At 44.0% G+C, this 144179-nt stretch overlaps 6 protein-coding genes across 10 annotated transcripts; 4 read left to right on the forward strand and 2 right to left on the reverse strand.

The window, feature by feature from the left end:
* Positions 1 to 1715: 1715 nt before the first annotated feature.
* LOC121573620 (serine incorporator 5-like) lies at positions 1716 to 41600 on the forward strand. Its single transcript, XM_041885737.2, has 12 exons — positions 1716 to 2092; positions 16318 to 16485; positions 28154 to 28332; positions 28434 to 28516; positions 29105 to 29198; positions 35945 to 36156; positions 36256 to 36348; positions 36823 to 36949; positions 37690 to 37759; positions 37910 to 37946; positions 38800 to 38944; positions 39223 to 41600. Exons 1-12 carry the CDS (start codon positions 2060 to 2062, stop codon positions 39365 to 39367), a joined length of 1386 nt encoding a protein of 461 aa, XP_041741671.1. The 5' UTR covers positions 1716 to 2059; the 3' UTR covers positions 39368 to 41600.
* Positions 41601 to 41769: 169 nt separating this feature from the next.
* Positions 41770 to 54918, reverse strand: LOC121573612 (thrombospondin-4-B-like). Its single transcript, XM_045227030.1, has 22 exons — positions 54045 to 54918; positions 50330 to 50527; positions 49883 to 50130; positions 49652 to 49763; positions 49389 to 49474; positions 49230 to 49281; positions 48685 to 48866; positions 48449 to 48586; positions 48221 to 48301; positions 47799 to 47951; positions 47607 to 47711; positions 46189 to 46296; positions 45930 to 46089; positions 44828 to 44946; positions 44532 to 44584; positions 44255 to 44436; positions 43903 to 44081; positions 43612 to 43660; positions 43239 to 43435; positions 42930 to 43102; positions 42570 to 42709; positions 41770 to 42421 (listed from the first exon to the last, which is right to left on the reverse strand). The coding sequence occupies exons 1-22, from the start codon at positions 54121 to 54123 to the stop codon at positions 42372 to 42374; spliced, it is 2844 nt and encodes a 947-aa protein (XP_045082965.1). The 5' UTR covers positions 54124 to 54918; the 3' UTR covers positions 41770 to 42371.
* A 704-nt stretch (positions 54919 to 55622) lies between these two features.
* LOC121573605 (metaxin-3-like) lies at positions 55623 to 73875 on the forward strand. Its single transcript, XM_041885712.1, has 9 exons — positions 55623 to 55785; positions 60204 to 60273; positions 60623 to 60699; positions 60793 to 60885; positions 61104 to 61286; positions 61427 to 61503; positions 61592 to 61746; positions 71278 to 71366; positions 71532 to 73875. Exons 1-9 carry the CDS (start codon positions 55705 to 55707, stop codon positions 71631 to 71633), a joined length of 927 nt encoding a protein of 308 aa, XP_041741646.1. The 5' UTR covers positions 55623 to 55704; the 3' UTR covers positions 71634 to 73875.
* A 12263-nt stretch (positions 73876 to 86138) lies between these two features.
* LOC121573565 (ras-related protein Rab-3C-like) lies at positions 86139 to 98676 on the reverse strand. 3 transcript variants are annotated; one of them, XM_041885655.2, is made up of 5 exons: positions 98486 to 98676; positions 95973 to 96197; positions 89882 to 90000; positions 87170 to 87294; positions 86139 to 86866 (listed from the first exon to the last, which is right to left on the reverse strand). In XM_041885655.2, the coding sequence occupies exons 1-5, from the start codon at positions 98501 to 98503 to the stop codon at positions 86676 to 86678; spliced, it is 678 nt and encodes a 225-aa protein (XP_041741589.1). In that variant the 5' UTR covers positions 98504 to 98676; the 3' UTR covers positions 86139 to 86675. The 3 variants fall into 3 exon arrangements, with proteins under 3 accessions (XP_041741589.1, XP_041741605.1, XP_041741597.1); XM_041885671.2 differs by lacking the exon at positions 98486 to 98676 and adding an exon at positions 97918 to 97984; XM_041885663.2 differs by lacking the exon at positions 98486 to 98676 and adding an exon at positions 97841 to 97981.
* Positions 98677 to 102109: 3433 nt separating this feature from the next.
* Positions 102110 to 105458, forward strand: LOC121573588 (adenine nucleotide translocase lysine N-methyltransferase). 3 transcript variants are annotated; one of them, XM_041885700.2, is made up of 6 exons: positions 102110 to 102325; positions 102999 to 103189; positions 104017 to 104121; positions 104414 to 104554; positions 104637 to 104687; positions 104895 to 105458. In XM_041885700.2, the coding sequence occupies exons 2-6, from the start codon at positions 103019 to 103021 to the stop codon at positions 105063 to 105065; spliced, it is 639 nt and encodes a 212-aa protein (XP_041741634.1). In that variant the 5' UTR covers positions 102110 to 102325; positions 102999 to 103018; the 3' UTR covers positions 105066 to 105458. The 3 variants fall into 3 exon arrangements, with proteins under 3 accessions (XP_041741634.1, XP_041741618.1, XP_041741626.1); XM_041885684.2 differs by having other exon boundaries at positions 102111 to 102325; positions 102962 to 103189; XM_041885692.2 differs by having other exon boundaries at positions 102111 to 102325; positions 102965 to 103189.
* A 1307-nt stretch (positions 105459 to 106765) lies between these two features.
* LOC121573559 (serine/threonine-protein kinase PLK2) lies at positions 106766 to 111839 on the forward strand. The gene is made up of 13 exons (XM_041885645.2): positions 106766 to 106989; positions 107161 to 107268; positions 107394 to 107510; positions 107739 to 107868; positions 108062 to 108245; positions 108377 to 108575; positions 108759 to 108906; positions 109156 to 109253; positions 109438 to 109651; positions 109857 to 110016; positions 110325 to 110454; positions 110779 to 110889; positions 111227 to 111839. The coding sequence occupies exons 1-13, from the start codon at positions 106798 to 106800 to the stop codon at positions 111416 to 111418; spliced, it is 1983 nt and encodes a 660-aa protein (XP_041741579.1). The 5' UTR covers positions 106766 to 106797; the 3' UTR covers positions 111419 to 111839.
* The last annotated feature ends 32340 nt before the right edge of the window (positions 111840 to 144179 follow it).

The following is a 144179-nucleotide window of genomic DNA, read 5'->3' on the forward strand; positions in this document are numbered from 1 at the left end:
CGGGCGGTGTGTTTGGGATCATTGTCATGCTGAAAGACCCAGCCACGTTTCATCTTCAATGCCCTTGCTGATGGAAGGAGGTTTTCACTCAAACTCTCACGATACATGGCCCCATTCATTCTTTCCTTTACACGGATCAGTCGTCCTGGTCCCTTTGCAGAAAAACAGCCCCAAAGCATGATGTTTCCACCCCCATGCTTCACAGTAGGTATGGTGTTCTTTGGATGCAACTCAGCATTCTTTGTCCTCCAAACACGACGAGTTGAGTTTTTACCAAAAAGTTCTATTTTGGTTTCATCTGACCATATGACATTCTCCCAATCCTCTTCTGGATCATCCAAATGCACTCTAGCCAACTTCAGACGGGCCTGGACATATACTGGCTTAAGCAGGGGGACACGTCTGGCACTGCAGGATTTGAGTCCCTGGCGGCGTAGTGTGTTACTGATGGTAGGCTTTGTTACTTTGGTCCCAGCTCTCTGCAGGTCATTCACTAGGTCCCCCTGTGTGGTTCTGGGATTTTTGCTCACCGTTCTTGTGATCATTTTGACCCCACGGGGTGAGATCTTGCGTGGAGCCCCAGATCGAGGGAGATTATCAGTGGTCTTGTATGTCTTCCATTTCCTAATAATTGCTCCCACAGTTGATTTCTTCAAACCAAGCTGCTTACCTATTGCAGATTCAGTCTTCCCAGCCTGGTGAAGGTCTACAATTTTATTTCTGGTGTCCTTTGACAGCTCTTTGGTCTTGGCCATAGTGGAGTTTGGAGTGTGACTGTTTGAGGTTGTGGACAGGTGTCTTTTATACTGATAACAAGTTCAAACAGGTGCCATTAATACAGGTAACGAGTGGAGGACAGAGGAGCCTCTTAAAGAAGAAGTTACAGGTCTGTGAGAGACAGAAATCTTGCTTGTTTGTAGGTGACCAAATACTTATTTTCCACCATAATTTGCAAATAAATTCATTAAAAATCCTACAATGTGATTTTCTGGATTTTTTTCTCTCAATTTGTCTGTCATAGTTGACGTGTACCTATGATGAAAATTACAGGCCTCTCTCATCTTTTTAAGTGGGAGAACTTGCACAATTGGTGGCTGACTAAATACTTTTTTTCCCCACTGTATGTGTTCCGGGACCTCCCGATGTACAAATTAAGTACAGCTTAAATCTACTTGAAAATATATGGCAAAACCTGAAAATGGTTGTCTAGCAATGATCAACAACCAATTTTACAGAGCTTGAAGAATTTTGAAAACAAGAATGGGCAAATGTTGTACAATACAGGTGTGGAAAGCTCTTAGAGACTTAACCAGAAAGACTCCCAGCTGTATTCACTGGCAAAGGTGCCTCTACAAAGTATTGGCTCAGGGGTGTGAATACTTATGGAAATTAGATATTTCTGTATTTCATTTTCAATGCATTTGGAAACATTTCTAAAAACATGTTTTCACTTTGTCATTATGGGGTATTGTGTGTAGATTAACGATAAAAAAATATGTTTATTCCATTTTGAATTCAGGCTGTAACAACAAAATGTGGATTAAATCAAGAAGGCGCTGTATATCCCCTTCATAGAATAGTGTACAACTATCATGAATATAATCTATATGAACCCAACAATGTGACGAAAACGGAAGTGAGATAGAAACGAAAGAAGAAAAGTCAATCTTCTAAATGAAATGTGCCATAGTCATTCAGTATATTTTTTGTCGTGCATATTAACTGTTTATAACGCTTCATATATTGATGTATTACACAGTAGCTCTACTATGGCATCTTACTCGCTTTGAGTCACGCTCCAGTGGCATTTTGTCTGTGCGATGAGCACCTGCCTGTAGAAAGTAACGCCATCACGGTAAAAACAGTTGGAGGAGAGAGGGGGATAGAAAGAGAGAGAGCAAGGGAGAGAGAGAGAGACGGGGAAGAACAGATCGGTTGGATATGGACACTACACGTACTGCAGTCGCTCTGAGTAGAATTCTATGCTAGAACGTCCGTCTGTCCCGAACTGGAAAAGTGTGCTGAATTCTGAAAGGGCATTTTTGACAACTATAACAACATGTTTAGACCTACTCCGTGCTGTATAGGGCAGGTGAGTAATAACTACGTATGGTTTTCACTGATATTATAGTCGGCACGTTTATGGAAAAACCACCACCAGCGAACGTTATAGGTTTTTCTAACAATTTAAACTCCACCATAATGTAGCGTAGGCTATATTTGATGTACAATGTCGACATTTAGTTAGCTAATTTTGTTTTATTCTTGATTTCGTATTTAAGGTTTAAATTCATTTCTGTATTTTACGAAATGTGTGTGGCTTCCAACTGTTGGCTAAAAGCTAGCTAGCTAGTTACTGTAGCTAGCTATTCTTTGCGGATGACCATCGAAGATAATCTAGCCAGCCACAGTTTCCCCCAAGAATGTATAGTAGCGCGCGATGCAGCTACAAAGATGTTATGATTTGTATCGGATGCGAGTCTGTAACATTTGTGTAAACTGGCAACATTGTTGCTTGTGTTGTCGATGTCAGTTCTACTGTAAACAATGTATCATCGCACTGTTTAACACAACGTGACGGCTTTCGTAACACTAATTTGCTTTCAGTTCCTACATTTGTCGCTTGGCTACATCTGCAAACAGCCTGGCCGTTGTGCCCGGCTTGATCCAATTCTTTTTTTGAAACTATCTCACACTTTTCCAGTGACGTAATGCTGTGTTGTTCTAAAGGTTTTGGGCAGGTCTCTGTGTGTCTTCTTTCCCAGTGGAATTATATTATCTGTGTTCGCATGACCAGCACAGAGCGTAATCCAATAAACCTCACTTTTTCGCTTAGGCTATTTGGGAATGATATGGCCAAGCCATTAGGTGATGAGCAGAGCTTCTATGGCTGAAAAGACTATGGGGCTAATTTATGTATAAATTACCAGCCAAAGTCCACTAACACATCTAGTTTAATATAACTTCATATTGGTATGTGAGAAAAGTGGTTCTGATTTAACACAGTGATGCAGAGATCTTCAATGTCCCATTGAATAGGCCTTGTCTTTGGCATTGTCCAATAACTGCCTGCTAGTCTAACTAACCACACTGAATAGCTTCTCCTCCAGAGGAAACACTTTAGTCAACATTGTCCTGCTACACAGGCCATGCGCTAATCCTGCCTGTCACAGACCCCCATTAGCGTTGTCCCCATCAACATGTGTATGAGTGTGTGTGTGTATTTGTGTTTGTTTTGACTGTGTGTATGCGTGTGTGTGTCCATCTTATTTGTGTGTGTGGTCAGCGGGTGGTCTGTTCATTTCCTCCTTGGCTGAATGTGGGGAGCTGGCTGTTTGGATTAGATTAGTGACGGAGATAAACTGCCAGAGTTGGGCAGAAGAGGGCCAGAAACAGTGGTGTAGATGGACAGGGAGAGAAGTAGTCCGGGTCTGGAACTGTAGAATGAGAGAGAGAATCAGGACCGGAGAGGTGTCTCCGATAGACTTAATTGTAACTCTGAGCTACGTTGGAAACAGAACAGGATGGTGGCAAACACAGCAATGAGACATAGGGACACGCTGTTGTCACACACTTACTCAGCATACACCTGCAGTAGTCTGGCAGACACACGCGTGCACACACCTGCAGCTGACTAAAATAAACATCCAGTCATCTGTCACTTCAGGCCAGACACTGGTCCCAGGTCAGCAGGGTAGTTCAGCCTGTAATAGTTGAGGTCAGCGCTAGGGCAGGGATATCTGACACTGGAACAATTTCAGAAGGTTTCCCTCTGAACCAACGTGGCTACGTAAACAAAGCCATAGCGTGGGTTTTTCAGTCTCTCCTGGCTCATAGACTATAGCTTCACGTTTAGGAAACAACAGATGTAGTGATTATGGTGGTCTTCCTTCAAAACCCCCCTGGCTGTGAAAACAGACAGGTACAGGCTTCCACAGGAGGAGGGAGACTTGAGCTAAACCCCTGATCAAAACCAGGATATTATGGCCTTTGATTGGCTTGGCTTCTTAAAGGAGTAGATTACTATTTTACAACTTGATGTTAGATCAGCGTTTCCCAAACTCGGTCCTCGGGACCCCAAGGGGTGCTCGTTTTGGGGTCCCGAGGACTGAGTTTGGGAAACCCTGTGTTAGATGGTTCCTCACCCTGAAAGTAGTCTATGGGCCAAGAGAAACTGTAATCCATGGTAAATTTTTCTTTAAACAGCCACTACAAACGTCAGCTAACCTTAGCCACCATAAGCTAACAATCAATGGAACTGATGGGGGCATGTGAGCATGTTTTACAAAATAATGTCCAAATCACTAGAAATCTATTCAAATCTGCTCCATATTTGGTTAGATGTTACTTAAAGGTGATTTGGCCATTCAAAAAAACATGCCCACATTCTCCCATCACTTCCATTGATTGTTAGCTTGTGGTGGCTAAAGTTAGCGGAAGTTTATAGTGGCTGTTTAAAGAAAACTGAACCATGGATTACAGTTTCTCCTGACCCATAGACTACTTTCAGGGTGAGGAACCATTTAACATCAAGGTTACTTATTGTTGAAGCCAAAGCACAGAGAGAGAATCTGGCTGCACATTTGAATTCAAGGGCAATGAAGATAAAACAGCAGGTACAAAACCTAGGTGTTATTTTAGAATTTCGAATCACACATTAGGAATGTGACCAAAATAGCTATTTACCACCTGAGGAACATTGCCAAGGTGCGGACGTTTCTCTCTCAGGCTGATACAGAGAGACTCATCCATGCGTTTATTACAAGCAGGCTTGACTACTGTAATGCTCTCCTGTCTGGTCTACCCAAGAAAGCCATTGGTCAACTGCAAAACATACAGAATTCTGTAGCACGGGTACTGACCAAGACCAGACGGAGAGCACACATTACACCGGTTTTAAGGTCTTTGCACTGGCTGCCTGTTAGTTTTAGAATTCATTTTAAGATGATTCTGTTGTTTTTTAAATCAATCCACGATTGTGCACCCCAATACATCACATGTCAGACATGCTTTTAAGTTATGTACCCAGTAGGTCCCTCAGGTCCTCTGGCACTGGCCTTTTAACTATCCCAAAGCCTTGAACCAAGAGGCATGGAGAGGCAGCCTTTAGTTACTATGCCCCCAGCCTCTGGAATAACCTGCCAGAGAACCTGAGGGGGGGCGTAACTGTGCACATTTTTAAAAGAGATCTTAAAACACACCTTTTTAGCTTTGTTTTTCCTTAGGGTGCTTTTTAGTCGTTCCGTTTTTATAGTTATTATTTTGTTTTTTATCCTCTTATATTTGTTGTGTAGTAAATATTGTTGTTATTTTCATTGTTTTTATTAGTTTTTTCCAGGTAAGCACATTTTGTTGCGTTCCACGTCAGAAATGTGCTGTATAAATAAAGCTTGATTTGATTTGATCAAGTTGTAAAGTAGTGAACTACTCCTTTAACTGTCCTTGTAACAGGTGCAGCCATTAGAGGATTTGAATTAAGTTGGAAACTGAAATGTTTTACAGGCTACGATGAGGGTCACATTCAGAGCCTAGGGTTGTGGTTGGGAGTTTGGCTAGGGCTGTAGCTAGGCTAGTAGGCCTAGTCTAGTGTGTATGTTTATGTGTACACTCTTAGAAAAAAGGTGCTATCTAGAACCTGAAAGGGTTATTCGGCTGTCCCAATAGGAGAACCCTTTGAAGAACCCTTTTTGGTTCCAGGTAGAACGCTTTTGGTTCCAAGTAGTACCCTTTAGGGTGCCATGAAGAACCCTTTCCACAGAGGAAACCCTTTTTTCTAAGAGTGTCACCTACTTGTTTAGCATCTATCTCTCTGTGCTGGCTGAGGGTCGATGTGTAGAGACAGTAGTATGATGAAACCCTGTGAAATGCCTGTCTGCTTGATGGGAATGGGTTCAGCCTAGTGATATCAAAGGAGAGGGAGAGAGTGTAACCCACTGCTTCAGTCAGCAAATGAAAGGGAAGGGGAAAGGGGGATACCTAGTCAGTTGCACAACTGAATGCATTCAACTGAAATGTGTTTTCCACATTTAACCCAACCCCTCTAGGAGACTGCATGTTGCATCATGCATAGGCCTATATGTGTTTGATAATTGATATCCAATCTTGGATGAAAAAATATATGCTACACATATAAGTTTGCCATATAACTAAAGCTATTACATTGTCTATAACACAATTATAAGATAAATTCTTTATGCATGTGTTTTTATTGGAGGCAAAGGTAAACACGGCTGTGTATAACAGAAGTGGCTATGTTCCAGAACTGAGAGTAAGAGGCAATGATAATATATTGTGTTGATCAGATAGCACTGTGTTATGACTGGACTACATTCTTCCTCTGTGTACTACTGTCTGTCTGTATCACTGTGCTTCTCTGGGTCGCTTTTTTTTCTTCTGTTTGTTCCATTTCCTCTGTTTCTCTTGGGTTGCTCAACGTCCCCATTTCCTCTGTTTCTCTTGGATTGCTCAACGTCCCCAGTTCCTCTGTTTCTCTTGAGTTGCTCAACTTCCCCATTTCCTCTGTTTCTCTTGGGTTGCTCAACATCCCCATTTCCTCTGTTTCTCTTGGGTTGCTCAACGTCCCCATTTCCTCAGTTTCTCTTGGGTTGCTCAACGTCCCCATATTCTCTGTTTCTCTTGGGTTGCTCAACGTCCCCATATTCTCTGTTTCTCTTGGGTTGCTCAACGTCCCCATTTCCTCTGTTTCTCTTGGGTTGCTCAACGTCCCCATTTCCTCTGTTTCCCTTGGGTTGCTCAACGTCCCCATTTCCTCTGTTTCCCTTGGGTTGCTCAACGTCCCCATTTCCTCTGTTTCTCTTGGGTTGCTCAACGTCCCCATTTCCTCTGTTTCTCTTGGGTTGCTCAACGTCCCCATTTCCTCTGTTTCTCTTGGGTTGCTCAACGTCCCCATTTCCTCTGTTTCTCTTGGGTTGCTCAACATCCCCATTTCCTCTGTTTCTCTTGGGTTGCTCAACGTCCCCATTTCAGGGCCCTTTTGGTTCCAGACTTGGTGCATTGGTACGGCTTGCCGAGCGGTAGCAGAGAGAACAGTCCGTGACAATTTTTAGGGCCTTCCGTTCTTCCTCTTGTGTGTCTGTCTGTTTGTGTAGGAAACAGTGCAGTGATACATTTTTGCAGTGTGCATGCAACTGCCTAGCTATACAGATAAGACAGAATAGTTGCTGTCAATCAGGGAAGAAAGGGCACTAGGTTAGCTCTACTCTTTACCAACCCTAGCTTTGGCTCCTAACTCTGTAATCCAATGTGTGTGTGTGTGTGTGTGTCTAGGCATGTGTGTGTTAGTGTGTGTGTGCCTCAGCCTTCTGTCTTTGTCTTCCTGGGTTTCTATATGTGGCCATACCCTCTCTGTTTCTCTCTTTCCTCCTCATTCTCTCTGTGGACACAGAGCGTGTGTAACTTGAGAGGGTGTGTCTTGGGAATGGGCTGATTTAATCTCTCTGCCTTGTTGGCTGCAGATGCAGCTGTAGTGTTCAGGTAGATACAGTAACATCCCTGAGTCAGCAGCAGCATGACTCACGTGTGTGTGTGTGCCTGTAGTTTTTTATGATAGCCACATTAGCAGCTAATTAGCATTTCATTTTGGGGGGTTAAATACAGGCAAACATATAGATAAAAGTCACCTTGTCCTAGAGAGATACAGTGCCTTCGGAAAGTATTCAGACCCCTTGACCTTTTCCACATTTTGTTAGGTTACAGACTTATTTCAAAATTGATTAAATTGTTTTTTTCCCTCATCAATCTACACACAATACCCCATAATGACAAAGCAAAAACAGGTTTTTAGAAATTTTTGCTAATTTATTACAAATAAAAAACAGAAATATCACATTTACATAAGTATTCAGACCCTTTACTCAGTACTTTGTTGAAGCACCTTTGGCAGCAATTACAGCCTCGAGTCTTCTTGGGTATAACGCTACATGCTTGGCACACCTGTATTTGGGGAGTTTCTCCTATTCTTCTCTGCAGATCCTCTCAAGCTCTGTCAGGTTGGATGGGGAGCATTGCTGCACAGCTATTTTCAGGTCTCTCCAGAGATGTTCGATCGGGTTCAAGTCTGGGCTCTGGCTGGGCCACTCAAGGAAAGTCAGAGACTTGTCCCGAAGCCACTCCTGCGTTGTCTTGCCTGTGTTCTTAGGGTCGTTGTCCTGTTGGAAGATGAACCTTCACCCCAGTCTGAGGTCCTGAGCGCTCTGCTCTCTGTACTTTGCTCGGTTAATCTTTCCCTCGATCCTGACTAATCTCCCAGTACCTGCCGCTGAAAAACACCCCCACAGCATGATGCTGCCACCAGCATGCTTCACCGTATGGATTGTGCCAGGTTTCCTCCAGACATGACGCTTGGCATTCAGGCCAAATAGTTCAATCTTGGTTTCATCAGACCAGAGAATCTTGTTTCTCATGGTCTGAGAGTCTTTAAGTGCCTTTTGGCAAACTCCCAAGAGGGCTGTCGTGCCATTTACTGAGGAGTGGCTTCTGTCTGGCCACTCTACCATAAAGGCCTGATTGGTGGAGTGCTGCAGAGATGGTTGTCCTTCTGGAAGGTTCTTCCATCTCCACAGATGAACTCTAGAGCTCTGTCAGAGTGACCATCAGGTTAAATTAAATAAATTAAATATGCCATTTAGCAGACGCTTTTATCCAAAGCGACTTACAGTCATGCGTGCATAAATTTTTTGTGTATGGGTGGTCCCAGGGATCGAACCCAATACCTTGGCGTTACAAGCGCCGTGCTCTACCAGCTGAGCTACAGAGGACCACCGGTTCTTGGTCACCTCCCTGACCAAGGCCCTTCTCCCCCGATTGCTCAGTTTGGCCAGGCGGCCAGCTCTAGGAAGAGTCTTGGTGGTTCCAAACTTCTTCTGTTTAAGAATGATGGAGGCCACGGTGTTCTTGGGGACCTTCAATGCTGCAGAAATGTGGGACCTTATATAGACAGGTGTGTAGCTTTCCAAATCATATCCAATCAATTGAATATACCACAGGTGGACTCCAATAAAGTTGTAGAAACATCTCAAGGATGATCAATGGAAACAGGATGCACCTGAGCTCAATTTCGAGTCTCATAGCAAATGGTCTGAATACTTATGTAAATAAGGTATTTCTGTTTTTTATTTTTAATACATTTGCAAAAAATTCTAAAATCCTGTTTTTGCTTTGTCATTATGGGGTATTGTGTGTAGATTGCTGAGGATTTTGTTTTATTTAATCAATTTTAGAATAAGGCTGTAACGTAACAAAATGTGGAAAAAGTCAAGGGGTCTGAATACAGTATACACGGTTATCAAAACGTCACGCCAGGGTAAGCCTACACGAAACACAGCCCTTATTTTAAGTGTTTGTAAAATCCCTTATGGGAAAAATGAATGGTGGAAAAATGATTGGAACCATTTCCTTGTTTGACCGCTAGGTTTTATGGGTATTATGACTCATACTGTGGTACTCTATAGTGGTAGCCTATCTCATAGTGTTAGAGATATCCCCTGACCTGGGACCAGCTTTGGGTTTCACACACTCATGTGACAACCTGCTGATCCATTCCTTTTCAATCAGTTTTTGAAGTGAGTCTAAATGCAGTGTGTTTTCTGGACTAGCTAGCCCATTGTTTTCAAAAAGTGGTTTGACTCTCTCAGTCTCGATGGGGATTTGTGTTCATTTCCTGAAGTGAATCGGAAGCCAAGCATCCTGTTATACTGAAGCTCTGAGACTGAGTGGCCCACTAGTTGTACACAGAGGATTGTGAAAGATGGTGTGTGTGTGTCTGTTTGTTCACAACAGGGCAGGGTCTCTAGTTTACCAACCCCTTTAGACTGAGAGGGGGCTATCCCCTTTCACCCCTAACCCCTGGGACAGCTGAAGGATATGAGAGAGAGAACGAGATGGGGAGGAGAGAGAGAGAGAATCGAGAAAGAAATGGGGAGGTCAAATAAAGGGAAGAGGATGAGAGGGTGGTAGAGAGGGGGGAGGAAGTGAGAGAGGGATAGCATAACAGAAATAACTAGAGGGAGAGAGTTCTCATTGCCCCTAGGGTCCAGCTAGGGTTGAGTCACAGTGGGGGTTGGTGTGCTGTGGGTGGGAGGGGAGGGTCAAAGTTGGTTGTCATGGCATCGCCATTTTCTCTGTGTGCAGTGGAATGCCTCAGCACAGTAGCTAGCTATTCAGTTAGCCCCGGTTAGCTCCTCTAGCCCCCTTAGTGTGTGTCCACTGTGTTAGTATTAGAGCGTTTACACACACTGGCTCTATTAGATTAGCTGAACAGCTAAATACACTCTCACTAAAGACAGCCAACACCCACACAACCATTTTTCTAATCCTCTACTTGAGTCTGTGTTGCCTAATTCATTCTTATCAAAGAGAGGAACTAATCCCATTTAGACCTGTGTAGTTTAGTAGAGGATATAGGCCTACTGCCCAGTCCCAAATCAACTCCCTACCTCTACCCAATACCCTGCACAGTACACACTCCCCCCAGCCCCTCCTCCACGACACCTTCCTTACTAGCCCTACACTCCTGCATCTGAAAGGATCGGTGGGTGTGAGAAATGTAGAATACAATTTACGCTTACTAAAATAATGGCCTGTGTGTCTGTCAAACTGTCAGCCTGTTCATTCATCGTTTTTATGCAGATTCTCCTATGCATTTTAGACCCACGCTGTTGACACTGATGCCTCTGAAGCCATCACTCTCCACACAAATGGACTGTTCTTCCGGATAATCTGTCTTACTGCTCTCATAAGCAGAGGCATTGTCTTCTATTTCTGAACTGGATAATTATACACCATACTCAGAACCTCTACTCTTCCACTCTAGTGGAACCCCACCCTTGCCATACCCTTCCATAGTCATAAGATTCCCAGTGGCCCTAAATCCTACAGAACACACACAGCTGTGGTGAGGTTAGGGGGGTCTGAGTTGGCTTCAGTATAGGAAACAAAAACAGGCCGCTGTTTCCTGCTCTCCTTCCGTCTCTGTGCACATACATCCTTTTCCCCCTCCCATGCCTGTCCCCTGCTGTCCTGTCTCTCTGATATGATACAGTCTTAAAGTGGAACTGACAGTGTTTTAACTACTTTATAGATATGAAACAAACAGACAATCATAATATCAGTAAAAAATATCAAATTCCTAGTTTATGCAACAAAACCAATTTTATGACCAAAAAAATCTATGACGTTGTTGGCAGAATAGATGGATGCAGTTCAATGCGTGATTCATATAATTCACCAATACATTTCTTGGTAGTCCAACAAATATTGGTTGTAAATCACAGCTGGCCAGGGCCGGTTTCCCGATAGCGATGGAACTTAAGCTTACGAGTGTTTTAACAATGCATCGTAAAAGTAACGTCCAAAGATGCCATACCCATTTCCTAAAACACCACACACTGCACTCCTTATAAAGTGAGACTTAACTGTGTCATAACAGGAGCTGTCCCGTGCTGAAAATAATTCCAGAATATAGGCTAAAGAGCTCGCTGTAGCTCTTAAATGATTTATGGCTATTCAAAGTCATCTTAATTTTTCTTTTCCCATCAAGAGAAGAAATGTTCTCTAGCCTGTTATGTATTTAAGTGTTTGTATTATGTTTGCCATGTGTTATGTACTCTAAGTGTTTTCTCATGTTATTTTGAATGCAATGTTTGATTATGTACATTCTGCATTTCTTCAGTTTGTGTAAACTGTGAGCAAGAATGAATAAAGCCAAAGTCAAAATCGCTCATTCCCTCATTCGCTATAGAAAATATCAACGTGACCTAAAAGTAGGATATGATGACAATAGTTTCCGTAATTGCTCAACAAATCATTGTAGCCTAATAATCGAGCTATTATATAATTTGGTTATCTCGGTTTTCATTTTTTTTAAATGTATCCTTGCTTCAGACAGGTTTTCTACATGGAAGATACATTGGATATAATATAAGGCAAGTATTGGAAACAATAGAACACTATGGAAAATATGGGAAACCAGGCCTGCTATTCATAGCAGACTTCGAAAAGGCATTTGATAAAGTTCGACTGGGGTTTATATATAAATGCCTGGAGCATTTCAATTTTGGAGAATCTCTTATAAAATGGGTCAAAATCATGTATAGTAACCCTAGGTGTAAAATAGTAAATAATGGCTATTTCTCAGAAAGTTTTAAACTGTCAAGAGGAGTGAAACAAGGTTGTCCACTATCGGCATATCTATTTATTGTGGCCATCGAGATGTTAGCTATTAAAATCAGATCCAATAATAATATCAGAGGATTAGAAATACAGGGCTTAAAAACAAAGGTGTCATTGTACGCTGATGATTCATGTTTTCTTTTAAATCCACAACTAGAATCCCTCCACAGCCTCATAGAGGATCTAGATACATTTTCTAACCTCTCTGGATTACAACCAAATTATGACAAATGTACTATATTACGTATTGGATCACTAAAAATACAATTTTTACATTACCATGTAGTTTACCAATAAAATGGTCTGATGGTGATGTGGATATACTCGGAATACATATCCCAAAGGAAATAAATGATCTCACTTCAATACATTTTAATAGAAAGTTAGCAAAAATAGATAAGATCTTACTACCATGGAAAGGAAAATACCTGTCAATTTGTGGAAAAATCACCCTGATTAACTCTTTAGTATTATCCCAGTTTACCTATTTGCTTATGGTCTTGCCTACGCCTAGCGAACAGTTTTTTAAATTATATGAGAAAAAAATATTCCATTTTATTTGGAACGGCAAGCCAGACAAAATTAAAAGGGCATATTTATATAATGAATATGAATTCGGAGGACAGAAATTATTAAATATTAAAGCATTAGACCTATCACTAAAAGCTTCAGTCATACATTTACATTACATTACATTTTAGTCATTTAGCAGACGCTCTTATCCAGAGCGACTTACAGGAGCAATTAGGGTTAAGTGCCTTGCTCAAGGGCACATCGACAGATTTTTCACCTAGTCGGCTCGGGGATTAGAACCAGCGACCTTTCGATTACTGGCACTACGCTCTTAACCACTAAGCTACCTGCCACCCCATACAAAAGTTATACTTAAATCCGAACTGGTTCTCAAGCAAATTAGAAAGATTGTCTCACCCAATGTTCAAGAAAGGCCGTTTTCCCTTTATTCAGATTACAACCTCTCACTTTCAGTTATTTGAAAAGGAAATAATCTCCCAAATATCACTATTTCTAAAACAAGCCATAGAAAGTTGGTTGCAATTTCAATTTAATCCTCCAGAAACGACAGAACAAATAATGCAACAAATATTGTGGTTAAATTCAAATATACTAATTGACAAAAAACCTTTATTTTTTGACAGAATGATTAAAAAAGGTATAATCTTCGTAAATGATATCATCGGTAGGACTGGTGGAGTTATGTCGCACATGCAGCTAACAAAAACATATGGAAATGTCTGCTCTACCCAAAATTACAACCAAATAATTGCAGCCTTACCGCAAAAGTGGAAGAGGAAAGTGGAAGGGGGAGAAAGTAAGGAACTTGTCTGTCGGCCTTGCATTAAAGAACATAATTGGTTAAGGAAAACTGTGATAAATAAAAAAGTATATCAGTTTCACTAAAGGACCAAAGGATTGACAGCCGTCCCATATAGATTGCAAAATAGTTGGGAAGAGATCTTTGACGTACCGATCCCATGGCATAGTGTTTATGAACTGACACGCAAAACGACACCGGATTCAAAAAATTTGAATCTTTCAATTTAAATTATTATATAAAATTCTTGCTACCAATAGAATGTTATTTATATGGGGGATACAATCTTCCCAGCTCTGCAGATTTTGCTGTGAAGAGACAGAATCATTAGATCATTTGTTTTGGTTCTGTCCATTTGTAGCTTGTTTTTGGACACAGTTCCAGGAATGGCTAAAGGATTGCAATATTTACCTGGAGCTAACCTTGCAGATAGCATTACTGGGTGATCTGAAAAGTCATAGTCAATCAATCAATAATATAATAATACTTTTAGCAAAAATGTTTATTTTTAATTCACAATCTGTAGAAGCAATGAGAAGAGAAAGGTTCAGAACTTTTGTAAAACATCACAGTACGGTTGAAATATATATGGCAAATAGAAATCCTATATGGATGGTGTTAAGAGATAGATGGGAGGTATTGAATAGAGTTGAAGGATGGGACTAATAACAAATAACAACAAATAATAACAAAGATAACTAATAATGTAAGCATACTGTGTCCATAATAAGTATATAGGTTGTATGTTGGGAGCTTTTGGGAAAGAGCACAGTTAGAAAGATATGGCATATAGAAGCAAACCGGATGGACATCATGAAAATGATCGGAGAGGTTGAGAGTAGAAGAAGTTCAGGAGCAAAAAATATATATATATAATAGAATTATTGTAAAATTAACTCTGTCCATAAGGTGTAGATAGTAAGTATAGACCGGAAGTAGAGGCCTGGGCATTGTTGTTCACTAATTTACTCCAAGTAGGGAAAGGATGGCGGGGTTGAAAAGTAATAAAGGGGAGTTTATATATATATAAAAAAACATGGGGGATTGGAAGTGATGCAGACAATTACATTGATAGAAGATACAATCTATCTGCAATATTAAGCTGATCCATTCCCCCCCCTAAAAAATAAGAAAAAAAATAAAAATAATCGGTTATCTCGGTTTTCATTTTTTTTAAATGTATCCTTGCTTCGCTTGTTTATAACATTGCAAACTTTTTTGGCTATTTATATACAACTATGACGTTTTCAGCGGTCACAGAGAGACAGATACACATCTTCATTCTATGTTTAGTGAAGATTTCTTGTGTGTAAAGTGACACGGGAGGGCAAATGGTGATCTAATGACGCACTTAGCTGTTCGATGAGTGGTCTGAGGCAGGTGTTAGATTACGAGTGCAACGTTAATAAAGACGGTTTTGGGAAACGGCTCGGAAATGTAAAGATGCTCTTACAAAGGTTCTAACGATGAACTTAGCTTTAAGATGCTTTTGGGAAACCGGGCCCTGGTACATTGTTTGCTGCCTCCAGCCATTTGGGATGCACGGTTTCAATTTCAATGACTATTTTGGACAAAAACTGACAAATGTAGCAAACTAAAGCTGGGAATTTCAATACAATCAAACTAGCAAGGGCAATGATCACAAGTAAGTCAACGTGGCTGGTTGTGACACAGCCTGGGATCGAACCCAGGTCTGTAGTGATACCTCAAGCACTGCGATGGAGTGCCTTAGACTGCTGCGCCACTCGGGAGGCCTCAATTAAATTTATTTTGGCATCGATCAAATGGGCTGGCAGGCAGGCATGTTCCCATTCAGTTGTCAAAACGTGGGTTGGGACAAGCAAGCATTGGCAGGCAAGCTGAAGAAGAGTGAGCAGGCTACTATTCCCCATCGTTTATCAGTGCAATTTTGACGGCCTACTACAAGCTAAAACAGTTTCAGAGGGTTTATCTACTGTTCCCTCATTAGATTTGAGCTAATCTCACTCTGGCTAACATTAGTTGTTGATATTGTTGTTGTTTATGTAAATAGTCAACTGAGGAAGAGATAGCCTACCTGTTCATGGTTGTTTGATCAATAGGACTGTAAAGTTCCCAAATATAAAAGGACTCCCGTGGGATTTACATATTTGAAGGAATCCATTCAGGTATTTTGTGGCTTTTGGCGAATGCTTTCTAATGATCTAAAGTCGCGCTGTTGCTACTGCCTGTAAACACACAGTCCAGTTCAAAGTGAATGATGGCAGGCCCGTGTGGCAAATGGCTTATTTGCATATAGGCCTACTGTATCGCTGATTGGCTATGGCGCACTGGTCTGTTATTGCGGGTGTAGCGAAATGCTTGTGTTCGTAGTTCCAACAGTGCGGTAGTATCTAACAATTCACAACATTACACACTACCAGCCAGGGATCTACTCAAACTCCTCTAACCCCTGTCAACCAGCCACAACTCCTGAGATTCCTGCTCAACAACTTTTTGGCTGCATCAACGGCTTTCTTTCTCTCTCTCTGTGCATTTTCCTGAGTTGTTAGCAGCAGTGACTGGCTTTAGTTTAAATCTTAAGGGGGCGGTTTGGTTTACCAGACACAGATTAAGCCTAGTCCTGGAGTGAAAAGCATGCTCAATTAATAATCTTAAATCTCATTGGAGAATCCTAAATCTCAATGGAGAATCTCCTTCTCGGAGAGGCTTACTCTGTGTCCAGGAAACCGGGCCATAATGTTGTTATTGAGCATGCATAATGACAGTATACTGTAAGTATTAATGTCTATGTCTTCTCTTCTTTCCTGGTGTAGCTGGCGTGCTGCTGTGGCTCGGCAGCCTGCTCCTGTTGCTGTGGCTGCTGTCCTAAGATCAAGCAGTCCACATCAACACGCTTCATGTATGTCCTCTACTTCCTCCTGGTCACCATTGTCTGTGTCGTCATGATGTCACCTACTGTGGAGCAGGAGATGAGGGACCATGTGAGTACACACACGTGCACATTTAGACACACATGTACGTGCACACACACACACACACACATACTCACACACTTTCCTCTACATGCATACATGCACACACACACAAGGAACATGCACGCACACATACACACATGCTCACACGCACATAGGGGCCTACATGTCTGGTCTTGTCTCGTATCCTGCCTTGATGTTGGTTAATACATGGAGATCCAGTAGAGCTCTAGAATAGTTTTGGAAGCTCTAAACTCTGCATAAACCCTGTAATAAAGCCTTCCCTGGCACAGCAGAGTGGAGCAGAGCTATGGAAAACACTGCTGGTGTGATTTCCTGTGTGTGTAATTGTATGGTAGTTAGGATGACCTAGTTTAGTGCAGGTTGCCACGGGGGCTAACACAGACATTAACTCCAGGTGGTGAGGGTAGACAACGACACATCCGCCACGCTGACCCTCAACACGGGGGCCACTCAGGGGTGTGTGCTTAGTCCCCTCCTGTACTCCCTTTTCACCCACGACTGCGTGGCCGCGCACAACTCCAACACCATCATTAAGTTTGCCGACGACACAACGGTGGTAGGCCTGATCACCAACAACAACCTCTCCCTCAACGTCAGTAAGACAAAGGAGCTGATCGTGGACTACAGGAAACGAAGGGCCAAGCACACCCCCATCCACATCGACAGGGCTGTAGTGGAGCGGACGAGAGCTTCGAGTTCCGCGGTGTCCACATCACTAAGGATCTATCATGGTCCAAACACACCAACACAGTCGTGAAGAGGGCACGACAACGCCTCTTCCCCCTCAGGAGGCTGAAAAGATTTTGCATGGGCCCTCAGATCCTCAAAAAGTTCTACAGCTGCAGCATCAAGAACATCTTGACTGGCTGCATCACCACTTGGTATGACAACTGCTTGGCATCCGACTGCAAGGCGCTACAGAGGGTAGTGCGTAGGGCTGTTGCGTGACCGTATTACCACCACGCCGGCAGTCATTCTCCTCTTATGCTCTCTGGACGTGTTAGTACTACCCAACTCACTAATGATCATCAGGTTGCTAATGGCCTGGTACTCAGGGCTCTACTGTTCCTTTAACCCCTCTGACATCAATGCAAATGCAATCGAAAATCACATCAAACACTTATCTTCAAAACAGTATGTGCTTTTAAAACTCACCTCACTGTGATTGATCAGTTTGAAGAAAGAAGTTCAACAACAGGTTGAAACTGAGTGGAAAACATGGTCCTTGTGGATGTTGTGGACAGTGCTTTCTAAGGTGATGGTTAATTCAGAACACACATATGTATATTAGAGCTTATGCATACGCATAGGTCTACAGTTGAAGTCGGAAGTTTACATACACTTAGGTTGGAGTAATTAAAACTCATTTTTCAACCACTCCACAAATGTCTTGTTAGCAAACTATAGTTTGGCATGACACAAGTAAGTTTTCCAACAATTGTTTACAGACAGATTATTTCACTTATAATTCACTGTATCACAATTCCAGTGGGTCAGAAGTTTACATACACTAAGTTGACTGTGCCTTTAAACAGCTTGGACATTTCCTGAAAATGATGGCATGGCTTTAGAAGCTTCTGATAGGCTAATTGACATTATTTGAGTCAATTGGAGGTGTACCTGTGGATGTATTTCAAGGCCTACCTTCAAACTCAGTGCCTCTTTGCTTGACATCATGGGAAAATCAAAAGAAATCAGCCAAGACCTCAGAAAAAAAATTGGTTCATCCTTGGGAGCAATTTCCAAACGCCTGAAGGTACCACGTTCATCTGCACAAACAATAGTACGCAAGTATAAACACCATGGGACCACGCAGCCGTCATACCGCTCAGGAAGGAGACGTGTTCTGTCTCCTAGAGATGAACGTACTTTGGTGCGAAAAATGCTAATCAATCCCAGAACAACAGCAAAGACCTTGTGAAGATGCTGGAGGAAACAGGTACAAAAGTATCTATATCCACAGTAAAAACGAGTCCTATATCAACATAACCAAAAAGGCCGCTCAGCAAGGAAGAAGCCACTGCTCAAAACCGCCATACAATAGCCAGACTACGGTTTGCAACTGCACATGGGGACAAAGATCGTACTTTTTGAAGAAATGTCCTCTGGTCTGATTAAACAAAAATAGAACTGCTTGGCCATAATGACTATCGTTATGTTTGGAGGAAAAAGGGGGTTGCTTGCAAGCCGAAGAACACCATCCCAACAGTGAAGCCCGGGGGTGGCAGCATCATGCTGTGGGGGTGCTTTGCTGCAAGAGGGACTGGTGCACTTCACAAAATAGATGGCATCATGAGGAAGGAAAATTATGTGAATATATTGAAGCAACATCTCAAGACATCAGTCAGGAAGTTAAAGCTTGGTCGCAAATGGGTCTTCCAAATTGAGAATGACCCCAAGCATACTTCTAAAGTTGTGGCAAAATGGCTTAAGGACAACAAAGTCAAGGTATTGGAGTGGCCATCACAAAGCCCTGACCTCAATCCTGTAGAACATTTGTGGGCAGAACTGAAAAAGTGTGTGCAAGCAAGGAGGCCTACAAACCTGACTCAGTTACACCAGCTCTGTCAGGAGGAATGGGCCAAAATTCACCCAACTTATTGTGGGAAGCTTGTGGAAGGCTACCCGAAATGTTTGACCCAAGTTAAAGAATTTAAAGGCAATGCTACCAAATACTAATTGAGTGTATGTAAACTTCTGACCCACTGGGAATGTGATGAAATAAATAAATAAATAAATCATTCTCTCTAGTATTATTCTGACATTTCACATTCTTAAAATAAAGTGGTGATCCTAACTGACCTAAGACAGGAATTGTGAAAAACTGAGTTTCAAATGTATTTGGCTAAGGTGTATGTAAACCTCCGACTTCAACTGTATATATGAACTCAAGCCCGAAAGAAACCCTGAATTAAAATAGTGATTGTGCTGTTATACAATACATAACCTACCGCATATTACACATTGCAGAAAAACATACAAAAAATACAGATTTAATATACATCATTGGTCTAGCTGAAATTTAACAAATCCAGAGTTAGCCTACAATTATAGTGACTTTGAAAGTGGCCTCCATTCGCAATTCGAGTGCATATGGATGACATGTCTTTTTCCTCTTGCCCCTGTTCCTGCCCATTTGTGTCACGATTCAGACAGACGACCAGAGGACCACAATTGCGTCACACCAGAAAGTTTATTAAACTTAAGGGAAAAGGGAAGTAGGGGAGTGAATGAAGGCTCCAGGGGTAACAGGGATCCCGTCCAATGCGCTGGGTCTGTGCCCCCCAGTGGCAGCGATGCGTCCTATGAAGCCGGTGGTGGGTGGTCCAGAAGTCCTGGGGGAGACACAGACACAACAGGGCGGAATGAAACCAGGCAGCAGTACAGTTCAAGGGAAATCCAAAATACGTAGTAGCAAGGCAGAAGGCTGGTCAGAGTTACCGGGATTGAAGAGTAGTCAGGAGTCGTAATGGCAGAAGCAGGTCTGGATCTCCTGAGGCAGAAGAGTATCCAAAAACAGGCAGGTCCGGGGTCACAAAACCAGGGTGAGCCAGAAGCGCGAGCAAACAGGTTCGGGTGTGAGCTTTGCAGACGATCTGACACCGGAGAGCTGAAAGACAGGGCCTTAAATACTGGGAGAGGTTAGTGGGTAATGCAGCGCAGCTGGCGAGAGTAATTAGAGCCGAGCAGAGCAGGGACAGGTGGAGCTAGTTAGGCTGAGTAGAGAGAGGGAGGTGAGCAGAGTGGAAGATAGTGGAAACAAATTAAGGTGGTAACCCGGTGGAGTGAGAGGGCTCATGACAGAACCCCCCAAGGGACGGCCCCAGAAGTCCCAAGAGCAACACCACGCCGGGCGGGAGGAGGGGAGCCGGAGGAGGGCTAGAACTCCTCCGAACGGTCCGAGTGAACGTCCTCATCCTCGGAGGAAGCCGGAGGGCCGTGGTCGGGAGATGGGACAGGTCCCGAGACAGGATCAGGCACAGGACAGGAAGCCGAGCGGGCCGGACGGTTAGGGACCCCTCTGGGGCGGCCCCTACGGATTGCAGGTTGATCAGGATGCCGTGCAGGAAAGCGGTGATGAGAGTCCTATCCACAATCCGACTAGCTGGCACCCAGGTCCTTTCCTCAGGTCCATAGCCCTCCCAGTCAATGAGGTACTGGAGACCCCTACCCCTCCGTCTGGACCGAAGCAGGCGGCGGACGGTGTAAACCAGACCACCATCGACGAGCCGTGGAGGAGGAGGACCAGGCGCAGCAGGAACCAGCGGACTCTCATGGATGGGCTTAATCTTAGACACATGGAAAGTGGGGTGCACCCTCAGGGAATTAGGCAGTTGGAGCCGGACAGCAGTTGGGCTAATCACTCTTATGATAGGGAATGGGCCAATGAACCGAGGTGCCAGCTTCTGCGACTCCACCCTGAGTGGCAGGTTCTTCGATGACAACCACACCCTTTGACCAACATGGTAGGTGGGAGCAGGAATTCTCCGACGGTTGGCCCCGGTAGTGTAGCTGGCAACGGACCTGAGGAGTGTGGCTCGGGCTTGTGACCAGGTGCGGCGACATCGACGGGCAAAAGCAAGTGCAGATGGGCAAGTAACCTCCTCCTCCTGGCTGGCAAATAGAGGAGGCTGGTATCCATAAACACATTGGAAAGGGGACATACCGATGGCAGAGCAGGTCAGAGAATTGTGTGCGTACTCCACCCATGTCAATTGCTGCGACCAGGAGTGGGGGTTGCGTGAAGTCATGCACGCAGTGCCTTCTCGAGCTCCTGATTAGCCCGCTCTGACTGCCCATTGGATTGGGGATGGAATCCGGAAGTCAGACTGACTGTGGCTCCCAGCAGGTGACAGAACTCCTTCCAAAAAGCGGAGGAGAATTGTGGACCACGGTCAGAAACAACATCCCTTGGCAGTCCGTGGATCCGGAAGACGTGTTCCAGGACCACCTGGGCGGTCTCCTTGGCGGTTGGGAGCTTGGGGAGGGGAATGAAGTGTGCCATCTTGCTGAAACGGTCAACGATGGTGAGAATGACGGTCATGCCACTTGAAGGGGGCAGCCCGTGACAAAGTCAAGGGGCGATGTGAGACCAGGGACGTCTGGGCACAGGCAGGGGCTGCAGCAATCCGGCTGGGGGCTGGCAGGACGACTTGTGTTGGTTGCAGATGGGGCAGGCTTTGGACGAATTCCCGTACATCCCTCCTCAGAGAGGGCCACCAGAACCTCTGGGCGAGCAGGTTGTAAGTGCGGGTGGAGCCAGGGTGACAAGCTAGGCGGGAGTCATGTCCCCACTGAATGACCTGGGACCTCAGGTCTTCGGGGACAAAAAGGCGGTCAGCTGGGCAAGTGCTGGGACCTGGCTGGTTACGGAGAGCCTCCAGCACCTGTTCCTCAACAGCCCAGGTCAGAGCTGCAACGATGCAGGGACTTGGCAGAATCGACACAGGGTCCTTGGAGGGGGTGTCATCCTTCTGGAATTGACGGGAGAGGGCGTCTGGCTTGGTGTTGCGTGATCCAGGCCGGTATGACAGAGTGAAATTAAACCTGGTGAAGAACAGGGCCCAGCGGGACTGCCTGGAGTTCAACCGCTTGGCCGTGCGGATGTACTCCAAGTTCTTATGATCGGTCCAAACGAGAAATGGAATGGTGGACCCCTCCAGCCAGTGACGCCACTCCTCCAAGGCAAGCTTCACAGCCAGCAGCTCACGGTTCCCTATGTCGTAATTGCACTCAGAGGGGGACAACCGACGTGAGAAAAAGGCACAGGGATGGAGCTTCCTATCCTCCGCAGCCCACTGAGAAATCACAGCACCAACTCCCACATCCGAGGCGTCCACCTCCACAATGAATTGCCGGTCCACATCAGGCATCTGAGGATGGGAGCGGAGGTGAACCTCACCCTTGAGGGTACTGAAGGCTTTGTCGGCTGCTGGGGTCCAGGTGAAGGGTTGCTTGGTGCTGGTTAGAGCAGTGAGAGGGGCAGCAACGGTACTGTAGTTCCGGATAAACTTCCTATAGAAGTTAGCAAACCCCAGAAACTGTTGCAGCTTCTTTCTGTTCTCCGGAACTGGCCATGAAGTGACTGCTGATACTTTGGCAGGATCCATTTGGATACTTCCTTCTGCCACTATGTACCCCAGGAAGGCCACTGTCTTGACGTGAAACTCACATTTCTCTGCCTTGGCGTAGAGGGAATTCTCCAGAAGACGATGAAGGACTTGCTGGACATGGCGGGTGTGTTCAGACAGGTTTCTGAGTAAATTAAGATGTCATCCAGGTAAACGAAGACAAACTTGTTTAACATGTCCCGCAGTACATCATTCACTAGAGCCTGGAACACAGCAGGAGCATTGGTGAGGCCAAAAGGCATAACCAGATACTCGTAGTGGCCTGTTGGTGTATTGAATGCGGTTTTCCATTCATCTCCCTCCCGGATCCGCACTAGGTGGTAAGCGTTTCTGAGATCCAACTTGGTAAAAACAGTGGCTCCCTGGAGCAACTCAAAAGCAGAGGTGAGCAGAGGCAGAGGGTAACGGTTTTTCACTGTGATGTCGTTGAGTCCCCTGTAGTCGATGCAGGGGCGAAGAGATCCGTCCTTCTTCCCCACAAAGAAGAAGCCAGCACCAGCAGGAGATGAAGATGAACGGATTAATCCTGCGGACAGAGAGCCATTGATGTAGTCCTCCATGGACTTTCTTTCAGGAGCAGACAACGAATAAAGACGACCCCTTGGAGGAGCTGTTCCAGGGAGGAGGTCGATGGCACAGTCGTACGGTCGGGTGAGGGGGCAGAGATGTGGCTCTTGCTTTGTTAAACACCTCTCTGAGACCATGGTAGCATTCTGGGACATTGGAGAGGTCAGGAGCGGAGTTAGTAGGTACTGGCCGAGGGGGGTAGTGCGGCAGCAAGCAGGCAGGTTCGGTGGCAGTCCTCTCCCCACTCCCTGATCACCCCGGTCACCCAGTCGAGCTGAGGGTTGTGCCGGCGGAGCCATGGGTAACCCAGGATGAGGGGTTGGCCTGGAGAGGGGAGCAGGTGAAACTGGATAGTTTCTTGATGGTTTCCGGACAGACCCATCGAGACCGGGGCCGTGACATGAGTGACCGATCCGAGTAAGTGTCCGTCCAGTGCCCGGGCAGGAATAGGAGGTGTCAAACGGAGGTTCTCCAGTCCCAGTTGGCGTGCCAGCTTGATGTCCATTATGTTGGCTTCGGGCGCCAGAATCCACCAGAGCAGCCAGGGTGTGAGTTGAGTCAGAGAGGCGGAGGTGAACTTGCAGCAGGGGGTTTGCGGTCGGAGGACTGGATGGTCATTGAACTCAACCGGACTCCCCCTACGCCCGGTGAGCTTCGGCCCTTTAAAGGGCAGGTTACCACACGATGTCCATCACCTCCACAATAGAGGCAGAGGTTTGAGGTGGAAGCGGCGCTGGCGCTCTGCAGGAGTGAGGGAGGCTCGCCCAATCTCCATAGGCTCAGACTGATCAAGCTGACCTGGGTGAGTGGCAGTAGATGACAGGAGCCCAGTCGGATCTCTCCGAATGCCGGTAGTAGGTGGACCTTGGCGCCCCCTCTCACGACGACGGGTCTGTATCCTTCTGTCGATCCTGACAGTCAGTGCGATGGCTTCATCAAGAGTGGAAGGCAGTTCATGGGGAGACCAACTGCGTCCTTGATATAGTCAGCCAAACTATGGAAGAACGCGTCCACCAACGATGGTGTGTTCCAAGAACTTCGTCTAGCCAGGGTTCGGAAGTCGATGGAATGGTCTGCGACTGCACGTCTGCCTTGTCGAATACTGAACAGTTCACGAGACGCCTCTGCGGTGGGTGAATCCAGGTCAAACACCTTCAGCATCTCCTCAGCAAACAGGTCGAAGGTTGCACATGCGGGGTTTGACGTTCGAACTCTGCTGTTCCCCAGAGTCGAGCTCGGCCCGTCAGGGTGAGTGATGGCATACCCAACTTTAGCCCCCTCCGTGGCGAAGGTCCTTGGCTGCAAGGAGAACTGAAGTCGGCAGCTAGTCAGGAATGGCCGGACCTGGGTTGAATCGCCGTTGAACCGCTCGGGGTTTCCAATCTTGGGTTCGGAGCAGCGGCTGCAATGACCGGGGCAGGTAACTCGGGGCTGGGCTGGTGGGCAGACTGGCTGGGGTAAGGTTGGTGAGGAGTTGAATGATCATGGCGAGTTGTTGTTGCTGCTGCTGGAACTGCTGCTCATGCTCATCGGTTTCCATGTCGGGGAAAGTGTGCGCTGAGTCCATAATGGTCAGATCGTACTGTCACGATTCAGACAGACGACCAGAGGACCACAATTGCGTCACACCAGAAAGTTTATTAAACTTAAGGGAAAAGGGAAGTAGGGGAGTGAATGAAGGCTCCAGGGGTAACAGGGATCCCGTCCAATCGCGCTGGGTCTGTGCCCCCCAGTGGCAGCGATGCGTCCTATGAAGCCGGTGGTGGGTGGTCCAGAAGTCCTGGGGGGAGACACAGACACAACAGGGCGGAATGAAACCAGGCAGCAGTACAGTTCAAGGGAAATCCAAAATACGTAGTAGCAAGGCAGAAGGCTGGTCAGAGTTACCGGGATTGAAGAGTAGTCAGGAGTCGTAATGGCAGAAGCAGGTCTGGATCTCCTGAGGCAGAAGAGTATCCAAAAACAGGCAGGTCCGGGGTCACAAAACCAGGGTGAGCCAGAAGCGCGAGCAAACAGGTTCCGGGTGTGAGCTTTGCAGACGATCTGACACCGGAGAGCTGAAAGACAGGGCCTTAAATACTGGGAGAGGTTAGTGGGTAATGCAGCGCAGCTGGCAGAGTAATTAGAGCCGAGCAGAGCAGGGACAGGTGGAGCTAGTTAGGCTGAGTAGAGAGAGGGAGGTGAGCAGAGTGGAAGATAGTGGAAACAAATTAAGGTGGTAACCCGGTGGAGTGAGAGGGCTCATGACAATTTGATAATGTGCCATTGTAAATTGAAACTAATTTTACATATTAGTAAAGACAATATTACATTGAGAATAGTTTGATGGGTGAAAATATGATCACTTGATAAGAGAACAGCGTGTGCAGCCTGAGGCAGGGAACAGAGTGCAAGCTTCTTTTTGCAACATTCTTAAATCATCAATACCCTATAGTCGCATCATGCAGCCCATATATCTTTTGATTTCTAAGGCATTCTATGGTTTGTATCATTCACATCTAAAGTTGCCAAATAACTCTAAATCTAGCATATACCCCCAAGACATGCTAACCTCTCACCATTACAATAACAGGGGAGTTTAGCATATTTGTGGGGTATGGTATTTGTGCATCTGTAACTTTCTCACTCATCATAATTCACGATTCATTCAGGATTATCTGTAATCATGGTAGCATCCACATTAATGTAGACGTGTTTAGAAACATATTCTATTCTTATTTACAATAAAAGTGACAAAATTACACAATACACAATTACCATTCATTTCTATTGGGCACAAAATAATCTGTAACACAACCAAAACAAACAGCAAGTGTGTCCAACAAGTTGTGGAGTCACAAGCTTGATGTAATCATTGTGTGCTAGGAATACGGGACCAAATACTAAACTTTTGACTAATTTAATACACATATAAGTGAATTTGTCCCAATACCTTTGTACAAAAAGTGCTGTAATTTCTAAATGGTTGACCCGATGTGGATGTAAATACCCTCTAATTAAAGCTGACAGTCTGCTCTTTAGCCTCATAGTCATTGTATCATTTCAAATCCAAAATGTTGGCATACAGAGCCAAAACAACAAAACATCTGTCACTGTCCCAATGCTTTTGTAGCTCACTGTATTTATCAGACTGTTACTATCCTACTGGGCACACACTGGTTGAATCAACGTTGTTTCCATGTCATTTCAATGAAATTACTTTGAACCAACGTGGAATAGACGTTGAATTGGCATCTGTGCCCAGTGGGATGGCACTGACTGTGACTACTCTACCACTGAAAGAGCTGTCAAAGACTCTCCCGCTCTCTCTGTATAGAGCAGACTGACTGCTGTTTAGCTCCATATGAAACAGACATTCTGTAAAAGGCCCATCCAGGCGCAAAATGGTTACCGTTAGACACACATGATGAACACTAACACCAGTGCAGTGGACACACACACAGCGCAGTGGGCAGTCTAAAAGCTGAGGGCGTGGTCATTGTGTATGTGTGTGAGAGAGCGTTGGTCTTTTGTCAGTAGATTTACAGCAGTGAGCGTCAGTGCTGTCCTTCTCCTAATCAAACCTCTATGGACATGCTAATCAGCTCCTTCACGCCACACTACAAGACTACAAAAACAGCCTGCCAAGCCAACTGCTCTGTATCCTACTACACTACTTCTACAGTGGCTGTGGTACTGAACTATGACAGCTCTATCCAGTGACTGGCCGACTATACTACAGCCATGCTGGGGGTGTCAGACTCAACCAATAATCTAGAAAGTGGAACAGTCAGGTGCTCTGATTGACGTAGACCAAAGGACGTTTTAGGTTTTTGTTTGTTTTCGATAGAGCAGTACTTATGTACCAGTATGCTACTACAGGTGAAAGCTGATGCAAGGCTCCAGGGCAGCTTTATAAAGGACATTCCAATACACAGCCAGTCTCTCACTGGTTTAGAACACTTTTATATAGAGGCTCCCTCCGCCCAGCGTTGAAGCAGCTGTTTTTATTTCCTATAGAAATTACTCAAGTGACTCTTGCTCGGTCTTTCTAACTCTCATCCACTTTCTATAGGCATTCTCTCTCCCTCCCTCTCGGTCCCTTTATATAGGCCTACATCTCTTCCCTCATTTTCTCTCCCTCTCTCTCTCTCTCTCTCTCTCTCTCTCTCTCTCTCTCTCTCTCTCTCTCTCGCTCTCTTTCTTTCTATACCCCTCTCTTTCTCTCTCTCTCTCTCTCTCTCTCTCTCTCTCTCTCTCTCTCTCTCTCTCTCTCTCTCTCTCTCTCTCTCTCTCTCTCTCTCTCTCTTTCTGTCATTTGTTCTCTCTGCTGAAAGCAGGCTGGTAATTTATTCATCCCTGTCTTTGTTTGTTGTGGCTGACAGCCTCAGTAACAGGCTGGAGAGAAAGAGAAAGATGGTTTGATGGAGAGAATGAAAGAGGGCTTGGTGGAGAGAAAGAGGGTTTCGTGTCGCTGCCTGTTCCTTTTGCAGCTCGTTTAGAAGTGTGACGCTCAGCATGGACCCTATTAACTCTACTCTGACTGAAGACTGTGGGCTCCTCTGTCCTCTGGGGGAACACACACACACACAGACGTGCTGTGATTTGTACAGATCCATTCCTTTTTTAATTTTAATAATGTTTTTTACATACGAACAACAACTTACAGACGCACACAAACAATGACTACATCTCATCTGCTCACACCCCCATTCCTAGTGCCTGCATTATTGTTTGCCACTTGTACCAATTTATTTTTCTGTACAGATCCATTCCGCCATATCAGTGATATTACAGTACCTACAGTGTTAACATTGCTCCTTGTCTCTCTCTGTCTCTCTGTCTCTGTCTCTGTCTCTGTCTCTGTCTCTGTCTCTCTCTCTCTCTCTCTCTCTCTCTCTCTCTCTCTCTCTCTCTCTCTCTCTCTCTCTCTCTCTCTCTTTCTCTCGCTGTATCTCTCTGTCTCTGTGTTTTAGATCCCATTCTACAGTGACCTGTGTGAGAAGCTGAAGGCTGGTGAGAACTGCTCTACCTTGGTAGGTTACTCTGCTGTGTACAAGGTCTGCTTCGGCATGGCCTGCTTCTTCTTCTTCTTCTGTATCTTCACCCTACGAGTCAACTCTGCCACCGGCTGCCGCGCCGCCATACACAACGGGTACGTACACTGTCTACAGTATCGGTGTGTGTGTGTGTGTGAATCTGTTCATTAATCTGTGTGTGTGTATTGATGTTTGTCTCTCTCTCTCTCTCTGACAGGTTTTGGTTCCTGAAGTTCATTGCGTTGTTGGCCTGCTGTGTTGGAGGATTCTTCCTGCCACAGCAGGACACCTTTCTGGAAGGTATGGACCCTTATGTCCCTGTCCTGTCCCTAGTCTTTATTCTCTCCATACAGAGAGACTGCTCTATCACACTGTGGTGTCTCATATAAGCCCCTCTCCCTCAAATCTCTCTCACCTGTAGAGGTCAGCTTGACTGTCTTTTTAATGCCTTTCCTAAATCAGCTTTGAGAGAAGAGAGGGGAAATAAAGAGAGAGAAAGAGAGGGGAGGGAGTCTGTTATCTGCTCCCTTCAGAGGAGAGGACTGGTGCAGCTGCAGGCTTTAGTTATCATGTGTGTGTGTACAGTGATAATCTAGTCCCTGTGGTTGTCTATGGGATGACGACAAACAAGGGGTTATGCAGAAGCCAAGTGTACACACCCCGCAGAACATATAAGAGATTAGACCTTTGATGGTTAGCTTTGCAATATTTGAAATGTATGATCTCTCCCTTTCTTCCTCCCTCCCTCTGTCTCTCTCTCCCCTCTCTTCCCCTCCCTCTGTCTCTTTCTCGTCTTTTCCGCTCTCCCCTCCTCTCTCTCCCCTTCTCGCCATCTCGCTCTCTCTCTCCCCTCCTCTCCATCTCTCTCTCTCTCTCTCCTCCCCTCAGTGTGGAGGTATGTTGGAGCTGTAGGAGGGTTCATCTTCCTGCTGATCCAGCTCATGCTGCTGGTGGAATTTGCTCACAGATGGAACACTAACTGGTGAGAAACACAACAACAACACCAATACTTCTAATAAAGCCTCTTTGTCCTGCTTACTTTCTTTATGTCTTCAGCCAAAACAGTCACACATAAATACATAATTACATAATTACATAGGATAGACACACATCCTCCAAGCCTAAAGTACTTCAGTATTTATGTTATATGGAAGGGAATAATGTGAAGGGTTGTTGAGAAGGGAGAGAGGAAAGTGGTAGGCACCTAAGGAGGGAGAAACGGAGGACAGCGGGAGGAAAAGAGGATGGATCCCTGTGTGGTGTTGAAGTAGGGAGGACTAGAGAGAGGGAGGAATGAACCTTATGTAGGATTGCTTATTTTGGAGTAGGGAGAGAGGAAGAGTATGAAGGAGAGAGAGAGAGAGAGAGAGAGAGAGAGAGAGGAGGAGAGGATGCCAGGATGGACCCCTGTGTAATGTTATTTATACAGGTGAGAGAGAGAGAGAGAGAGAGAGAGAGAGAGAAACAGAGGGCAAGAGAGAGAGAGAGAAAAACAGAGGAAGAGAGAGAAACAGAGGGAGAGAGAGAGAGAAACAGGGAGATAGAGAGAGAAACCGAGGGAGATAAAGAGAGAGAAACAGGGAGATAGAGAAAGAGAAACAGAGGGAGATAGAGAGAAACAGAGAGAGATAGAGAGAAACAGAGGGAGATAGAGAGAAACAGAGGGAGATAGAGAGAAACAGAGGGAGATAGAGAGAAACAGAGGGAGAGAGCTATTGTGTCTTGTTGTATAAAGTACAAGGTAAGGGTTTGTCAGTGTCTATGTTGCAGACAGGATGCACATGACAACGGAGTGTATACCCACAGTTTCCTCTCCCTCTCTGACACACACGCTCACAATAGAAATTAGAGCAGCAGGGGATCATTTTAGAGTCTGTTTGTCCATTTTCACTGACTGGGTATATAAGGCAAGAGGTCACTGCAATTACCCTGGAGCTGTGTGTCTGGGTGTGTATGTGTATTTGTATATGTGTGTTTGTGTCTGTGTATCTTAGTGATAGTTAGTGCTTTTTTAGGTCAGTTTGGTTTCGGTTAAATTATAAAAAAATTGTTACGGTTTTTGATTTCGGTTTCAATTATTTCGGTTGAATGCTGTAACAACACAGAATAAAACAATGAATAAAAGTCCCATGATGTTAGTGACTGCTCGTCATTGCTTATCACTTATTAACCACCATTTATTCACATTTGTTTTATTTGATGATTTTATTATTTCATTCCAAGCGATCATCTCATCTCTATATGCTGTCTGACAAAATCACTATTTTGTAGATCTTCAAATTAAATAAGGCATACCTTTATGACTGCTGAATACCAACTATCAATCACTTAGATCATGTATTTTCGGATAGAGATACTCTACATGACCAAACGTATGTGGACACCTGCTCGTCGAACATCTCATTCCAAAATCATGGGCATTAATATGGAGTTGGTCCCCCCTTTGCTGCTATAACAGCCTCCACTCTTCTCGGAAGGCTTTCCACTAGATGTTGGAACATTGCTGCGGGGACTTGCTTCCATTCAGTCACAAGAGCATTAGTGACGTCGGGCACTGATGTTGGGCGATTAGGCTTGGCTTGCAGTCGGCGTTCCAATTAATCCCAAAGGTCTTCGATGGGGTTGAGGTCAGGGCTCTGTGCAGGCCAGTCAAGTTCTTACACACCGATCTCGACAATCCATTTCTGTATGGACCTCGCTTTGTGCACAGGGGCATTGTCATGTTGAAACAGGAAAGGACCTTCCCCAAACTGTTGCCACAAAGTTGGAAGCACAGAATCGTCTAGAATGTCATTGTATGCTTTAGCATTAAGATTTCCCTTCACTGGAACTAAGGGTCCTAGCCCAAACCATGAAAAACAGTCACATACCATTATTCCTCCTTCAGCAAACTTTACAGTTGGCACTTTGCATTCGGGCAGGTAGCGTTCTCCTTGTATCCGCCAAACCCAGATTAGTCCGTCGGACTGCCAGATGGTGAAGCGTGATTCATCACTCCAGAGACCACGTTTTCACTGCTCCAGAGTCCAATGGCGGTGAGCTTTACACCATTCCAGCCGACGCTTGGCATTGCACATGGTGATCTTAGGCTTGTGTGCGGCTGCTCGGCCATGGAAATCCATTTCATGAAGCTCCCAACGAACAGTTCTGGTGCTGACATTGCTTCCAGATGCAGTTTGGAACTCGGTAGTGAGTGTTGCAACCAAGGACAGACGATTTTTACGCGCTTCAGCACTCGGCGGTGTGTCCTACCACTTCACGGCTGAGCCGTTGTTCTCCTAGACGTTTCCACTTCACAATAACAGCACTTACAGTTGACCGATGCAGCTCTAGCAGGGCAGAAATTTGACAAACTGACTTGTTGGAAAGGTGGCATCCAATGACGGTGCCACGTTGAAAGTCACTGAGCTCTTCAGTAAGGCCATTCTACTGCCAATGTTTGTCTATGGAGATTGCATGGCTGTGTGCTCGATTTTGTACGCCTGTCAGCAACGGGTGTGGCTGAAATAGCCGAATCCACATACTTTTGTATATATAGTGTAACTCGCGAAGCAATGGCTGCTCTCTATATCCCCTCATGATCGCGCATTCTTCTGCCTCTTCCGTAGCAGGCATAAAAGAAACACAGACTGGGAAAGTAGATGCGCAATGGATTATGGTCATTGTAGTTAATTACCACGTTTTATGCGCTGAACTATGTAGAATATTGGCCTGTTGGAAACTACAAGTCCCTACTACATCGCACAGTTCAGGCTGGCTCTGATTTATCTCTAGAGAAACTGTGAAATGTGCGCATTGAGCTCACAGAAAAGAACCTGAAGAAAATGGAATTCAAATAATTGAACGGACGTCGGTCAAATAACCTAAATTTAGGTTAATCGCTCAGCACTAGTGCATCTGTGTATTTGTATGTTTGTGTTTGTGTCTGTGTGTCGATGGGGTTGGGGAGCTCTGGTTGACTTGCCTGAGTAAAAGTACTCTGGATGTGGAAGATCTGCCAACAACCCTAAACCTGTCTCCTTGTGATGAGTGTGATAAAAGGAGTCAGGCGCAGGAGGGTAATCACCGAAATCAGAGTTTATTCCGTCGTACACAAATAGCACTGGATAGTGACACACAGGGGAAACTATCTACCCTGGCAATACACGGTACGGGATACTCCAATAATATACAGGCACAGGGGATCAGACGATCACGGAAAAGAGCAGGCACGTACCGCAGCCCAGCTGGACACTGAGGTGGAGATGGATCTGTGCGTAATGCCTGCTCTATATCCGTGTCCATCGCCCATACTACCACAATGCAGGAGGCCGGGAGTATGGGGGTGTTGTCTCTGGGCCTCTCCTCTGTGTTATACAGCCGGGACAGTGCTTCTGCCTTCACGTTCTTCGTACCCGGAATGTATGACAGTGTAAAATCAAACCGGGTGAAGAATAGGGCCCACCTGGCCTGGCGAGGATTCAGCCTCCTCGCTGCCCGGATGTACTCCAGGTTACGGTGGTCCGTCCAGACGAGGAAAGGGTGTTTCGCCCCTTCGAGCCAATGCCTCCACACAGTCAAAGCTCGGACAACAGCCAACAGCTCCCGATCACCAACATCGTAGTTCTGCTCCGCCGGGCTGAGCTTCTTAGAGAAGAAGGCACAGGGGCGGAGCTTGGGTGGCGTGCCCGAGCGTTGGGATAGGACAGCGCCTATCCCTACCTCGGACGCATACACCTCCACTACGAACGGTAGTGATAGATCGGGGTGGGCCAGTACCGGGGCTGAGGTGAACAGACCCCGCAGTCTCCTGAAGGCCAGGTCAGCCTCAGCAGACCAGCGGAGCCGGGAACGCCCACCCTTCAACAGGGAGGTAATGGGAGCTGCGACCTTGCCAAAGCCCCGGATAAACCTCAGATAGTAGTTGGCAAAGCCAAGGAAGCGCTGCACCTCCTTAACCGAGGTTGGAGTCGGCCAATTACGCACGGCTGAAATGAAATCTCCCTCCATCTCCACACCTGCCAGGGTAGATAGTTTCCCCTGTGTGTATCCGAGGAAGGAGACGGACTGCTGGAAAAATATACACTTCTCTGCCATGGCATAAAGGTCATTTTCCAACAGTCGGGCCAGCACTTTGCGAACCAGGGACACATGCTCGGCGCACGTAGCGGAATACACCAGGATGTCATCGACGTAGACCACAACACCGCGACCAAGCATGGCCCGAATCACCTCGTTCACAAAGGACTGAAAGACGGATGGAGCATTCATCAAACCGTAGGGCATCAACAGGTATTCATAATGCCCCGTGGTTGTGCTGAATGCTGTCTTCCACTCATCCCCCTCCCGAACACGCACCAGGTTGTATGCACTCCTGAGATCTGATTTGGTGAAGAAGCGCGCCCCATGCATTGACTCAATCACTGAAGGAATGAGGGGGAGAGGATAACTAAATCTTATAGTCTCCTTGTTCAGTGATCGATAATCAATGCACGGGCGCAGACCGCCGTCTTTCTTCTTCACAAAGAAGAAACTCGAGGAGGCGGGTGAAGTGGAGGGACATATATACCCCTGGCCCAAGGACTCGGTGACGTATGTTTCCATAGCCTCCGTTTCAGCCTGCGACATGGGGTACACATGACTCCTGGGAGGTACAGCATCTACCCGAAGGTTTATCGCGCAATCCCCTGCCCGATGAGTTGGTAATTTTGTTGCCATGTGTCTTAGAAAAAGCGTGTGCCAGATCATGGTATTCAGGGGTAATGCGCACGTTGGAGGTACTGTCTGGACTTTCCACCATGGTTGCACCAACGGAAACACCTAGACACCTACCCTGACACTCTCGCGACCACCCCGTGAGAACACTCTGCGGCCATGAGAAGGTGGGGTTGTGGAGTGCTAGCCAAGGGATAACTAATACCACAGGGAAATCAGGAGACTCAATAATCGAAAAAGTAACCTGCTCACAATGAGTCTCCTGGGTGATCATGGTGACTGGTACAGTGACTTCCTTTTCAAACCCGGACCTTAATGGTCGACTATCAAGTGCTCTGATGGGGAGTGGAATGGATAGGGGAACCAATGAAATGCCTTGACGGCGTCAGAATTCTCTGTCCATAAAGTTCCCAGCTGCGCCTGAATCGACTAGTGCCTTACACTGGGGAACTACCATGTGATCGGGAAAATGGATATGTAGGGTACAGTGCGCAGCAGAGCGCTTTGAACATGTGGGTGTTCGATACCTGGGGTGATGCGAGAGTGCACTGCCTGCCGCCTCCAGGCCCAAAAGAGCGTTGACTACGACGTGTGGTGTACTGTCCCTTCGTGCCACCAGAGTGGCACTGTCACTGTCGTCCTCCGCTTTCTCGGACGGCGGCTCCACCCAGCTCTATCAGCTCGGGATCCGAGTCGTCCGGGGTGGAAACGGGCAGACCCCTACAACCGCCTATCCCTACCTCTGGCTGCCAGCAGGTTGTCCAACCGGATGGCCATGTCCACCAGTTTCATGAAAGACAACATGGCAGGCTAGCTCCCGTCGGATGTCCTCCCGCAGATGGCACCGGAAATGGTCGATCAGGGCCCGCTCGTTCCACCCGGACCCCGCTGCCAGAGTCCGAAACTCCAACGCGAAGTCCTGCGCGGTCCTCGTCCCCTGCCTCAGGTGGACCAGCCGCTCACCCGCCTCTCGACCCTTCGATCACCCGCCCGAAAGAGGCGAGCGAACTCCCCGTAGTCCTCCAACGTGGCTCCTCCTTTGTTCCAAACCGCGTTGGCCCACTCCAGGGCTTTCCCCGAGAGGCAGGAAACGAGGACGGACACCTTCTCCCGCTCCGATGGCGCCGGCCTGATGCTGGAGAAGTAAAGCTCCAGTTGGAGGAGGAATCCTTGGCAGAGCGCCGCCGTCCCGTCAAACGCCCGTGGTTGGGATATCTGGATCCCTCCGGGTGCTGGGGTGTAGGTGGCTGGATCCGGTTGGCCAGCTGGTCTCGCTTCCCCCAAGCTGGCCAGCATCGTGGAATGCTCCTGGACCCGTGCCATGACTCCAGGCATGCGCTCTTCTCCCGCTGACTCCATAGCGGGTGGGTGATTCTGTGATGAGTGTGATAGAAGGAGTCAGGCGCAGGAGGGTAATCACCGAAATCAGAGTTTATTACGTCGTACACAAATAGCGCTGGATAGCGACACACGAAAACAGGCACAGGGGAAACTATCTACCTTGGCAATACACAGTACAAGATACTCCAATAATATACAGGCACAGGGGACCTATCTACCCTGGCAATACAAAGTGCGAGTAGCTCCACCGAGCTACACTACTCTCACAAATAACAATCACCCACAAGGACAAGGGGGGCAGAGGGAACACTTATACACGGACTAATGAGGGGATAAGAACCAGGTGTGTGTAATTAACAAGACAAGACAAATGGAATGATGATATATGGAGCGGTAGTGGCTAGTAAGCCGGTGACGACGAACACCGAAACCTGCCCGAGCAAGGAGGGGAGGCAGCCTCGGCGGAAGTCGTGACACTCCTTGTATCCTCAGGAATAAAATATAACTATATCCCCCTCTTTCTTCCTCCCATTCTTCCCTCCATCTCTCTCTTCCTCCTATCTTTCCCTCCATCTCTCTCTTCCTCCTATCTTTCCCTCCATCTCTCTCTTCCTCCTATCTTTCCCTCCATCTCTCTCTTCCTCCCATCTTTCCCCCATCTCTCTCTTCCTCCTATCCTTCCCCCCTCAATAGGAGTTCAGGTGTGAACAACAACCGTCTGTGGTATGGAGCGCTGGCCATGGTCACCTTGGTGCTGTTCAGTGTGGCAGTAGGAGCTGTGGTGTTCATGGCTCTGTTCTACACACACTCTCAGGCTTGTCTGCTCAACAAGGTGTTCCTGGGGGTCAACGGCAGCCTCTGTCTCATAGTCACCCTGCTGGCTATATCGCCCTTCATACAGAGAAGTTAGTATAGGCTATACACACACTGGAACACACACTGGAACACACACACACACACAAACATACACACACACTTTAACACTCCATCTGTTCTTCTTCCAGTCCAGCCTAAGTCAGGCCTGCTCCAGCCAGGAGTGATCAGTGTGTACGTCATGTACCTCACCTTCTCAGCCTTCTCCAGCAAGCCCAAAGAGAGTAAGTAGACTGGAGGCTCAGCCCATAGAGATCCAGTGTTTCATTGCCTATCTGGTTGACCTATTAACAGGTTTTATGTGTTTGCATTTTGTTAAATTGCACTTAAAATTCTAAAGGCACTCGCACATCTGAGCTATCTTTCTTGCAGGTGCATGGTAACAATTGAATAACATGAAAGAAAAGAGAAACCCGCACACTGCTCTTGCTAGTATCACTGTTCTTTATTAAGCTTACGTATCGGCCTCAAGGCCTTCGTCAGAGCTTTTTGTTAAATTGCACTTAAAATGCCTCCATGAAAACTGTATTCTGGCCGATGTGCCATTGCAGCTCTCCAGTACAAACAGACGTAAATATTATCCTCCTCTTATTCCTGTTCTCTCTCTCTCTCTCCTCGCTCTCTCTCTCTCTCTCTCTCTCTCTCTCTCTCTCTCTCTCTCTCTCTCTCTCTCTCTCTCTCTCTCTGTTTCTGTGTAGTGTTGGAGGTTAATGGGGTGAATACGACAGTGTGTGTGTTCCCCTTCAACTCTGGATCAGAGAGCGACAAGAGGATTGTATCAATAGTGGGAACTGTCATCATGTTCGGCTGTGTGCTCTACTCCTGGTAAGACACAGACATTTATGTTATGGCCTGGGCCTGGCACTGAGAGACACACACAGTTATGTTATGGCCTGGGCCTGGCACTGAGAGAACGAACAGATAAGGATGCTCAACCTCTGTGACGCCTGATCCCAGGTTGAGGGATATAATGAGGCTTAGACCTTGAGTCTTTGGAGAACGTTTCTGTCTACCCCTGTGTGCACACTGTCTGTAATAAACCTTCAAAATACCGTCACGGTTCGCCTTATCCTTTGAATTCAGCATTTTCAAATTAAACTACCTCAAATTCCCAACAACACACACACACACACACACACACGTGTTGCTTTCACCTATCCTCGGTTTATAGATCAGTGCAGAGAGGAGCGGGGGCTGTGTTCTTTAGACTCTTAAGATGCTCCCAGTGTAGAGATATGTAGCTGCAGTGAAGTAATGTGTTATTGGCTTGAGCAGATGTGAGAGTGTTTTTGATTGGCTGGAGCTGTTGAGAGGGTGTGTGTGATTGGCTGGAGCTGTAGTGCGTGTGTCCACATGTGTTTCACATTAAGCTCAGACATATCTCCTGTGGTCGTCTCTGTAAAAGACTTGAGCTATTCTCAACCACAAATTACTGGAAAAATGTATTCTGACATCCCTGTGTGTGTGTTTCAAGTTTAAAGTTTTATTAGTCATATATACGGGATACACATGGTATACACCGTCCAACGAAATGCTTACTTGCGTGTGTGTGTTTGTGTGTGTAGTTTGACGTCCACCACCAGACGAAGCTCTGCAGCACTGCGCGTTTGTAGGAACAGCATGCCTGAGACTGAGGTAAGAAGACCTACACACACACTCGCACACACACACACACAAACACACACATCAGCTTAGTGTGTGTGCACGTGTATGTTTAGTGAAAGGGTGATGTATAGTTGATTGGTTGGTATATTCCTGTTGTAGTAACTCACCTCTCTCCTGCAGAGAGCTCGCTGCTGTTTCTGCTTTGGAGATGACACAGGTAAATACCCAAATATTCTCTCCCTCTCTCCTTCCCTCTTTCCCTCCCTCCCTCTCTCCCTATCTCCCTCCCTCTTTCCCTCTCTCTCTCCCTCCCTCTCTCCCTCTCTCCCTCCCTCTTTCCCTCTCTCTCTCCCTCCCTCTCTCCCTCCCTCTTTCCCTCTCTCTCTCCCTCCCTCTCTCCCTCTCTCCCTCCCTCTTTCCCTATCTCCCACTGTTCTCTTTCTATCATCTCCCAGAGTATACTGCTGTACTACTGCAACACCAGCAGAAAGAGGCAGTGTTCTTGTACGTTCTCGCATACACATAGTAACAGTAAATATGTTGGAACACCATTGGTCAGGAAACAGAGATGATGTCACTGTTACCAGGAGGTGACTATGACTATGGTTGTGTGGAGATAGACCAGTCAGATGGTAGCAGTAGAACTGAGAGAAGGCTGGAGCTGCCCTCTGGTGGGAGAAAGCAGCACTGCAGCCAGGGAAAGAACAGCACATCATTTCATTTATGAATTTATTACACAGAGAAAACATATTTTAAAATAGCAGGTGTACAGTTTAGAACAATACAATGGATTAAAAAAACGTGAGCCCTTCTCAGGAAACCTACACATTTTTAGGGAGTTTCCTGTCCGGCAAAGGGGAGGGAGAGACATATAGAGAGAGTAGAGACCAGGAAAATGAAAAGAAAACAGGAATATAATATGGTGAGAGTGTTATTGGGTAGAACATGTTCTGTCCATCATACATGTTGTGTTATGTATATAATGTTGCTGCGATGATGTTGTGGTTGTGTTGTGACTATGATATAAGGTTGTAATAACGTTGCTGTGATGTTGTGGTTGTGTTGTCCAGATGACTATGATGAGGAGAAGACTGCAGGAGGCCAAAACGTTCTGTATGATGAGAGAGAGAAAACCATCTACAGCTACGCCTACTTCCACTTTGTCTTCTTCCTGGGTTCACTGTATGTCATGATGACCGTCACCAACTGGTTCCAGTAAGTAGCAGAGTTCCTGGGGAAACTTTAATTAGGTTTCAGATAGTAGCAGAGTTAGTTACTGGGGAAACTTTAACTAGGTTCCAGTTAGTAGGAGAGTTCCTGGGGAAATTTTAACTAGGTTCAGTTAGTAGGAGAGATACTGGGGAAAATTTAACTAGGTTCCAGTAAGTAGCAGAGTTACTAGGGAAACTTTAACTAGCTTGTGTCTCTGTAGTTATTTAATTCATTTCAATTCAGCATAACACTAAGAGTGTGATATGTTTGTTTTCTTGTAGCTATGAAAACCATAAGATAGATAAGCTGCTGGATGGCAACTGGTCAGTGTTCTGGATCAAGATGGCGTCCTGCTGGGTCTGTCTCATCCTCTACATGTGGACCCTGGTCGCGCCCATGGTCTGCCCCAAACGCTTCGAGGCCTAACACACTGAAACACAGCGAAAGACCTTCAGCTTTCTACATGGGTTTTTTGTGTTGCTTTTAGTGTTTTTTATTTCCTTATTTTTTCTTTTTTTTAACCAGTTATACATAGTTGATATGGTTAAGCTATTGTTGCCTTGTTACATGGAGTTTTTTGTTACATGCAGGGTTGGAATCACAAACTGACTCTTCGGGGTGCCTAAAACAATGGGCTGGACCAATGCTTATACAGTCATTTATGTGGCTTCACATGGTCATAGTGGTGCCCTGATTCTGTTATGGGAGTGCCTGCCCAGCATCCCTCAGCACCAATGTCATTTGAACCCTGTTTACATGTTTGCTTACATTTGTGATTTTTACGCGTGCGACGCATCTCTGTTTTCCCATGATGGACCCAGACCTCCATATTGTTCTGTTATTCCCATGAAGAGAAGTTCCATTTCTCAGGCTCACATATCAGCTGGAAGTGTCTTGCTTGCTTGTTATTGTGCCCTTTTGTAGAAGAGGTTTTCTATGCAATTAATCCAAATGTTTTGATTTGATTTGCCTGTCTTTAGGTCACATGGTCATGTGAAACATTTTAATTAGGAGTAGATAGGATGGATTATGTCAGCACTCCTTTAGAGACACAACATTTGTACACACTTTTCTTGTGGTGTTGTGTTTTCCAAATAAGCCTGTCTGACTAGCAGAGAGGACTGTGGGACCAGAGGCACTACTAATGACGGGAAGGAGGCGGAGAGGCAATCATGGAGGGAAGATCAACAGTTTGATTTCAAACATTTGCCAAAGGTAGATCTCAGAAACAAAGAATGGACATGCTAAAGTTCTTCACAAGAGTAACCTCTAGAACTACCACAAACCTCTGATCCTAAACCAACCCCTTGCCCCTAGCAACTTGCTTGGTGTGCTCTCTGATGAAGGGTCACTTTCAGAGACCCTTTCAGGACTGTGAAAACAAGGGGATAGGGTTCAAAATGGACCGGGAACTTAGTGTGTAGTATAGGTTACTTAACACTCGTTGTTGATGTTACTGACTGAACAAACCCAGATCAAGACATGACTGACAGAGAGCAAAAAAACATTATCCAGAAATCCACATTATTCTGTTGTCATACTTACAACCCTACAGTATATAACCCTTTTGATACTAATATTATATGTGTACACTTCGGTTTAATATAATGATATTTGATATTTGTTGAAGAAAAACAACTGGAAAATTGTAATATTTAAGATTGAGTCTTTCTCCTTCAATTGCTGAATAGAATAATCACATAACCCTATGAGCCAGCAGTTTGATGAGTTTGTTCATGCATATTTATACCATAATAAAGTACCCACTGTGACTTTAATTTCTTCACCTCAGCCATTGTTGTGAAGGGGTTAAACCCATCTGGAAGGGTAGGATGTGAACAATAGGGTTGGGATCAATCCATTATCCATTCAGTAATGTCATGGAGTGAATCGGAAATTCAATTAAACAATTAAAAGCTGTCATATATTTCAAAAATAGATTTGTGAAATAGAATTTCACTTGAATTGACTGTATGATGCTGAATTGACTGGAACGCCTGGTGTAAAACATGTGTTGACTAATCAGTTACTGTAAATGTTTGCTATTAGCAGATAGTGTCCACATGTCATTTCAGACAAGTTGTTGTTTGTCCTGGTTCCTGTGAATGAGCCAGGTAGACGTGACATGGTGTTCTACAGCTCAGCTCTACACAATCAGGTCAAGCTCATGTTAAACCGTTAGGGATCAAAACCATCTGATTAGGCTGTATGCTGCCATACCTGATCTGTTGATGTCCCTTTCTGTTCTCCACTGTTAAGATGACCACTAGGTGTGTACACAGGAGTGTGAGTGTTTGTTTCATATATTTGCACAGGAGCACTTGCGTTAGTGAGTTTTGGTCTGTGCAGAACATTTTGTGTGTGTATGTGTGCGTGCATGTGTCTCCAAACACACTCTGCTCACACTAAGGGCTCTATTCAATCCATATCGCGGAAGTTCAGTGTTACAGCGTGATTTAAATTAAAAAGCAGTGTTCCCACGTTAACGGAGACTGCATTCACAGTAAACGCTGCATATTTCAGCTCAATGGGAAATTACCTTTACATTTCTATCGCGCAGTCTGTAACACTTCAGTGATACAGATTGAATACAGCCCTAATTCTCTGTACACAGTTAGATTTAGTCCTAAACAAAAAATAAAACATGAACAGCCTGTGATTTCATTGTGTCTGTGTGTTTGTGTAAAGCTGAGCACTTATAGCCTCAGCTTGAAATACAGTGCCTTGGGGAAGAAATCACACTGCATTCTACTCAACAACTAGCAATCTGTTCCATTTAGTTACACACCAAACAAAAGACCCAGAGAGGGTGTTTTACCAAATGCTCAGTATGTTTATTCATAGATTAACTAAACAAAAAAAAGTATATATATAACACATGTATGGAATGTAGCGTTTGATGGACATTGGTTGTCCAGGTGTGTTTTAATGTAAGGCCAGTCAAAACAACAATCTATTCCCCTTGTCTCTGTCTGTTTCCTCCAATGGTAGAGAATGAGACCCTAACTACAGTTTTAACCCCTAGATACACCAACCCTCTCCCCAGATAACAGACACATACAGGTTTACAACAACACTACAATCATCATCAATCTTCTAGTTGAACCTATTCTAATAGTAACAGTATGTTCAGACTGCAGAGCACGTCAACACAGCAATAACAAGTAATGTATGGAAGTCTGCTGCCCTGATGAGTAGACCTCAGTCCTCACCCCAGGCGCACGTCTAGCAGTAATGACAATGCTTTTATATTTGGTTGTGAAAATCCTCCCCTTCACTCCTCTAATAATGCCCAGTGAAATGCACCATGCTGTTTGTTCTCTCATCTCCTCTCTCCATATCTTTCTCTCCTCTCTTCTCTGTCCCATTCTCCTATTTTTTTCCTCTCAACCACCCTCTCCCCAATCTTCTCCTCCCCTCCCGGGTGGGTTTATTCAGTGTTCTGTGCACTGTACTCCTGGTAGTCTTCAGGGATGGTGTCTGTAGAAGGACAAACAGAACAGAGAGGTGTTGACTTAAACATACTGTAGCAGTGACAATCTTAGACAGCTTCTGTCCTATCAGCGTGCTGTGACCAGGGCTATTCTCTGTATCTGTCTGCTGGTTGGCTGAGTAGGCTGTCACGCACCGTTGCAGCGGTACTTGAGGTTGGACCAGATGATGTTTTCCTGGGAGAAACAGAAGACGCCCAGTCTCCCTCCTCGCATACTGGTGTCTATCTTCACCCCAGAGTCTGCTACCAGGTTAGGACCCTCATAGAAACGTGCCCTGAACACAACACACACACAGGGTTCAGAATGGTAGCTCAGTTGGTAGAGCATGGCGTTTGCAACGCCAGGGTTGTGGGTTCGTTTCCCACAGGGGACCAGTATAAAGAAAAAAAAATGTGTATACACTCACTAACTGTAAGTCGCTCTGGATAAGAGCATCTGCTAAATGACTAAAATGTAAATGTAAATGGGTGTGTGGGTGGTTGTGTGTGTCTCACCTGATGTATCCAACCTGTGGTCTGTGCTGTAGGTACCAGCGGTAGGACACCTTGTCCTTCCAGCCCACGTTCCTCTTGTCCTTCCACAGCAGGCGTACCTGGTCGTTGGTGTCTCCTGTGTGCCACAGGGAGTTCCTAAGATACTCCCCGGGACCCGTCTTAGACTTCACTGCCTGGAGGAGGGAGAGGGAGTGAAAAAGGAGAAGGTAAGAAAGGAAGGCCAGAAAAAGGATAGAGCAGGGTGGGGTTTGTGTTAAGCATTCTGTGATAGATGACTTTGTAAAAACATGGAAGAGCACACATACACACCTTGAGCTGAATGCCAGGCTCCGCCACAGCTCTGAAGGGTACAGCCTGCCAGTAGGTCTGTTCAGTCTGTTTCCACATGACCACGTAGAAAGAAGAAGAGTCCTGGTAGCCGAAGATGAAGCCTGCGTAGTCATCATCAGTCACCGTGTTGACATGGAACGTCCCCTCAAAGTCCACCCCACTGAACGCTGTGTAGCCTACACACACACACAACACAACACAGGCTTATTACATATACACGCTGAATGATGTGGGGCCTCCACACACACACACACACACACACACACACACACACACACACACACACACACACACACACCGTAAGTGGCACGGAGAGGGTGGCCTGTCAAATGGAGAATGAGAGTTGTCTTACCTACAGCGAGGCCAGGATCAGAGTTCATAGTCTGAACTATCTCCATACCCTGGGGACAGAGGGAGAGAGAAAGAGAGAGAGAGAGTTATGATACTACAGATGACATCGTACAGAATACTCCACTACCTACACATCATTGATCAAACTTAATTAAAGAACTCAATCAAGGATCAAACTTGTGTTGAATCGTTTACTTTTTTTTGTGCATAGTCTTTGACTCAAGCACTGTCAATGTTACTCAGTATCTGCTAGATGACTGAAATGTCAGAATGTAAAAGATGATGAGGTCACCTGGTTGAGGACCACCCAGTTGGGGTCAATCTGGGCGTCGCCCTCAGGGTCCAGTACTACCGTCTGATAGGCTCTGAAATCGGTCAGGGTGACCTCAGCATTCTCTGGACAGTTGTCTATCCTGTCAATCACCTTGTCCTGGTCGAAGTCCCCTGCACACGCATCACCCACACCATCATCTGGAACACACACACAGGCGCACACACACACGCCACACACACAGAGTCACACACACAGAGTCACACTGAGATTAGCCAGTGGGTTCTTGGTATGGCACGCCCACAGAGTGAGGAACTACTTGAGAGAGCATTGCTATGATACAGTAGGAAATGAAACTAGTGGAGTGACTGACTGTCCTCATCTGTCTGGTCAGGGTTGACCACCAGTCTGCAGTTGTCTGCTTCGTCCAGGATAGCGTCGTTGTCATCATCATTGTCACACTCGTCTCCCTGTCCATCCTTATCTGTGTCCAGCTGGGAGGAGTTGATTACTGTAGGACAGTTGTCCTTAGTGTTCTGGTGACCGTCCCCATCACTGACAGAGAGGAGAGAGGGGGGAGCAAAGTCAACTCAGTACACTCAGTATCAGAACTCTTCTATAGGTGTGGATGTGTTTATAGAAGGCTGTACCTGTCTATGTTGGTGTCACACGTGTCTCCTACAAGATCATCATCAACATCTGACTGTGGGAGAAGAAATGGAGAGATATTATTATTATTATTATTATTATTATTATTATTATTTATTATTACCCAGCTGCTGGCAACTGGCTACATTAGATTTTCAGTCTGGGTTTGGGGTTAGGGTGGTGCTATGGTTGTGTTATGGTTGAAGTGGAGTTATGGTTCTGTAGTGATTTTGTTGTGGTTGTGATGTGCTATAGTTGTGTTGTGCTATGGTTGTGTTGTGGTTGTTTTTACGGTTACCTGGTTGGGGTTGACCATGTCTGGACAGCTGTCACAGGCGTCTCCCACCCTGTCGTTGTCTCGGTCCCTCTGGTCTGGGTTGGGCACACGCTGGCAGTTATCCAGAATGTTCTTCACGCCTGTCCACAAAAACACACACATAGGTAAAATTGTTAGTTTCTTCGGGCCCCAGATGGCAGGGTTTGTTTAAGGCAGAGATCATTAGTTTCCACTGGCTCGCAGCTGCTGGCAGGGTTTATAATGGAATAGAAAATGTTTTCAGAGCAGACAGACATGACCAAGCACTCAGCGATCCAGTGTTAGAGGGGGAGACATGACTAAACGATCAAGAGGTTGGAGGCCTGCCCCTGTGCACAGACACGAAACATCAAACTCAGACTGAATACGCGCACACACACTCAACTGGGACACACTTTCACTGTATCTGCCAATGGAACAAATTATAGTTTTTTTAAAGGGTAATGTAGTAGCTAAAGAGCACATCATTCAGAATCAGAGCTTTTTATAAAACAACAGTTAGGATTCCAAATGAGTTATTTATAGTGAGAAATGGGAACTCATTTTAAACCAATGTTTTTACTAGTGATTTGAACTTTATGAGGCTGAACCCTACCCCAGCTCCTGTTTTCTGTGTAAACAGATGAACTAACAGGTAGAAGACTTGGATGGAAGACAGACTAAAACAGACTGAGAGGATGTGAATGTATTCAATAGATATGGCTCCACTCTGTTGAAGACAATGACAAATATGAGTCTAGAACGGCTAGAGACAGGAGACATGCTGTTTTAAACCAGACAGCTAGACTGACCTCAGACTAACTATGGTTTGGGAAAATAGATCTTAAGGTCATGGATAAAGACGTCTTAGTGTGACAAAGTACTTCTACAGTCACTACCTTAAAATAAATCACTAGCTGTGGTACAATTTCCCTAACTCTCTACCCACTGGGCACACACTGGTTGAATCAACGTTGTTTCCATGTCATTTCAATGAAATTACGTTGAAAAAAAAGTGAAATAGACGTTAAATTGATGTCTGTGCCCAGTGGGTGATGACCAAAGCCTGGGGAAGGCCAGTCAAAGCACAGACACACACACACACCGTCTCCATCCATGTCATCGTCACAGTCGTCTCCTAGCCCGTCCTTGTCCGTGTCCCGTTGGTTAGGGTTCTCCGTCGTCAAGCAGTTGTCACATGCATCGCCATGGAGATCCTTATCGCTGTTCTTTTGGTCCACGTTAGGATGCAGCCAACAGTTATCCTGAGTTACACACAGAGACAGGGTTACTGCATCTGTTCAACATGTATCCTACCTGCTTGTGAACATACTGTACACGAGAGGAATTTGACAGTTGTGTACCTGTATGTTAATGATGCCGTCACTATCAGCGTCATCATCACAGGCATCCCCGAGTCCGTCCCTGTCTGCGTCCTCTTGACCAGAGTTCGGAACAAACACACAGTTGTCCTGGAAACAAATATAGAGTCTGCTTTACTAAATATTTCCAGAGGAAGAGGAAGGGAGAGAGGGAGAGGAAGAGGAAGGGAGAGAGGGAGAGGGAGAGGGAGAGGAAGGGAGATAGGAAGAGGAAGAGAAAGGGAGAGAGGGAGAGGGAGAGGAAGGGAGAGAGGGAGAGGAAGAGGAAGGGAGAGAGGGAGAGGAAGAGGAAGGGAGAGAAAGAGAGGAAGGGAGAGGGAGAGGGAGAGGAAGGGAGAGAGGGAGAGGAAGAGGAAGGGAGAGAGGGAGAGGAAGAGGAAGGGAGAGAGGGAGGGAGAGGGAGAGGAAGGGAGAGAGGGAGAGGGAGAGGAAGGGAGAGGAAGGGAGAGAGGGAGAGGAAGAGGAAGGGAGAGAGGGAGAGGGAGAGGGAGAGGGAGAGGGAGAGGGAGAGGGAGAGGGAGAGGGAGAGGGAGAGGGAGGGAGATAGGGAGAGGAAGAGGAAGGGAGAGAGGGAGAGAGGGAGAGGAAGAGGAAGGGGGAGAGGGAGAGGGAGAGGAAGGGAGAGAGGAAGAGGAAGGGAGAGAGGGAGAGGAAGAGGAAGGGAGAGAGGAAGAGGAAGGGAGAGAGGGCGAGGAAGAGGAAGGGAGAGAGGGAGAGGGAGGGAGAGGGAGAGGAAGGGAGAGAGGGAGAGGGAGAGGAAGGGAGAGAGGGAGAGGAAGGGAGAGAGGGAGGGAGAGGGAGAGGGAGAGGAAGGGAGAGAGGGAGAGGGAGAGGAAGGGAGAGAGGGAGAGGAAGAGGAAGGGAGAGAGAGAGGGAGAGGGAGGGAGAGAGGGAGAGGGAGGGAGAGAGGGAGAGGAAGGGAGAGAGGGAGAGGAAGGGAGAGAGGGAGAGGGAGAGGGAGAGGAAGGGAGAGAGGAAGAGAGGAAGAGGAAGGGAGAGAGGGAGAGGGAGAGGAAGGGAGAGAGGAAGAGGAAGAGGAAGGGAGAGAGGGAGAGGAAGAGGAAGAGGAAGAGGAAGGGAGAGAGGGAGAGGGAGAAGGAGGGAGAGAGGGAGAGGAAGGGAGAGAGGGAGAGGAAGAGGAAGGGAGAGAGGGAGAGGGAGAGGGAGGGAGAGAGAGGGAGAGGAAGGGAGAGAGGGAGAGGAAGGGAGAGGGAGAGGGAGAGGAAGGGAGAGAGGGAGAGGAAGAGGAAGGGAGAGAGGGAGAGGAAGAGGAAGGGAGAGAGGGAGAGTGAGAGGAAGGGAGAGAGGGAGAGGAAGAGGAAGAGGAAGGGAGAGAGGGAGAGGAAGAGGAAGAGGAAGGGAGAGAGGGAGATGGAGAAGGATGGGAAGCTGTGTTTTACCTTCTTACAGTTGTTGTCTCTGCACCTGAGCTTGTCGTCAGGGTAAGCATCGATGTCTGTGTCCTTCCCACACTCATAGCCGTTACCTGCCCACCCTATGTCACACTGATGGACAGAAGAGGAAGAGAAAAGGTTGATTTTCGATTGATTGCGCAGTAATGTCACATGAATAGTTTGTGTGTGTGTTCTCACCTGGCAGCTGATGCTCCCGTCTCTCTCCACTACACACTGTGCGTTGTTGTCACAGGGGTTTTGCTGGCCGTTCCCACAGAGCCTCTCCCTCCTGCAGCCCCTCACCTGGTCCCCGGGGAACCCACTTTCACACTCTCCACAGTGGAACGACCCCTGGGAGAGACAACAAATACAGGCCCAGGCTTCAACTCAGGCCTACTGTCAATGGGCTTCTCTTCACTCAGCCATAGGAAAGGCCTGTACTGTCACCAGCACTTTGAATTCTGAGAATTCTTCTCTGTCTACAGTTAGAAGACTGCACCAGAATGTTTGGTGTTCTAATGGTGTGTAGACATTACCAGATAGAAGAGCTTAGAGGAAGATACGTCATGATGATACCGTTGAATGGGAATATTCAAGCTGTGCGTGTGAGTGACTCTTACCACAGTGTTGTGACAGTGAGAGTTGGCAGTGCAGCCTCCGTTGTCAGGAGGACCCTGGCATTCATCTATGTCATAACACACCTACAGACCCACATGGAAAGAAATACACACACACACACACTTACAAGACACAATAACAGCAGCTAAAGTACAACACAGTGTATACAGTGTGCCTATTACTGTTTATAAACAATTTGCATGTGTGCTACCTGTGTGACTGTAAATTACCTGTTTGTGTGACTGTGCGTAGGTGACGCCCACTCCATTGATCTCAGGACCAGTGTATCCCAGAGGACATCTCTCACAGCGGAACCCAGGAGCCGTGTTTACACACCTCACACCAGGGAAGCAGGGGTTAAACTGACACTGCAACACACACACACACACACACACATTAGTGTTCACTGTTCACACGCTGGGCAAGTAGGGTTTACACTACTTTTAAAAAATCAAATAAAAACTACCTCGTCCACGTTGTCACAGTGAACTCCGTCTCCAGTGTATCCGTCAGGGCAGGGGGTGCAGGTGAAGCCTCCTCCCTCGGCCAGGATACACATGTCCTGATTGAAACACACACCTGGACTACACTGGGATGTGCCGGACCCTGCACCTGTACCTGGGCCTGATGCCATGTTGCCACCCAGACCTATAGACCACAGGAGGTTAGTGGCACCTTAATTGGGGAGCTTGGGCTCCTGGTAATGGCTGGAGTGGAATGAGTGGAATGGTATCAATTAACTCAGTTTTATCCATTATTATGAGCTGTGCTCCCCTTAGCAGCCTCCTGTGCTACAGACAGAGATACACAAATGTGTAATAGAACATCACACAGAACTTGAGTATCCTCAATCAGTATTAGTATCATCAGTATCCTATTGACCAGGTTTGAGTTCACATCTAAAATAAGAGTATGCATGGTGATATAAGTCAGTCATTAATTATTATCAGAAATAATTTGTCCTTTATACTAAGCAGTAACAGTAGTAATAGATCTTAGAGAACAGCTTACCACAGGCTAGACACTCTGAGATGGTGTTTCTAAGAAACGTGGTCTCCATAATCTGTTAGGGGAAAAGAAAAGACCAGTTTACTGTCGATACAGACAATACAAATGGTGGTGCCTTGAAAGGTGATGTTGTATTTATGGTCTCTAAGGCAGGTGATGTACCTGCTGGAGGAGCAGGTCCTTCATCTCTGACATCATCTTGTTGAGCTCCAACATCTGAGACGGATCCTGACCGCCTGACTGGAGGCCTGTGGGAAGTGCAGTCTTTAGCTACGGTACAACATATTTCTATGTTCCATCATACAGACTACATGACTTGTTGGTTTTTCAAGTGAGTAAAATGTACAGTATGGCTGAGACGTCAGAAACGGTCTAGTCATGTTTCTGGCAGCCTGATAGTCTTTATAACAGGCCTGTGTTCTTACCCAGTAGCTGAATAGTACCCAGAGACTCGCTCTGCTGCATGCTGCAGTCCTGGAGCGTAGCGACGTTATCTAAGGTGTCCTCTATTACCAGCTTCAGGTCTGTCAACTCATCCTGACAGAGACACATTAATGAGTGGTTAGTGATGAGTGACAACACAAAAAAGTATCACACCTGTGTTGTGGGTTAGTCTGGTCTAACTCAGCTGTATCTATGCTGCTCTTTTGTCTCACCTGCCCAGTGGGCTGCAGGGTCCTAAGAGCCACCCTGTTGGGTCCAGGTGTCAGCGACCCAAAGGCAGCTGGCAGCTCATCTATGATGTGAGCCAGTCTACAGTCTACGTAGACTGCCATACGACCTGGTCCTCTCTGCAGACCACTGGCATGGATAATCACATGGTGCTCTTTGCCGTCCGCCAGAGAAGGGTGGTTAAAACTGGTGGTGCCAGCCCTACCATCAGTCTTCTGGTAACGGACCGTCACTGAGGGAGGTGGAACGAGTACAGTTAGTTGGAAATGAATAGTATTCAAAGAGGAAGGGAGAGAAAGAGGAAAAAGCAGAGAGAGAGAGAGAGAGAGAGAGAGAGAGAGAGAGAGAGAGAGAGAGAGAGAGAGAGAGAAATGGGTGTTGCTTTAGGTGTATAATCATATTTCTAATGTGAGACAGACATCAGTGTTTACCCTTGTTGAGTTTGGCCTGCAGGGTGAAGTCCAGGTACTTGCTGTTGTCTCTGGGATTGATGATGCTGTAGAGATGAGAGGGGGATTTGCTGTGGAGCCTGAAGGAGGAGAGGAGGAAGGCCTCATCCAGACCTTTGTTCTTCAGCCCTCCCTGCGTCAGGTCAGGCAGGCAGTCTGGAGACACCAGCAGGTCGTACACTAACACAGGAAACACACACACAACAAACACGCAGGCAACATTTATTCAACACTCATGCGTTTGTAACTGTTATTAGTGAGTTTAGTTAGTATGTGAATTCATGCCTATGGCAAGCTCTGATGAGCTGTAGAGCAAGGTTATTATAGTTTTGTGTTTTGTATTTGTTTTTATTTCTATTAGTTTTAAGATTTTTATTAGAAATTCTGTTTAGTTTCGGTTAGTTTTCAGATCCACTTCTATTGAATAATTGATTGGATTTATATAGCGCTTTTCTACCAACTGAGGTACTCAAAGCACTTTACATAGTAGGGGGAAACTCACCTCATCCACCACCAATGTGCAGCTCCCACCTGGGTGATGCACGGCAACCATTTTTGCGGCAGAACACTCAACACACATCAGCTATCAAGTGGAGAGGTGATGAATTATAAGCCAATTAGGAATGAGGGGGATAATTAGGTGTCCATGATGGAATGGGGCCAGGTTGGGAATTTAGCCATGACACCAGGGGTTAACACCCCTACTCTTACGATAAGTGCCATGGGATTTTTAATGACCCAGAGAGTCAGGACACCCGTTTAACGTCCCATGTGAAAGACACACCCTACACAGGGCAATGTCACCCTACACAGGGCAATGTCACCCTACACAGGGCAAAACTTAGTTTTATAAAAACATTTATATTTCGATTTTATATTATTTAGTTTCAGTTAAAATTTTAGTGCTAGAGACAGAAAGTAGCCTATTCGTGGGAGGCTCCCTCTGCCATATGGCCGCATTGTATGATACATCGAGAGCAACTGGCGGAAAAAGAGCTGAGCACAAAACTCTGAGATACACTGCAGCAGGTAACTTCAATTGTAAACTACAGCAAACCACATCCACTGTGCACACGCCTGTTCGGAAAACTACGTGGAGATATGGGATCAGAGCAGTGGCGATTTTAGCATGTAAATCTTGGTGGGGCAAACTACCCCCCAAAAATGTAGATGCATGCCAGCAAAGCCACTACACAACACATTCAGCCCAATTTACTGCCTTTTTAAAAAACATAGCTGATATGGCTGACTTGCTTAAACAAACGTGGTTTCTACTGACAATTGAGATGTACAAACTATGGCATAAGGGAACGATGACCGGATAAGAGGCAATCCATAATTTCGATTAAGATATTAATGAGAGAGCTAAGACGGACGTAGTCAATATAACTATTTGTTCAGCACTTTTGAAATGTACAGCAACAGAATTCAGAACATGGGCCATTCTTACAGTATTCTCCCTGTACACCAAGTCAGAACCATAGGATAAATAAAGGGGGCATATAAGCAGACAATGAAAGCTCTTACAATATTCAGTGATGACATTTCTCTAAAATAGGCTATAGGCTACATGTGCACCACCAAGTCAGAACAGTAGGCTAAGTTATGAGGGGGAAAGGGACCAAATTATTAGGGTGAGGCTACTAACAGCTTACTACACAACATACACTTATTATTACTTTCTTAGCTACAGTATACATATCTCCCTGCCATATTACATCATTTATGCAGCAGCATACAATACATTTTTGGACTCTTGTTGAATCTTGTTGCGCTGTGCTCACTTGAACAGGACGGTGGCGCGGCGGTCATCAAACTTTGTCATCAAAGTCTGGCATTCTCTGGATTTATGGTGCTTTCAAGACAACTGGGAACTCGAAGAAAAAAAAGAACAAGGTTGAATCATGACGTCAGTGATCTTCAGGTCTGAGCTCTAGAAAGAGGCCCGTTTCCCGACTTGGAATTCCGAGTTGGATGACCGTTCAAAATGTTTTTTTCAGAGTTCCCAGTTGTCTTGAACTCACTGAAGTCTGAGATTTCCCAGTTCCTAGTTTCCAGACCCACTTGAACGTGACCAAAGACATGACCTAAACAGGAACCAATTTGCTGCGATTTATGTACAGTATACAGTGGATATATACAAATAAATGTGATATTTGAGGCTCTCTTTCACTACTTGATTGTACAATGTTCACACAATATTATATTATGATTTCAGTTTGTGAGTGTGTGGTATGGGGTAAGATGTTTATTTCGACATTATAAAGAAAACATTTTTTAAACAATGGCAACACTGCCATGTTGATCGGAGCCTTGCCATTGGAAAACCACATTAGTATCCGACTTTCGGCTGTCGCAGATGCACCTCCCCCAACTTCACTCCTATCGTCTACAGTCAGTTTCTTTAGCCTTACCACTCAAACACGCCCAATATCTGCAGTGCTGCTCGTGGCAATGTCATCTCGCTGAGTCTACATTTAAATTATGAAGTCAATCTCAATGTGACCTGCCAGATTAAGAAACTTGAAAACCCCATTAGAAAAAAAAGCTTGAAAAGCCTATTGAAACCCCATTGGATTTTTGGCCCCCCAGAAAAAACTAAAACTGCACATAATTTATAATGGTTTTTATTTTATTTTAGTTAGTTTTGGAGTCAAAAATAATAGCTTCAGTATAGTTTTAGTTTTTCCAAATGTGTTTATAAATGATTTTATTTCAGTTTACTAAATGGTTTTTTCATGATTCGTTTTCGTTTCGGTTTTAGTTTACTATAATAACCTTGCTGTAGAGTAGCTCCTGCTGAGTGTCAGGGCTTTATGAAGTGGTAGATTGTGTTTGTGTACGTGGGTTTGTGTGTGTGTGTGCGTACGTGCATGTGTGCATGTGTGTGTGTGTTTGTGTGTTACCACTGTTTTATAGAGTTGCAGATTGACCAAATTGCCAGCAGTAAACTCTTTACACTGGAACAAACCCACTGCTGCTACAACTCTGACACACACACATGCACAACCATGTACACGCTGCTGCTAGAGCCATAACCCAAATTCAGGAATTATACAAAGAGACATTTGTATGGGAAAAGCTGATGTGTATGGATTCCAGAGAAATTAAGTTATTGCACAAACACTTTCCTAAAGCCAATCAGTGTTATTCTACTCTCCCATAGTGGGCTTATTTGGGTCACCCAGTCGATAGATGTGTAACTGTGAAGCCTTTCCACAAACGATTCCAAAGGCACAAACAGCTCCAGCTAAATATATAATTATACTTCATCTGCAATTAGAAAACCATGCATGATTTAAAGACTAAGGGAAAAAAAACAGATTCAGCAGAGAAGCAAAGTTACACATTCAAATTTGGTGTAGATTGAGTAGATTTAGAAGTTCCAGTTTGAGTAGATTAATAAATTACATACTCAGTAGATTAAGAAGGTGCATTTTTTTTTGTCATTTAGCAGACGCTCTTATCCAGAGCGACTTACAGTTAGTGAGTGCATAAATTTTTCATACTGGCCCCCCATGGGAAACAAACCCACAACCCTGGCGTTGCAAGCGCCATGCTCTACCAACTGAGCTACAGGGGACCTTGAGTAGATTGATAGGGTTTAAAACTACTAAAGTTATCAGTTTAGTACTGTAGGAGCATTTTGAGAGGTCAGAGAGTAGAGTATTGATAGATGATAGGTTGAGGTACTGACCTATGCCTTGTGCTGTGACAGTCCTAGCCAACTGTAGCATCAGCAGCGAGAGGAGCACTTCTCTGATCCACACCCCCATCCTCAGAAGTATCCTTTAGTCTTCAGCCTTCAGCCTTCAGCACAAACCAGCCCTGATAACCCAGGCTGGGTCTGGGGTCACAGCTGCTGCACAAAAGACCTGGTCCTACAGACAGGGATCACTGAAGCAGCTATCTATTTAGAATACCCCTGGTGCTGACTGATAGATGGACCGACAGACTGACAGATGCTGTAAGTCTTTGTGGGGTATATTGAAAGAAGAGTCCCAGTAGCAGAGGTGAGATGCTCTTGTTGTTTCAGACTGGCTTTTTAAAGGGGCCAAACTTTAAAGTGGAGGGGTGTGTCCCTACACTCCCGTGGCTGAAGGGATTTTTAAAGGGGAGGGTAATGTCTCAGTGTTCCTGTAGTGACTAGGTTTTTAAAGAAGTGTGTGTGTGTGTGTGTGTGTGTGTCAAGACCTTGGACCTTGAGACAGTTTTTAACTCTGGAGGAGTTTCAAGTTGAGAGTCTGGTCTTCATCTCTGCCTCTGTGCTTCCTTTGGTAACCGCAAGTTATTTCGACATCTCAGAGGCTTCAGCATAACAGACATCTCCAAATGCATACCACTTTCTGTGTGTTGCTCTGTTTGGTTTTCTATTTTCGAATTTTATTTTACCTTTCTTTGACCAGGAAGTCTCTTGAGAGAGAGATTTGAAATTACACCTATCATATAATGACACCATTTCCTATAGTTGAAGTGTCCAAGTGTCTGAAGTTCAGTTCACCCTAATACCAGTTCCAGCTGCGGGCACTGGCCCACCCTATTCCAATCAGGTGCTGGACGGATGCCATATTGGAGCCTTTTATCTCTATGACACAAAGGGGAAAATCCCAGGGGTAAAATCTCATACAGCTTAAACCAGCTGGAAGGAATAAGAGTTACTGAAAATTACACAATGCATGACCATGTCATAAAATGGGCAATAAATACGTCACATTCTTTCTCCTGAACATAGCATTTTCTACATAAAATAATGTATGATGTTTTACTATTTTTTAAAGATATAGGGCCAAGGCCTATATAGTTCTTAGAAAGCCACATTTAAAATAATGATAATTTTAAGACATGGAGAGTCCATTGCCATATGCATGGACATGAGTTAGACCAGTGTCAAGTCTGACTGCCATACATGTTCTGCTATGTAACTTCCTGGATAAACCCCCTCATAAAGTATTCATAAATATCAACAATATAGGACATCATCATAGGTAGGTCTAATGGTCATAGAGCTGCAGTTGAATGAATACAGGCCCTGCAGGGTGTATCAGAAGGCCATTAAGTTAAGCCTTTGAGTAGACTATTAATTTTCAACCTGCAAAGTTATGTTTGCAACCCACTTAAATGTCCACATCTCCTGGGGGCTAATTACCGACTAAATTACAAATTCCCGATGACATCACACACTTCATGGGGTGTATTCATTACTCCAAACAGTTGCAAAGCGCTCATATCGGGCAGGTTCAGCACACAGGGAAGGACCTACCTGAGTCTGTCCAATAGAAACGCTAGTTTTTGTTGCAAAACATAACTTTTGCAACTGTTTGGAGCAATGATTACACCCCAGGTCACAGCAAACAAACATGGCGGCTTCCATGGAGCTGAGATGCTGGGGAGGTGATTGGGGTTTGCCTTCAGTACACACAGATTCCCTCATAGTGCTGGTAAATGCGTTCAGGAAAAACTAAATGATGCTATAATCTTTGTCTCGCCAGTGTTCTGATGCATGGCTGGCTAGCTACATTTCCATTGTTTTATCTGACAATCTTCACCTCTTACGAGGGATGCATGCAAAACCATCATCAACAAGACTGAGCTAGCTACAGTATTTAGCTAGCATATTACTGGAAAGCTAGCTAAATATCGATATTTGGTATTTCGGTTTATCTATGAATCTAGCCTTTTAGAGGCTTTTAAATTACATTTTAACTACCTAAAAGCTTCCGGCTTTCAATCTTCAATAGCTCTTACACAAAGCGTGCCATGACTATGAAAATGATATATTCTGAATCGGGGGAGGATGGACGAAAATCCATGGCTTTAATTTTTTTTAAATATCTTACTTTTTTCCCTTTTCTTGCTTCGTTCTTCAATAGTTTTTAGACAAAGGTGCCATGACTATGAAAATGATATAGCCTATTCTGAATCAGGGTAGGATAGACAAAAATCCAGTAAATTGATTGTTATTTTTACTTCTGGTTTTCAATCTTCAATAACTCTTATACAAAGCGTGCTATGACTATAGAGTACCACATTATGAGTCATAATACCCATAAAACCTAGCGGTCAAACAGGGAAATGGTTTGAGTCGTTTTTCCACCATTCATTTTTCCTATAGGGGATTTTAGAAACACTTAAAATAAGGGCTGTGTTTCGTGTAGGCTTACACTGGCGTGATGTTTTGATAACTGTAAATCTCTCTAGGACAAGGTGACTTATCAATATATTCAACTGTATTTACCCCCCAAAAATGAAACGCTAATTAGCTGCTAATGTGTCTCATAAAGAACTACAAATGCCATGATAATCTGGACAAGACTGCCGAATCGAGGCAAAGGTAATAATCTCTGGATTAACTATCTAAGGTTAGCTAAATGTAGTAATGAATACGTTGGCAAAATGTATTTAAATTGACATTTGTGAACTATCTTGTGCAAGTTTTAAATTGACACAATACCTGTTAGCAGAGATGACGTGCAGGAGCTGGCAGGGATTTGTAGTTTTGCATGATGTCTACTTTGATGTTAATTTGCATTTTCGAATCTGAAAGTAAATAGAGCCGAATATAGTGATACAAATCACCTTGTCCAAGTGAGATTTACACAGTTATCAAAATGTAACTCCAGGGTAAGCCTACACGAAACACAGCCCTGAATTTAAGTGTTTCTAAAATCCCCTAAATGAATGGTGGAAAAACGATTGGAACCATGTCCTTGTTTGACCGCTAGGTTTTATGGGTATTATGACACCTCCACTGTGGGGGTCTATAGCTAGGTTTCCATCCAATTGGGGACAGATTTTCATGAGAATATTCTAAAATCAGCATAAAGAAAATATGCGCATTTTCCACCATCAGTGCATGATGACGTAGTGCACACAAAATTTTCTTTTTCGATTAAGTTTTCACATACCGAATAAATATCTAAAGTTCAATGTGTTTCCATTGCATTTTCAACTCTACCGATAGTTTTGTCACAAACTGTTGCGTTAAATAGCAAATATTCCTACTCTGGTCTTGGCACGTGCGCTCTAGCCAACAGCTCACAGATACAGTGCGGGTAGGCTAGTCTACATGATGAGATTATTATGGATAATAGCGAGAATATTTGTATTTGTCAAATGGCAGTCAAGCATCGATTATCATGTCACCAGAATCAGACCCTCAATATTTATTGGAAAGGAGAATCAAGATCACCGTGCACTTTCACCACCCTGTGAAGTTCTTCGAGTTCATCAAGTTATTTTTAATCTGTAGCCTAATAAACTGCATGTGTTCCCGAGTCATAGTGGGAGGACCACACACACCATATCATCGCGTGACTCTAAGTTTACTTAGATATGATGGTTATTATATCAATATTTGTGCATAAAGGGATTTCCACCGCCATTTCTCACATAATACATTTTCAGACACAAAAAGATCACGCCATGTCGAACTAACAAATGATCTGTCTGCATTTATAAGATTGTACCGAAACTTCCTGTTTCCATCTGTCGTGATTATTTTTGTTATATGTACCGGATGACTTTACTTGAATAAAAACTGTGGACAGAAATGTGATTTATGAAAATGATATATTCTGAATCAAGGAAGGATGGTCAAAAATCCCATTTTTTATTTAACCCCCTTTTTCGATCTTGTCTCATTGCTGCAACCCCCCAACGGGCTCGGGAGGCGAAGGTCGAGTCATGTGGCCTTAACACCCGCCCGCTTAACCCAGCACCAATGTGTCGGAGGAAACACTGTTCAACTGACGACCGAGGTCAGCCTGCAGGCACCAAGCCCGCCACAAAGAGGCGCTAGAGCGCGATGAGCCAAGTAAAGCACCCCCGGCCAAACCCTCCCGACGCTGGGTCAATTGTGCGCCGCCCTATGGGACTCATGATCACGGCCGGTTGTGATACAGCCTGGGATCGAACTCACGTCTGTAGTGACGCCTCTAACGATGCAATGCAGTGCCTTAGACCGTTGCGCCACTTGGGAGGCCCATTTTTTTTTTTGTCCGTCCTCCCCGGATTCAGAATATATCATTGTCATAGTCATGGCACGCTTTGTGTTATCCATTACATTACGCATAAGAGTCATTGGACGAAGGCGTCTCTTGTATGGGGAGAGTTTTGTTAAGATCCCAGACGCTCGGTCTGAACATTAACATGCATTGCTTGCGGTACGGTTTTGGAAGCATAAGGAACTTATCTTTCGTATCAGCAAGAAATAATTTTAAATAAACAAAAGGTTAAATTGATACACACCTTGATAGGGTTAGTGTTCCCACACGGCCATATCTCCATGTTACAGCGCTTGTTTAAGGAAAACAGACGGAAGACAAGAGGCGACCACCTGTGCTAATTAGCTTTCTAGCATGCTCCAAACACTCAGGAAGTGTGGCTGATAACTGTAGGGAAAAGGCAGAATTGTTCAAATGCATTAGTCCACTATCTAGTAGTCCCCTGTAGCTCAGTTGGTATAGCATAGTGCTTGCAATGCCAGGGTTGTGGGTTCGTTTCCCACGGGGGGCCAGTATGAAAAATGTATGCACTCACTAACTGTAAGTCTCTCTGGATAAGAGCGTTTGCTAAATGACTAAAATGTAAATGTAGAATGCTGCCTAGAGTTTTCGAGAGCTAGCTTTGTGTAAAAACTATTGAAGATTGAAAGCAAAAACCAAAAAAAAAATGTATCTCCAAAAATCAAACGTAGTGGATTTTTGTCCATCTTCCCCTGATTCAGAATGTCATTATCATAGTCATGGCATGCTTTGTGTATGAACTATTGAAGATTGAAATCCGAAATGTTATTATATACAAAAATGAAAAAATGTGGCTTTTCTTCTATCCCACCCTTGATTCCGAATATACCATCTTTATAGTCATGGCATGCTTGGTTCAATAGCTATTGACGAGAGAACCTAATATCCACCGTATATCCAATACAAATATTTAATCAATTTTAGAATAAGGCTGTAACGTAACAAAATGTGGAAAAAGTCAAGGGGTCTGAATACTTTAAGAATGCACTGTATGTCTGTCTTTTATGTCTAGCTGAAGCTAGCTAATGTTAATAGCTGTCACTGTCAGATGCCATTCTCATTGCTAACATTTCTTCAAGTTCAAGGTCGGCTCTCTCTCGATTTACTTCTACTGACCTCGGTACGACCACTCTCCTGTCTTCTTGTTCTTAGCTTTGTAGCTAGCTAGCCCAGTAGCAAATTTTAACATATCCATATTTAGCTAATTAGGTAAGTATACAGTTGCATGATCCAATTCCCTATAGGCTAGCTGCTTCAACTATATGAATCATGCAATTGCAAGGTGACACCGTTCCTGTTGAAAATGGCTTGCAACTGCCAGATCATATGCTGGCTGACAGTGTCAACAAAATAGTTTGGCATAATTTTGGCATGTCTGCCCTATCTCTATTTGTATTGTTGTTCTTGGTGCTTACTAATAATCTACCCGCCAATCTACTAAATACTGATAGTCTGCTATTAGAGCTAGTGCCAAAGCCTAGACTAGAGCCAATGCCAAATAATACTAAGTGATATCTTGCCGAGCTTAACAACCAAGAAAGTGTACTGCTTTGACAACATTGATATGATAGCCTAAGCCTGCATAGTCTCTTATCACAGCCACTGAGACATAGCGGCTGTGAGAAGGGACTAAAGCCTGCATAATACTCTGACAACACCGCTATGATCCTGCCTGGCTAGAGCAAGGGAAACTTGATGACAAATGAATGTCATGTGTTCCGCTCATGGTTATTATTATGTAGGCTTTATGATACAGTGTTATTCAGTAAAGGTTTCAATAGTCTCATGTCTTATGTTTCCTCTGAAAAGCTAACTTCTCTGCTCTCTCTCAGGCTTATGCCAATTTCTCTGGAGCCAAACTCACTGTTACACCCATAGACTGGACGTGGAGGACATTGACAGGTACTGTTTCCAAAGAATCAGAATTATGTTGTACTAACACTAGTAATTACATGATCATTATTATGTAATTTAACCTTGTAGAAAATGTAAATATTAGCTAGTAAAGGATAGTCATCCAGACCTAAAATACTCTATCTGATGGAAGAGTATGAGATTTACTGCCTACTGTACATAGACATATTTACAACATGATCTAAATGTAGAGAGCCTACGTGTGTCAGTGAAAGGTGAAGTCTCTCTTCCTGGTCTACTGTAGTTGTATAGGCCATACCGTTATAACATATGAACGGTGTAGTAACACAGGATGACACACTGTCAAACTCAGTTTCCCCTCTGTCCAACACTACAGGCGCAGTGCCAGAGTTGGTCTGCCAGGGATCCACAGTAACCGAACCTGCTCAGATTCTCAACTTCCTGAGAAAACAAGTAAAGTCTCCTTTCCTGCCTTCACAGTAAATTAAGTTTTGAAGAACTATATTTATGCAGAGCTAACAACAAAGCCTGTGTGTTGTCTACCAGAGGTTTAATGCAGACTATGAGTTGTCGGCGAGGCAGGGAGCAGACACCATGGCTTACATTGCTCTGCTGGAGGAGAAACTACGACCAGCTCTGGTAGGAACAACCAGTGTGTGTGTAGTTGTGGTGTGTACAGATTGTTGTGGGTGTGTATGTTGTTTTGCACTTAGACACATTTTGAAAGTGCAGCAGAGGGTTTTTGTTTGCATAATAAGAGTGTTATGTGCCCTGTATTGTGTACTGTTTTCTAAGTGTGTATTCTGTGTGTGTGTGTGTGTGTGTGTGTGTGTGTGTGTGTGTATGTTGTCCTGTAGTTACACACGTTCTGGGTGGATGCTGAGAACTATGCTAACCTGACTCGGCCGTGGTTCGCCTCCCACTCTCCCTTCCCCCTCAACTTCCTGGTCCCTGGTCGCCATGCCAACACGGCCCTGTCCCGGATCCTGCTGACCAAGGGAGAGTCCCCTCTACACACCATCACTGAGGTGGAGGGAAAGGTAGGAGAGACTCCTCTACACACCATCACTGAGGTGAAGGTAGGACAGGAACACATACTGTGGGGACTACTTGATACCAAATGATATCTCACCCCTGCATTCTAAGTAAATTCTCCTCTCTCCATCCCCCCTCTCGTCAGATTTACAGTGAAGCGAAGGAGTGTCTGAATCTTCTCTCCCACAGATTGGGGACGGCCTACTACTTCTTTGGGAACACGTGAGTTCTGGACTACCGTAGTGGGTTGGGCTGGGTATGATTATATTATGTGTGGTGTATTAATGTATGTGTCTTTCATCTGTCCCAGGCCGTCCAGCCTGGATGCGTTTGTGTTTGGCTCTGTAGCTCCCCTCCACAAGGCCAGTCTACCCAGCAGCCCTCTGCAGAGCCACCTCAGACAGCTGGACAACCTCCAACGCTTCTGTGACCACATACTCAACGCTCACTTCAGCAGTCATCCCGGTGAGACCAGCGTTCTATACCTTGTGTGTGATTGTCAGCCTAGGCTGTTTATATATTGATGATTGCTTCAGGTCCAGGGGTTTGGGTTACAAAGAGCCTGTTGTGTTTTTAATAGAACATGGCGGTGAAAATCTGGTGAACTTCAGGTCCTGCAAAGCCTTTTATAAACACAGGATGTGGTACTTTTGGCAGGTTGTCATTGCAGCAGGAGCAATACCTAAGAGTCTGTACATGTATGTGTGAGCGTCGGTGAACTAAGACACTAACACAGTTTATCGCTTCCTTTGTCTGGGCTGTGATGGAGAGCTTCTGCTACATTCTGGCATTGATGCTAGATCTCCCCTCTTTTCTCTCACTCTCTCTTGCTCTTTTCTCTGCTGTCTATATCTCTCGCTGGGTAAATCCATTTGAATTCCATCACTTTAAAAAAAAATTATGAAACCTTCCATTACTGACCCCATTTAGTTGACTGGTCGATTGTTTGGTCGATAGGCTGTTGGACAAAAGTTTATTTTTGTCGGGCAGTCGCATATTGTTTATTTTTTATGGCACACAAGACGCATGTCTGATTGGCGTCTGTCTCAGCGGACTAATCTAGCAGACTAGGCCACAGGGATGACACAGTCCATCACTCTAAGACGTGATACTGAAATTGTATATGGTTATATTATGTAAGAACAATGGTGTAACACACAAAAAAATACATTATTTTATAAATATTTTCTGAATTGTATGGTTTATTACAATATTGTTCGATTTTTATTATTTTACTTTGATTTAGTCAGGGGAAACCCATTGAGACAAGGGTCTCATTTTCAAAGGTGCCCTAAGCACAGCAATACAACGATACAAAATAATCACTCTAACAAAGATAAAAAAAAGACAAAACTACAAGTTACAACTTTCAACATTACAACCACAACAATCTCTTAATTCAATCAAAAACAACCAACTCTCATTCAACACGTCTAATACTAGTCTTAAACTGCCCTGGTGGCACCAGGGAATCAAGATGCAAGGAGTTCTGCAGGCTATTCCAAGAATTTGGGGGTATTAAAACTGAAAGCGGATCTACCTGCATTTTACCTGCATTTTGATAAATGGTGACACCATAGTCCAAAACTGGCAGGAAAGTTGATTGTACAATCTGCTTCCTGCTGTTTAGAGAGGCCAGATCTAAAAAAGAGGCCCACTTTAAATCTTACGCCCAGATATTTATAGGCGTGAACCCGCTCGACGAGAGACTCATCCAATGAGTAAATATGAAAAGTCTGAAAAATGTTATTAATATTTAGAATGTATAAATGTTAAGAAAAACATATATTTTCAAAATACTGAAATCTGGCCCGTATGATGCCATGAGGTCGAAGGAATTGTCCGTAGAGCTCCTGTCACGCTCTGGCTCCGGGACTTTGTGTGTTGAGCCAGGGTGTGTTCGTTTCGTGGTGTTTTGTTTGGTTGGGTGGTTCTATGTGTTGTATTTCTTTGTTTGGGTCAATGACTCCCAATCGGAGGTAACGAGTGTCAGCTGTCGGCTCGTTATCTCTGATTGGGAGCCATATTGATCTGTATGTTTTCCTGTGGGTGTTGTGGGTTTTTGTTCCATGTTCTGTCAGTTTAGCAGAGGACTTCACGAATCGTTCTTGTTTTGTTGTTTTGTTCCAGACTTTGAGTTAATAAAGTCATGTTCACTCAACGCGCTGTGCTTTGGTCTGTTCATTCGTCAGACGATCGTGACAGAAAAACCCACCATAAAAGGACCAAGCAGCGTGTCCAGGAGCAAAGAGACTGGACATGGGAGGAGGCGCCTGGTAAGGAGATCGAGAGGCTGGCGATGGCCCAGGTGGGCAAATCGTGGTCCTGGGAGGACATGCTCGGGGGCAAGGGACCTTGGGGGAAGATCAAGGCCCTGGCGAGAGAGGAGCAACGGCGTCAGCAGGGTCATCGTTGGAAGGACGAGAGGCAACCCCCAAAAAGTTTTTTGGGGGGGGCACATGGCTTGGCGGCTGGGCAGCAGGAGGCTGCCACAGGGAGACGTGGAGAGAAGGCTATCGGATTACGGGAGCCATTGGCGAGTAGAGGAAGGGAAGTTGTTGCGGCACGGCGTGAGAGACTGATGTGTGTTACCAGTCCGGTCCGGCCCGTTCCTGATCCCCAGTTAAAGCCAGTGGTGTGTGTTCCCAGTACGGACCGGCCTGTTCCTACTCCACGCATCAAGCCCACGGTGTGCGTCGCCAGTCCAGCCCGGCCTGTTCCTGCTCCACGCACAGAACCTACGGTGTGCGTCGCCAGCCCAGCCCGGCCTGTTCCTGCTCCACGCACAGAACCTACGGTGTGCGTCGCCAGCCCAGCCCGGCCTGTTCCTGCTCCACGCACAGAACCTATGGTGTGCGTCGCCAGCCCAGCCCGGCCTGTTCCTGCTCCACGCACAGAACCTAAGGTGTGCGTCGCCAGCCCAGCCCGGCCTGTTCCTGCTCCACGCACAGAACCTACGGTGTGCGTCGCCAGCCCAGCCCGGCCTGTTCCTGCTCCACGCACAGAACCTACGGTGTGCGTCGCCAGCCCAGCCCGGCCTGTTCCTGCTCCACGCACAGAACCTACGGTGTGCGTCGCCAGCCCAGCCCGGCCTGTTCCTGCTCCACGCACAGAACCTACGGTGTGCGTCGCCAGCCCAGCCCGGCCTGTTCCTGCCACTCGCACCAAACCTACGGTGCGCGTCGCCAGCCTGACCCGGCCTGTTCCTGCCACTCGCACCAAACCTACGGTGCGCGTCGCCAGCCCGGTCCGGCCTGTTCCTGCCACCCGCACCAAGTCTACGGTGCGCGTCGCCAGCCCGACCCGGCCTGTTCCTGCCACTCGCACCAAACCTACGGTGCGCGTTGCCAGCCCAGCCCGGCCTGTTCCTGCTCCACGCACAGAACCTACGGTGTGCGTCGCCAGCCCAGCCCGGCCTGTTCCTGCTCCACGCACAGAACCTACGGTGTGCGTCGCCAGCCCGACCCGGCCTGTTCCTGCCACTCGCACCAAACCTACGGTGCGCGTCGCCAGTCCGGTCCGGCCTGTTCCTGCCACCGCACCAAGTCTACGGTGCGCGTCGCCAGCCCGACCCGGCCTGTTCCTGCCACTGCGCACCAAACCGACGGTGCGCGTCGCCAGCCCGGTCCGGCCTGTTCCTGCCACCCGCACCAAGTCTACGGTGCGGCGTCGCCAGCCCGACCCGGCCTGTTCCTGCCACTCGCACCAAACCTACGGTGCGCGTCGCCAGCCCGGTCCGGCCTGTTCCTTCTCCCCGCACTAGCCCTGAGATGCGTGTCCTCAGCCCGGTACCTCCAGTTCCGGCACCACGCACCAGGCCTACGGTGCGCCTCAGACGGCCAGAGTCTGCCGTCTGCCCAACGGGGCCTGAACTGCCCGTCTGCCCAAAGGCGCTTGAACTGGCCGTCTGGACTGAGCCTGCAAAGCCGCCCCGTCTGCCATGAGCCTTCAGAGCCGTCCGCCAGACCGGGAGCCGCTAGAGCCTTCCGCCAGACAGGATCAGCCAGAGCCTTCCGCCAGACAGGATCAGCCAGAGCCTTCCGCCAGACAGGATCAGCCAGAGCCTTCCGCCAGCCATGAGCAGCCAGATCCGTCAGCCGGCCGCGAGCAGCCAGATCCGTCAGCCAGCCGCGAGCAGCCAGATCCGTCGGCCAGCCATGAGCAGCCAGATCCGTCGGCCAGCCATGAGCAGCCAGATCCGTCAGCCAGCCACGAGCAGCCAGATCCGTCAGCCAGCCACGAGCAGCCAGATCCTTCAGCCAGCCATGAGCCGTCCAGCCAGGATCCGCCAGAGCCAGCCAGCCAGGATCCGCCATTGAGTCCGGTGCTGTCCCTTAGCCCGGTGCTGCCCCTTATCCTGGTGCTGCCCCTTAGTCCGGTACTGCCCCTTAGTCCGGTGCTGCCCCTTAGTCCGGTGCTGCCCTTTAGTCCGGTGCCGCCCCTTAATCCAGTGGGGTTTAGTTGGGGGTGGTCATGTGGAGGAGGCTACGTAAGCGGGTAGTGACTATGGTGGGGTGGGGATCAAGGCCGGAGCCAGAGCCACCGCCGAGGAGGTATGCCCACCCAGCCCTCCCTTGTTTAGCCTTATTGAGGCGCGGTCGCAGTCCGCGCCTTTAGGGGGGGGTACTGTCACGCTCTGGCTCCGGGACTTTGTGTGTTGAGCCAAGGTGTGTTCGTTTCGTGGTGTTTTGTTTGGTTGGGTGGTTCTATGTGTTGTATTTCTTTGTTTGGGTCAATGACTCCCAATCGGAGGTAACGAGTGTCAGCTGTCGGCTCGTTATCTCTGATTGGGAGCCATATTTATCTGTATGTTTTCCTGTGGGTGTTGTGGGTTTTTGTTCCATGTTCTGTCAGTTTAGCAGAGGACTTCACGAATCGTTCTTGTTTTGTTGTTTTGTTCCAGACTTTGAGTTAATAAAGTCATGTTCACTCAACGCGCTGCGCTTTGGTCTGTTCATTCGTCAGACGATCGTGACAGCTCCGAGACAGAATTGTGTCGAGGCACAGATCTGGGGAATGGTAACAAAACATTTCTGCAGCATTGAAGGTCCTCCACAGTGGCCTCCATCATTCTTAAATGGAAGAAGTTTGGAACCACCAAGACTTGGAACAACCATCCCTACTGTGAAGCATGGTGGTGGCAGCATCATGCTGTGGGGATGTTTTTCAGCATCAGGGACTGGGAGACAAGTCTGGATCGAGGGAAAGATGAATGGAGCAAAGTACAGAGAGATCCTTGATGAAAACCTGCTCCAGAGCGCTCTGGACCTCAGACTGGGGCGAAGGTTCACCTTCCAACAGGACAACAACCCTAAGCACACAGCCAAGATAACGCAGGAGTGGCTTCTGGACAAGTCTCAATGTCCTTGAGTGGCCCAGCCAGAGCCCGGACTTGAACTTGATTGAACATCTCTGGAGAGACCTGAAAATAGCTGTGCAGCGACGCTCCCCATCCAACCTGACAGAGCTTGAGTGGATCTGCAGAGAAGAATGGAAGAAACTCCCCAAATACAAGTGTGCCAAGCTTGTAGCGTCATACCCAAGACTCAAGGCTGTAATCGCTGCCAAAGGTGCTTCAACAAAGTACTGAGTAAAGGGTCTGAATACTTACATAAATGTCATTTTTCAGTGTTTTATTTTTAATACATTTGCCCAAATTTCTAAAAACCTGTTTTTGTTTTGTCATTATGGGGTATTGTGTGTAGATTGATGAGGGGGGGAAATTATTTAATCCATTTTAGAATAAGGCTGTAACGTAACAAAATGTGGAAAAAGTCAAGGGGTCTGAATACTTTCCGAATGCACTGTATATACATTTTAACCAGTCAGAAACGCATCCGAATTCGGCCTAGACTTCTTTAACTAAGATTCAGTAATAATCAGAATGTCCGCGTTGGTTTGAGAAGCCAGAGTTACACTAAAATCAATTTTCGAAATCAAACATCTGGCATTTACATGAATCAGTTCAACGCTGCAGCTGTGGGATTTCAGAACAGATGGAATCTCTAAAACAACCATGCTATGTTCAGTAGGTACAGTATGTGTAACCCCTGTTTAACGATACCGTAGGGCTGGCTTGAATTGTATAAATATAACATTTCCCAGGACCATTAGGCCTATGCCTCGAACATATACAGTATTAACATAATGCCAAACATCCCCTTTCATCACTACAACCGCTGGGCCTTGAGGGACCCCCCTCTTCAAGCTAACAGTGTAATTCATTCATTTCATTTATGCTATCGTAAAAAGAATCATTTGGTTGTGTTTATGAAAGTCAAAGGTAACATTAGAATACAATATTATTTTTAATTCTCAAATAACACAATAGCATTTTCGTTAGTTTGTTACTGTAGGCTAAATGTAAAAACCAAAAACCAGGAACAACACATTCAAGTGTACAATCAATTTTATTTGTGGAGTGCCTTTGGTACAACTATGAAACAGAAAGCATATGTGTTGGAATGTGGTAACAGCTTGTTTTTGTAACCAAGTGTGCTTGATAAATAGTGAAAATCGGCACAAAAGCAATAATGTCATTATAATGAATATACAGTGGGGAGAACAAGTATTTGAAACACTGCCGATTTTGCAGGTTTTCCTACTTACAAAGCATGTAGAGGTCTGTAATTTTTATCATAGGTACACTTCAACTGTGAGAGACGGAATCCAGAAAATCACATTGTATGATTTTTAAGTAATTAATTTGCATTTTATTGCATGACATAAGTATTTGATACATCAGAAAAGCAGAACTTAATATTTGGTACAGAAACCTTTGTTTGCAATTACAGAGATCTTATGTTTCCTGTAGGTCTTGACCAGGTTTGCACACACTGCAGCAGGGATTTTGGCCCACTCCTCCATACAGACCTTCTCCAGATCTTTCAGGTTTCGGGGCTGTCGCTGGGCAATACGGACTTTCAGCTCCCTCCAAAGATTTTCTATTGGGTTCAGGTCTGGAGACTGGCTAGGCCACTCCAGGACCTTGAGATGCTTCTTACGGAGCCACTCCTTAGTTGCCCTGGCTGTATGTTTTGGGTCGTTGTCATGCTGGAAGACCCAGCCACGACCCATCTTCAATGCTCTTACTGAGGGAAGGAGGTTGTTGGCCAAGATCTTGCGATATATGGACCCATCCATCCTCCCCTCAATACGGTGCAGTCGTCCTGTCCCCTTTGCAGAAAAGCATCCCCAAAGAATGATGTTTCCACCTCCATGCTTCACGGTTGGGATGGTGTTCTTGGGGTTGTACTCATCCTTCTTCTTCCTCCAAACACAGCGAGTGGAGTTTAGACCAAAAAGCTCTATTTTTGTCTCATCAGACCACATTACCTTCTCCCATTCCTCCTCTGGATCATCCAGATGGTCATTGGCAAACTTCAGACGGGCCTGGACATGCGCTGGCTTGAGCAGGGGGACCTTGCGTGCGCTGCAGGATTTTAATCCATGACGGCGTAGTGTGTTACTAATGGTTTTCTTTGAGACTGTGGTCCCAGCTCTCTTCAGGTCATTGACCAGGTCCTGCCGTGTAGTTCTGGGCTGATCCCTCACCTTCCTCATGATCATTGATGCCCCACGAGGTGAGATCTTGCATGGAGCCCCAGACCAAGTGTGATTGACCGTCATCTTGAACTTCTTCCATTTTCTAATAATTGCGCCAACAGTTGTTGCCTTCTCACCAAGCTGCTTGCCTATTGTCCTGTAGCCCATCCCAGCCTTGTGCAGGTCTACAATTGTATCCCTGATGTCCTTACACTGCTCTCTGGTCTTGGCCATTGTGGAGAGGTTGGAGTCTGTTTGATTGAGTGTGTGGACAGGTGTCTTTTATACAGGTAATGAGTTCAAACAGGTCTAGTTAATACAGGTAATGAGTGGAGAACAGGAGGGCTTCTTAAAGAAAAACTAACAGGTCTGTGAGAGCCAGAATTCTTACTGGTTGGTAGGTGATCAAATAATTATGTCATGCAATAAAATGCAAATTAATTACTTAAAAATCATACAATGTGATTTTCTGGATTTTTTTTTAGATTCCGTCTCTCACAGTTGAAGTGTACCTATGATAAAAATTACAGACCTCTACATGCTTTGTAAGTAGGAAAACCTGCAAAATCGGCAGTGTATCAAATACTTGTTCTCCCCACTGTAAGTGTTGATATGACAGCAGTCAAAAATAGTCAATTATTGTCAGCTCGTGCTTACATGGTATGCGTTGGGGATGCGCGGGTTTACTCATAACCCGCAGTTCCCGTGGTTAGATCCGCAGGGCGGGCGGGTTTAGAGTCATGAAATACTGGATGAAGGGCAGGTGGGTGGCGGGCAGGTTGAATAAAGAGAAAACAATATCTTCAAAAATCCATAAATGTATAATTCTTGCGCAATTTATATCTACAGGCTACATTGAGGTTTTTCTTTCATTATTTGTAGGCTATCTGGCATTAATGCGTAAGCCTAAGCTTTAGGGCCTAACTTTATGCACGCCAAATAGCCTACACGCCAACCGCTTTTGGGAATGTGCAAAAGTTGACCAGAAAAGTAATGTATGAAAGATTTGGTGAAGTGGTAAAAGAGGATGATAGCATTGCCTATGTTATGTGTGATGATTGTGACCCACTTGGCACACACTGGTTGAATCAACGTTGTTTCCACGTAATTTTAATGAAATTATGTGGAACCAACGTGGAATAGATGTTGAATTGACGTCTTTGTCCAGTGGGGAGGCGCTATACAAATTCGACAGTCGCTAGACGGCAACTTCAAATAGGCCTATGACACATCAGGGGAACTGTAACCTACTGTTCAGATTGGTTAAATGGAAACGGAAATATGGACACTGACTGTAGGTCTATAACCTCTCACATAGCCTTAATATTATTTCCTGCAAATTTAGCATTTCTTGCAGTAAAATGATAGGCTACATCAAATGTAAATTTTTACTCAGGAACAGGAGTAGAAAAATATGATTTTTCTTTCTGCATCATGAGAGAATATTTGAACCACATAAAATATGCATTCAAGCCGAACTGAAATCTTATCAGAAATATGTTGGGTCGTTTTCACAGCTTTCTATTTCCTTACAACCGGTCAAACTGAATTCCACACCGAAAATCGTTCCCTTTTTTTTTTTTTTTTTTTTGCATTTTCTCCCCGGTCCCTAAATGTCTTTGCTCCAGGAAGAAGCCAAGATGACAGAACTTTACGGATGTCAACTAGATTGAAGCATTCATTCATCATTTGTGACAGTAAAATGAAAAATGTATGCACTCACTAACTGTAAGTTGCTCTGGATAAGAGCGTCTGCTAAATGTCTGGTGAGCAAGGGTTTATTTAGATTTCTAGGGCAACATATAATGACAAGAGAAGCTGCATGTATCTAATTAAGTCGACTAACAAATAAGCCTACCAAAATTTCAGAATTTATAAGCAGAAACCGATCTAAATTAGGCTATATATGGAAAAATACACGTTTTAAAATGTTGATCAATCGAAAGAACAGACTACTCTCGGTCAACCAATATTTGTTGTTGTTGGGGACAGCCCTATATTTGCCCATTTGTAGAAGTGCTAAAACATTGACCTTTTTGGACCTGAATGCCAAAACATTCAAGACATAAAGGTGCTCAAAGTTTACCTTTTTTTTTTTTTAAGAACTTATCAAATAGTTTTACAACCCTGTTTGTAAGCTTTTAAATTATATCAAACTCAACCGTGTATCTTTTCAAGTGGTGAAGACATGGATGTCTCATGGTATGGTGTGGTATGCAAAATGGGTCCACATTGAGCACCTTTATTTCCTGAATGTTTTGGCACTCAGGTCCAAAAAGTCCCTTTCTGACCACTTCTTCCATGGGCAAACATGTATGGAAAGTTTTGTTTATATCAAAAGAGATGCTGTCAAGAAGTGATTGAATTCAAATGGATTTACCCTGCTTTCTTTTTATAACGGCCTCTCTTTCTCTCTCCCCCCCCGGTTTCTCCCCACCCTGTTCTCTCCAGGGTCTCCCCAGTCTGTTCATGAGACAGTGGATGCCAACCTTCAGAAACTCACTCAGCTTGTTAATAAAGAGTCCAACCTCATAGAGAAGGTCCTGCTGCGTTTCTCTACTTGCACGTGTTTGTGTGTGTTGTGTTAGTAATTGGAGTATATTGTGGGCATTAGATACACTTCTGTATGTATATGTGTTTAGAGTTTGTTTTTAGTAACTTCTATGTTATATGTATGTTTACTGACTGTGTGTGTTCTCCTGCAGATGGATCACAACCTGAGAAGCAGCCCTCAGCACAAACCCCTCAGAGCAGACCCCAGATCCAGACCCAGCTTGGGCAACGACAAGAGCTCTACCCCTGCCTAACCCTTAGCCCCTGACCTCTAGACCCTGACCAGCCTGGTGGATGAGAAGAGCTCTACCCCCCCTGACCAGCCTGGTGGATGAGAAGAGCTCTACCCCCCCTGACCAGCCTGGTGGATGAGAAGAGCTCTACCCCCCCTGACCAGCCTGGTGGATGAGAAGAGCTCTACCCCTGTGTTGGAGGTGTGCTGTATTATACTGAACCTGGTTCAGATACTGTAAATACCCTAGCCTGAGTGCCAGTCTGTTTGTACTAGCATGCCAACTCTTTGTCACTCATTGACAAGGACAGCAGTGGAGTTGGCAAGAGCACAAACAGATCTGGGATCAGGCTACAAATACCCTGGGTTATCCCTTATATGATAAATAGAGCATTTGATAGTTTTAGACAGTTTATGCCTTGCAAGTGTAATTGAAACTGCCCTAAATGGAAACTGTCAATGAATAATAACAATGACAGAATTGTGGACTATTTAGAGACCATGATGGTGTATGTTAAATAAATATGGTTTCATGAAATGAGGAAGAATGTGGAAGGTTGAGAAAAGTGTTAGTTGTTTAGAGAGGAATGCTGAGGACTGCTACTACATGAGAAGCCTTTAGAACATTGAAAGGCAAGAGGCAGGAAATTAGAAGGCCAGTTGGAGAAAAAAGCTCTGAGAGATAGTGGCATTAAAATAACTTTCTAGTGATCGTATGAGAGGGAAAAACTGTAATTTTATTAAACCCTTTTCTGTGTCACATATTCTAAAGGATTGAAATGACTGAGGCCCCTATTCATTCAAACCTGCATTGTAGTATGTATTTACGCAGGAACATGTTACATGTTTTCTTTCCTGTAGTCAGGTAATACAAATGCATAGCTCCCCCACAGGCACAGGTACTGTAGATGCTCTCAGGATTCAGAAAAAAGTTGTGTGTTCATGGACTGTAGTCGTGTAAACAAAGTTACTGCATAAGCACTGCTATGGCAGGTTTGATTGAATTTATTAGTTAAGGGCTAAATCTATGCCAAGTATATCAGGGAATTATTCTATATTTCTGTGGTATAATGTAAATGAAAATGCTTGGGACACTTATATTTATGTTTGTAATGAACAGTACAGGTGGAATTGATGCATCATTTTGAGAGATTCTGGTCTAAATGAGGTCATTACTGACAGGCAGGCACTGACACTGGTCTACTTGAGTTTTGAAATGTTATGTAGCTAGAAGCTACTGTAGTTGTTGCACAATCCTAAATTATCAGAATAATGCTGTCCTCAAAGTGAAGGTCATTCCTCACCTGAGGACTGATTCAACCCTTTATCCACTGTGACTAGAGGTACGCCCCAAATTGCACCCTATTCCCTATAAAGTGCACTACTTTTGACCAGAGTGCTATGGGCCCTGATCAAAAGTAGTGCACTATAAAGGGAATACAGTACCATTTAGGACGCATACTAGCTATCTGTGGTGTTTCCATCCAGACCTGCTGTATTTATGTGCATAATCAGTTAGTATTACTGTATGATGGTATGTACTGTACTATAGCTCTTTAGTTTCAGTGATAGATGCCAGTGTTTTTAGGTCAAATTTATGTTCATATTGAATGGGGGAGTGTTTAATATAACGCAAATGATTTGTTAGGATTACGTTTATTTTACTGAGGGAGATGTCAAAGCCTGAAGTTTTCCCTTTAACAAATAGATCATCTTTACAACTGTTGTGTTAAATTAGCACTGTAAATAGAGTTATTAGTATACACTCAGTTTATTAGGTACACCAATCTAGTACTGGGTCGGACCCCCCTTTGCCTCCAGAACAGCCTGAATTCTTTGGGGCATTCTACAAGGTGTCGGAAACGTTCCACAGGGATGTTGGTCCATCCTGACTCGATGGCTTCATGCAGATGCTGCAGATTGGACGGTAGTACATTCATGTCAACAGCTCGTTCCATCTCATCCCGAAGATGCTCTATTGGGTTGAGGTCTGGGGACTGCGCAGGCGACTCAAGTAAACTGACCTCGCTGTCATGTTCCAAGCAATGTTTTTCCACTCCTTAATTGTCCAGTGTTTGTGATTGCGTGCCCACTGGAGCAGGTCCTTCTTGTTTTTAGCTGATAGGAGTGGAACCCGGTATGGTCGTCTGCTGCAATAGCCCATCCACGTCAAGGATTGACGAGTTATGCGTTCCGAGATGCCATTCTGAACACCACTGTTGTACTGCACCCTTGTTTGTCTGTTTGTGGGCCGCCTGTTAGCTTGCACGATTCTTGCCCTTCTACTTCTCTCATCAACGAGCTGTTTTCGCCCACAGGACTGCCGCTGACTGGATGTTTTTGGTTTGTCGCACCATTCTCTGTAAACCCTAGATACTGTCGTGCGTGAAAATCACAGGAGGGCGGCAGTTTCTGAGATACTGGATCCGGCGCGCCTGGCACTGACGATCATACGGTGCTCAAAGTCCCTTAGGTCACTCGTTTTGCCCATTCTAACATTCAATCGAACAGTAACTCAATGCCTCTATGCCTGTCTGCATGCTTTATATAGCAAGCAACGGCCAAATGACTCACTGTCTGTAGGAGCGATTCATTTTCGTGAACGGGGTGGTGTACCTAATAAACTGTACAGTATGTATGCTATCATATCTCTGTAGAAGTTACCTAATTTAATTAGCTATTATCCTGCCTCTTCATTAAAAGAAAATTGTTGTGATCTTAACTTTGTATAATTGTAAATACATTTAAAATACTAATCCAATGCATTTAATTCAACCTTGTACCCTTTTATAACAGTGCTGCTTAGATTAATGCAGTTCAACTCCTCACGTGTGTTTTCAGTCTTTAGTTAAGACTGAATTGAGTTATTGACTCTGTACAGTTGGGGTTAATTTAGATACATGTTTTAGATGATTGTTCGGCAGTATCAGAAACAGACTATCGTAATACAAGTGTCATTGTGAGGTATTTTACTTTCGATATCAGTTCATCAAGTCTGATCACTAATTCACCCCATGTTGTGGAATAGTTTTTTAAAATAATTATTTTGTTTGATTTTGTCTTTGTTTTGTTGTGCGTACATCACCATCGCCTTGTCTGTTATGAGTTGGGCACATTATACGTTTAGGAACATGCCTTGCATTAGTTAATGACAGGGATCTTTGCTAACATACTGTACGCATACCTGCCTCCTCTCTGCCTACAGATGTCAGAAGTATGTCATTACTGTATGTTTGAAGTATGTCATAACTGTGTTTGAAGTATGTCACAACTGTATGTTTGAAGTATGTCATTACTGTATGTTTGAAGTATGTCATTACTGTATATTTGTCTCCAAATATACAGAGCCATATATTTATATGGCTCTGGTGATATCCAACATCAGCTACTGTAATATGGTCTCCATTCACCTAAATGTTCTGTTAAGTTGCGTCAATTCAAAAAGAGGTCAATACACGTCTTCTAAAATAGACTAGTATTTTAATTAATGCAAAACACTTCAATGGTAAATATGATGTTCGTATATACGGGTCCACTGAAATACCACACAGGGCACTCAGAGAACTGAGCCATTGTCATAAGTTCTTCTTTAAATACTCTGACAGAGATAGTTCCCGCTCCCTGCTGGCCAATCAGAGTAGAGTCTGAGCGTGGTTTAGACTTACTCAGCCTATCGTTGGCGCACAGGCTGGTCCCAGACCCTTGGCGCTTCACTGTTGCCAGGTGTCTAGTTGTTTTGCAACTTGTCCAGAAAGTCAGCACTTTTGCAGTACACATGTCCTTGAGCGCGGTTTAACAAAGAGGCAGTGTTCGTGTATGTCTGTGAGAATCACATCACAGCTTGTTATGTTAAACAATTTATATCAGTACAGTACAAACCTATTATGTTTAATCATTAATGCATTCTTTCTAAGCTAGGCATCACATCTAGTTATAAGAAAATAGATCCCCACAATCCCCCTTTTCACACCCACTGGGCGTGAACCCAAAATAAGAAAACCCAAAATAAGAAATTTCAGGGAAATTTAGGATTCCCCCTATTGACACCCTCTAGGGTGTCACTCATTTAAATACAATACAAACAAAAATAATCACACTTTTATTAATAGGCAATAATGATAATAAAAAAGCCTTCAGTCCTTCCATCTACACCCAACTTGTACTAGGTTGGCTACCAGCCACCCAGGAACTTCAAACCTTCACATAAGGAAAGATAAACATTCACAATGGTTAACTTGATTAATAAAGCATAAAACACAGGATTAATAGAACACAAAACTTCAATACTCATATTCACTTCATGGATACATTCCCTTTTTAAGCACTACATAAATAGTTACAACAGTATTGGGAGGGACTGGTACTGTGTTCTTGATAAGACTGCCGAAGGGATTGTATAGCTGTAAACTGTAACCAACTATCTCAGATTAAACTCATGTTTGGAATTGTAATAACACTATTGATACTTTTTTTCCAAGATCAGAAAGTCACAGTTAGGTGTTAGGATGTGGCCCATTGTCCTTAGCTGGTCAATACTTGAAGTTAAGGCAACATTAGCAATATCATTCTCCTGAGGTTTTGTGATGGTATCAAAAACATAACATTTTAACCACGATACTGGCATTATAATAAGTGATCATATTCCTGGTTCATTCTTTGTGCGTGGTTGCAAATGAATGCTTTCATTTCAACTCAATAAAAGTCTAATCTAACCTGACCTATTTCATTTGAGTCTGTTCTGTGAAATAAACAACTTAATTTACAAATTTTGTCTCTGCGTGTTGTGGGTGGGTAAATGTCCTCTTTGTCTCTGTCTGCGTGTGTTGTGGGTGGGTAAATGTCCTCTTTGTCTCTGTCTGTGTGTGCTGTGGGTGGGTAAATGTCCTCTTTGTCTCTGTCTGTGTGTGCTGTGGGTGGGTAAATGTCCTCTTTGTCTCTGTCTGTGTGTGCTGTGGGTGGGTAAATGTCCTCTTTGTCTCTGTCTGTGTGTGCTGTGGGTGGGTAAATGTCCTCTTTGTCTCTGTCTGCGTGTGCTGTGGGTGGGTAAATTTCCTCTTTGTCTCTGTCTGCGTGTGCTGTGGGTGGGTAAATGTCCTCTTTGTCTCTGTCTGGGTGGGTAAATGTCCTCTTTGTTTTGTCTTGGCTGTCAATCTGGAAAATGAAAGTGATTAAAAGCTCTGACCTAGGAAATAACTATTCATCTATCATTTGAACAGATAGAGGACTTTTCTAGCCTGGTTCTGTTGTCTTTCTGCTCTATCCTGGTGTCTGTGTGTTTCTGCTCTAGCCTGGTGTCTGTGTGTTTCTGCTCTAGCCTGGTGTCTGTGTGTTTCTGCTCTAGCCTGGTGTCTGTGTGTTTCTGCTCTATCCTGGTGTCTGTGTGTTTCTGCTCTATCCTGGTGTCCGTGTGTTTCTGCTCTAGCCTGGTGTCCGTGTGTTTCTGCTCTAGCCTGGTGTCTGTGTGTTTCTGCTCTAGCCTGGTGTCTGTGTGTTTCTGCTCTATCCTGGTGTCCGTGTTTCTGCTCTATCCTGGTGTCTGTGTGTTTCTGCTCTATCCTGGTGTCCGTGTGTTTCAGCTCTATCCTGGTGTCCGTGTTTCTGCTCTATCCTGGTGTCCATGTTTCTGCTCTATCCTGGTGTCTGTGTGTTTCTGCTCTATCCTGGTGTCTGTGTGTTTCTGCTCTATCCTGGTGTCTGTGTGTTTCTGCTCTATCCTGGTGTCCGTGTGTTTCTGCTCTATCCTGGTGTCCGTGTTTCTGTTCTATCCTGGTGTCTGTGTGTTTCTGCTCTATCCTGGTGTCTGTGTGTTTCTGCTCTAACCTGGAGTCCGTGTGTTTCTGCTCTATCCTGGTGTCCGTGTGTTTCTGCTCTAGCCTGGTGTCCGTGTGTTTCTGCTCTATCCTGGTGTCCGTGTGTTTCTGCTCTAGCCTGGTGTCTGTGTTTCTGCTCTATCCTGGTGTCTGTGTGTTTCTGCTCTAGCCTGGTGTCCGTGTGTTCCTGTACTAGCCTTCCACATGCTCAACCCTTTCTGCTCTAGCCTTCCACATGGAAGCCATTAACTGTTTTCTGACTAGCCACACGTTTCACTACTGCACATGCACCATGGAAACAATGCAGAAATAAATACAAATAATTTCTCTCTCTTTTGTGAAAGAAAGTAACAGGAAGACGGAGGTGATGCAGTGCCTGAAAAAACTGTAATTATGTTGGGAGTGAGATAGTAGATATTTCGTCTGGAGATAAAAAAAGAAGTCCTTAGCATAGTTCTGGGATGAGGTTTTTACATCAGGCCAGCTCTGCTAACTGATGTTTAGTAGACAAATTAAAATATGTATTATAGACAAAGTATCAATGCTTACAGACTTAAGTGGATCTAAAACCTTTTCTGTAACTTTTCCAACCAGAAATAAAACTAGCACTAGCCTGGGTGCCAGCTGTGTTTGCTTTAGCCAACTCTAGCCATAAATCTGAATATTCTGGAGAAAGGCTCAAGCTGAGATGTCCACTGTTCATGCCTTTTCTAAAGTCTGTACTCTGTGTGTCTGTCTGTCTATCTGAGCCAGAAGGTGTCAGTATGTTTACTCTAGGCAGTGAAGCGTCTTCCACCAGTGTAGCATCTTTGTGTCCATCTACGTAGTCCATCTACGTGGCCAAAAGTATGTGGACACCTGCTCGTCGAACTCATTCTCATTATAAAATCATGGGCATTAAAATGGAGTAGGTCCCCCCCTTTACTGCTGTAACAGCCTCCATTGTTCTGGGAAGGCTTTCCACTAAATGTTGTAACATTGCTGCGGGGACTTGCTTCCATTCAGCTGCAGGAGCATTACTGAGTTTGAGCACTGATGTTGGGCGATTAGGCCTGGCTCGCAGTCGGCGTTCTAATTCATCCCAAAGGTGTTCGATGGGGTTGAGGTCACGACTCTGTGCAGGCCAGTCAAGTTCTTCCACACCGATCTCGATAAACCATTTCTGTATGGACCTCGCTTTGTGCACGGAGACATTGTAATGTTGAAACAGGAAAAGTCCTTCCCCAAACTGTTGCCACAAAGTTGGAAGCACAGAATCGTCTACAATGCCATTGTATGCTGTAGTGTTAAGATTTCTCTTCACTGGAACTAAGGGGCCATGAAAAACAGCCCCAGACCATTATTCTTCCTCCACCAAACTTTACAGTTGGCACTATGCATTCGGGCAGGTAGCGTTCTCCTGGAATTTGCCAAACCCAGATTTGTCCGTCGGACAGCCAGATGGTGAAGCGTGATTCATCACTCCAAGGAACGTGTTTCCACTGCTCCAGAGTCCAAGGGCGGCGAGCTTTACACCACTCCAGCCGACGCTTGGCATTGCACATGGGGATCTTAGGCTTGTGTGCGGTTGCTTTGCTATGGAAACCCATATCATGAAGCTCCCGACGAATAGTTATTGTGCTGACATTGCTTCCAGAGGCAGTTTGGAACTCGTTAGTGAGTGTTGCAACCGAGGACAGACGATTTTTACGCGCTTCAGCGCTCGGCAGTCCCGTTCTGTGAGCTTGTGTGGTCTACCACTTCGCGGCTGAGCCGTTGTTGCTCCTAGACGTTTCCACTTCACAATAACAGCACTTACAGTTGACCAGGGCAGCTCTAGCAGGGCAGAAATTTGATGAACTGACTTGTTGGAAAGGTGGCATCCTATGACGGTGCCACGTTGAAAGTCACTGAGCTCTTCAGTAAGGCCATTCTACTGTCAATGTTTGTCTATGGAGATTGCATGTCTGTGTGCTCGATTTTATACACCTGTCGGCAACAGTTGTGGCTGAAATAGCCGAATCCACTAATTTGAAGGGGTGTCCACATATTTTTGTATATACAGTGGGGAAAAAAAGTATTTAGTCAGCCACCAATTGTGCAAGTTCTCCCACTTAAAAAGATGAGAGAGGCCTGTAATTTTCATCATAGGTACACGTCAACTATGACAGACAAATTGAGAAAAAGAAATCCAGAAAATCACATTGTAGGGTTTTTAATGAATTTATTTGCAAATTATGGTGGAAAATAAGTATTTGGTCACCTACAAACAAGCAAGATTTCTGGCTCTCACAGACCTGTAACTTCTTCTTTAAGAGGCTCCTCTGTCCTCCATTCGTTACCTGTATTAATGGCACCTGTTTGAACTTGTTATCAGTATAAAAGACACCTGTCCACAACCTCAAACAGTCACACTCCAAACTCCACTATGGCTAAGACCAAAGAGCTGTCAAAGGACACCAGAAACAAAATTGTAGACCTGCACCAGGCTGGGAAGACTGAATCTGCAATAGGTAAGCAGCTTGGTTTGAAGAAATCAACTGTGGGATTTTAGGAAATGGAAGACATACAAGACCACTGATAATCTCCCTCGATCTGGGGCTCCACGCAAGATCTCACCCCGTGGGGTCAAAATGATCACAAGAACGGTGAGCAAAAATCCCAGAACCACACGGGGGGACCTAGTGAATGACCTGCAGAGAGCTGGGACCAAAGTAACAAAGCCTACCATCAGTAACACACTACGCCGCCAGGGACTCAAATCCTGCAGTGCCAGACGTGTCCCCCTGCTTAAGCCAGTATATGTCCAGGCCCGTCTGAAGTTTGCTAGAGTGCATTTGGATGATCCAGAAGAGGATTGGGAGAATGTCATATGGTCAGATGAAACCAAAATATAACTTTTTGGTAAAAACTCAACTCATCGTGTTTGGAGGACAAAGAATGCTGAGTTGCATCCAAAGAACACCATACCTACTGTGAAGCATGGGGGTGGAAACATCATGCTTTGGGGCTGTTTCTCTGCAGAGGGACCAGGACGACTGATCCGTGTAAAGGAAAGAATGAATGGGGCCATGTATCGTGAGAGTTTGAGTGAAAACCTCCTTCCATCAGCAAGGGCATTGAAGATGAAACGTGGCTGGGTCTTTCAGCATGACAATGATCCCAAACACACCGCCCGGGCAATGAAGGAGTGGCTTCGTAAGAAGCATTTCAAGGTCCTGGAGTGGCCTAGCCAGTCTCCAGATCTCAACCCCATAGAAAATCTTTGGAGGGAGTTGAAAGTCTGTGTTGCCCAGCGACAGCCCCAAAACATCACTGCTCTAGAGGAGATCTGCATGGAGGAATGGGCCAAAATACCAGCAACAGTGTGTGAAAACCTTGTGAAGACTTACAGAAAACGTTTGACCTGTGTCATTGCCAACAAAGGGTATATAACAAAGTATTGAGAAACTTTTGTTATTGACCAAATACATATTTTCCACCATAATTTGCAAATAAATTCATTAAAAATCCTACAATGTGATTTTCTGGATTTTCTTTTCTCATTTTGTCTGTCATAGTTGACGTGTACCTATGATGAAAATTACAGGCCTCTCTCATCTTTTTAAGTGGGAGAACTTGCACAATTGGTGGCTGACTAAATATATTTTTTCCCCACTGTATAGTGTATGTCCCAGTCCATCCATAAGGTTAGGATTTAGGCTTGGGTAGTCTAGATCAGTGGTAATGGGACTTCTGGGGCATTTGTCCCTGCCTGTGCATGTTTGATTCCAGACTAGATGTACGTGGAGAAAGCCGGGCCTCTAGTGGTAAAAACGGACATCTACCAAAACCACATGAAGCTAGGGTTAGGGTTTTGGTTGTAGTTTGGGCTAGGGTTAGGGTTGTGGTTTAGGGTTAGGTTGAACCGGGAGGTGAACATGAAGCTAGGGTTAGAGTCAGGGTTGCGGTTGAGGGTTAGAGTTGAACCTAGCTTTAAACACAAACACAACCACATTAACCCTAACCCTAGCTTCATGTCCACATCCCGGTTCAACTCTAACCCTAGCCTGAACCTACTTTCATCTCCACACCTTGGTTCAACACTAACTGGAACCAAAACTCTAACCCTAGCTTCATGTTCACATCCCTGTTCAACCCATACCCTAGCCTCAAACACAACCCTAATCCTTTCCTTGACCTCAACCCATGGTCATATCCATAACCCTATGCTGGGCATAGAATCATCATCTATTCAGTCTGTCAAGGTTAGGTGAAACAGGACACGGGCAGCAAAACCAGTTGAATTCTTCTTGAATGGGTAGAACTTGTAAAACATGAACTTCCCTAGTTTGTCCCTTAAGAGGCACACTTTCTCTAGAAATAGAGTGACCGCAAAAACACACCGACAAGCTGAACACCGATCTCAAGAGGTATTCAATGGATCTCTACACACAAACACAATACACACATGACATGAGTACAATTTGTTTATTTCCTATCATCTCAAAAACATATGTTGTACATTGCTTGCACTTAAAGGTACAAGTAATATATCCAGTTTAATATCAGTCCACACTTCAATGAGAGGTGACCAGAGCGTGAGTATACTATAGTTTGATATAAAGCCTCTTCAAGTTCTTCAAAAGCACTTCATAAGTACAATGAATTATTATTATTATTATTATTGTTATTCATTATTATCATCTTAAGCCTTCATCAGTAATGACATGTTGAAGTGGCTTTTCACCTGCTAGTGGAGGTCATGAATATGCATGATCACAGATGAAATAGATGACAGGGGATTTGAATGGAGTGATGTTAGTAGTCTCAAACTCAGTAGGGTAATGCCTATTATTGTGTGTACAGGTAAATAATCATGTCTCACACAGACATCATGTTTGAGTTGAGATATTTCCCTTTTTTATCACATAGACTTAATATCAGTACGGCATATGGCATATATACTAATTTCCCTGACTATCTTTCACAACACTGCATTTTGACGTATATTACGAGTTCACCAACAGTTAGCTAACAGGAACAGTATATAGTAAGTAGTACATGAATACATCAGTAGAAAAGGTCAACACACACAATAAGTAATATACACACTCACTACTTCACCTCACTGCGAATCCCAGATAAAGCACATATTTAGTGTGTGTGTGATGCTTGCAGCGCCATACAGTACAACAAGAACATTAGAACAGTCACTCTACTGCAAGTATAATGTACTAGGAGGACTATGTACAAGAAATAATTAATAAAATATTGCACTTGTTGGCCCATTGCACCCCACAGCCAAAGCTACGAGGATGCACTTAAACATAGACAATATACACCCTTATAGATAGAAATATAGATAATTCAATGTCTTCATGCAACTTTTCTTTTCTGTTTTACTATTCAGTTTCTAGGTTATTTGAAGCTAAAGGAGAAATGTAACTATTCACTTAATATGTAGTAGAGATTATCTTTACTGTGATTTACAGGACATGCTAAATGTAAAGGACAATTTGCTTCAGCCAATGATGGAGAGACAATAATAACATGATCCCTAAGCTGGTCAGGGATGTGGAAAAGGTGCACTAGTTTCTTAGAAAAGGGAACCCATATTGCAGGTATATGAAATATGGATGTGTTGACTGTTTTATAGAATATTGCTGTTTATCCAGTCAGACAGACCATCTATCATGGCTTCAGTATCCATCTGTCATAACATATCATATCTTGGCTGTGTTTAATTTTTGTATTATATGTTTTTATTCTCTTGAGAAGTGGAAATGAGCAGGTTGGCATTTATTGACATGACTCATGTACTGGAGGCAGCTCTGCGGAGTGGTCACTAGCTGGCACAGCCACAAAAATAAAATCTGATTTTAAACTTACCTTAACCTTAACCCTAACCTTAACCACACTGCTAAGCCTAATGCCTAACCCTAACCTTAAATTAAGACCAAAAAGCTAATTTTTGTTTTCATAAATTTCTACAACATAGACAATATTGATTTTGCAGCTGGCCTATCTAGCAGAAACCGCTCAGTTCTGCCTCCAGGTCAAGATTCATGACAATAAATGTAAATCTGCTGGAAATGAGGGAAGGGTTTATAGTTTGGGTAAAGCTAACTGTAAGGGTCTGGGTAGAAAAACACAACTTCGGTTATTGGCTATTTGACAGCACACTTGTATTATTCTTATTAAGGCTAGGAAAATAGGATCTATTCAGTTTGCAGAAATGCAGACACTCATTAGATCACACATCAGGACTACTACTACTACAAATACACATGTAAAGTATAATACAGTACTCACACAGACACAATGCATGTATAGTATATTCATGAAATATGAAATAAATGTGGCAGGTGAGCACAAAGGAGAAGAGGCCATGTTGGAAATACTAAAAGGCCACATTTGTTTTTACCCAAGGTAGATGATTGAAAGTAGTCATACAGCCACACTCATTAACTCTTCCTAAAACACACAGGCACACGGTCACGCACGCACACACACACTGCAAACAGAAATCAACTACCACGTACCAGTTTGTATACAGTACACTGAATAATATATTTTGGCTGTGGCAGAAGACAATATGTAACAACAATACATAAACAAATGTAATAAATACATAAATAGAAGGATAAATAAATTAAAGCACTGATTATAACTGTGTGTCAGGAAAGTTTTAGGATGGACAGTAAAAATTGTGACAGCTATGGGTTCTCCTCATAGAATTAGAACTGATAACAAGTCTTTGAAGCCAGTTGGAAAGCTACTGTGCAGTACGTGCATTGACCACACATTGAATTCTAAAAGCCTTTACAAGCATCATTTTTGTGAATGTTAAGGTAAGCTAAAGAGGATAATGTATTTTTGTAGTGTCCTAATATCAGCCACACTGTAATAGGCCTACACAGACTCATCAGACATATTCTGACAGTTCCTCAACACAGCTATGGAGAGGGACAGACATTGATTGCTAGCCTGGTCACAGATCTGTGATCTTGCCAACTCCATTGTTGCCATTGCCCCGCTATGTTTGGCATGACAAATCCATAAAGAGTTGGCAAGAGAGCAGAACCAAACTGGCACCCAGGCTAATTGATTGCCATTGATGTACAATGATAAAAGCGGTCGGATGACACACCACACTGTAAAGGGGTTGCTGTGCATTTGACAGTAACTTACAGGCAGCTCAGTGGCAAGTAAAATTCTGTATCTCATATTACAGTACACCTACTATTATATAAATACGATATCAAAGCAAGTACTGTGTAATGACACACACAGTACAATATCGTAAAATGTACTGTATTATACTGCAAAAAAGTTAATTCTACCATAATCAGAATGAATGAATGGATGAAATTAATTGAGGGGAGGGGTTTGTATTTCACAGTATTTTACTGTAATTACAAGGGAGTGGTGCAAGCAAGTTGGCTGCTATGTAAAGTGTTTACACATTATAGCATATTAATGAATATTTGGTGTTTTGTGTCACTTGCACATCTAGAGGCCTTAACAAAGGCTTCCAAACTGACAGTGACTACCGGGCAAAACAGACCAAAAGGACCTGGCAAAATGCTCAACCATTTAAGGTTTGACTGGCTGCCACTCTAATCTGTCCCCTATACATTATGGATTGATGGGTCACTATCACCACATAGTAGTCAAATTGGTACAGCATTCTCACTCGCAGGTGCAACCAATATAGCCTCTTACAAGGCACGCCTCAAAATATGTTAAAGGGAAAATTACCTTCTTGTATGTTTTTCATTAGTCCACCGTTGATACAGTCCCATATGTTTTTGCATGTCAGCAATCAAGTTTTCAAGATATATAACTTTTAAAATACAGAGTGTCACAGTATGATGTTTTTTCTATATCTTGAAAACTTGATTGCTGACATGCAAAACATTTAGGGACTGTATCAACAGTGGACTAATGAAACAAATACAAAAATATTGTTTTTGAGTGGCACAACAATACCATGCACCCACAAGTGGTCAAAAGGTTTTTGGCGCTCCAAAGATACAGTATGGTACTGTATTCTGTGGGGTGGAATTACAGTACCATTCAAAATACAGCAATTATTTCCCAGCCCACAACATTTACCACAATGCACCATAATATACAGTATGCTGTAGTAAAACGTTTCAGAGTATTTTACTAATGATAATACTCAAAATGACTGTATAAATTAGTTTTCTGTTACAGTGCAGGATACAGAAAGACAAGTATGCACAACTCCTGTCCACTAGGGATCAAGTCCTGCTGGTTTTCCTTCCATCCTGGCACTTAATTGATCAACTACTGTCACTGACTGGCCAGAGAGTGCAACTACAGCAGCTACACTGGTCAATCTCTTGACTAAAAGGCAAGGACGCAAGTCAGCCTTCACAGCAGCCCTCCAGGGCCTTAGTAGTGCACCCCTGCTTTAAAGGCCCAGTACAGTAAAAAAATGTAACTTTCCTATGTTTTATATATATTTCCATACTATGAGGTTGGAATAATACTGTGACTGTGAAAATGTCAGGCCGCCTGAAATTTCAGCCTGTTTTGGTGGAATGGAGTTTTGGCCTGCCTGTTGACATCACCAGGCGTTAAATAAGTTAATAGACCAATAAGATAGAGCGTTCCAAACCTCTCTGCCAATAACAGCTAGTTTTCAGTTTTCCCCTCCCCACTCACAATAACAGCAAGTTTTCAGTTTTCCCCTCCCCACTCAGACCACTCCCAGACAGCCCTAGCAAATTTCTTGCTTGAGAAATTGCTCTTTGCTAAGAAGCTATTTTGGTTTCTTTTTTACCATTTTAATTGAAAACAATAACAGTAAGGTACTTTATTGTTACCAAGAAATTATATGATATTAAGATTTAAAAAATGTCTGCATTGTACCTTTAAAACTATGTCTGTATCCAAAATGGCACCCTATACCCTACATAGTGCACTACTTTTGACAAGAGCACTATGTGGGCCCTGCTCAAAAGTAGTGCATTATATAGGGCAGGGGTTCTTAAACCTTTTCAGCTCGAGACCCAAATGAAAAATGTACCATCCTCCCATGACCCAAATCGTCCTCCAACGACTCAAATTAAGAAGAAATTGTGTGTGATTATAGATTATAGTATTCTGATAACTCGCAACCCACCTCTCACATGCCCAGGCCCCACTTTGGGTCCCGACCCATAGTTTAAGAAACTCTGATATAGGGAATAGGATGTCATTTGGGATGCTGACTACATCTAAGGGACTGGGTATCTTGGCAACACAGGAAGTGGGAGGAGCCACTAACAGTTGCAGGCGGGCTGCTGGAGGGGCGGGGCGCTGTCTGTCAGTTTGGTGCTGGGTGTTCCCGTAGTAACAGCGGTGTCAGTGTCCAGGCTTTCGGACATCCTGTCACAGATGATGTCAACGAGGCGCTCGAAGGTCTGCTTGACGTTGATGTTGTCCTTGGCACTCGTCTCAAAGAACTCAAAACCTGTGAATGGATAGAGAGAGAGAGAGAAAATTATAAATAATATATGAACATTGTTGATGATGTTTACAAGAAGTAAATTGTCCACATTCAGAAATCTCTTGACGTAATGTCTTAGTGGAAATGTAAGCCTGTCAAATACTGTAGGTCATGCTTACAAAAGCCCATGTAGGCACTGGTGCTGTGAATCAGCACGAGCTAACGCATTATAGATATTTGTATCTGACTGTTGATGATTCAATGGGTTCATTATTTTATCTCTGTTTATATAAAGTGTCCCTGATCAATGAAATGACAGCAGCTCACCCAGTTGTTCTGCCAGTTGTCTCCCGCTGTCTGCAGCCACCACCCTCTCCTCCTGCATGTCACATTTGTTCCCAGCCAACACCACCTGGGCGTTGTCCCACGAATAGGTCTTTATCTGGGTCGACCTGCACACGCACACACACACACAGAAAGAAACAGGAACTAAAACTCAAAACAGAGCACTGCATCTATCTACTAGAAGCTCTAGGTGATAAGCTGATACAGTAAACAACATCACATCTCCTCCATCATCAGATCAGGACGATGAGGTGCTACTGTAGGACTGGAATCTGATAAACTGATTTTCGGAGAAACATTTCAGGAACACATTTCCCCTGTGGCCACACAGTAAGCAGGCCAGAGCACCAGCGGAACAAAGTAATGTACCTTGATGTCAGTACTACTCAGTCCAGATCAGACTGGTCATAGGAGTTGAGATATAGGTCAATTCACATCTAACTGTTGACTGATATATCTCACAATGACATCCCAGTCAAAAACACCTGCTCTGAACTGCCGTTTGCATTGAATGTTTACATATAATTGACCTCTAGGTTAGCCTATATTTAGTGTCGAAATGATTAACGATGTCTATGTTTATCTCTCCCAATTATTAGTTCTGTGTTTCAATGATCAATAACCAGGAGAGGAGAGAAGAGGAGAGGTGCAGCAGCATCTATTTCTGTGAAAAGCACAGGCGTGCCTTCGTCACTATCAGGACACAACTGCGTCACACACAGGAAATTAGTGTGTCAGGACAGGAGCTCATTCACACACAGCCTGGCAGGGAAGGAGCCGTTGCTATGGAAACCATGCATCTTTGCCCTCAACCTTATAACCAGGAAGAAGAATTGAGAATGGAGTAAAAGCCTACCATAAGAAGAAGTCTGTTTAGGTTGTTGGGTAGAATTATAAAGTATTGTTGTGCTCTGTCTGCTCTATGCTCTAGAGAAAACTCACTGATTTGAACAGCTCCAGGATATACCAGTCATTAGCTACTGTAACTATACTGAACAAAAATATAAACGCAACATGTAAAGTGTTGGTCCCATGTTTCATGAGCTGAAATAAAAGATCCCAGAAATGTTCCATACGCACAAAAAGCTTATTTCTCTTCAATTTTGTGCACACATTTGTTTACATCCCTGTTAGTGAGCATTTCTCTTTTGCCAAGGTAATCCATCCACCTGACAGGTGTGGCATATCAAAAAGCTGATTAAAGAGCATGATCCCTTTTCTGGGGAAAAACTCATTCTGATTGGCTGGGCCTGGCTCCCCAGTAGGCGCCCCTGCCCAATCATGTGAAATCCATAGATTAGGGCCTAATGTATTTATTTTAATTGACTAATTTCCTTATATGAACTGTAACTCAGTAAAATCGTTGAAATTGTTGCGTTTATATTTTTGTTCATATTACATGTACACAACCACAGGGAACAGAGATGTTTAACCAATCTCCTTTCTACACAGATGCCCCACACAACATACCAACAAACATTTTGTTTCACCTTGAGACAGTTAAGCAGTTTTGTCAAGTGCATCCATCAAAACATTATCTTTCTTAAACCATTCTGGTAGAGTTTATCCCAGAAACCTATTTTTTGTGACTGATTAAATAGACTCCTCTTGTGTTCTTATTTCTAGTCCTGAATAAATTATGTTGAATTCAGGGTACAGGAAACACTCAGTACAGCTTAGTGTAGGTATTCAGTATTCAGATGGAAATAGCTTGTGTGGTTTACAAAGACAGCGATTCATGGCTCTGCCCGGCCTCCCCAGGGACCCTCACACAGATGGGCCAGAGGCTCTCTGACAACAAGCTCTCTAATCAATACGCTTAGATAAGGAGATACTGACAGGGATGAAGGTCAGCTATTTGGGTCTGTTTCTTCACAGGGAGAAATCACAGGGAGAAATCTTATACTCATCCTGTCTCAATACAACCCAACAACAACACACCTCTTCTGTTGTCCTTGTCCATAAAGATATGTAGTCTTTGTGAGAATGTGGTTAAGATATACAGTACTTATTCCATCAAACAATATTTATTCATTTAATTTTTATTTAACCTTTATCTAACTAGGCATGTCAGTTAAGAACAAATTCTTATTTACAATGACGGCCTACCAAAAGGCAAAAGGCCTCCTGCAGGGACGGGGGCTTTGATAAAAAATACAAAATAAAATAACAATATAGGACAAAACACACATCAAGACAAGAGAGACACCACAACACTACATAAAGAGAGACCTAAGACAACAACATAGCATGGCAGCAACACATGACTACACAGCATGGTAGCAACACAACATGACAACAACATGGTAGCAACACAACATGGCAGCAGCACAACATGGTAGCAGCACAAAACATGGTACAAACATTATTGGGCACAGACAACAGCACAAAGGGCAAGAAGGTAGAGACAACAACACATCACGCGAAGCAGCCACAACTGTCAGTAAGAGTGTCCATGATTGAGTCTTTGAATTAAGAGATGAAAACATAACTTGGCATCTGAAGTTGCTTCCTTCCCTCGTGTATTTCATGATACATGATGTACTGACACAACATTGCAGTCTTACCAACGTGCTGATGAAAGCTGTAATGCTGGTACGTATTGGTTTTCGATGAGAAAATAAACGCATGATATTCGTCACCCATTTTCCTCCTAGAGAGGGTGAAAATGTTTTGTACCCCAGTAGAACTCACCAGTCCTGCACACAATGGAAGGACTCCTCATTGGTGATGTCATACATAAGGATGAAGCCCATGGCTCCGCGGTAGTATGCAGTGGTGATGGTCCGGTACCGCTCCTGTCCCGCCGTGTCCTGGAGAGATATAGAACATTGTTATTGCTGGTCACAAACACATGCACACACCACGCACGCCACACACACACACACACACACACACACACACACACACACACACACACACACACACACACACAGTCACACAGATAACTAACAGTCACAGAGGAAGTCTCCCATCCTTCATGTGTGTATTTATTCTGGACCCGTTTGGCTGGTTGTGATTATCATATGCATAATGCATCGCTGACTGGTTTGGCTGGCTGTGATTATCATGTATGCTGCATCGCTGTCATTGATAGGATGGTCATTATCTATTCCCAGATTCTAGAGGTTCAAGTCTCCCCAGTAAATGAACCATGCACTGTGATCAATAAATCAAATCACCCAAAACGAGCTCTCTCACTCTCTCTCCATCTCTGCAGGGCCCATTCCAAACAGAGCAATTGATACACAACAGAGTGTCTGGTGATGTCTCCACACCCCAATGGGAAGCAGACCACTCATATCAAACAGTTTGATCCCATATACTGTAGCTAAGAATTGAAATAAATATATATATTTCAGAGGCCATGATTAGTGACTGTGGTGGCTGAGGCCTACTGAAAGTGCCATACTGTATTATGTAATGTCTATTGGCTTACAGTAAACATATTGTATAGGGCAACGCAGCAGTGTGCTATTGATTGTCATAGCTGGTACTCTAGTTAGCATATCAGTCATATAGCAGACTGGCTGATTCATCAAAAGGAAAATGGCAAACGGCCATTTTGTCTGATTTCCAACTCATGTTTGAAGTAGGTGGTTGGAGGGGATAAAATCCCACTGTCCTTTTGCGAAAACACTAAAACTATCTGTCATCTGTGTTCTGTAGGGGATTCTAAGCCAAAACAGTGCTGGGTTACATTAGCTACAGAGAGGCCTGCTCTGCTCTGTGAATATGGCTATAATTGTATCTGTGTGGTAGCCAGAGGACATCTCTGACCTTCAAAAGCACACACAGCTCAAAGGCTGCCTCCCTCCATCTCCTTCATACAGCAGCTGGGCTGAGCAATGGAAACCCACAATAATACACACTAACACATTGACGTACTGTATGTGCACCTGCATATGCACGTGCATGAGGGTGTGCAGGTGTGTTCTTTTTTTGTACAATACAATATGCACAGTAGGCCTATAGCATTACTAATGTTTTGAAAGGAAATCATTTTAGCCTTTTTCACACATTTTGCTAATGGTTCTCTTGTTTGGCAGACTGTGACATTACTTTACATGAAACATTCATCTAGACAATGATTTGACTGTTGACTTTTCTCTTGGCTGCATCCTGAGGACATACTGTCTGCATCCACACATTTCATTACCCTATCGATTCAGGGCCAAGTGCTTGACGATTACCTTTTTTTTATTATCTCTGGGCTATTTGAGTGGGCAGCTTTGCTTGTTCTTAGCTAAAAACACAGCAAGACAGAAAAATCCAGTAAATCCAGTGAAATCCAGTGAAATCCAGAGTCCAGTGAACATGAGCTCCATTAGAAACTAACTGAGTTTGACTGAGTTTGTTTATGCATCACCAAGGACCACACTGCAGTTTACAGTGTGAATAAGCCCAAAAAATAGACAGAACCTTTAGTACAGTCAGTGCAGAGTGACAGTAGGGATTGAAGGACATCTTATTTGAATCTTACTGGTCAATTCTGGTATACTGTGGCTCGTCAGGAATAGTACAGTTCTCAAACATGATTATGATAATACATAAAACTATAACCAGTAAAACGTAACTGTATTTGCAAATTACTATGAAACACAATTTCACATGTGATTAATCTTGCAATACCCACAAGGACATAATCAATTATTATGAAATGACCACTGAAGGAACAGTTCTCTCAAAAAGCCCAATGAGACAACCTAGAGCTATTCATTTGAATGCTCTCTCTGGCAATCCTGCCTCTGTTAGAACCTGCTTGTCTTTCCTTAACTGACAAAAACCCATTACCCTCATTACTCGTAATTTAAACTGTTTACATTCAACCCTGCTTTTCTGCTTCCTGTTAAAGTGCGTGTGATTTGTGTCCCATGCAAATCAGCTGATTAACTGCTACAGTACTGTCTGGGACCAATTAATTGGTGGAACAGACAGTAGATATGACAGCGAACAGCATTGCCTCTCTAGGAGAGAGTGAGAGTGGGCGTTTGGAGGAAGCAGGCTTTTAAACTGTAGCCTTAGCTGCCTCAGAGGTGCTCAGAAACAAACTCCTCCATCTCCGAACCTCCTAATTAAAAGAGCCTTAGGCGAAGTCGGCCAACCACAGGAGAACACACAGTCTGAGAGGAGTGTTATTCAGTGATGATGTCCTTCAGCTAAGGGTTACTAGCATCCTGTAAACGATGACACATCCATCGCATTCAATCACTCCAGGTTCATACAGCGAAGTGGCACAAACCACCTCAAATGTAATTGTGACTGGATCCTAGTCTGCACATTGGCTCATAGAAATCTATAACAATGTAGATGTCAGTATCGTTACCTGTAAGCTTTAAGGGATTGCTTGTTTATAAAGTTGCCTGGTAACCGTAACAGGCATGGACAAAAAGGTTTGAAGCAGCAAACAATTATAGTACCAGTCAAAAGTTTGGACACACCTACTCCTTCAAAGGTTTTTCTTTATTTTGACTATTTTTTACATTGTAGAATAATAGTGAAGACATCACAACTATGAAATAACACATATGGAATCATGTAGTAACCAATAAAGTGTTAAACAAATCAAAATATATTTTATATTTGAGATTCTTCAAATAGCCACCCTTTGCCTTGATGACAGCTTTGCACACTCTTGGCATTCTCTCAACTATCTTCATGAGGTAGTCACCTGGAATGCATTTTAATTGACAGGTGTGCCTTCTTAAAAGTTAATTTGTGGAATATCTTTCTTCTTAATGCGTTTGAGCCAATCAGTTGTGTTGTGACAAGGTAGGGGGGGTATACAGAAGATAGCCCTATTTGGTAAAAGACCAAGTCCATATTATGGCAAGAACAGCTCAAATAAGCAAAGAGAAATGACAGTCCATCATTACTTTAAAACATGAAGGTCAGTCAATACGGAAAATATCAAGAACTTTGAACGTTTCTTCAAGTGCAGTTGCAAAAACCATCAAGCACTATGATGAAACTGGCTCTCATGAGGACCGCCACAGGAATGGAAGACTCAGAGTTACCTCTGCTGCAGAGGATACGTTCATTAGAGTTACCAGCCTCAGAAATTGCAGCCCAAATAAATGCTTCACAGAGTTCAAGTAACAGACACATCTCAACATCAGCTGTTCAGAGGAGACTGCGTGAATCAGGCCTTCATGGTCGAATTACTGCAAAGAAACCACTACTAAAGGACACCAATAATAAGAAGAGACCTGCTTGGGTCAAGAAAGACAAGCAATGGACATTAAACAAATCAAAATATATTTTATATTTGAGATTCTTCAAACAGCCTTTGCCTTGATGACAGCTTTGCACACTCTTGGCATTCTCTCAACCAGCTTCAACCTGGAATGCTTTTCCAACAGTCTTGAAGGAGTTCCCACATATGCTGAGCACTTGTTGGCTGCTTTTCCTTCACTCTGCCGTCCGACTCATCCCAAACCATCTCAATTGGGTTGAGGTCGGGGGCTTGTGGAGGCCAGGTCATCTGATGCAGCACTCCATCACTCTCCTTCTTGGTAAAATAGCCCTTACACAGCCTGGAGGTGTGGTGGGTCATTGTCCTGTTGAAAAACAAATGATAGTCCCACTAAGGCCAAACCAGATGGGATGGCGTATCGCTGCAGAATGCTGTGGTAGCCATGCTGGTTAAGTGTGCATTGAATTCTAAATAAATCACAGACAGTGTCACCAGCAAAGCACCCCCTCACCATAACACCTCCTCCTCCATGCTTTACGGTGGGAACTACACATGCAGAGATCATCCGTTCACCCACACCGCGTCTCGCAAAGACACAGCGGTTGAACCAAAAATCTTCAATTTGGACTCCAGACCAAAGGACACATTTTCACCAGTCTAATGTCCATTGCTCATGTTTCTTGGCCCAAGCAGGTCTCTTCTTCTTATTGGTGTCCTTTAGTAGTGGTTTCTTTGCAGCAATTCGGCCATGAAGGCCTGATTCACACAGTCTCCTCTGAACAGTTGATGTTGAGATGTGTCTGTGACTTGAACTCTGTGAAGCATTTATTTGGGCTGCAATTTCTGAGGCTGGTAACTCTAATGAACGTATCCTCTGCAGCAGAGGTAACTCTGAGTCTTCCATTCCTGTGGCGGTCCTCATGAGAGCCAGTTTCATCATAGTGCTTGATGGTTTTTGCAACTGCACTTGAAGAAACGTTCAAAGTTCTTGAAATGTTCCGTATTGACTGACCTTCATGTCTTAAAGTAATGATGGACTGTCGTTTCTCTTTGCTTATTTGAGCTGTTCTTGCCATAATATGGACTTGGTCTTTTACCAAATAGGGCTATCTTCTGTATACCCCCCTTCCTTGTCACAACACAACTGATTGGCTCAAACATATTAAGAAGGAAATAAATTCCACAAATTAACTTTTAAGAAGGCACACCTGTTAATTGAAATGCATTCCAGGTGACTACCTCATGAAGCTGGTTGAGAGAATGCCAAGAGTGTGCAAAGCTGCCATCAAGGCAAATGGTGGCTATTTGAAGAATCTCAAATATAAAATATATTTTGATTTGTTTAAAACTTTTTTGGTTACTACATGATTCCATATGTGTTATTTCATAGTTTTGATGTCTAGTAGTAGACATAGTAAAAATAAAGAAAAACCCTTGAATGAGTAGGTGTGTCCAAACTTTTGACTGGTAGTGTATGTTTGTTAAGTTTAACTACAAGTGTGTTTTCTTAACAAATTACTCAGGAGAAATAGAGAGAATGACTGCTTGACCAACCATGAGCCATCTAGTTACAACCTGTCACAGTCCTAGATAGTTATTGATCAAGAGTAGCTGACAGGGTAAGGGGAAGGGGCCTGGCTATGAAATCATAGTCTAATGTGGTTTACAGACCAGGGTCATTCGGTTAAAAGAAAGGGAGATTGGACAGGGGAGTTTCTTTTTCCAAACCCCCCTTAACAATTAGTGAAGGCTTTTGTTTATTGTTCAATAGAACCTCCATTAGCCCACTGTTAGGTTAGTCCTCCAAGACTCCTTGGGAGGCTAGAATACAAATGACATAAGAAGACACTGATTATTTCAATAGTTACGAGCTCCCTAAAGCCCCTTGGGAATGAATGAGAGTGCATGATTGTAGTGATGAGATAGATTGACAATGTCTGAAATAGGTTGACTACCCTAGGCTGATGCCGAGCCCCTGTAGGATAAGACTGAATTTGCCTCTAGAGGCTGATCTATGGTCTCTTATGTATTTTTTCCCTCTAATGGTTAGTGTTAGTATTGGGGTGATGTAAACTGATCCTAGATCTGTGCCTACGGACAACTTCTAACAGGAGCTAGTTCCTATGACTACTGTAGGTCAGGATGTCTCCTCATATGCATACTACTTATGAGCTAGAGGCAATACTCTGGTGATATCAAAAATAGATTGCAATGAGAGATACAAAATATTGAGTTTCTCCATGACGTGATGCAAAAAAGTATGTTGTGTGTGGTTGCAACAGCAGAATCAATTTGAAAAGCTCAGCACTGCTTCAATGGCTTTTCTGGCCATTGTTAACCTGTTTTGAATGTAGCCATTTTCCAATAGTGGTAATCTACTAAAACTGGCAATGACATTTTGAGCTTAATACTTTTGAGTATTTAGATCAAATGATTTAAATTACTGTTCCTAAACCAAGGCAAGATAAGATCAATATTGCAGTTGAATGAATAGCTCATATTTGTGCACACTGTAGTTGAAAAGCTATACTTACATTAGACATTATCTATTACAATAGTAAGTACCCTGGACTTTAGAGACAGACTTACCCAGATCTGCAGTTTGATCCTCTTGTCGTTCTTGTAGACAGTCTTGACTTTGAAGTCGATGCCCACGGTGCTGACGAAGGCTGAGGTGAAGGCGTCGTCAGCGTAGCGGAAAAGGAAGGAGGTTTTACCCACGCTACTGTTCCCAATGATCAGCAGCTTGAACATGTAGTCAAAGTTCTGGTCCCCGCCCTCCTTCCCTTGAGTGGTCCCCTGAGTGGCAGCCATCTGGTAATACCAGGAGTCGCAGTGTCAAAGGTCATGACAAACTTAAAATCAACTCATTGGAATTAGAAATGGCACTATTTAAGGTTTAGATATGTTGCATGGAAGAGGGACGTCAAGGACGTGTAAAAGAATAATAAATTATTAAAATAATCACACACAGACACACACACCCCCAGCCTGGTCTCATAGACTAGACGTAACATAGTAAAAGTAAATCCTGGGACACTCAAATTAGTATGATATGTTACGTTGGGTATGGTTACATAAGACAGATGGTTACTTAAAGCAAAAATGAAAGTAGGGTGGTTGGTCGTATAACGAAAATGTCTAGCATCCCAAAGGTTGTGAGTTCAAATCTCATCAGGGAAAACTTAAGCATTTTAGCTAATTAGCAACTTTTCAACTACTTACTACTTTTTAGCTACTTTGTAACTACTTAGCATGTTAGTTAACCCTTCCTCTAAGCTTTACCCTTTAACCTAACTCCTAAACGTAATCCTAACCTTAACCCTAACCCTAACCCCTAGCCTAGCTAACATTAGCCAGCTAGCTAACGTTAGCCACCTAGCTAGAATTTGTAACATATCATACGTTTAGCAATATTTTTACATATTCTACCTTTTGCAAATGTTTTACATATTTTACGTTTTGCAAAATCGTAACATATAATACAAATTGTAATTCGTAACATATCATATGAAATGGGTGATGAACAACCACAAATTAATACATACCATACAAAACGTAACATATCATACTAAAAGGAGTCTCTCTGATTTACGTAAAGAATAATACTAAATGCTCTGAGACCAGGTTGACACAGCAGCCTCTCAGTTAGGTGTTAAAAGCACAGACTGTGTGTCTGATGACAGATGGCTGTGTGGGATAAACCAGAAGAGCACTACACACCCTGGGGAGTTGAAGAGTCCACCTGTGTTCTACATCCTCACATCTATGTGCCTGCCAATGAACATCAGTCAGATCCTTCACAAGCATTTCATACCCAGCAGGGTATGTAAGGTGTTTGATCAATTAGGCTTGGATTTATCAAGGGGTAGGCCAATCAATTCAACAATCCAATTACTGACTCTAGCAAAAACAAAAGGTGGAATGTTTAATCGTTCTTGCAAAATTCGTCATCATTTGTCAGCATTCTATAAAAATACAACTAGGCTACAGCAGACATCTTTGTTCCTAGTAGCCTTCATGTTTTCACTGTGCCTCAGCAATCTGCCATGTCAAGCATTTGCCTGTTCTGTTACACGGAGAAGGATGCTTTCGGTTTTACATCAAGCAAGCCTATAACTGCACTATTAACAACACTGTTCAATATTTCGTAAACAAAATGTCCTATTACCTTATGCAATAAGCTATACAAGGACACATAATTTTAGGTGTTTAATGTGCTAATTTCCCATTTGAAATGTTATGATGACGACGAAGATACACTCTTCCATTTTGCTTCACAGATGTAGTCCTCTTAAATTGGATAAAACCTTACAGAGTTTTGGATAATCGCAAATACACTGTAATCTATAGTAGCCGCCCTAGTTCAATCAAGTTCTTTCCGGAATTCTATCACAGTCTAGCAAAAAATTGACATGATGTAGAAAACATATCTGACGACATCATAGCAAACAAACCTCATTCGAAGACTTCGTGTCAGTCAGTGGCTTTTCCTAGTTCATATATCAGGCTATGTTGTTATATAAATTCTTACTGTAGGAGACGGTTCCGTTAGAGCCGCGACAATTTCAGCACCTCGGAGCTGTCCCTGTTTTCCGAAACTGAACGGTTGGAAAGCGTAGTAAGCACGTTCAACCACGTCAAAGTTCACAATATGGGGCTTGTAGTCTTTATAATGCCAAAAGCGTCCCAGGACATTGGAAAATTAAAGCGATGTGACTACATTATTCAGCATGCAACAAAGTCACTTTGACAACAACTGTAGGCCTACATCACTTTTGACAAGCTCAAGAAAACCATTTAAAACTGCATGAAGACTGCATTTAAAAAATAATGTTGATTTTTTGTGACCATTTTCATTTATCTAATGAAGTATTTTGGCAACTATAACATTTCCTCTGTGGCATTAGCAAAAACGATGCTTGCTTTTAGAATAAACAATATTAAATTTCAGAAATGTGTGTTAGTCTACTACATTAATTTGTTCAATGAAAATGTAATGTAATGTCAAATGTTCAATGTAATGATGATGTGTATTCTGAGTCCTGTATAGCCTTATTAAACCTGGGCTACTATACAGATAGATGCTGGTAAGATCTTACCTTCCCGTATAAATCCATGTAGGCTGTGCTACCCAATAATAAATAAATAAAACCAAATGTACTGTGATATGAGCAAAATGTTAATGAAAACTGTAAACCTCGACCAATATTACAAGACCTTCTTCCTGAAATTAATTATTTGTGAAGTCAATAATGGCTACTCGTTCTGAGCATCACTGCGATCGGTCCCTCATCCCCCGCCCAGAAATCATTTCCGCTCCAGAGAACAGTAAACAGAACAGGTGCACTTGGGTGCACGTGGGTGATAGCGTCTCTCTGGCAGCGGCGTGCGGGGGTTAAGCAGCTGGACTGATGGAGTCAAGAGGTGCAACAATGTGTCAGTTATAATTATGCCTTTATCATCATGATGGAAAATAGATAAGATCATGATGGAAAAAGTATATAGGGGTAGGCCTATGATGCGAAAATACAGCAAATTCAAACATCTAGGTAGGTACCATATGGCCTTTATGAGATTTGCAATATTGACTATAAACCTTGGATGGGGGATGGGAGAAAATGTGGGAAATATTTTACCAATGTCACACAAGCTTGGATTCTTCACCTCACTCCCTCCCTCATATCTTCCTCTCACCTCAGCACCAAACATACAGGATGCTGAGACTGAAACTACAGAAATGTATGCCAAACACTGGTCGCTCATGGTGGTGTAGATTAAGCCTGGTCCTAATCTAGACTAAAATGTACTTCCAATGGGAATTCTCCATTAAAACAGGCCCTTGCCAAGGGGAAACTAGCATTTTGTATATGTCTAGAATACAGTGTTTTATTCAGACATGAAGTGCGAAAAATGCACATATAATGGATTTTGACAAGTGTTGGATTTGTGCCACAAATCCTTAAAAGTTAGCATTTGGAGACAGTGGCCAGGTAAACAAAACCAAAGCATGGATTGCTGTCTTACCTTGTCCACAGACTGCTTACAGGGTAAGGAAACCAATTTTTAATTTTGTAATTTGGGTGAACCAGCCTACACCTACAGTGGGGAAAAAAAGTATTTAGTCAGCCACCAATTGTGCATGTTCTCCCACTTAAAAAGATGAGAGAGGCCTGTAATTTTCATCATAGGTACACGTCAACTATGACAGACAAATTGAGATTTTTTTTCTCCAGAAAATCACATTGTAGGATTTTTAATGAATTTATTTGCAAATTATGGTGGAAAATAAGTATTTGGTCACCTACAAACAAGCAAGATTTCTGGCTCTCACAGACCTGTAACAGAGGCTCCTCTGTCCTCCACTCGTTACCTGTATTAATGGCACCTGTTTGAACTTGTTATCAGTATAAAAGACACCTGTCCACAACCTCAAACAGTCACACTCCAAACTCCACTATGGCCAAGACCAAAGAGCTGTCAAAGGACACCAGAAACAAAATTGTAGACCTGCACCAGGCTGGGAAGACTGAATCTGCAATAGGTAAGCAGCTTGGTTTGAAGAAATCAACTGTGGGAGCAATTATTAGGAAATGGAAGACATACAAGACCACTGATAATCTCCCTCGATCTGGGGCTCCACGCAAGATCTCACCCCGTGGGGTCAAAATGATCACAAGAACGGTGAGCAAAAATCCCAGAACCACACGGGGGGACCTAGTGAATGACCTGCAGAGAGCTGGGACCAAAGTAACAAAGCCTACCATCAGTAACACACTACGCGCCAGGGACTCAAATCCTGCAGTGCCAGACGTGTCCCCCTGCTTAAGCCAGTACATGTCCAGGCCCATCTGAAGTTTGCTAGAGTGCATTTGGATGATCCAGAAGAGGATTGGGAGAATGTCATATGGTCAGATGAAACCAAAATATAACTTTTTGGTAAAAACTCAACTCGTCGTGTTTGGAGGATAAAGAATGCTGAGTTGCATCCAAAGAACACCATACCTACTGTGAAGCATGGGGGTGGAAACATCATGCTTTGGGGCTGTTTTTCTGCAAAGGGACCAGGACGACTGATCCGTGTAAAGGAAAGAATGAATGGGGCCATGTATCATGAGATTTTGAGTGAAAACCTCCTTCCATCAGCAAGGGCATTGAAGATGAAACGTGGCTGGGTCTTTCAGCATGACAATGATCCCAAACACACCGCCCGGGCAACAAAGGAGTGGCTTCGTAAGAAGCATTTCAAGGTCCTGGAGTGGCCTAGCCAGTCTCCAGATCTCAACCCCATAGAAAATCTTTGGAGGGAGTTGAAAGTCCGTGTTGCCCAGCGACAGCCCCAAAACATCACTGCTCTAGAGGAGATCTGCATGGAGGAATGGGCCAAAATACCAGCAACAGTGTGTGAAAACCTTGTGAAGACTTACAGAAAACGTTTGACCTGTGTCATTGCCAACAAAGGGTATATAACAAAGTATTGAGAAACTTTTGTTATTGACCAAATACTTATTTTCCACCATAATTTGCAAATAAATTCATAAAAAATCCTAGAATGTGATTTTCTGGATTTTTTTTCTCATTTTGTCTGTCATAGTTGACGTGTACCTATGATGAAAATTACAGGCCTCTCTCATCTTTTTAACTTGCACAATTGGTGGCTGACTAAATACTTTTTTTCCCCACTGTACATTGTTTTGTTTTGGGAGACTTATTTTCCTTGATTTATTTATATCACTGCTCCTACTGTGACTAATAGGTATGAAGAACGCTCTGTTTTAAAATAGGCCAACGTGGACATTCAAAGTAACTGAGAAATTGTATTTGGGACCTGGAAATCTAAACACACACACGTACACACACACACACACACACACACACACACACTATATATGGATGTCGATTTAAGGCAGCCCCCCGCACCTCTCTGATTCAGAGTGGTTGGGTTAAATACGGAAGACACATTTCAGTTGAATGCGTTCAGTTGTACAACTGACTAGGTATCCCCTTTCCCCTTTCCAATATAAAATAATATGTCATCCTAGTCAACAGCCCCTCCACATTTCATTCAGCCCATTTATCATCTGTGCCAGGCTCCCATGGCAACTGTTCTAGACAACTGGACCACACCTGTTCTCTGTTGCTATTTCTGATCTGACTCGCCTGAGTGTCAGTCTGTTTGTGCTTTCATGCCAACTCCTTACCACTCAAAAGATGCCAGCAATGGATTTGGCAAGAACACAAACCTTTCTGGGAACAGGCTATCACATGGTTACTGTTGTGATCAACTAGACCACACCTAATCTGTGTTGCTATTTCTTACAGTCCTGAGGATAAAAAAATGCTGGGAGGAATCAGGTTGACAGACTAGTCTTTGAGTTAAGGTCACAATAACCTTCTGTATTTTGCACATTATGATAATAGGCTGAATCTACCCCACACCCAAAGCTGATTTGTGAAGGTGCTGCAGGCAAAAGGCAAAACTGGAGAAACAGGAAAAAGTCTCTGCACACTTCCAGTGCCATTATGAAAATAAAGACTTTAAAGTCTTCCATGTTGCCCTATAAAGCCTAATTCATTTGGCCTACATCTGACTAGAGTGTATGTCAAATCTAATTGTTTCAGCCAATATATCTGAATATATTAAAATGTTACATTTGGTTACTTAACGACACTACCAGACACAACAAAGGTTACATAATAGGATAGACAGGCAATTTCATTGGATGTAGGCTACTGTCCATTTAGGAGTTGTTGTCAACCTCAGTTATGGAAAGTAAATTACCTATCCATGTACCAGGAACGGATTTGATTGGGTGTGTTATTAATTAATGACTCCTGGGCAGGATATTAAGCATTTGGCCTTTTTGATTGACCTCTACTGACCGTCTGGATGGCTCATTGAGCTATTAAAGAAGCGATTGCTGAGACAGGGGGCGCGTCAGGTAGGTCGCAGTTGAAAAGCCTAATGTGCGTGTTTTACTAAATTGTAGCCTATTTGTGCAACATTTGTGCAAATATCTTAAGTAACCAATTTATGTCGTTCAATAATATTACAACACATGTTTTCTCGTCTCCAAATGTGTCTCGTCAAAAAATGTTCTACAGAACATACATAGGCTTACAGAATCAACGTGTATAAAATATGTGGGAAATATCTTGCGAAATATCTTGGGTAATGATTAACTCACCAATATTAACGGATGCATTGATATAGTAGCAGGCTCGCTTTGAGCAATTGTTATGTTTGAAAAGATTTTGATGGCTTAAGTTTCGTAAACAAAACTTTTCTAGAAAGTGCTCTGCACGATAATATAATACCATGGCACCCTCTGCCGGTTTCTTTTAGTTATTGTATGTCTATTGAATTACTTTATTAAATGTCGATGTCTATGACACATGTTGCAAATGTCAATATTAGAGAAACTCTATTTGCATTGCTTTACAAATACTTTGAATACCGGTAACAACTTTTGTGTTCAGGTATTTCTTTATGATTGTGTCAAAATAAACAATTAATCAAGATATTAAGCCTATCCCTGTCTACCTGAATGTTGCCTCTGCTGTTTTGGTTGGCTTAGTAGTACTAATATAGATGCTAACCACTGCTTTATGTAGCCTAATAGAGACAGTTTATCATGGAGGACTCCACAGAATTCATCCTCCAGGATCAAGGCTCCAGGATGATCTATGGCAGTAAGGACAACCCCATCCTGACAGCTGCTACTGGGGCTTTGCTCGCTGGCCTCTACGGGATGTGGACTATGTTTGCCCTTCCTGGCTTCCGCAAAGTGCCAAGAAGACTCAAGGTACATCTCATTCACATTAATGTGTTCAGGCCCTATAACTGAACAGTGAAATCAATAAACAGTAATAAGCTTAAGAATGCTTTGCTGCTTGTCTTGGAATGTTCCATGTGTGCTCCATGGTGCCTTCAAATGGAGAAAGGGGTTTATGTGGTAAGTCAAATATTTTTAGAACAACAATTTGGTAAGTCTTTGGTAAATATTTTTAGGATGTTTTTTCCAATTACGCCATGATGCAGTGTTTTTGATTAATGGATCCTGTGCTACTCTCTTCACCATCAGTTCATCATCATCAGACAAGAGCACTTTATCGTCAGGCACAGTTGATCACGAATTGGGGTAATACAAACCAAGGGATTTGGGGGGTTCAGGGACATAAAGAATGGAAGATAAATTGGATTGCCACATGTTTTCAACCCTGGTCTTGTCTTGGCTTGGTCTTGGCTGGGTCATTGATGTCTCCATCTTGTATGTGCAAGGCCCTTTGCAAGGCTTTTTCCACCTCTGCAGCTGAATTGTTGACAATAGGATGTCTCCATTCAATCCCCTTGCCTTTGTTTTTCTACAGTAGTGCTGTATTAGGCTACAACTGTAAAACCTCAAGGGATAAGTATGTCCTACCTAGAACCAATTAAAGTGATATACAACTCAGTGGAGTCTCCCACAGTCCCAGTCTGTTTGTGCTACATGCCAACTCCTTGTCAATCATTGTCATGTTTGGCTTGACAATGACCAATGGAGTTGGAAAAATACAAACAGTTCTGGGACCAGGCTACCCGTCTCCCATATTATAGCCAATATTATTGACTGGCAATATTATTTTCATGCAGGTGCCTTACCTGCCCTCGAGTAAAGCTCAGATCGTAAACGCCATGCAGCTGCTGGAGGGACGCAGAGGCCAACTAGCTGATCTGGGATCAGGAGACGGGAGACTGGTGAGTTGGCTCTGGTGAAATAAAACTCTCTGCTATGAACAATAGAGGCTGTGTTCCAAATAGCACCCTATCCCCTATATTGTGTACTTCGTAGTGGACTATATAGGGAATAAGATGCCATTTGGGACACATACTGAGTCTGCCACTTACATTTCTCTCTGTTCTAGCAAGGGATCTTGTGTGGTGAGGACAACAAGCAACAGACAAATTATAGTGGAGTCACTCACTCTTTTGCTGCAGTGCAGTTATAGGTAGTTGTATGACTCAACTTCACTCTACCTTCTTGTCTTAGGTGTTTGCTGCCTACTCTGTTGGCCTCCAGTGCACTGGATTTGAGATCAACTCCATGTTGCTGGCATATGCTAGAGTGAAGGCACGCTGGAGAGGAGTACCACCCAGCCAGGCAAACTTTGTCAACAAGGACTTCTGGAAGGTACAGTATAGTTCTTTAACATCAATGTGTTTATTAGACACATACTCTTTACTAAATTAGTTTTCTCTCCTTCATTTGACAGACTGATTTGTCAAACTACAACAACGTGACTGTATTCCTAGCCCCAGGATTGGTTAGTGTTCTATCCACACAAGGCCGCCGCACAGCAAGAACAATTCCTGCTCTTATAATACGATAAGTCCTACAATTAGATTTGTATATATTATATTCAAACAGTCTTAACTCAGATAGAAATGATTAGGTGTGCTGGATCATTTGACAAGAGAGTGTTGATCTGATTGGTTGATGACTAAAACCAGCCTCTCTGATTGGTCCTCAGATGGAGGTGTTGGGTGAGAAGCTGCTGAGGGAGCTTCCTGATGACGCGCATATCATCGCCTGCCGCTTCCCCTTCCCCCAGTGGCCCCACCGAGCCTCGCAGGGCGACGGCCTCGACCAGGCCTGGGCCTATGACATCAGCACTGTGCGCTCAGCCCTGGGCCAGGCATGACCCTATGACATCATACTGTGCATCGATGACTGGATTAATCCTAATGTCATTCACTGGTTCACACCAAACCCAATATATGCTAATTAACACCCCAATCAAATGACAAACCCTGTATCGCCAACTGCGTCTTTCTTTGTATACATTTTGTTTGTTGATTTATTGAACAATATATGAAGGGTGAGGTGTGTGCCAAGCTTCATTGGTCAAACGTAAAGGAAGGGAATTATAAACATGTCCTTACACTGTGATTAAACCAGGTGCCAGATACTGTATGTCCTGTGAGAACAAATATGCAGAGCATTTGAAAGAATTATGTAAATTTCTCTTTCCCACTGTGGTGTGAAAGTAAGGTTGCAAACTGTGAGAGAAATTAATACAATTCTATTTTCTGGATGATGTTGACGACATTTTTTGTTCCCAGCTGGGTTATTGTCTTAGAAAATGCCCATTCTGTAGGCCTAGTCATTTTCACTTCCACTGAGTTCATACAGGAGGCTACTATGGAAAATGCTTGAAGAGCATTAGTTATCCAAGCTGATCACTGTACTGACCAGTCATATAGAGGTTAGAGCAGGACATACATTAGAGAGCCCAGCATTTGGCTGACTTCATATCATATCATCCCCACTCTTAACTAAAAAGGCACGTTAATTGTATTGTGTTTCCACATGCCAAGCAGGCAGGAGCGAGCAGAGGAACAGTAGTAGGCTGGTGAGGGAAGCATGGGTACATGGCCATGGGTACTCTGTGGTGTGCAGCTGAGCCCCCTGCAGGCTTTAGATCTGTGGGTTATGATCACATTGACCCAAGCTCCCTGTGGCGGGCCATGTGCCGCCTCAGAAAAGAAAAGAAATGGCACCCTATTCCCTACATAGCGCACCTCTTTTGACAATATATTTATGGGACATGGTCAAATGTAATGCACTGTATAAGAAATAGGGTGCCATTTGGGATGCACAAACCTTCCCACCTCCTGTGTGACTGCTTCTGTCTCCTGACTAAGGGTGGAGACATGCACGTGGAACGACAGGAGTTGGTTTAAGCATCCAGGAACTATGGTAATCTGCTCTGACATACTGGCAGATCCTAAAACTGTATTCCAACCTGGAGGACGTAAAACCACCACCTGATGGTGCTAGAACCTCAAATTAAGATCAGAGCGGCTGAGAGCCACAGTTGTATTAATTTACACTCACAATTTAGTAGCGTTTCTATATGCTGTAGCAATGCATATGATTTTACAACACATACTGTACATACAGAACACATGATTTAACCATTTGGTTTTCATTACTGATTCACCCAACTGTCAGATTTGATTCGTTGTTACCAATATTTTGCTTGTGCTTGATATAAGTGTGGTATGTGACACTGTCACACACCTTGACACTGAGTATATGGTGTTGATGATGATGTAATGGTAATGATGAAGATTCTAATGATGGTTATTATCAGCATTTATCATAGCAAGATTGGGTAAATATTTTCCATTTTATCCTTTTCCTTTATCATAACCATATAAACATCAGTCATTTGCATGCCAGCCCTGACTTTAGGGCGCTCTACCAGACCTCGTCAACTCCTCATAACAGAGGATTCTCTAGAGTGACGTCGGAGAGCCAGCCAGACAAGAGGGGGGGTCTAGTCAATGAGACCAGGCTGCATATAAACCCAAACACCCAACCACTCTTGACTGCATTCAGAGTACGAGCAGCGAAGGCATCACCTCGCTATGGAATTACTGAGGAATATCGCTCAACAGCCGACGATTAGCAACAGGATGTGCGAGCCCAGCCAACACGGGTCCTGTGAACTGCGGAGAAAGAGAACCGAGGACCACGGTCATGCACCTGCAGAGATGTCGAGGATTGTCACGGATCCTGCCACCGGGAAATGTTACTGCCGTGGGAAAGTTCTGGGAAAGGTAGCCATCAGTGAATTACAGCAAAACGCAAATTACTCAATTACTCAAAGACAAGATTGTTCTTTATAAGTGTCTACTTTGGGAATAGTACACTGTTATTCCGAAGCATGCACACTTTAAATTAACCTGGTAAATATGCTTATCAATATGATTGTGTTATTTTCTTTTCAGGGAGGTTTCGCCAAGTGCTATGAGATGACCGACCTGTCCACGAGTAAAGTTTACGCAGCGAAAATTATTCCACACACGCGCGTCTCCAAACCGCACCAAAGGGAAAAGGTAAGAGCGCGCACCACAATGCATCATGTATTATAATGCCTATGTGGTTTTGAGGTGAATGTCTTGGACTTTTGGATAATTAATGAATTGCTTTTAATCATCACTATGATATATCTTCTCCATAGATTGACAGGGAAATCGAGCTACACAGAGTTCTCCACCATAAACACATCGTGCACTTTTACCATCATTTCGAGGATAAAGATAACATCTACATCCTCCTGGAATACTGCAGTAGAAGAGTGAGTGTTACTGCTGTACTTGAATACTAAGCCTTTATTACTGAACTGGTCTGAGAAATTCCTGCATACAGTAGCAGCACCTCAAAACCACAGCCCTTGCTGGGCGCGCAGACATAAAATGGGAAACAAAAAATAATCCCATCTTTGGTTAATGTGAAAGAGATGTTCTTATTTTCCATAGACTGCCTTGACTGATCTAATATTTATTCCCATGTTATCTTTGTGCAGTCTTTGGCACACATCCTGAAGGCACGCAAAGTGCTCACAGAGCCTGAAGTGCGATACTACCTCCGTCAGATCATCTCAGGGCTGAAGTACTTGCATGAACAAGAGATCCTACACAGAGACCTCAAACTTGGTAAGCATCTGTGGCAAGACACACAATAGAAGCCAGAGTCGTTATCATTCAATCGGCTCTGCCAAGCACTATGCAGAGGGATTCAAACCTGCAACCTTCACCTGTCATGAACTGCAAACCAACCACTTTATGTTATCCATCACTCACATACAGTAAATGGTATAATATTTGTCATCTTCTTCTCCCGTCCTAGGTAACTTCTTTGTGAGTGAGTCGATGGAGCTGAAGGTGGGAGACTTTGGGCTGGCTGCCAAGCTAGAGCCTGCTGGGAACAGGAGGAAGACCATCTGTGGGACGCCCAACTACCTGTCCCCTGAGGTGCTCAACAAGCAGGGCCACGGCTGTGAGTCGGACGTCTGGGCCCTGGGGTGTGTCATGTGAGTACATTCTATTATATTTAGAGTTTTCTTTGTCAATAGACGGCGCTGTAAAATGACATTCCATATGTAAATACACTGTTATGACAACCAGTCACTAACTAAGTCTCTCCCCCTCCTCTGTGCTCCAGGTACACCATGCTCCTGGGCAGACCCCCGTTCGAGACCACCAATCTGAAGGAGACGTACAAGTGTATCCGGGAGGCGCGTTACTCCCTGCCCTCCTCCCTGTCGCCCCAGGCCAAACAACTCATCTCCAGCCTCCTGGCCAAGACCCCGGAGGACAGACCTCACCTGGACCACATACTGCGCCATGACTTCTTCTCACAGGTGAGTTAGCTAGCCCTCTCTCAGCCTCTCTCTCTTGCTCTCTCTGTACCGGATGGAACATGAGACTGCAAATGTCGTTTTGTTTTAACATTCTGTTTCCTACTTATGATATGATTAATCATCTATCTGCACTTTTTCATTCTACTAACATCTCTCACTCTCCCCCTCTCTCCATCCTTCCAGGGTTTCGTGCCAGAGCGTCTCCCTGCTAGTTGTTGCCACTCCGCTCCAGAGTTCCACGTCTCCAGCCCTGCCAAGAGCTTCTTCAGGAAGGCTGCGGCCGCCCTCTTCGGCGGGAAGAGAGACAAGGTCAAATACTACGAGACTTTGAGTGAGTATATCAATCATTCACCTCGTAAAACAGCCTTAGCCAATGTCACCAATTATTAAATCAGTTAGTATTTGTTTGCCTAATAAAAGGATATTAAACAATGTTGCTAATTAATAAGTAGTGATAAAAGCTGTGGTGTCGTAAATCCACTGATGTATCATGATCGTTTTTGGCAGAGTTCCTGTATGAATGAGAGGCTGCAGGGTGAGGCCATCCAGAATGTATGCTGACTGTGTGTGTTGTTGGTAGATAAACTCACCAAAGAGGAAGAGGAGATCTACAAGCTTCGACATGACCTGAAGAAGACGGTCATCAGCCAGCAGCAGCAGAGCAAACAGATGACTGAGGTGAGAAGCTCATCACTCTCTATTTGACCATGATAGTCATGATAAAATAAAATAGAAACTCAAGTTAGGGGAGTAGTGAAAAGTCATATTATGGAAAAGTCCTTGTATGAGGAAATGCTGAATCATGATAAAGGAAAGTGTGAGGCCATGTTATGTAACCCCTCCCTCTTTCTCCTCCCCTCAGGATGGAAGGCCACCGTCACCATCTGCTGGGAGGCCTGTTGCCCCGGCAACAGAGGGCCTGCCCCTGACGACGCGAGACACCATCCGGCTTATCGTCAGGGGCAGTCTGGGAAGCTGCAGCAGCAGTAGCGAATGTCTTGAGGACAGCACCACTGGCAGTGTGGCTGAGACAATCACCAGCGTTCTCAGAGGATGCCTGGAAAACATGCCGAAAGGTAAGCCAAATGCACTTATAATCCTGGAGATGAGACACGAGTTTGTTGAAATAAGGCAGGTACAGTGTAATTACACTGTAGTACTTACTACCATGTAAAGAAATGATTCCAACACCAATTTAACTAAATATGGTCAAGTGGGACTCCCTTTGTTATTACACATGGTTGAATTGTGTTTTAATCACAAATACCTTTCTCTCTCTAGCGGATGACATCCCCAAAGGGACAGAGTGTGGTAACCTGCAGTGGGTCACTAAGTGGGTGGACTACTCCAACAAGTATGGCTTTGGCTACCAGCTCTCAGACCACATAGTGGGCGTTCTGTTCAACAACGGGACACACATGAGCCTCCTCGCAGACAAGAAGTACGTACTCTGTTCTCTTTATCACACAATACATCACTCATACCTTAGTTGGAGATTGTTTAGGCTGTATGGGTTTTAACATTCAGCAGTCTGACTGAACATCAAAGTGCTTGATGGGTGTAAATAAACAGAAGTGGAAAGTATTGCTGGCTTCAGCTGTAAAAGTCAACAAAAAGTCAGAGACAAAGAAGGTCTGTTAAATACATGAAATACGTCTGTTTGGCATGCATCTTGTCCTTCAGAAGCCTGCAAGTGTTTATTTTGGTTGTTAACTCTCTTTTCCCTCTGTCTCTTTTCTCTGTCTGTAGGACTGTCCACTACTATGCTGAGTTGGGTCAGTGCTCTGTGTTCTCCACATCTGATGTGCCTGAGCACTTCGTAGGTCAGGTGACCGTCCTGAAGTACTTCGCCCACTACATGGAAGAGAACCTGATGGATGTAAGTATTCCCCATATAGCTTCTAGCCTCTCCTCTCATCCTCGATTCCTATCTTCCTTTCCTGTTGTTCCTATCTTTGGCAATCTCTCTATTCTCTATCCTCTCAATAATTTCTTCCTACTGTTACCATCTCCTAAAAAAATCCTCCTTTCCTGTCCTTTCTCCCTCTACCTCCCGGTCCTCCACTCCACTCTTCTTTCCTGCCCCCCTCTCCTTTCCTGTACTGCTCTCTCCCTCTGTCGTCTTTCCTCTCCTCCTTCTCTTTCGTTTTTCCTAGTCTTCTCTCAGTCTAATGATGAACCTGTTCCTGTGTTTGCTGTGTAGGGTGGAGACCTGGTGAGCCAGGCAGACACACACATGCCCAGACTCTACCTGCTGCAGTGGCTCAAGTCTGACCGTGCCCTCATGATGCTCTTCAACGACGGCACATTTCAGGTAAACACACTCATCATCACAGCTAAAATAGACATTACTCTCAGCCAAGAAACACATGACACAGTGCAGCTATGGTAAATCCACAGAACACTTAATGGAAATGCATGACACATACATCAGCTATTCAAATCAGTTATTGTGTTGTATAGACTCATAGATAGATTTTCAGATAAGCACCCAAATGTACTTCAAACAGATGGCACATTTCAGGCACACTGGTCATCAGTTTCCCAAGGGGGTCAAATATGAGACAATCTACAGTAATATTGGTATTATGCTATTTGTTGTCCTGTCAGTACTTTATTAAACCGTATATATCCATATCTTTCTCTAACAGGTCAACTTCTACCACGACCACACCAAGATCATCCTGTGCACCCAGAGGGAGGAGTACATGCTGACATACATCAACGAGGAGCGTGTGTCCTCCACCTTCAGACTGAGCTCTCTGCTCACCTCCGGCTGCCCCACAGACCTACGCCAACGCATGGAGTACTCACTCAACATGCTGCTGCAGCGCTGCAACTGAACCAGGAAGCAGCACCACGCGGGGGACCGTTTATACGGACGGACAGACAGACTTCCTTCAACATGCTACTGCAGCACTGCAACTGAACCAGGAAGCAGCGCCAGGTGGTGGGACAGTGTATGGGGTCAGACCTGTGTAAAGCAATGGACTACTGATTGGTAACCTTTGCCAATCTATCAGCAGAGGTGCAGCTGAATCTGGATGGAGAGACTCTGAAAAGGACAGTGGAGAGAAAGAGCATGTATAGAGCACAAGGACTTTGAACAGAAAAGGGCTGATGTGTATGTTGATAATCAGAGGATAAAATGACTGATGTTATGTTATGATGAGGGGATGGAGGTACGAATGTGAAAACCATCTGTTTTTGAGGAAGAGTGAAGTAAAGTGGACAGGAACACTGGGCTGGAACCAGATAAAACTGTTATGTTGTTGTTTCTGTTGTTGTTGTTTTTCTAATGAAAGTAGAACCATAAGGGCTGATGGATGCTTCAGGTGTAAGTGGAGCTGGACTAGAGCAGGATTTCCCAAACTCAGTCCTGGGGCCCACCCTGGGTGCACGTTTTGGTTTTTGCCCTAGCACTACACAGCTGATTCAAATAACCAACTCATCATCAAGCTTTGATTATTTGAATCAGCTGTGTAATGCCAGGGCAAAAAAAACACAGGGGGGCCCAGGACTGAGTTTGGGAAAACCTTAGACTAGAGGACTGTAATGTACACAGCACTTCTGCAGAGCAGAGGGAGGGGAGAAACACTAGCTGACTTCAAACTGTGATTCATTCTCTGTGAGGACAGATGGACATGGCTGTGTAAGGCTGTGTTTGACTGTGAAGGAGGGGGAGAATGATGTTGATCATACAAGAAGAGCCATTACACTGTTAGACATTAGAAAAAAATAACTTATTGTGTACAAAAGTGCAGTATTTAATAAATATACAACTTTTTCAAAAAATATATACTGTGATATGACTGAGTTATTGGGGTTCTCACACATCAAATGGTCTGTCTTTGTTTTAGGTGTTTTATTTCAAGCGTCTACGGTCAAAGATTGCTATGAAATGGTTGCTATTCTTAGAGATACAATGAACTACCTGTCTTAGTGAAACTCTCCTCAGGTGTAAAACGTTTCCCAGGTGTTTTGATAAAGACCTTTGAAATACTAACAGAACGAATTCAACAAAGACTCAGGCAATACATTGTACTTTACAAACCCACTTACATTTACATTCCTACAGTTAAATTTTTACTAGTTTCCCATCATGTCAGCAGTTTCTAGCGCACTCACGTGTCAGAGAACAGAGGAGGGAGACTTGAGTGATGGAATCATCATTTTATTTCACCTTTATTTAACCAGGTAAGCCAGTTGAGAATTGGTGCATTGAGGAAGCTTGACGATGACGATGATTCATGCAGCATTGGTCACATCGACGTTGCAGTTGGAAAATAACACAATACTTATATTTCCTCACAGTAAATAGCTGCTTGAATTGGTTGTTGAGATGGATGAGGGTGGATGGTAAGGGTAGATGAAGGTGAGGGTGGATGAGGTTGAGGGTGGATGGATGAGGGTAATGCTTGAGAATATACTGAATTTATACTGTCAGATTGTCCATTCTTTTGCTTTCTCAATTGATAGCTGTTCAAACGAAAAGTTGCTTTGTAAGGACAACCCCCCACACACTATCAGACACACATCAGACCACATGACCACTGTCGAGGATAGTGCACCACATGATGCAGTCCACACCATTCACATCATCAGCCCTCATTTGCTGAGAGTTTGGAGCTTCGCCAGCCACATTGCCCTCCGCACCACCCTCCTCAATTCCCCCCACAACCTCCCTCCCAGGCTAGTTTTGGTTACCCTCCCTACTCCCATCAACAGACTGCCCCCCATGGCAGCCCCAACCCTGCAACGGGAGCTACACCATGGCCTCCTGTGCACACCCAGAATGGAGCATCGGTAGACACTCCGGTCCCCTGCAGCAGCTCCACTCCTTTGGCGGGAGCTTCATCCGGGTGGACTGAGCTCTGCCAACACTGCTCACCCAGTTCACGCCCCAGACCCTACATCCAGCGACTTGAGGGAGGTCTGTCGAATGCTCAGCCTGCTCTGCTCTCATGTGGTTGGCCAGGGACCTTGGCAAAGTCTCAGCTCAACAAATAGCTGCAGATGACCCTATGCCTGTTAGCTCTTATGGTAATGAGCTGAATACCCCCTCTTACTTTAAATCTCGCAGGGGCTTGGGCTAATGCACCTAAATGTGGTAAGTATTATTACAAAATGGACACAATTGACATTTGGGTACAGGACTCGTGTCCTGACATTCTGGTTCTCTCAGAAATATGGTTGAATGGTTCTGTATCTGATAAAGACATTGAAGTAAATGATTATAATGTATTTAGATGTGACAGGTTACAGAAAAGGGGGAGGAGTGGCCATATATGTAAAATCAAATTTCTTGGCGTCCCAATCTTGAAATACTTCTGTTCCCAAGAAATTTGAGCTCCTTGATGTTGATGTGTCCATAAACCAGAATACACAATTATTTGTTGCTGGGATTTAGCACCCCCCCTGCTGCCATGGCGGATTCCTATTGGAGCTATATCTGAGTGTTTAACACCTTTTCTGTCCTTGGAGTTGATCATTTTAGGGGACTTGAATCTGGATTGGCTATCCCCGGCCTCAGATCAATTAAATAGTATACTGTATGCATTGATTTTAATCAGACTCAATTGATCTCAAAATCGACACGGCTAAATGTGAAAAACCCTGTTAACTCCTCATTGATTTATTTAATTATTACTAATAACCCACATAAATATTTGTCTAGTGGAGTTTTTGCATATGATCTTAGTGTCATGATCGTTGAGAGACGGGTCGGACCAAGGTGCAGCGTGAAAAGTGTACATGTTTATTAACTTGACCGGAGCTGGACTGGACCCCGGTGGAGCGGAATGCTCTGACTCCGGAATGGAGCCGCTGACCGGAGCTGGATCAGGCACCAGTGGAGCGGATTACTCTGGCTCCGGAGTGGAGCCGCTGACCGGAGCTGGACTGTACCCCGGTGGAACAGGCCGGGCCGGACTGGGGACACGCACCACTGGTCTGGTGAGAGGAGCAGGAACGGGCCAGGCCGGACTGGGGACACGCACCACAGGTCTGGTGCGAGGAGCAGAAACGGGCCGGGCCTGACTGGGGACACGCACCACTTGTCTGGTGCGAGGAGCAGGAACGGGCCGGGCCGGACTGGAGACACACACCACTGATCTGGTGCGAGGAGCAGGAACGGGCCGGGCCGGACTGGGGACACGCACCACAGGTCTGGTGCGAGGAGCAGGAATGAGCCGTCCGGACTGGAGACCGGCACCACAGGTCTGGTGCGAGGAGCAGGAACGGGCCAGGCCGGACTGGGAACACGCACCACAGGTCTGGTACGAGGAGCAGGAACGGGCCGGGCCGGACTGGGAACATGCACCACTAGCCTGGTGCGGGGAGCAGGTACGGGGCGTACCGGGCTGGCGACACGCACCACTGGTTTGGTGCGAGGAGCAGGTACAGGCCGTACCGGACTGGATACACGCACCACTGGTTTGGTGCGGGGAGCAGGTACGGGCCGTGCCGGACTGGATACACGCACCACTGGTTTGGTGCGGGGAGCAGGCACGGGCCGTACCGGACTGGGAACACGCACCACTGGCTTGGTGCGAGGAGCAGGCACGGACCTTACCGGACTGGGAGCACGCACCACTGGCTTGGTGCGAGGAGCAGGCACGGATCTTACCGGACTGGGAGCACGCACCACTGGCTTGGTGCGAGAAGCAGGCACAAGGCGTACCGGACTGGGAACCGGCGCTGGAGGTCTACGACTGTACCAGTCCTTTACTCTCCGCGCCCAATCCTCCTCCAGTGAGGACTCCTCCGGGAGCCCCCACGAGTTAGGGAACAGAAACTCATCATCGTCGTCATCCTCCGTCATCCTCCGACTCAGTGTAAAACTGTTCCCATTCCTGTTCCAATGGTCGTAGGGACTCAAACTGGAACCCCACCCGGTGCAGTGGTCGGTGCTCTTCTCTCTCGATCCCCGACCACCCCTTTAGCCCCGTTGCTCCTCTCTAACCCGGGCTTCCTCTGTTTGTTCCCAAGGACGGCGATCCATCCCAGCCTGGATCTCCTCCCATGTCCAAGATCCCTTACCATCCAGGATCTCCTCCCATGTCCAGGCTGGCCACGCTGCTTGGTCCTCGTTTGGTGGGATCTTCTGTCACGATCGTTGAGAGACGGGTCGGACCAAGGTGCAGCGTGAAAAGCGTACATGTTTATTAACTAAATAAACATTCAACAAAACAAGAAACAACATAACGTGAAGTCTAAAGGGCTATACACATACCAGCCTAACAGGAACAAGATCCCACAATACACAGTAGGCAATAGGCTACCTAAGTATGATCCCCAATCAGAGACAATGAGCGACAGCTGCCTCTGATTGGGAATCATACCCGGCCAGACATAGAAATATACTACCTAGAACATAAACATAGAAAATATAACATAGATTCCCACACCCTGACTCAACAAACAAGAGTTCTATAGGTCAGGCCGTGACACTCAGTGATCATTGTCCCATAGTATGTATTAGAGCTACCAAACAGCAAAATACTAATCCTTGTTTAATTAAGAAGATACATTTTAAATGTTTTCTCCTCAAGGGTTTTTACATGACATGTTCTACTCTGATTTAGCTACTGTATTCCTGACCCTGAGTTGGCTCTAGAAAATGTATCCTCCATATTTATTCCTCTGGCATTTAAGCACGCCCCTTTTAAACAATTCAGAGTCAAAGATAGATCTAACCCTTGGTTTTCTTCTGAGCTATGTTTGAAATGTATTCTAATGTACATCAGTCGGGTTTTACACCAGGTCATAGCACTATCTCTGCTGCATCCCTAGTTATAAATGATGTGTTAACTGTGTTAACTGTATTGATAAAAGGCAGCATTGTGCTACCCTCTTCATTGACCTGACAAAGGCCTTTGATACTGTTGATCACTCACTGCTAATTCAGAGGCTTAAATCAATTGGCCTAGACTAGGCTGCATGTAACTGATTTAAAAATGACTTGACAGATAGAACTCAATGTACTGTATATCTACTGATGGTGTTAAATCAGTTTTTCTGGACATTACGAAAGGTGTCTCGCAGGGGTCAATTCTGGATCCTGTACTTTTTACTGTTTACATTAACAATATTGACGTCTGTAAAAAATAAAAGTAACCTGCACTTGTATGCCGATGATACTGTTGTGTATGCTATTGCCCCCACGGTTGACCAGGCTCTATCTGAACTACAGTCTGCCTTCATTGTATTACAGAAAAACTTTATTGACCTGAAATTAGTATTGAATGCAGGTACAACTAAGTATATGTTGTTCTCGAGAGCGCATAAAAATAACTCTGATGATTTAAACATATGTACACTCAACAAAAAAGTAAACGCAACATCTAAAGTGTTGGTCCAATGTTTCATGAGCTGAAATAAAAGATCCCCGAAATGTTCCATATGCACAAAAAGCTTATTTCTCTCAAATGTGTTTACATCCCTGTTAGTGAGCATTTCTCCATTGCCAAGATAATCCATCCACCTGACAGGTGAAGCATATCAAGAAGCTGATTAAACAGCATGATCATTACACAGGTGCATCTTGTGCTGGAGACTATAAAAGGCCATTCTAAAATGTGCAATTTTGTCACACAACCCAATGCTACAGATGTTTCAAGTTTTGAGGGAAAGTGCAATTGGCATGCTGTCCACCCAAGCTGTTGCCAGATAATTTAATGTTAATTTCTCTGTCATAAGCCACCTCCAACGTCGTTTTAGAGAATTTGGCAGTACGTCCAACCGGCTTCACAACTGCAGACCACGTGTGACCACGCCAGCCCTGGACCTCCACATCCTGCTTCTTCACCTGCGGGATCGTCTGAGACAGCTACCCGGACAGCTGATGAACCTGTGAATTTGCACAACCAAATATTTTCTGCACAAACTGTCAGAAACCGTCTCAGGGACACTCATCTGGTTCTCGTCATCCTTACCAGGATCTTGTCCTGACTACAGTTCGGTGTCATATGCTCACCTTCGATGTCCACTGGCACCCTGGAGAAGTGTGCTCTGCAAGGATGAATCCCGGTTTCAACTGTACCGGGCAGACGGCAGACAGCATGTTTGGCGTCGTGTGGGCGAGCGGTTTGCTGATGTCAACGTTGTGAACAGTGCCCCATGGTGGCGGTGGGGTTATGGTATGGGCAGGCATAAGCTACGGACAACGAACACAATTGCATTTTATCGATGGCAATTTGAATGCACATACCGTGACGAGATCCTGAGGCCCATTGTCGTGCCATTCATCCACCGCCATCACCTCATGTTTCAGCATGATAATGCACGGCCACATGTCGCAAGGATCTGTACACAATTCCTGGAAGCTGAAAATGTCCCATTTCTTCCTTGGCCTGCATACTCACCAGACATGTCACCCATTGAGCATGTTTGGGATGCCCTGGATCAACGTGTACGACAGCGTGTTCCAGTTGCGGCCAATATCCAGCAACTTCGCACAGCTATTGAAGAGGAGTGGGACAACATTCCACAGGCCACAATCAACAGCCTGATCAACTCTATGCGAAGGAGATGTGTCACGATGCATGAGGCAAATGGTGGTCACACCAGATACTGACTAGTTTTCTGATCCACGCCCCTACCTTTTTTTAAAGGTATCTGTGACAAAAATCCATAGATTAGGGCCTAATTTATTTATTTCAGTTGACTGATTTCCTTAAATGAACTATAACTCAGTAACATCTTAGAAATCGTTGTGTGTTGCGTTTATATTTTTGTTCAGTGTACTTTGGATGTTGTCCATATTGATCGTGTTCCATGCTAACAAATATCTGGGCATATGATAGATGAAAATCTGTCTTTTAAAAAGCATATTGATGAGTTAGTTAAGAAGCTGAGAATAAAAATGGCCTTTTCTATAGAAAAGAAAGCAGATTATTCAGTCGATGTTCTTATCGGTCCTAGACTATGGCGACATCATCTATATCAACACAACAGCCACTTCATTAAAGCCGTTAGATGCAGTTTATCATAGCGCACTCCGCTTTATTGCGGGCAACAGTTTTAGTGCTCATCACTGCATTCTCTACCAGAAAGTTGTTTGGCCCTCTTTGATGTTTTCATTTATAAAGCCCTTTTACAAAAACTCCCACTGTACCTAACATCATTACTAAACTTTAGACTTATGAGTTACCACACCCAGTCTCAGGGATGGCTAACTCTGGAAATTCCTTTGGTCTCTACTGAGTTAGGTAAATCAGCTTTTATTTTTCTTGCACCTTATTTGTGGAACAATCTTCAAAATGTTCTTAAATTGGATGTTTTAGTGCCTCTAGGGCAATTCAGAAAGCTGATTGAGGACCTTATTACTGATAAATGTTTTTTTTTTTATGGCTGTGTTTCTCTTTCTGCTTGCATCTGGTATTCATATTTTGTAATTTCTGTAATTCAGGGCTCATCTGTAAAAGAGACCTTGGTGTCAGTATGACTCCCTGATAAAATGTAATGGTTAAATAAATGAATTTAAATAAATGTAGTAAAATTATGCCACGGTTATTATTACATCAGTTCTTGATGTTCCTGTTTGACTATTTAAGATAATCTTTCCCATAGAGATCCTTTTGAATTACTAATTCCTAATTCTATGATATTTCCCATCACCTTGTTTGACTTCGTATCCATAGAAACAGGTAGAGCTCGATCAAGAATTATATTTCTATGGGAAGGACTTTGGTTACGTAAGAGAGAGAGACATACAGTCCTAGTGACAACCTGGTCCTTGACGTGGTTCTCCTCGTCAGCCTGCCTCTGACCTCAGCTCTGCCTGTCTATTCATCTTCTCATTCTGTGATGACGGGGCCTGTCCCTAGCTCACCCTCCATTTACAATTCACAGATGTTCAGCATTGCATAGCATAGAATTGATGATAATGAGAATGTAATAATAGCTTTCACTGACATAGCGTTTTAACATTTGAGCTGGATTACATTTACCACCACTTATTTATTCCCTTTCTGAAAAGGGACTTGTCTTTTGTTGACAGGTTGTATTATTAACAGCAGAGCCTGAGAGTGTCAGTGAACCATGAGGTATTCAGAGCTGAAAGTGGATTGTCTTTAAAATGGTTGTCTTGTAAGCCAAGGCACTGAATCCTGTGTGTGAGTGTGTGTGTGTGTGTCTGTGTGTCTGTGTGTGTTAAGAGGAAATATGTATACAACTAACCTCAATTACTGTACATGATGAGTCGTCTGCATTGATCAAATATCTTTGCCCCTTCAGGCATTATGTAAAGACAGAAGTTAAACATGTATTATCTTGTATATCCATCTTGAATTACTGTCTTTTTAAAATGTTACCCCATTTTTCTCCCCAATTTTGTGATATCCAATTGATAGTTACAATCTTGTCTCATCGCTGCAACTCTCCAACGGGCTCGGGAGAGGTGCCAAGCCACGCTGTTTCTTAACACACTGCTTAACACGGAAGCCAGCCACACCAATGTGTCGGAGGAACGGAGGATCAAACCTCAGGCTGTAGTGGCACCTCAGCACTGCGATGCAGTGCCTTAGACCGCTGCGCCACTTGGGAGGATTGAGTGACTGTCTTGAAGGTAAATTATACATGCTCCACATGCATAAACATGAACACACAACGAGAGAAGGCTAGAAGTACAAGAGGAAGGAACAGGAATTATTGATGACACTTCCAGGTCTCAGTTCATGTGGTTTGACATCGACAGCCTCTGGAGTCGGTGGTTCCTCCGGTCAGAGTCACACAAATAAACTCCAAACGCTGACGTCAAATGATTTGATGCATGCCATGCACGCCAAGACCAATATACTCCCTCTTCTCCACATCCAAACACATTTCAGGAGGTCGAACCTCATCCTCCAGAAAAGGAAAAGTACGTTGGATAGAATGGTAGGAGTTGCATGACGCCACCTCAATGGTTGGCACAGATCTAGGATCAGCTGAGCGTCTTTCCATTCTAACCTCAACCATTAGAGGGTAAAATACCAAACTGACCATAGATCAGCTTCTAGAGGCAACTTAATCTAACTGTCATTGAGTCAGCATAAGAGACAGGCCCAGTAGCACAATCTTAGAGGATTTATTAACTAACATTAATAATTTACAGCAGCCTAGCTAATTAAAAAATATATTTAGATAGTGGAGTTCAGTCCTAACATAAAGACTAAGTTCAGAAGATGTTCTTGGGAGTGTTAGTGTCTGACAACAATCGGTTCACTTCAGATGATGCAGGTTCTTCAGCTTCTTCAAACACAAGCTGTTTTCTGCTTCTTCATGTCACGTTGTCAGCAGAGAAATCCTAACACGTGCACAGGCTTAGCAAGATAGTCTCTGAGTTAGGGTGCCAAATGGGATCTTTCTCCTTCAACTATCATCACAAAGTGTTCTCTGGGCGAAGGTGTGACTCATGGCTTCTTTAAAGTAGCCTGTGCCACAAATAGAACAGCGTATTTTCATATGCTGCTACCCTGACGCCTTTGACAATGTTTCATTCACAAGTACTGAGTCTTGGATTTTCTACCGTATGATCATTGTTACAAACTGAACAGTAAATACCAAATAGGGAACATTACGTCAGTTCACAGTTGGAGTAACTTTCTTCCCTGCAGTACACTCCTTTTTTAAACTGGTAAGTGCACACTGAGGGAAGGAAGCAATTACTAAGTTCCTCTTTGCTGTATGTAACTCTACGTTCTTTGAACCAGAGCCACATAAACTCAGCAAAAAAAGAAACGTCCCTTTTTCAGGACCGTCTTTCAAAGTTAATTCGTAAAAATCCAAATAACTTCACAGATCTCCATTGTAAAGGGTTTAAACACTGTTTCCCATGCTTGTTCAATGCACCATAAACAATTAATGAACATGTACCTGTGGAACGGTCGTTAAGACACTAACAGCTTACAGACGGTAGGCAATTAAGGTCACAGTTATGAAAACTTAGGACACGAAAGAGGCCATTCTACTGACTCTGAAAAACACCAAAAGAAAGATGCCCAGGGTCCCTGCTCATCTGTGTGAACGTGCCTTAGGCATGCTGCAAGGAGGCATGAGGACTACAGATGTGGCCAGGGCAATAAATTGCAATGTCCGTACTGTGAGACGCCTAAGACAGCGCTACAGGGAGACAGGACGGACAGCTGATCGTCCTCGCAGTGGCAGACCACGTGTAACAACACCTGCACAGGATCGGTACATCCGAACATCACACCTGCGGGACAAGTACAGGATAGCAACAACAACTGCCTGAGTTACACCAGGAACGCACTCAGTGCTCAGACTGTCTGCAATAGGCTGAGAGAGGCAGGACTGAGGGTTTGTAGGCCTGTTGTAAGGCAGGTCCTCACCAGACATCTCCGGCAACAACGTTGCCTATGGGCACAAACCCACCGTTGCTGGACAAGACAGGACTGGCAAAAAGTGCTCTTCACTGACGAGTCGCGGTTTTGTCTCACCAGGGGTGATGGTCGGATTTGTGTTTATCGTCGAAGGAATGAGCATGACACCGAGGCAGGTACTCTGGAGCAGGATCGATTTGGAGGTGGAGGGTCCGTCATGGTCTGGGGTGGTGTGTCACAGCATCATCGGACTGTGCTTGTTGTCATTGCAGGCAATCTCAACGCTGTGCGTTACAGGGAAGACATCCTCCTCCCTCATGTGGTACCCTTCCTGCAGGCTCATCCTGACATGGCTCTCCAGCATGTCAATGCCACCAGCCATACTGCTCGTTCTGTGCGTGATTTCCTGCAAGACAGGAATGACAGTGTTCTGCCATGGCCAGCGAAGAGCCCGGATCTCAATCCCATTGAGCACGTCTGGGACCTGTTGGATCGGAGGGTGTGGGCTAGGGCCATTCCCCCCAGAAATGTCCGGGAACTTGCAGGTGCCTTGGTGGAAGAGTGGGGTAACATCTCACAGCAATAACTGGCAAATCTGGTGCAGTCCATCAGGAGGAGATGCACTGCAGTACTTAATGCAGCTGGTGACCACACCAGATACTGACTGTTACTTTTGATTTGACCCCCCCTTTGTTCAGGGACACATTATTCAATTTCTGTTAGTCACATATCTGTGGAACTTTTTCAGTTTATGTCTCAGTTGTAGAATCTTGTTATGTTCATACAAATATTTACACATGTTAAGTTTGCTGAAAATAAACGCAGTTGACAGTGAGAGGACGTTTCTTTTTTTGCTGATTTTTTTAGATGATAAATATAAGGCAAAGCTTTGAACCAGACATGAAGCTGTAAGTTTGTACCTATTCCGTTGTGTGAGTTATTAAGACACACTTCTCAATAAACAAAACATTTTTTTTTTTTTATGTTTAATCGAGAATGACATAAATCACAAACCATCAATACAAACCATTCCACTCATAATAAAAGTGAAAGCGAGTGAATAGGTTTTAATCTGGCTCATGCATATTGTAAACTCTTCATGCAAGCCTGTGCATGTCAGAGAGCAGAGCACAGTTATAGATGTGAGAATTCAGCTGTACCCTCTCCTGGTATTTGACAGGGCACACAGAGCTAATTGACGTATCTAGTCCTGCCCATTCATGCAGCTTGGCACTGCAGGAGAGATGGCCATTCAGCTTGGCGCTAACCTGTGGGCGTGGTTGGCAACGAGAACCAGGGCTAGTAAAATGGGTACGTGTATGCACGTGAGTACCCACAATGCCATGACAGTCTGCCAATACCCAGCCAATCAGCTGACAGCTTCCTGTCTATTTGACAAATAATTGGTGAAGTTCCTGCTAAATCCAGCCAGTAAAATGGCAGCATCCCTTGAGCCTAACTGAGTAGGATGTAGTTTCCCTTGGATGCTGACCTAAGGTCAGTTTTGAGTTTTCCCTCTATTGGTTAACTTTAGGATTGGGCAGTGTAAACTGATCCTAGATCTGTGCATATGGGTAACTTCAACCTAACAGATGTATCCCCAGAGATGACGTCCGCTCCATTGACTGACACTTCAGTCAGATTAATATGATGATTGACAGCTCATCCACAGTAGTGGATGAATGAAAAAATCTATCACAAACCAATAAATTGAAGAGACTTGGTACAGCAGGAATGTTGTAACAGCAGTCATGGTTCATGATTATTTATTACAAGAAGATCAATGTATTTATAGGCTGACGGATGGCGGATGTGATCATGAATATGCATCATGTGGAGGTATGGTGTTAGAAGTTCACAAGGCTGACCATCGCTCTCCAGAGGTGGGTCTGCTTTTCCTCTCATTGTATGACGTCAGGAGGCAGAGCGGACTTCCTTGAAGTGAAGGGATATCCTGTTCCCTTCTCCAGGACATACATATTCACTGTCACATGCTTGCATTTCTCTTTTCCTGTCAATGAGCCAGATTAATCTTTAACGTGAACAGCACTGAGCACAAAACACAAGGATTAAGCCTAGTATTGATAGTTAGTTGGACTAAATGTTAAAGTTAGGCTAATTTACTGTTGTTAAACAAGCTTGTTGTATACATTGTGGTGGTGATTTATGAACACAATACTGTAGATGTGTTTTAGCAGCACATTGAGTTCCAACTTGCCTGAAATTTCCCCTCCTCTCAGTCCACCCAAGTAATGATTCTGTTGCTGTCACAGGATCTCAACAATCAATGACATTCATTAGATTTGGCAACAGCCTGGCATCTGCTACTGAGTGCCACACAGTCACTGATCACAGTGGAGAATTAAACCCACTTCTCTCCCTCAGAAAGTAATACATAGAACAGAGAGAAAGTCTGTTACTGTTGTTACACAGCAGTGTGTTACAAGCCTTGCCTGCTCTTCCAACATACAGTATGCTGTAGTAGCCTCCCTGCATGCGAACATATTATGGCCTCTGCCAATAGGTCTGGACAAACTTTGGCTGTCGCCCCTCAATCTCTACAATATCATTCAAACACACACACACATTTTTTGTATTTCACTACTGAACACATCAGCCTGGCACTTATCAACTAAACTGGATAGAAATGCCACAGCAATATTAGTATGGCGACAGTTTGAGGTCATTCCCAGGGAGACAAAAGTGTGCCTAGAAACAGTATTATCAATCTAAAACGATCATCTATTTATTTATCTTGGGTTTCTCTGACTCAACAGTGTTTATGAGCTACGTGGGAGTGTTTTTACTGGGTGAATGTCACAGTCAACATTGGAATTAGGAAGGTTGAACGTCAACTACTGGGTGTGGATAGACCAACCTTCTAATGTGTTAATCCATTATTGTGGAAGTGGCATTCCATTCTTGCTTGTCATCATGAAATATAAGTTTGTTTTAATAATGTTCTATCAAGTCAAACTCAAGTCACTCTCCCTTTCTTTTAATTCTCAAAATGTTAATAATGTTTTTAAGCAAGCACACACAGCTCAAAGCTATTTGGGCTTTGGCATTTATTGTTTATCTAGCAGAGACATATACTTGATATCTGGCCAAACAATTACGCAGCTAACACAATTTTCAGTGGCAGGTATCAGTGTTAACAGCTAATGCAAATTTTTCTAACGCACATTAACCTTGATCTGCCTGAGGGATCAACAGAGAGAAACAACAGGATCTTCCCCTGGCTGGGAGGGAACAGAGTAGCTATGTGCAAGGGGTTGGTGGGCATTCCAGAGGAACACTGCTAGCTGTGAGTGTGGCTAAATACAGACTGGTGGAGCATCTAACACTGACACTCCAAGTGAGACAAGGGTTTAAATACACGGCTTCATGTTGAGGTGCGCTTCACAACACACATGGAGGGAACTCCGGAGGTGGGGCCACCAGAGATCTCTATATCATGACTCACCGTGGCTTTCAAGGTGTGGGCCGACCCACACACACACACACTGCACCTCCCTCTGAGGCATGTTGGGTTCTGCTCTGCTCACAGTCAATGTCCAAAGTAACTCCAAAATAACTTCACAGACTCCCCCTTTAAAAACAAGCATAATATACCATTCACTGTGTTCAGTATATCCACTCTGACTGTCCTCCAGTGTATTGATGTTGGAGGTCAGTGTGACTCATATGCCATGGTAACAGTACATGTTTTGATGTACAATAGTTATGATGACAGTATCTATTTCATGCTCTGATAAATATGTCTATAGTACAGTAACTCTGCAGATATTGCAGCAGCTAACACAATATGATATAGGCCTACCTGTCATTCTTAGCTGGAATGATGATGTTTACAAATTACTCTGCAAGGCAACATCTCTTTTCACAGTACAAGGTTTGGGTACATGAAATAACATGTTGATATTGTTACACTGGATGATAAACGGCCCAGTCTCCATCTGTTTCTATGTATCTCTATCTCCCTCTCTCTCTCCTTCCGTCACTCCCTCCCTCTCCCTCTCCTTGGAGATTCACACATGTTTTCCACAAAGGCACAACAAGTCGCTAACACATCAATGATGTATATAAACTCTGGATTGTTGATGCTACGTATTGGCCATCCAGAGGCTTTGAAGCCACCGGTCGGCCATATCGGCACTCCCCAGTAGGAGCAGTTAACAATAGGAATTATTGGAATTCTACAGTATTTCAATTACATGTTTAAAGGACAAAATTACATTTATTTAAGTATTTTTATGTTGTAGTGGGGACAGTAACATTAGTAATCTCTAAAAAATATACTAAGGAAAACGTTTTTATATATTTTTTACATTTTTTATTTGTATGTTTAGCTTACATAGAGTGAGGGAAAAAAGTATTTGATCACATTTTACATTTACATTTTAGTCATTTAGCAGACGCTCTTATCCAGAGCGACTTACAGTTAGTAAATGCATACATGTTTATTTTTTTTATTTTTTATTTTTTCATACTGGCCCCCCGTGGGGAAACATCCCTGCCGGCCAAACCCTCCCCTACCTTGGACGACGCTGGACCAATTGTGCGCCGCCCATGGTCTGCTGATGTTGTACGTTTGCCCACTGACAAAGACATGATCAGTCTATAATTTTAATGGTAGGTTTATTTGAACAGTGAGAGACAGAATAAAAACAAAAAAATCCAGAAAAACGCATGTCAAAAATGTTATAAATTGATTTGCATTTTAATGAGGGAAATAAGTATTTGACCCCTCTGCAAAACTTGACTTAGTACTTGGTGGAAAAACCCTTGTTAGCAATCACAGAGGTCAGACGTTTCTTGTAGTTGGCCACCAGGTTTGCACACATCTCAAGAGGGATTTTGTCCCATTCCTCTTTGCAGATCTTCTCCAAGTCATTAAGGTTTCGAGGCTGACGTTTGGCAACTCGAACCTTCAGCTCCCTCCACAGATTTTCTATGGGATTAAGGTCTGGAGACTGGCTAGGCCACTCCAGGACCTTAATGTGCTTCTTCTTGAGCCACTCCTTTGTTGCCTTGGCCGTGTGTTTTGAGTCATTGTCATGCTGGAATACCCATCCACAACCCATTTTCAATGCCCTGGCTGAGGGAAGGAGGTTCTCACCCAAGATTTGACGGTACATGGCCCAGTCCATCGTCCCTTTGATGCGGTGAAGTTGTCCTGTCCCCTTAGCAGAAAAACACCCCCAAAGCATAATGTTTCCACCTCCATGTTTGACGGTGGGGGTGGTGTTCTTGGGGTCATAGGCAGCATTCCTCCTCCTCCAAACACGGCGAGTTGAGTTGATGCCAAAGAGCTCCATTTTGGTCTCATCTGACCACAACACTTTCACTCAGTTCTCCTCTGAATCATTCAGATGTTCATTGGCAAACTTCAGATGGGCCTGTATATGTGCTTTCTTGAGTAGGGGGACCTTGCGGGCGCTGCAGGATTTCAGTCCTTCACGGCGTAGTGTGTTACCAATTGTTTTCTTGGTGACTGTGGTCCCAGCTGCCTTGAGATCATTGACAAGATCCTCCCGTGTAGTTCTGGGATGATTCCTCACCGTTCTCATGATCATTGCAACTCCACGAGGTGAGATCTTGCATGGAGCCCCAGGCCGAGGGAGATTGACAGTTCTTTTGTGTTTCTTCCATTTGCGAATAATCGCACCAACTGTTGTCACCTTCTCACCAAGCTGCTTGGCGATGGTCTTGTAGCCCATTTCAGCCTTGTGTAGGTCTACAATCTTGTCCCTGACATCCTTGGAGAGCTCTTTGGTCTTGGCCATGGACTCCCTTTAAGAGTGTGCTCCTAATCTCAGCTCGTTACCTGTATAAATGACACCTGGGAGCCAGAAATCTTTCTGATTGAGAGGGGGTCAAATACTTATTTCCCTCATTAAAATGCAAATCAATTTATTACATTTTTGACATGCGTTTTTCTGGATTTCTTTGTTGTTATTCTGTCTCTCACTGTTCAAATAAACCTACCATTACAATTATAGACTGATCATTTCTTTGTCAGTGGGCAAACGTACAAAATCAGCAGGGGATCAAATACTTTTTTCCCTCACTATAATATTTAAAGGTATGCATTAAGGGGTCTGTAATATAATAAATGTGGCAAAAACAAATGTAGACATTAATAAATGCATTTCTATAGCTTCCAAAATATTTTTTACAATGGTGGGGGAGTGCGAAGATGGAGGCACGATGGCTTCAACACAGCGCCCCCTATCAGTCATCTTGTGTAAATATAAATCATTGTAATGCAATCCTGTGGTTTTCATCAAGCCAGTGAAACCATGGAGCACATGTCAACACTCACCATCTCTACAGTAAATAATAGAACATGAGCCATAGTCAAGTCTACATCAGTATATTTACAATCCTACTTAGTTAGAACTAGGGACAGGAGTTTGTCCTGAACAGAGTTTTTCCTAGGTTTTTCCTGGGCAGGTCACATGGTCATGACAAACTCCTGGGCCAACTCAAAGCAGCCAGGCATATCAAACAAACTGATATCTAAGTTAAATATCTCTGGCACAACCAATGCTCCCCTGGCATTTCTTCAGACCCCATGGCACAGCACTAGTAAAGGGAAATGCCATGTGAAATGTTATCAGTGGTTCTCCCTCTGGGGTTGGCACAGACACACGGCCAGAACTCTGCCCCACATGGTGACGTCTATCTGGGGTGAGAGATCCCTTCAGGCTTCCTCCAAAACCCTGGTGAGGCCTGACAGATATGGCATTTCAGAGCTAGACACGCACACACACACAGACACACACACACACAGACACTAACACGCACACACGCACTGACACTAACACACACACACACACATTTAGACAGACACACACACACTTTACTGTTCGGGTTACACAAGAACTGACGTCCAACCATCCTTTCTTTAAAATAGCTGTACGCCCTGCTGATGTCATTGCTATACAAAAACGTTTACATAACCCTAACTATGAAACTATTGTTCTGAGTAGATCCCCTCTAGACCGGGCAGTCAGTGACAATACTGAGTTCCAGAACTTGTGCATCTGGCCACTCTCAGTCATTGACCGAAAAGCTTTGGGTGCTCCCTGTGTGGACCTCAGGAGGTTTGTGGTAACTTAATTGGGGAGAACGGGCTCGTGGTACTGACTGGAGCGGAATTAGTGGAATGGTAACAAATACATCAAACACATGGTTTCCAGATGTTTGATGCCATTCCATTTGCGCCGTTCCGGCCATTATTATGAGCCGTTCTCCCCTCAGCAGCCTCCTGTGGTGTGGAATGAGATCAGGTTAGAGCAGAGGGCAGCGGAAATGAGCGAGACATGTGAAGGGTAGCAGGCAGGGACATGAGGCTAGTACTGTCAAGGGTCCTGTTTTTGTGTCAGACTGACAACTCAATTGATGAAATCAATCAATAAATTGTTTACGATAATAGACTGGCTGTTTCCACTTAGCCTGCCATCGAGCTGAGAGTAGGCAGCACGGCTGTTTCCATGGCAACTCTCCACCCACCCACCCCCCAGCACAAGGATACATCCGGAGGTTCTGTTAGTCACGCTACTTTACTGCCTAATCAAAAATTGTCAAATCAATTGATGAACACCGATAGATTATGCCCCCCTCTTTTCAGAACAGACCGAATTCAACACAGGAGGTGGTGGCACCTTAATTGGGGAGGACAGGCTCGTGGTAATGGCTGGAGCGGAATCAGTGGAATGGTATCAAATACATCAAACACATGGTCCATTCGCTCCGTTCCAGCCATTATTATGAGCCATCCTCCCCTCAGCAGCCTCCACTGGAATTGAAATAGGATTGACCCCTGGTATTGACAACTCTACTCACATATCTCTCTTGCCATATACACTACATGACCAAAAGTATGTGGACAACTGCTCGTCGAACATCTAGTTCCAAAATCATGAGCACTAAAATGGAGTTGGTCCCCCCTTTGCTGCTATAACAGCCTCCACTCTTCTGGGAAGGCTTTCCACTAGATGTTGGAACATTGCTGCGGGGACTTGCTTCCACTCAGCCACAAGAGCATTAGTGAGGTCGGGCACTGATGTTGGGGGATTAGGCCTGGCTCGCAGTTGGCGTTCCAATTCATCCCAAAGGTGTCCGATGGGGTTGAGGTCAGGGTTCTGTGCAGGCCAGTCAAGTTCTTCCACACCAATCTCGACAAACCATTTTTCTGTATGGACCTCGCTTTGTGCACGGGGGCATTGTCATGCTGAAACAGGAAAGGGCCTTTGTGGCAACTGTTTTGGTTCGGGCTAGGCCCCTTAGTTCCAGTGAAGGGAAATCTTAACGCTACAGAATACAATGACATTCTGTGCCACAAAGTTGGAAGCACAGAATCGTCTAGAATGTAATTGTATTCTGTAGCGTTAAGATTTCCCTTCACTGGAACTAAGGGGCCTGAACCATGAAAAACAATCCCAGACCATTATTCCTCCTCCACTAAACTTTACAGTTGGCACTATGCATTCAGGCAGGTAGCGTTCTCCTGGCATCCGCCAAACCCAGATTAGTCCGTCGGATTGCCAGATGGTGAAGTGTGATTCATCATCCCAGAGAACGCATTTCCACTGCTCCAGAGTCCAATGGCGGCAAGCTTTACACCACTTCAGCCGACATTTGGCTTTGCGCATGGTGATCTTAGGCTTGTGTGCGGCTGCTTGGTCATGGAAACCCATTTCATGAAGTTTCCGACTAACAGTTATTGTGCTGACATTGCTTCCAAAGGCAGTTTGGAAGTCGGTAGTGAGTGTTGCAACCGAGGACAGACGATTTTTACGTGCCACGCGCTTCAGCACTTGCCGGTCCCGTTCCGTGAGCTTGTGTGGCCTACCACTTCGCGGTTGAGCCGTTGTTGCTTCTAGATGTTTCCATTTCACAATAACATCACTTACAGTTGACCGGGGCAGCTCTAGCAGGGCAGAAATTTGATGAACTGACTTGTTGGAAAGGTGGCATCCTATGACGGTGCCACGTTGAAAGTCACTGAGCACTTCAGTAAGGCCATTCTACTGCAAATGTTTGTCTATGGAGATTGCATGGCGGTGGGCTCAATTTCATACACCTGTTAGCAACGGGTGTGGCTGAAATAGCCAAATCCACTAATTTGAAGGGGTGTCCACATGCTTTTGTATATATAGTGTATAACCTGAATAAGTAGAGGACTGGACATTTACTGTTGACAATGAGAGCAGGCTTGGTGTAAATGTTTGTCTGTGTGAAATGTTTAGGCCAGGCCACACATCCCAGTGGATATCCTCTGTTTGGCCAGGCAGGCGGATGATATGGGAACAATGCTCCCAGAGAGGGTTGAGGGGCAAGGGGAGGGGGGAGGGAGTGTATTCTCCAGAGGGACAAGAAGAGATTTACCGTATACATCATTTAACTCCCGAGTGGCGCAGCGGTCTAAGGCACTGCATCTCAGTGCTTGAGGCGTCACTACAGGCCCCCTGGTTCAATTCCAGGCTGTATAACAACCGGCCATGATTGGGAGTCCCATAGGGCGGCGCACAATTGGCCCAGCGTCATCCGGGTTTGGCCGGTGTAGGCCGTCATTGTAAATAAGAATTTGTTCTTAACTGACTTGCCTAGTTAAATAACGCAAAACAGCTGTGGAAATCTTATTCGACAATACATCTGGAGGATGACTCCAATTCCCCAGTGACATGTTGTCCCACCCTCTGCTTTGTTTTTCTTCAATGAGATGTTCATCCAAGGCACAGAATAGAATAGTAAATGCATATACAAACCACAACGTTACACTGTAGGTGCAATGCAGTCTTCGATTCATCTCTGGTTTGCCTCATCCTCATCCATATAAGGACTTTGCTCTCCTCCTCTTCTCCTCTCGGGTGAGCCTAGTCTACATTCCGTGCAGCGGTGTTGTTGTCACACACTGATACTCTCAATGCTCACCTGTGTAAATGTTTGGCTGCTACGCCACTGTCTGAACCCCTAATCCACGCTGACAGATTGATGCCCAGAAGAGGGGAACTCTGAGACAAACAGGGTTACTCACCAGACAGCGGTTTGTCAGGATGACTCTATATCTGTTTGTGTGTGTGTGTGTGTGTGTGTGTGTGTGTGTAGAATTACCTTGTTGTTTGACTCACGGTTTGGATAAATCAGTGCTGTCACATGTGTGAGTAGGTATTTGCGTGTGAGCGCAAATGTTTGTGTTCAGCACGTGCATTGAGCTCTGGATTAGACATATGCCTGTGACTAGACTAATGACGAGATATATGCATGTTCACTGATTAAAGCTATAACTCAGTACATATAAGGTATAATACAGTACATATTCCCCAGCCCCCACATGCAAATTACTGAAACTTGATAGGACATTCTCACTAACACACAGTTTACTGTAATGATACTTGATTGGACATTCTCACTAACAGCACAGTTTACAGTAATGATACTTGATTGGACATTCTCACTAACAGCACAGTTTACAGTAATAATATTTGATTGGACATTCTCACTAACAGCACAGTTTACAGTAATGATACTTGATTGGACATTCTCATTAACAGCACAGTTTACAGTAATGATACTTGATTGGACATTCTCACTAACAGCACAGTTTATAGCAATGATACTTGATTGGACATTCTCACTATTAACACAGTTTACAGTAATGATACTTGATTGGACATTCTCACTAACAGCACAATTTACAGTAATGATACTTGATTGGACATTCTCACTAACAACACAGTTTACAGTAATGATACTTGATTAGACATCCAACAGTCTCACTAATAAGCTCTAATACCTTCAGCCACTGTACCGCGCAATGTGTTTTAGACACCACACTAGAGGCAGAATAAGGGCGTACAAATGGTCATTGCCATACAGTGAGGGAAAAAAGTATTTGATCCCCTGCTGATTTTGTATGTTTGCCCACTGACAAAGAAATGATCAGTCTATAATTGTAATGGTAGGTTTATTTGAACAGTGAGAGACAGAATAACAACAAAAAAATCCAGAAAACGCATTTCAAAAATGTTATAAATTGATTTGCATTTTAACGAGGGAAATAAGTATTTGACCCCCTCTCAATCAGAAAGATTTCTGGCTCCCAGGAGTCTTTTATACAGGTAACGAGCTGAGATTAGGAGCACAATCTTAAAGGGAGTGCTCCTAATCTTAGCTTGTTACCTGTATAAAAGACACCTGTCCACAGAAGCAATCAATCAATCAGATTCCAAACTTTCCACCATGGCCAAGACCAAAGAGCTCTCCAAGGATATCAGGGACAAGATTGTAGACCTACACAAGGCTGGAATGGGCTACAAGACCATCGCCAAGCAGCTTGGTGAGAAGGTGACAACAGTTGGTGCGATTATTCAAACGGAAGAAAAAAAAGAACTGTAATTGGCCTGGGGCTCCATGCAAGATCTCACCTCGTGGAGTTGGGTGGTGGGAGGATCTTGTAATGATTAGGCAGCTGGGACCATAGTAAGAAAATTGTAACACACTACGGGGAAATCTGCAGCTCCCCCTGCTAGAAAGCAATGAAATTGAATGATTCAGAGGAGAACTGGGTGAAAGGTTGTGGTCAGATGAGACCAAAATCGAGCTCTTTGGCATCAACTCAACTCACCGTGTTTGGAGGAGGAGGAATGCTGCCTATGACCCTAAGAACACCATCCCCACCGTCAAACATGGAGGTGGAAACATTATGCTTTGGGGGTGTTTTTCTGCTAAGGGTACAGGACAACTTCACAGCATCAAAGGGACGATGGACGGGCCATGTACCGTCAAATCTTGGGTGAGAACCTCCTTCCCTCAGCCAGGGCATTGAAAATGGGTCGTGGATGGGTATTCCAGCATGACAATGACCCAACACACACGGCCAAGGCAACAAAGGAGTGGCTCAAGAAGAAGCACATTAAGGTCCTGGAGTGGCCTAGCCAGTCTCCAGACCTTAATCCCATAGAAAATCTGTGGATGGAGCTGAAGGTTCGAGTTGCCAAACGTCAGCCTCGAAACCTTAATGACTTGGAGAAGATCTGCAAACAGGAGTGGAACAAAATCCCTCCTGAGATGTGTACAAACCTGGTGGCCAACTACAAGAAATGTTTGACCTCTGTGATTGCCAACAAGGGTTTTGCCACCAAGTACTAAGTCATGTTTTGCAGAGGGGTCAAACACTTATTTCCCTCATTAAAATGCTAATCAATTTATAACATTTTTTACATGCATTTTTCTGGATTTGTTTGTTGTTATTCTGTCTCTCACTGTTCAAATAAACCTACCATTAAAATTATAGACTGATCATGTCTTTGTCAGTGGGCAAACGTACAAAATCAGCAGGGGATCAAATAATTTTTTCCCTCACTATAATATTTAAAGGTATGCATTAAGGGGTCTGTAATATAATAAATGTATTATATATTCCCAATCAACCATAGTCCAGCCTACATCATCATCCACTCCTTACAAACTGATAGAGAGGATCTTACTCTACGGTGAAGGACACAAAGCCAAAGAAGGAAAATGACTTGGGGAAGGAAACATTCAGCCTCTGGCCTTGAACATGTTCAGACATGAATCACTTCAACACCCAGAATCTCACATACACCACCTTTCTCTAACATGATATGCTAGTACAGCACATTCTCGACCATGTGCCTACCACACATTGATGATACATTAGATTTGTTTATTTTCTGTTGTGAATAGGAGTGTGTACATCCATTGTCCAAAGAAGGAAAATAACTTAGCGATAGAGCTCTTTCTCTGTCTGAAGTTGGCGGGTGGTGGGCACCAGGTACTGTATCTTGCCCTAGAGATACGGGATAAGATGCCTATTATATTACTGTCTCAAGGTATAGCCATCTCTGGAAGGAACACACACACACACTTTAGATACGCATTTTTTAAAGTCTATGTAGGTATTTTTGGAGGCTCCAGAAAGTACTTTAATACTTTTAACCCTTGCTATTTAATTATCCTTGTCCATTTTTTATCATCTTTATTTTTAAACCTGATGGAAAGTGGAGTACCTGTAATAGAGGAGAATCCAGGCAGTCAGCGTTTAGTGATGTTATCTCTAATTCAAAGCCCAGGCATTGAAGGCTGTCATAGTGCTGACTGGTGTTCCGTTCCACCAAAGGATTATTTTAGTGCTATCATGTATTTTATCATCCTTGCCTGGTTTATGAATTTCCCTCCTGTAGACGTTTGGGGAAGTTGGATGGTGAGATAAAGGTGACAGACAGAATGGTGTCTCTATCTCTCCTGCTAGGCAAAGACATGAGGTGATTGTTGAAACTGTATCCAATCACCACAACTGGAACCTGAGCTCTGGACACTATGGCTACAGATGTTGGAGCACTAATCTAACATTGCCTTACAGGCCTTGAAAAAGGCATTGCAGTCAAAGCATCAACAATAAAGTCCCCAATCTATCTCCTTGCCTTATCTTTTCTTTAACTGTATAAACACATCAAGCTCCAGAAGTGTGTGTAATAGAACGATGTTGTATGAGCAATGTTTCAAAGGAAGTACTCTTAATATTCTCTCATAAAGCTCTCTTTTAATCTGCCAGAGGCAGATACTGGGAGTCAGAAGAAGACCACAGTGGCACCAACACACACCCCAGATGAGATTGAAAGAACAACTATTGGTCTGGGAAATTATGTGTGTGTCACACCCGCTGTCAGACACACTTACTGCCATGGGCCCACAGGCATGGTGTCTTTAAAAATGCATTATGTTTTTACCTCTCTATATCGGCTTATGTAATAGCTAGATGTGCTCTGCATGTACACTACATGGCCATAAGTATGTGGACATTATTCCTCCTCTACCAAACTTTACAGTTGGCACTATTCATTGGGGCAGGTAGCGTTCTCCTGGCATCCGCCAAACCCAGATTCGTCCGTCGGACTGCCAGATGGTAAAGTGTGATTAATCTCTCCAGAGAATGCGTTTCCACTGCTCCAGAGTCCAATGGCGGCAAGCTTTACACCACTCCATCCGACGTTTGGCATTGCGCATGGTGATCTTAGGCTTGAAGGTCACTGAGCTCTTCAGTAAGGCCATTCTACTGCCAATGTTTGTCTATGGAGATTGCATGGCTGTGTGCTCGATTTTATACACCTGTCAGTAACGGGTGTGGCTGAAATGTCTGAATCCTTGAAGGGGTGTCCACATACTTTTGTATATATAGTGTACATCCTACTGTATATGCCTATGCCTCCTAAACAGCGATACTATACCTGTATTGGACTGCTCTGCCAAAACCAAGTAGTGACATTACCATGGAGTAATTACAGTAGCCAACGTGATTGATTATGTGACAGTCTCCTTTTACTGACCACTTAATAAATCTGTGCATGAGTTCTACACAGACAATAGCCCAATCCTTTGGGAAAGGAATACTGTGTAAATACTCCTCTATCATTGTAATCAGAGTAGGTATTTCTCGTATTACTAACATCCCACCCACATCATTGACCCAGGCAGGACCGGCTCCAGGCATAAGCGGTCGCTGAGGGCCCCCAGCCGCTAGTTGGCCCCTGTAAAAAAAAAAACTCAGATGGGGAACTCAGTCAGGGTTTCAACCACAGGAGGTTGGTGGCACCTTAATTGAGGAGGACGGGCTCATGGTAATGGCTGGAGTGGAATGAGTGGAATGGTATCAAATACATCAAACACATGGTTTCCATGTGTTTGATGCCATTCCATTAGCTCAGTTCCAGCCATTATTATGAGTCGTCCTCCCCTCAGCAGCCTCCACTGGTTTCAACTTACTATTGAGAGTAAGAAAAGTAGAATACATCAGGTGGAATTTAGAAATTTGGTTGTGCATCAGCAGTTTTTCTCTTGTTATGTCAGTCACTGACATTCACTCAATTAGCCACGATAGCTAACAATTTGTAGAGTGGTAGTTAGTCTAGCCAGCTATCTAAACTTATAGTAATCATGGCCGAATACCGCCCGGGCACGCAGGGCATATGTCCAGGGTCCCTGACCTCCAGGGGGCCCCCATTTATTTTGTTAGTCATTCTCACTCAGATATCATATTAACATGACATAAGTCATGGCAAAATGTGTAAAATTGCAGGAAACTAGCTTTAAAACTGCAGAAATGTGTCTCCACCCCATGTCAAAATGGGTAGAATTGCAGGAAATTTGCTGTAAAACTGCAAAAAAAATCTCTCTGCCCCATGGCAAAATCAGTAGAATTGCATGGAATGTGTTATAAAGTTGAAAACTTTTCTCTCCACCTCATAGCAAAATGTGTAGAATTGCAGGAAATACAACAACAACAAAAAATTCATCCGTGAAAAGGGGCGCCACTAAAAAATTTTGCCACGAGGTGAGGGGCCTCCAAACCAAATCTCACTTAGGGTCCCCAAAAGACGAGGGCCGGCCCTGGACCGAGGCCAACATTGTAAAGAAAGGTTCAGCAGGTTTCAGAGCTGGACAAAGGGATATACTGTACATTAGTTAGCAGCCCACTAGCTGGCATTGTGTGATCTCTCCAGTATATTTTGGATTCATTGTGGCTCTTACAGTCCCTGCATTGTTCGATCTTCTCTTGTTGCTAGCTGGGTCTGGAGAGTGAGTCAGCTCTCAGTGTGCTCAATCAGCTAGCTGTGGGGGGGAGTGTAGAGGCAGAAGGAGGCAGGGCTGTTTCTGTTTCTGTCCACTGTAGGTGGATTGGTGAGGGGGATAAGCAGAAGTGTGGCGGAGTAGGGGATGGGCAGGAAATCAGAGTCAGTGATGACGCAAGGACTTTGCAGAGAGGACTTCCGATACGTACAGGCTATCAGCACTCATAGCTCAAACGCTGCTGCACACGGTACTGAGAATAATATAAATGCAGTGTGTGTGTTGTCAAAGAAACAAGCTAAGGTACACAAAATCTGTAACAACATGACAAGAATATCTGGCTGAAATTCAAAGTCAATCTTATGACAGGATGCCAGGGTACTTAGTGAGCCAAGAAAACAACGAAATGCATTTTAAAGCGTCAACTTAGAGTTAGAACACCTGCAGTTGTTCGCTATCTCCCAATGCCATGTCCATATAGTATGTTGCTTAATTGGTCAGCTGCTCGATTAAGTTCTGGGTCCATATGTGTTAAGAAAAGTGATGAATAGATGCTAGAAGGAGGGGAACCGGAACGAGGACCTCCAACCTCTCTTTGCAAGTTATGGGACGTATGTCTCCTCCCCTTCCGAAATTTGAAAGATGCTATACACCTGCGAAATCGTGATTTGTCCAAATAACCAGTGACGAAAAACCCTAGCACAGGAACTATTGCTGCTCATGCGTTAGCTATCCATGTCCGTAGTATGAAGACAGAATTACTGCGGTACCATTTATGTTTATGTAGTCTGCCCACAAGAGATTATGTAACAATTCATTTGCCGCTGCCTCAGTCGTGAGAGAAAAAATAAGCATCATGACCAAGAAATTGAAATTATGCAAATGACACATAACATTGCATCCACCACCATAGAAATATAATGAATAGAACAGGCTTGAAACCTCTAACCCTGCCAATTTGAATGGTAAACTGACTGGTAAAATAGTTAAATACTTGTTTCTGATTGGCTTGAAGGGCATTCTACAGCGTGCATTATTTCCCTATAACGCACGGTATATCAGCATGGTATAATTCAATGGCTATAGTTCATTCTTACATGTTCTATGTTTGAGCTGCTTTTGAAAGCAAAAGTCGAATTGAAAACATTATTAGCATTGTTGAATTTGATTTTCATAATAGCAAGCTAGGACTGATGGTTTGGTTAGCTAAACTAGCAAGTCTATTTGTTTGGTTACCATGGCAACTACTGTAGCTATCTATGTAGTGAACTTGCTAGCTACTTCAGTGGATGTTGAATACATTTCTACCGGCAAATGAACACGTTTCTAGCGGCAATTGTGTTAAATTATAGCGCGTCATGGATTCCATGCCGTTCATTATTTTCTAAAGAACGCATAGCCCCTCGTTGATTATCCCTTACGTAATAATTCCATGCTGAAGCGTTTGAAAATAAAAACGTGACCAGCCTTCGGGAAATCCAGTAATAAAGTGGCTCTAGATTGTTTTAAATTAATATAATGACAGTAAAGCAGTTATGCTATGTGTTCACTGAGTAGTTTGCTGAAATTCACTACGAGTGTGTTCATGTTTCACTTTGATGGTGAACTTTCTGTGCTGCTGCCATTCACTCCCAGTCATTCCGAATGCGGAAGCTGGTCCCTTTTTGAATAGTCCTCTTGTCTTAACTACTGAGGTATAATAAGAACTGGAGACTGCATCCGAGATGTCCGCCCGTTGTTTTCAAAGTAATCTACTCACTTTGCATACACCGATTCATAGACCGTCTATATCCGGGTTGCATCTGCTTTATAAGGACCAACATCAAAAGCGCACTAGCACTCAGTGTGCACAGGGAGCAGCGTGAGCAGCGACGACGTCATCATGTCATCCAAAAATATGAATATAAAATGTTAATATCTTCAGCTGTGAGTGATGGGGAATAAAGCGGCCAACAATTATTTGAGTAATTCAATGAATGTTTTGTGCACATAGGTGATGACTAAAGTGTCTTATTAAGATTTTTTCCTGGTAAAAAAATTATAATAATGGCAAAAAATTATATTATTGTCCTTGTCTCTCTAAATCATTGATATGTGGTTAACTTTAAAAATGAAAATTATTCAAATCTAAAAGTAAAAATTCAACTAGAGAGCGCCCTTAGATCATGGGAAAAGACCGCACTTGACCTTTGCGTTGGAATCATTCCGACAGTGAATGGCTAAGCCCGCTACGCTATGAAACCACACAATATTGCAGAGACTTTGATATTACCAGGCACAATTGATATGGTGCAAACAATGTGTGGAGAGGCAGCGGTACAGAAACTCACATCAATACCTTTGTCAGATATATACACTACCAGTCAAAAGTTTGGACACACCTACTCATTCAAGAGTTTTTCTTTATTTTTACATTGTAGAATAATAGTGAAGACATCAAAACTTGGAAATAACACATATGGAATCATGTAGTAACCAAAAAAGTGTTAAACAAATCAAAATATATTTTGTATTTGAGATTCTTCAAATAGCCACCCTTTGCCTTGATGACAGCTTTGCACACTCTTGGCATTCTCTCAACCAGCTTCATGAGGTAGTCACCTGGAATACATTTCAATTAACAGGTGTGCCTTCTTAAAAGTTAATTTGTGGAATTTATTTCCTTCTTAATGCATTTGAGCCAATCAGTTGTGTTGTGGGGGGTATACAGACTATATAGCCCTATTTGGTAAAAGACCAAGTCCATATTATGGCAAGAACAGCTCAAATAAGCAAAGAGAAACAACAGTCCATAAATACTTTAAGACATGAAGGACAGTCAATACGGAACATTTCAAGAACTTTGGAAGATTCTTCAAGTGCAGTCGCAAAAACCATCAAGCGCTATGATGAAACTGGCTCTCATGAGGACCGCCACATGAATGGAAGACCCAGAATTACCTCTGCTGCAGACGATAAGTTCATTAGAGTTACCAGCCTCAGAAATTGCAGCCCAAATAAATGCTTCACAGAGTTCAAGTCACAGACACATCTCAACATCAACTGTTCAAAGGGGACTGTGTGAATCAGGCCTTCATGGTTGAATTGCTGCAAAGAAAGCAATGGACATTAGACCGGTAGAAATGTGTCCTTTGGTTCCAACCGCCGTGTCTCTGCATGTGTAGTTCCCACTGTAAAGCATGGAGGAGGAGGTGTTATGGTGTGGGGGTGCTTTGCTGGTGACACTGTCTGTGATTTATTTAGAATTCAAGGCACACTTAACCAGCATGGTTACCACAGCATTCTGCAGCGATACGCCATCCCATCTGGTTTGGGCTTAGTGGGACTATCATTTGTTTTTCAACAGGATAATGACCCAACACACCTCCAGACTGTTTGACCAAGAAGTAGAGTGATGGAGTGCTGCATCAGATGACCTGGCCTCCATAATCCCCCGACCTCAACCCAATTGAGATGGTTTGGGATGAGTCGGTTGGCAGAGTGAAGGAAAAGCAGCCAACATGTGCTCAGCATATGTGGAAACTCCTTCAAGACTGTTGGAAAAGCATTCCAGGTAAAGCTGGTTGAGAGAATGCCAAGAGTGTGCAAAGCTGTCATCAAGGCAAAGGGTGGCTATTTGAAGAATCTCAAATATAAAATATATTTTGATTTATTTAATACTTTTTTGGTTACTACATGACTCCATATGTGTTATTTCATGGTTTTGATATCTTCACTATTATTCTACAATGTAGAAAATAGTAAAAATAAAGAACAACCCTTGAATGAGTAGTTGTGTCCAAACTTTTCACTGGTACTGTATATATATATATATATATATATATATATATATATATATATATATAATACATGTTTTTTTATGAATATTAGTAACAACAACAGATTAAACAAATTTTGTCCAAGGGATCTGTGTAATATGTTTAGAGGGTGTAATACAATACAATACAATGTAATATTATTACATCTACAATTTATGTTCTTAAACTTTGGGCAACATGGGCCTGGTAGGCTCACAGGAATATTGGTATCCACAGTATCCATTATCCATGATATCCACAGTATCCAATTTCTTACTCAATCCTTCTTGTATTCCCCACATTTGTATTTTTTTACATAAATGCACTGTAATTTAAGCTTTACAACTGCAAAATATTATCTCTGCCTCATGGCAAAACGTGTAGAATGGCAGGAAATAACCTTGAAATTAAACCAAAAAATTGTCTCCGATGCCAAGAGGCGGACCTTTAAAATGTTTCTTCCCAGGGCCCGAGACTTGTTTCAGTTGGTTGGTCCAACCATGCACTGCCAAAGTTGTAGTAAAACTCCTTGTATGCTATTTTATCCCACTTGAGTTGTGTTCTGATCATGAGGAGGTCGCTGATGAACTTGCTATCACAAAAGGTGTCCCTGGCCCCAAAAGGTTTGAGAACCCCTGATCTTAATTGAAAATGTGAATTGTTTGGTTCCTCTGCCATGCTCGGCTAGGAGGTTGAATTGACCAAACGGAGCTCCATTCGGGATTGCTAATTATCCTGTGGTGTTGGGTAATGCAATGTTGGTAAATCCCAAGGGGGAGAGAAATGTATAAACCGGCCGGGCAAGGCTGATAAAAGCAAGGTTAAACACTATTATTGAGAAGTGTGTAGGCCTGTCTATGAAATGTCCATGTAAATGCCTGAATATGGTTATTGGTTATTTCATTTATTTATTTAATGACAATTATATTTGACTGGTTGATAATGGTATGTTCCAGGTAGCCTATCTACAAAAAGCTGGTCATTGCTGTCTAGATCAGACACGGTAAGGTTGACATACCATAATGTTCATATTACTGTAGGACAATGTTCCTTTCTGGATATTATTATTTTCTGACAATGACCATGTCAATAGTGCTATTAATTCAAATAAAGTGTCTGGTAAGAAGCTACATTTTCCAGAAGCATGTTTTTAGTTTGAATCATTACCAGCCATGACTCTGTAGGTGGTACACACAGGGCTTCACAGCTGCCATGCTGTGAGAGTGGGCGAGATATCACACCCTTTCTTCCTACAGGAAAGGGATGCCTCTCTAAGTACTGGGCTTCCTTTGGGCTAAATAAACACAGCCTTTTTTCCTGCCTGCATTAATACTGAGCCATAGAGTACCAATAGCACTTCTCTCCTTCTCTACTTTTCTCCTTCTCTCTCTATCTATCTCTCTCATGTTGTTTACACTGCAAAGTGCTGTACCGTACGTGCTTTTTCAGTCATTTGTATACCCAATCGATTCAGTAAATAACATAAAACAGTGCAATATGTGGCAATTTATTGATAGTTCAATGCCATATTGCCCCATAATGTACCCTTTGGGTTTCACACAACCAAACATTGCCCTAATCACTAATACCTCCTCTTCTGTTGTCCATATTTCTATGTTGTTGACCTTGATGAGGCCGCTCACATGTCCACTTACTCACTCACTCTCTCCAGGGCGATGTATACCCTTTGACCAATGGGTCGAGTGGACTTTACTCCTCTTCCTGGTCAAAACAGGAAACTGGAGGCGGGGAGGGAGGGGGTGCTCTGGTGATTTCGTTCCATTGTCTCTGCTTTCCTCGGCAGGTGCACTCGGGCCCCTGACTGAATAACAACAACAGTGTGTGTGTACTGTATATTATCTATTTTGAGATTAAACCGATAGTGTGTGTGTGTGTGTGTACATGTTTTACTATACTTGTGAGTACCAGAAGTCCTCACAAGAATAGTAAACCAACAAAAATCCTCACATGTAAAAAGGCTATTTTAGGTTTAGGGGTTAGCGTTAGAATTAGGGTTAGGGTAATGGGTTAGGAGTTAGGATTAGGGTTAAGGTTAGGGATAGGGTAAGGGTTAGGTTTAGGGAAAATTGGAATTTGAATGGGAATCAATTGTTGGTCCTCACAAGTATAGTAAGACATAGTTGTGTGTGTGTGTGCCGAATATTTAGAGTAATAAGAAAAGCACACATCTACTGCTGTGGCTCAGTTTAGTGACTTTAATGAAGGTAGCTCCAGTTATGACTAATACAGCAGAGGTATTTGTCAAGGCTGGGAGAAGAAATGGCATTAATAATCAGTCTTTAATGCCTAGGATAACGGAGAAAAGAGTGGAAGGGGGATTATACAAACGTGATCTGAAATAAGAAAAGGTTTACTTACCAAAGCCCTGGCTTAGTGACTGTAGGTCACCAGATGGCATAGTAAACAATGGCAGATTAGGACTCACTGGGCACAGATGTCAATTCAACGTCTATTCCACGTTGGTTCAATGTAATCTGGTTGAAATGACGTGGAAACACGTTGATTCAACCAGTGTGTGCCCAGTGGGGACCTACTTTCCAGGTTGTTTGAGTGAGCTCACAGAACAGTACAGGTATTAATTTCCACTGTGGCGCAAAAACACGGGTAGGTATCGTTTGTTCGTCTATAACGTGATAGTTCAAATGTAGAGCACGAGTAGGAACACATTCCGACAGTCTACTCTAACAGTTAACATGCGGTTTTGAATGAGTATGGCTTTATTGTTAGACACACTGTAATATCCACAGTCATTCGAGTACATTGCAAATTCCTCACGCTCATGTCACTGGTGCTGTACAGTAAGTAGCCTACCTGAGACTGGTCATTATGTATGCAACCTAATATCATGTCTTAATTATTAG

This window comes from Coregonus clupeaformis, chromosome 18, assembly GCF_020615455.1.
Source record: "Coregonus clupeaformis isolate EN_2021a chromosome 18, ASM2061545v1, whole genome shotgun sequence".
In the NCBI taxonomy this organism is placed as follows: domain Eukaryota; kingdom Metazoa; phylum Chordata; class Actinopteri; order Salmoniformes; family Salmonidae; genus Coregonus; species Coregonus clupeaformis.

Coding starts and splice junctions, on each gene's coding strand:
- LOC121573620 (XM_041885737.2), top strand. CDS start 2,060: ATGTTTAGACCTACTCCGTGCTGTATAGGGCAG. Junction 2,093..16,317: donor CTCCGTGCTGTATAGGGCAG/GTGAGTAATAAC, acceptor TTCCTGGTGTAG/CTGGCGTGCTGCTGTGGCTC. Junction 16,486..28,153: donor AGCAGGAGATGAGGGACCAT/GTGAGTACACAC, acceptor TCTGTGTTTTAG/ATCCCATTCTACAGTGACCT.
- LOC121573612 (XM_045227030.1), bottom strand. CDS start 54,123: ATGGGGGTGTGGATCAGAGAAGTGCTCCTCTCGCTGCTGATGCTACAG. Junction 50,131..50,329: donor GCAGGCCAAACTCAACAAGG/GTAAACACTGAT, acceptor CACCTCCCTCAG/TGACGGTCCGTTACCAGAAG. Junction 49,764..49,882: donor CCCTGCAGCCCACTGGGCAG/GTGAGACAAAAG, acceptor TGTCTCTGTCAG/GATGAGTTGACAGACCTGAA.
- LOC121573605 (XM_041885712.1), top strand. CDS start 55,705: ATGGCGGCTTCCATGGAGCTGAGATGCTGGGGAGGTGATTGGGGTTTG. Junction 60,700..60,792: donor TCAACTTCCTGAGAAAACAA/GTAAAGTCTCCT, acceptor GTTGTCTACCAG/AGGTTTAATGCAGACTATGA. Junction 71,367..71,531: donor AGTCCAACCTCATAGAGAAG/GTCCTGCTGCGT, acceptor GTTCTCCTGCAG/ATGGATCACAACCTGAGAAG.
- LOC121573565 (XM_041885655.2), bottom strand. Junction 90,001..95,972: donor GGATCAAACTGCAGATCTGG/GTAAGTCTGTCT, acceptor ATATCTCTCCAG/GACACGGCGGGACAGGAGCG. Junction 87,295..89,881: donor TTCCATTGTGTGCAGGACTG/GTGAGTTCTACT, acceptor GTGCGTGTGCAG/GTCGACCCAGATAAAGACCT.
- LOC121573588 (XM_041885700.2), top strand. CDS start 103,019: ATGGAGGACTCCACAGAATTCATCCTCCAGGATCAAGGCTCCAGGATG. Junction 104,122..104,413: donor GATCAGGAGACGGGAGACTG/GTGAGTTGGCTC, acceptor TTCTTGTCTTAG/GTGTTTGCTGCCTACTCTGT. Junction 104,688..104,894: donor TATTCCTAGCCCCAGGATTG/GTTAGTGTTCTA, acceptor ATTGGTCCTCAG/ATGGAGGTGTTGGGTGAGAA.
- LOC121573559 (XM_041885645.2), top strand. CDS start 106,798: ATGGAATTACTGAGGAATATCGCTCAACAGCCGACGATTAGCAACAGG. Junction 108,576..108,758: donor GCCATGACTTCTTCTCACAG/GTGAGTTAGCTA, acceptor CCATCCTTCCAG/GGTTTCGTGCCAGAGCGTCT. Junction 108,907..109,155: donor CAAATACTACGAGACTTTGA/GTGAGTATATCA, acceptor TGTTGTTGGTAG/ATAAACTCACCAAAGAGGAA.